This window comes from Ptiloglossa arizonensis, chromosome 12 (genome assembly GCF_051014685.1).
Source record: "Ptiloglossa arizonensis isolate GNS036 chromosome 12, iyPtiAriz1_principal, whole genome shotgun sequence".
NCBI classification, from domain to species: Eukaryota; Metazoa; Arthropoda; class Insecta; order Hymenoptera; family Colletidae; genus Ptiloglossa; species Ptiloglossa arizonensis.
Genome location: NC_135059.1, coordinates 14040849 through 14185027, shown reverse-complemented (window position 1 = coordinate 14185027; position 144179 = coordinate 14040849). Strand labels below are relative to the sequence as shown.

Sequence of the window (144179 nt, the reverse complement as noted above, 5' to 3'; positions counted from 1 at the left end):
GACCTAACCCAGACCTAACCCAGACCTAACCCAGACCTAACCCAGACCTAACCCAGACCTAACCCAGACCTAACCCAGACCTAACCCAGACCTAACCCAGACCTAACCCAGACCTAACCCAGACCTAACCCAGACCTAACCCAGACCTAACCCAGACCTAACCCAGACCTAACCCAGACCTAACCCAGACCTAACCCAGACCTAACCCAGACCTAACCCAGACCTAACCCAGACCTAACCCAGACCTAACCCAGACCTAACCCAGACCTAACCCAGACCTAACCCAGACCTAACCCAGACCTAACCCAGACCTAACCCAGACCTAACCCAGACCTAACCAGACCTAACCCAGACCTAACCCAGACCTAACCCAGACCTAACCCAGACCTAACCCAGACCTAACCCAGACCTAACCCAGACCTAACCCAGACCTAACCCAGACCTAACCCAGACCTAACCCAGACCTAACCCAGACCTAACCCAGACCTAACCCAGACCTAACCAGACCTAACCCAGACCTAACCCAGACCTAACCCAGACCTAACCCAGACCTAACCCAGACCTAACCCAGACCTAACCCAGACCTAACCCAGACCTAACCCAGACCTAACCCAGACCTAACCCAGACCTAACCCAGACCTAACCCAGACCTAACCCAGACCTAACCCAGACCTAACCCAGACCTAACCCAGACCTAACCCAGACCTAACCCAGACCTAACCCAGACCTAACCCAGACCTAACCCAGACCTAACCCAGACCTAACCCAGACCTAACCCAGACCTAACCCAGACCTAACCCAGACCTAACCCAGACCTAACCCAGACCTAACCCAGACCTAACCCAGACCTAACCCAGACCTAACCCAGACCTAACCCAGACCTAACCCAGACCTAACCCAGACCTAACCCAGACCTAACCCAGACCTAACCCAGACCTAACCCAGACCTAACCCAGACCTAACCCAGACCTAACCCAGACCTAACCCAGACCTAACCCAGACCTAACCCAGACCTAACCCAGACCTAACCCAGACCTAACCCAGACCTAACCCAGACCTAACCCAGACCTAACCCAGACCTAACCCAGACCTAACCCAGACCTAACCCAGACCTAACCCAGACCTAACCCAGACCTAACCCAGACCTAACCCAGACCTAACCCAGACCTAACCCAGACCTAACCCAGACCTAACCCAGACCTAACCCAGACCTAACCCAGACCTAACCCAGACCTAACCCAGACCTAACCCAGACCTAACCCAGACCTAACCCAGACCTAACCCAGACCTAACCCAGACCTAACCCAGACCTAACCCAGACCTAACCCAGACCTAACCCAGACCTAACCCAGACCTAACCCAGACCTAACCCAGACCTAACCCAGACCTAACCCAGACCTAACCCAGACCTAACCCAGACCTAACCCAGACCTAACCCAGACCTAACCCAGACCTAACCCAGACCTAACCCAGACCTAACCCAGACCTAACCCAGACCTAACCCAGACCTAACCCAGACCTAACCCAGACCTAACCCAGACCTAACCCAGACCTAACCCAGACCTAACCCAGACCTAACCCAGACCTAACCCAGACCTAACCCAGACCTAACCCAGACCTAACCCAGACCTAACCCAGACCTAACCCAGACCTAACCCAGACCTAACCCAGACCTAACCCAGACCTAACCCAGACCTAACCCAGACCTAACCCAGACCTAACCCAGACCTAACCCAGACCTAACCCAGACCTAACCCAGACCTAACCCAGACCTAACCCAGACCTAACCCAGACCTAACCCAGACCTAACCCAGACCTAACCCAGACCTAACCCAGACCTAACCCAGACCTAACCCAGACCTAACCCAGACCTAACCCAGACCTAACCCAGACCTAACCCAGACCTAACCCAGACCTAACCCAGACCTAACCCAGACCTAACCCAGACCTAACCCAGACCTAACCCAGACCTAACCCAGACCTAACCCAGACCTAACCCAGACCTAACCCAGACCTAACCCAGACCTAACCCAGACCTAACCCAGACCTAACCCAGACCTAACCCAGACCTAACCCAGACCTAACCCAGACCTAACCCAGACCTAACCCAGACCTAACCCAGACCTAACCCAGACCTAACCCAGACCTAACCCAGACCTAACCCAGACCTAACCCAGACCTAACCCAGACCTAACCCAGACCTAACCCAGACCTAACCCAGACCTAACCCAGACCTAACCCAGACCTAACCCAGACCTAACCCAGACCTAACCCAGACCTAACCCAGACCTAACCCAGACCTAACCCAGACCTAACCCAGACCTAACCCAGACCTAACCCAGACCTAACCCAGACCTAACCCAGACCTAACCCAGACCTAACCCAGACCTAACCCAGACCTAACCCAGACCTAACCCAGACCTAACCCAGACCTAACCCAGACCTAACCCAGACCTAACCCAGACCTAACCCAGACCTAACCCAGACCTAACCCAGACCTAACCCAGACCTAACCCAGACCTAACCCAGACCTAACCCAGACCTAACCCAGACCTAACCCAGACCTAACCCAGACCTAACCCAGACCTAACCCAGACCTAACCCAGACCTAACCCAGACCTAACCCAGACCTAACCCAGACCTAACCCAGACCTAACCCAGACCTAACCCAGACCTAACCCAGACCTAACCCAGACCTAACCCAGACCTAACCCAGACCTAACCCAGACCTAACCCAGACCTAACCCAGACCTAACCCAGACCTAACCCAGACCTAACCCAGACCTAACCCGGACCTAACCCAGACCTAACCCGGACCTAACCCGGTCCTAACCCGGACCTAACCCGGTCCTAACCCGGACCTAACCCGGACCTAACCCGGTCCTAACCCGGACCTAACCCGGACCTAACCCGGTCCTAACCCGGACCTAACCCGGTCCTAACCCGGACCTAACCCGGTCCTAACCCGGACCTAACCCGGTCCTAACCCGGACCTAACCCGGTCCTAACCCGGACCTAACCCGGTCCTAACCCGGACCTAACCCGGTCCTAACCCGGACCTAACCCGGTCCTAACCCGGACCTAACCCGGTCCTAACCCGGACCTAACCCGGTCCTAACCCGGACCTAACCCGGTCCTAACCCGGACCTAACCCGGTCCTAACCCGGACCTAACCCGGTCCTAACCCGGACCTAACCCGGTCCTAACCCGGACCTAACCCGGTCCTAACCCGGACCTAACCCGGTCCTAACCCGGACCTAACCCGGTCCTAACCCGGACCTAACCCGGTCCTAACCCGGACCTAACCCGGTCCTAACCCGGACCTAACCCGGTCCTAACCCGGACCTAACCCGGACCTAACCCGGTCCTAACCCGGACCTAACCCGGTCCTAACCCGGACCTAACCCGGTCCTAACCCGGACCTAACCCGGTCCTAACCCGGACCTAACCCGGTCCTAACCCGGACCTAACCCGGTCCTAACCCGGACCTAACCCGGTCCTAACCCGGACCTAACCCGGTCCTAACCCGGACCTAACCCGGTCCTAACCCGGACCTAACCCGGTCCTAACCCGGACCTAACCCGGTCCTAACCCGGACCTAACCCGGTCCTAACCCGGACCTAACCCGGTCCTAACCCGGACCTAACCCGGTCCTAACCCGGACCTAACCCGGTCCTAACCCGGTCCTAACCTGGGGGAAGTGGTGTCCTGGAGACAGTGGTAGTCCTGCTGGCGGTGGGGTCCTGGGGGCGGTGGGGGTCCTGGCGGTATTGGGGGTCCTGGGGCGATGGGGGATCCTGGAGCGGTGAGCACTCCTGGAGAGGTGGGGGTCCTGGGGGTGTTCGGGTGTCCTGCGGCGGTGGAGGTCCTGGGGGCGGTGTATTTCCTGGGGGTGTTGGGAGTCCTGGGAGTTTTGGGGGTCCTGGGGGATCCTGGTGGTGTTGTGGGTCCTGGCGGTTTTGGGGGTCCTGGGGGTTTTGAGGTTCCTTGGGGTGTTGGGGGGTGTGGGGGGATCCTGGAGCGTTTGGGGTCCTGGAGCGGTGGGGGTCCTGCGGCGGTTGGGGATCCTAGGGTCGGTGGTGATCCAGGGATCGGTGGTGATCCAGGGATCGGTGGTGATCCAGGGATCGGTGGGGGTCGAGGGGTCGGTAGGGGTCCAGGGGACGATGGGGGCTCCTGTGGCGGTGGGGGTCCCTGGGTCGGTGGGGGTCCCTGGGTCGGTTGGGGCTCCAGTGGCGGTGGGGGGCCCTGGGGCGGTAGGGGCTCCTGGGGCGGTGGGGGCTCCTGGGGCAGTGGGGGCTCCTGGGGCGGTGGGGGCTCCGGAGGCGGTAGGGGCTCCTGGGGCGGTGGGGGCTCCTGGGGCGGTGGGGGCTCCTGGGGCTCCTGGGGCTCCTGTGGCGGAGGGGGCTCCTGGGGCGCTGGGGTGTCCTGGGGCACTGCGGTGTCCTGGGTCGGTGGGGGGTTCCTCGGGAGGTGCGGTCCTGAGGCTGGTCCAGGCTGGTCCGGGCTGGTCCTCCGGGCCTTTGGAGATCCGTCCACCTCGGGATCTCCCCGCGGAATGAAAATTTTCGCAACCGGTACCTCCTTATATACCCTCGGAGAAGGTAATTCGGCAGTTGCGTCAATTGGTCTTAAAGTAATTTTCAATCAATTTAAGTACACTTTCGCCATTATTTTAACCAGGATATTCTTAGTAATAGTCCATACTATGGTCCTGTGGAAGATTGTTAATAATTATGATAAATATACATAAACAAATTCGGAAATCTATCAAGGCGAACGGGTTTAGTGAATGCTTGTTCATCTCCTCGATCATTATTAACATTTACGAGTCTTCCGAATATGAATGTAACAATTACCATTTTATTTACATGCATATTTACTTCTGTATCTAAATTCACTCGTTACAAAGAGTTAACGTGGTCATAGAAATTAATTTTAATCGAATTTCAATACAGAAAATGCTTTCTAACATGTTGCTTAAGTTTATTAACTTTTTAACACATGCGAAGTAATAATTGTTTGTTAGACATTTTAGATTAAGTTTGTTTATATCTTATCATTTATACAATTCCGGTACAACTAGTTCCGGAGACAGTTCCGGGGTCAGGACTGGGCCATAGAAATTCATTTTAATCGAATTACAATACAGAAAATGCTTTCTAACATGTTGCTAAAGTTTATTAACTTTTTAACACATGCGAAGTAAAAATTGTTTGTTAGACATTTTAGATTAAGTTTGTTTATATCTTATTATTTATACAATACCGGTACAACTAGTTACGGAGTTAGGTCTGGGTTAGGTCTGGGTTAGGTCTGCGTTAGGTCTGGGTTATATCCGAGGTCCGGTGGCGAACCTGATGGTTCCTGTGTCGGCTGTGGTGGCGCTGAGGGGTCAGGGTTAGTTCCAGGGTTAAGTGTGGGTTAGGTCCGGGTTAGGTCTGGGTTAGGCCTGGGTTAGGTCTGGGTTAGGTCTGGGTTAGGTCTCGGTTAGGTCTGGGTTAGATCTGGGCTAGGTCTGGGTTTTGTCAGGGTAAGGTCTGGGTTAGGTCTGGGGTTCTGGGTTAGGACCGAGGCCCTGTGGCGGCGCTGAGGGGTCCCGTCGTGTCGCTGAGATCTCCGGGTTACTTCTGGGGTTCGGTCCGGAGTCAGGACTGGGTTAGGTCTGAGTTAGATCTGCGTTAGGTCTGGGTTAGTTCTGGGTTAGGTCTGGGTTAGGTCCGGGGTTCTGTAGTGGCGCTGGGGGCCCCTGTGGCGGTGATGAAGAGTTTGTGGTGCCGCTGAGGTTCCCGGGTTAGTTCCGGTGTTAGGTCCGGGGTCAGGACTGGGTTAAGTCTACGTTTGGTCTGGGTTAGGTCTAGGTTAGGTCCGGGGTCAAGTGGCGCCGCTGAGGGGTCCGGTGGCGTGGCTGAGGGGTCCGGGTGAGTTCCGGGGTTCGGACGGGGTCAGGACTGGGTTACGTCTGAGTTAGATCTGCGTTAGGTCTGGGTTAGTTCTGGGTTAGGTCTGCGTTAAGTCAGAGTTAGGTCTGGGATAGTTCTGGGTTAGGTCGGGGTTAGGTCTGGGTTAGGTCTGAGTTAGGTCTGGGTTAGGTCTGGGGTTCTGGGTTAGTACCGAGGCCCTGTGGCGGCGCTGAGGGGTCCGGTGGTGTCGATGAGGTCTCCGGGTTACTTCCGGGGTTCGGTCCGTGGTCAGGACTGGGTTACGTCTGAGTTAGATCTGCGTTAGGTCTGGGTTAGTTCAGAGTTAGGTCTGGGTTAGGTCCGGGTTCTGAGGTGGCGCTGGGGGCCCCTGTGGCGGTGATGAGGGGTTTGTGGTGGCGCTGAGGATTCCGGGTTAGTTCCGGTGTTAGGTCCGAGGTCAGGACTGGGTTAAGTCTACGTTTGGTCTGGGTTAGGTCTAGGTTAGGTCCGGGGTCATGTGGCGCCGCTGAGGGGTCCAGTGGCGTGGGTGAGGGGTCCGGGTGAGTTCCGGGGTTCGGTCGCGGTCAGGACTGGGTTACGTCTACGTTTGATCTGGGTTAGGTCTAGGTTTGGTCCGGGGTCATGTGGCGCCTCTGAGGGGTCAGGTGGCGTCGCTGAAGGGTCCGGGTTGGTTCCGGGGTTCGGTCGGAGTCAGGACTGGATTACGTCTGAGATAGATCTGCGTTAGGTCTGGGTTAGTTCTGAGTTAGGTCTGGGGTTCTGGGTTAGGTCTGAGTTAGGTCTGGGTTAGGTCCGGGGTCATGTGGTGCCTCTGAGGGGTCCGGTGGCGTGGCTGACGGGTCCGGGTGATTTCCGGGGTTCGGTCGGGGTCAGGACTAAGTTATGTCTGAGTTAGATCTGCGTTAGGTCTGGGTTAGTTCTGGGTTAGGTCTGGGTTAGGTCTGAGTTAGGTCTGGGTTAGTTCTGGGTTAGGTCTGGGTTTGGTCAAGGTTAGATCTGGGGTTCTGGGTTAGGACCACGGCCCTGTGGCGGCGCTGAGGGGTCTGGTGGTGTCACTGAGGTCTCCGGGTTACTTCCGGGGTTCGGTCCGGGGTCAGGACTGCGTTACGTCTGAGTTAGATCTGCGTTAGGTCTGGGTTTGGTGTGGGTTAGGTCTGGGTTAGGTCCGGGGTTCTGTGGTGGCGCTGGGGGCCCCTGTGGCGGCGATGAGGAGTTTGTGGTGGCGCTGAGGTCTCCGGGTTACTTCCGGGGTTCAGTCCGGGGACAGGACTGGGTTACGTCTGAGTTAGATCTGCGTTAGGTCTGGGTTAGTTCTGGGTTAGGTCTGGGTGAGGTCTGGGTTAGTTCTGGGTTAGGTCTGGGTTAGGTCTGAGTTAGGTCTGGGTTAGATCTGGGATAGGTCTGGGTTTGGTCAGGGTTAGGTCTGGGTTAGGTCTGGGTTAGGTCTGGTGTCATGTGGCTACTCTGAGGTGTACCGAGGCGGCGCTGAGGGGTCCTGCGGTGGTGCTGCGGGGACCTGTGGCGTCGCTGAGTGGTCTGTGTTAGTTCCTGGGCTACTTCCGGGGTCAGGACTGGGTTACGTCTGGGTTAGGTCTGCGTTAGTTCTGGGTTAGGTCCGTGGTCCAGTGGCGGCGCTGAGGGGTCCGGTGGCGTCGCTAAGGGCTTCGGTAGCAACGCTGAGGGGTCCTGTGGCGTAGCTGAGGGGTCTGTATAAGTTCCGGGGTTACTTCCGGGGTCAGGACTGGGTTACGTCTGGGTTAGGTCTGCGTTAGATCTGTGTTAGGTCCGGTGACCGGTGGCGGCGCTGAGGGGTCCGGTGGCGTTGCTAAGGGCTTCGGGAGCGGCGCTGAGGGGTCCTGTGGCGTAGCTGAGGGGTCCGTGTAAGTTCCGTGGTTAGTTCCGGGGTCAGGACTGGGTTACGTCTGGGTTAGGTCTGGGTTAGGTCTGGGTTAGGTCTGGGTTAGTTCCGTGATCCAGTGGCGGCGCTGGGGGGTCCAGTGGTGGCGCTGACGGGTAATGTGGCGTCGCTGAAGGGTCCGTGTTAGTTCCGTGGTCAGAACAGGATTACGTCTGTTTTAGGTCTGCGTTACGTCTGGGTTATGTCTGGGTTATGTCTGGGTTAGGTCTGGGTTAGGTCTGGTGTCATGTGGCGGCTCTGAGGTGTACTGAGGCGGCGCTGAGGGATCCTGTGGCAGCGCTGAAGGGTCTGGGTTAGTTCCGGGGCTAGGTCCGGGTTCAAGACTGGGTTACGTCTGGGTTAGGTCTGGGTTAGATCTGGGTGAGGTCCGGGGACCGGTGGCGGCGCTGAGGTGTCCTGTGGTGTCTCTGAGAGGTTCGGTGGCGGCGCTGAGGCGTCCTGTGGCGTCGCTGACGGGTCCTGTGGCGTCGCTGAGGGTTCCGTGTTAGTTCCGGAGTTACTTCCTGGGTTAGGACTGGGTTACGTGTGGGTTGGGTCTGGGTTAGGACCGGGGACCTGTGGCGGCGCTGAGAGGTACTGTGGCGTCGCTGAGGGGTCCGGTGGCTTCGCTGAGGGGTCCTGTGGTGGCGCTGACGTTTCCGGGTTAGTCCCGGTGTTAGGTCCGGCGTCAGGACTGGGTTAAGTCTACGTTAGGTCTGGGTTAGGTCTAGGTTAGGTCCGGGGTTAGATCTAGGTTAGGTCCGGGGTTAGGTTTGGGGTACGTCTGAGTTAGGTCTGCGTTAGGTCTGGGTTAGTTCTGCGTTTGGTCTGGATTAGGACCGAGGTCCTGTGGCGGCGCTGAAAGGTACTGTGGCGCCGCTGAGGCGTCCGATGGCTTCGGTGAGGGTTCCGGGTTAGTTCCGGGGTTTGGTCCGGGTTCAGGACTGGGTTTCGTCTGAGTTAGATCTGCGTTAGGTCTGTGTTACGTCTGGGTTAGTTCTGGGTTAGGTCTGGGTTAGGTCCCGGGTCCTGTGGCGTCGATGAGGGGTCCTGTGGTGGCGCTGAGGGTTCCGGGTCAGTTCCCGGGTTCGGTGCGTGTTCACGATTGGGTTACGTCTAAGTTAGATCAGCGTTAGGACTACATTACGTCTGCGTTAGGTCTGGGTTAGGTCTGGGTTAGGTCTGGGTTTGGTCTGGGTTAGGTCTGGGTTTGGTGTGGGTAGGTCTGGGTTAGGTCTGAGATAGGTCTGGGTTAAGTCTGGGTTAGGTCTGGGTTAGGTCTGGGTTAGGTCTGGTGTCATGTGGCGGCGCTGAGGGGTCCTGTGGCGGCGATGAGGCGTCCTGTAGTGGCGCTGAGGGGTCCTGTGGTGGCGCTGAGGGATCCTGTGGCGTCGCTGAGAGGTCCGTGTTAGCTCCGGGGATAGTTCCGGGGTCGGAACTGGGTTACGTCTGGGTTAGGTCTGGGTTAGGTCTGGGTTAGGTCTTGTGTCATGTGGTGGCGCTGAGGGGTCCTGTGGCGGAGCTTAGGCGTCCTGTAGTGGCGCTGAGGGTCCTGTGGTTGCGCTGAGGGATCCTGTGGCGTCGCTGAGAGGTCCGTGTTAGCTCCGGGGTTAGTTCCGGGGTCAGAACTGGGTTAGGTCTGGGATAGGTCTGGGTTAGGTCTGTGTTAGGTCTGGGTTCGGTCCGGGGTCCGGTGGCGGCGCTGAGGGGTCTTGTGGCGGTGCTGAGGGGTCCTATGGCGACGCGGAAGGGTCCGTGTTAGGCCCGTGGTCAGGGCTAGGTGAGGTCTGCGTTAGGTCTGGGTTAGGTCAGGGTTAGGTCCGGGGTCTGGTGGAGGAGCTGAGTGGTCCTGTGCTGGCTCTAAGATGCGCGGTGGCGGCGCTGAGGGATCTTGTGGCGACGCAGAGCTGTGTTATGGTGGCGCTGAGGGGTCCGTGCTAGTACCGGGGTCAGGGCTGGGTTAGGTCTGCGTTAGGTCTGGGTTAGGTCTGGGTTAGGTCTGGGTTAGGTCTGGTGTCATGTTGCGGCGCTGGGGGGTCCTGTGGCGGTGCTGAGGTGTCCTGTAGTGGCGATGAGGGGTCCTGTGGTGGCGCTGAGGGATCCTGTGGCGTCGCTGAGAGGTCCGTGTTAGCTCCGGGGATAGTACCGGGGTCGGAACTGGGTTACGTCTGGGTTAGGTCTGGGTTAGGTCTGGGTTAGGTCTGGGTTAGGTCTGGGTTAGGTCTGGGTTAGGTCTGGGTTAGGTCTGGTGTCATGTGGCGGCGCTGAGGGGTCCTGTGGCGGCGCTCAGGCGACCTGTAGTGGCGCTGAGGGGTCCTGTGGTGGCGCTGAAGGATCCTGTGGCGTCGCTGAGAGGTCCGTGTTAGCTCCGGGGTTAGTTCCGGGGTCAGAACTGGGTTACGTCTGGGTTAGGTCTGCGTTAGATCCGCGTGAGGTCTGGGTTCGGTCCGGGGTCCGGTGGCGGCGCTGAGGGGTCCTGTAATGGCTCTGAGAGGTTTGGAGGCGTCGCGGAGGGGTCTTTTGGCGGTGCTGAGGGGTCCTATGGCGACGCAGAAGGGTCCGTGTTAGGTCCGTTGTCAGGGCTAGGTTAGGTCTGCGTTAAGTCTGGGTTAGGTCTGGGTTAGGTCCGGGGTCTGGTGGAGGAGCTGAGTGGTCCTGAGCTGGCTCTAAGATGCGCGGTGGCGGCGCTGAGGAATCTTGTGGCGACGCAGATGTGTGTTATGGCGGCGCTGAGGGGTCCGTGCTAGTACCGGGGTCAGGTCTGGGTTAGGTCTGGGTTAGGTCTTTGGTTAGGTCTGGGTTAGGTCTGGGTTAGGTCCGGGGTCTGGTGGAGGAGCTGAGGGGTCCTGTGCTGGCTCTGAGATGTCCGGTGGCGGCGCTGAGGGATCTTGTGGCGACGCAGAGGAGTGCTATGGCGGCGCTGAGGGGTCCGTGTTAGTTCCGGGGTTAGTTCCGGGGTCTGGACTGGGTTAGGTCTGGGATAGTTCCGGAGTTAGTTCCGGGGTCTGGACGGGGTTGGGTCTGGGATAGGTCTGGGTTAGGTCTGGGTTAAGTCTGGGTTAGGTCTGAGTTAGGTCTGGGTTAGATCTGGGTTAGGTCTAGGTTAGGTCTGGGTTAGGTCTGGGTTAGGTCTGGTGTTATGTGGCGGCGCTGAGGGGTCCTGTGGTGGCACTGAGGGATCCTGTGGCGTCGCTGAGAGGTCCGTGTTAGCTCCGGGGTTAGTTCCGGGGTCAGAACTGGTTTACGTCTGGGTTAGGTCTGCGTTGGATCTGCGTTAGGTCTGGGTTCGGTCCGGGGTCCGGTGGCGGCGCTGCGGGGTCCTGCAATGGCTCTGAGAGGTTTGGAGGCGGCGCGGAGGTGTCTTGTGGCGGTGCTGAGGGGTCCTATGGCGGCGCTGAAGGGTCCGTGTTAGGTCCGGGGTCAGGGCTGGGTTAGGTCTGCGTTAGGTCTGGGTTAGGTCTGCGTTAGATCCGGGTTAGGTCTGGTGGAGGAGCTGAGGGGTCCTGTGCTGGCTCTGAGATGTCCGGTGGCGGCGCTGAGGGATCTCGTGGCGACGCGGAGGCGTGCTGTGGCGGCGCTGAGGGGTCTGTGTTAGTACCGGGGTTAGTTCCGGAGTCTGGACTGGGTTACGTCTGGGTTAGGACTGCGTTAGGACTGCGTTAGGTCTGGTGTAGGGCCGTGGCCCTATGGCGGAGCTGAGGGGTCCTGTAGCGTCGCTGTGGGGTCCGGGTTATTTCCGGGGTTAGGTCTGGGATGTCTGGGTTAGGTCTGGGTTAGGTCTGAGTTAGGTCTGGGTTAGGTTTGGGTTAGGTTCGGGGTCTTGTGGCGGCGCTGAGGGATCCTGCGGCGGTGCTGATGGGTCCTGTGGCGTCGCTGAGGGGTCCTGTGGCAGCGCTTAGGGGCCCTGTGGCGGCGCTGATGGGTCCGTGTTAGTTCCGGGGTCAGGTCTGAGTTAGGTCTGGGTTAGGTCTGGGTTAGGTCTGGGTTAGGTATGGGTTAGGTCTGGGTTAGGTGTGGGTTCGTGTGGCGGCGCTGTGGGGTTCTGTGGTGACTCTGAGATGTCCGGTAGCGGCGCTGAGTTGTACTGTGACGACGTTGATGGGTCCGACGGCGTCGCTGTGGGGTCCTGTGGCGACGCTGAAGGGTCCTATGGTGGCGCTGAAGGGTCCTTTGATGGCGCTGAGGGATCCTGTGGCGTCGCTGAGAGGTCCGTGTTATCTCCGGGGTTAGTTCCGGCGTCAGAACTGGGTTACGTCTGGGTTAGGTCAGCGTTAGGTCTGGGTTAGGTCTGGGTTAGGTCTGGGTTAGGTCTGGGTTATGTCTGAGTTAGGTCTGGTGTCATGTGGCGGCGCTGAGGGTTCCTGTGGCGGCGCTGAGGGGTCCTATGGTGGCGCTGAGGGGTCCTGTGGTGGCGCTGAGGGGTCCTGTGGCGTCGCTGAGAGGTCCGTGTTAGCTCCGTGGTTAGATCCGGGGTCAGAACTGGGTTACGTTTGCGTTAGGTCAGCGTTAGATCTGCGTTAGGTCTGGGTTAGGTCCGGGGTTAGGTCTGGGTTAGGTCCGGGGTTAGGTCTGGGTTAGGTCTGGGTTAGGTCTGGGTTAGGTCTGAGTTAGGTCCGAGGTTCGGTGACGGCACTGAGGGGTCCTGTAGTGGCTCTGAGAGGTTTGGAGGCGGCGCGGAGGGGTCCTGTGGCGGTGCTGAGGGGTCCTATGGCGGCGCTGAAGGGTCCGTGTTAGGTCCGGAGTCAGGGCTGGGTTAGGTCTGCGTTAGGTCTGGGTTAGGTCTGCGTTAGGTCTGGGTTAGGTCTGGGTTAGGTCTGGGTTATGTCTGGGTTAGGTCTGGGTTAGGTCCGTGGTGTTTGTGCCGGCGGTGAGGGGTCCTGGGTTAGGTCTGGGTTAGGTCCGGGGTCTTGTGGCGGCGCTGAGGGATCCTGCGGCGGTGCTGATGGGTCCTGTGGCGTCGCTGAGGAGTCCTGTGGCAGCGCTTGGGGGCCCTGTGGCGGCGCTGATGGGTCCGTGTAAGTTCCGTGGTCAGGACTGGGTTAGGTCTGGGTTAGGTCTGAGTTAGGTCTGGGTTAGGTCCGGGGTCTTGTGGCGGCGCTGAGGGATCCTGCGGCGGTGCTGATGGGTCCTGTAGCGTCGCTGAGGAGTCCTGTGGCAGCGCTTAGGGGCCCTGTGGCGGCGCTGATGGGTCCGTGTAAGTTCCGGGGTCAGGACTGGGTTAGGTCTGGGTTAGATCTGGGTTAGGTGTGGGTTAGGTCTGGGTTAGGTCCGGGGTCGTGTGGCGGCGCTGAGGGGTTCTGTGGTGACTCTGAGATGTCCGGTAGCGGCGCTGAGGGGTCCTGTGACGGCGTTGAGGGGTCCGATGGCGTCGCTGAGGGGTCCTGTGGCTACGCTGAAGGGTCCTGTGGCAACGCTGAAGTGTCCTGTGGCGGTGCTGAGTGGTCCTATGGCGGCGGTGTGGGGTCCTGGCGTGGTTGGTGGTCCCCGGGTGGTGGGGGTCATTGGGCGGTGAGGGTCCTGGTTGGTGGTGGTCCCGGGGCTGGTCCTCCGGGCCTTTAGAAATCCGTCCACCTCGGGATTTCCCCGCGGAATGAAAATTTTCGCAACCGGTACCTCCGTATATACCCTCGGACAAGGTATTCGGCAGTTGCGTCAATTGGCCTTAATATAATTTTCAATCAATTTAAGTACCCTTCCGCCATTACTTTAACCAAGATATTCTTAGTAATTGACCATACTATGGTCCTGTGGACGATTGTTAATAATTATGATAAATATACATAAACAAGTTCGGAAATTTATTAAGGCGAACGGGTTCAGTGAATGTTTGTTTATCTACTCGATCATTATTAACATTTACGAATCTTCCGAATACTAATGTTACAATTACCATATTATTTACATGCATATTTTTTACTTATGTATCTAATTGACTCATTACAAAGCGTTAACGAGGTCATAGAAATTAATTTTAATCGAATTTCAATGCAGAAGATGCTTTCTAACATGTTGCTAAAGTTTATTAACTTTTTAACACATGCGAAGTAATAATTGTTTGTTAGACATTTTAAATTAAGTTTGTTTATTTCTTATCATTTATACAATACCCGTGTGACTTGAATTTTTTATAGAAAAGTAGTATTTTATCGCGTCAATAGTACTCCCATATTACGACGAATGAGTCTTCCGCAGGGAATCTGACAGTTAATTCATGCCATCCTATGTATACGTCTAGACGCAGTGTTTGTCTATATTTTTTATGAAAAGTGTATATTTTGTCAGCTGCATTCCAATACACTGTCTAACAGCTCCTGTCTGGCCGTCAAGGACCTGGCTAATAAATTATTTCTCGACCAGCTTGGACATTTTACCGTAGATGGTGCCGCTCGTGCGTTTCTGATTAATTCAATTTTTAACCAATTAAATTATTTTTGAATTTGTGCTTCTGCACAGAGTTGGGAATCAGATGCTAATAGATAATGCGTATTGTTCTTAGTTTGATAGAAGGATTTTAATTTTATTATCTACATCCAATACATGGGCTAACATCTGCTGTCTCGACATCTATCGCTTCTCTGACGAGTTATTTCCCGATAAACTTGAAGATTTTGCCGTAGATGATGCCACCCATACTTTACTTGTTAATTCAATTATCACACCATTAAATTAAATTTGAATCTTGCTTCTGCACAGAGATGGAAATCAGAAGTTAACAGATGATGTGTATTGTTCTTAGGTTTATGGAAAAATTTTTATTTTATTATCTACATCCAATACATGGGCTAACATCTCCTGTCTCGACATCTATCGCTTCGCTGACGAATTATTTCCCGATAAACTTGAAGATTTTGCCGTAGATGGTGCCACACATGCTTTTCTTGTTAATTAAATGTTCACACCATTAATTTATACTGGAATCTTGCTTCTGCACAGAGTTGGAAATCAGAAGTTAATAGATGATGCGTATTGTTCTTAGTTTTATAGAAAAAATCATTATTTTATTATCTACATCCAATACATGGGCTAACATCTCCTGTCTCGACATCTATCGCTTCGCTGACGAATTATTTCCCGATAAACTTGAAGATTTTGCCGTAGATGGTGCCACCCATACTTTTCTTGTTTATTAAATGTTCACACCATTAATTTATACTGGAATCCTGCTTCTGCACAGAGTTGGAAATCAGAAGTTAATAGATGACGCGTATTGTTCTTAGTTTTATAGAAAAAATTTTTATTTTATTATCTACATCCAATACATGGGCTAACATAACCTGTCTCGGCATCTAGCGCTTCGCTGACGAATTATTTCCCGATAAATTTGACGATTTTGCAGTAGATGGTGCCACCCATGCTTTTCTTTTTAATTAAATTTTCAACCCATTAAATTATTTTTGAATTTTGCTTCTGCACAGAGTTGGGAATCAGAAGTTAATAAATGATGCGTATTGTTCTTAGTTATATAGAAAAATTTTAATTATATTATCTACATCCAATACATGGGCTAACATATCCTGTCTTGGCATCTAGCGCTTCGCTGACGAATTATTTCCCGATAAACTTGAAGATTTTGCCGTAGATGGTGCCACCCATGCTTTTCTTGTTAATTAAATGTTCACACCATTAAATTATATTGGAATCTTGCTTCTGCACAGAGTTGGAAATCAGAAGTTAATAGATGATGTGTATTGTTCTTAGTTTTATTGAAAAATGTTTATTTTATTATCTACATCCAATACATGAGCTAACATATCCTGTCTCGACATCTAGCGCTTCGCTGACGAATTATTTCCCGATAAACTTGAAGATTTTACCGTAGATGGTGCCACCCATTCTTTTCTTGTTAACTAAATGTTCACACCATTAATTTATACTGGAATCTTGCTTCTGCACAGAGTTGGAAATCAGAAGTTAACAGATGATGCGTATTGTTCTTAGGTTTATAGAAAAATTTTAATTATATTATCTACATCCAATACATGGGCTAACATATCCTGTCTCGGCATCTAGCGCTTCGCTGACGAATTATTTCCCGATAAACTTGAAGATTTTGCCGTAGATGGTGCCACCCATGCTTTTCTTGTTAATTAAATGTTCACACCATCAAATTATATTGGAATCTTGCTTCTGCACAGAGTTGGAAATCAGAAGTTAATAGATGATGTGTATTGTTCTTAGTTTTATTGAAAAATGTTTATTTTATTATCTACATCCAATACATGAGCTAACATATCCTGTCTCGACATCTAGCGCTTCGCTGACGAATTATTTCCCGATAAACTTGAAGATTTTGCCGTAGATGGTGCCACCCATTCTTTTCTTGTTAATTAAATGTTCACACCATTAATTTATACTGGAATCTTGCTTCTGCACAGAGTTGGAAATCAGAAGTTAACAGATGATGCGTATTGTTCTTAGGTTTATAGAAAAATTTTAATTATATTATCTACATCCAATACATGGGCTAACATATCCTGTCTCGGCATCTAGCGCTTCGCTGACGAATTATTTCCCGATAAACTTGAAGATTTTGCCGTAGATGGTGCCACCCATGCTTTTCTTGTTAATTAAATGTTCACACCATCAAATTATATTGGAATCTTGCTTCTGCACAGAGTTGGAAATCAGAAGTTAATAGATGATGTGTATTGTTCTTAGTTTTATTGAAAAATGTTTATTTTATTATCTACATCCAATACATGAGCTAACATATCCTGTCTCGACATCTAGCGCTTCGCTGACGAATTATTTCCCGATAAACTTGAAGATTTTGCCGTAGATGGTGCCACCCATTCTTTTCTTGTTAATTAAATGTTCACACCATTAATTTATACTGGAATCTTGCTTCTGCACAGAGTTGGAAATCAGAAGTTAATAGATGATGCGTATTGTTCTTAGTTTTATAGGAAAAATTTTTATTTTATTATCTACATCCAATACATGGGCTAACATATCCTGTCTCGACATCTATCGCAACGCTGACGAGTTATTTCCCGATAAACTTGAAGATTTTGCCGTAGATGGTGCCACCCATGCTTTTCTTGTTAATTAAATGTTCACACCATTAAATTATATTGGAATCTTGCTTCTGCACAGAGTTGGAAATCAGAAGTTAATAGATGATGCGTATTGTTCTTAGTTTTATTGAAAAATGTTTATTTTATTATCTACATCCAATACATGAGCTAACATATCCTGTCTCGACATCTAGCGCTTCGCTGACGAATTATTTCCCGATAAACTTGAAGATTTTGCCGTAGATGGTGCCACCCATTCTTTTCTTGTTAATTAAATGTTCACACCATTAATTTATACTGGAATCTTGCTTCTGCACAGAGTTGGAAATCAGAAGTTAACAGATGATGCGTATTGTTCTTAGGTTTATAGAAAAATTTTAATTATATTATCTACATCCAATACATGGGCTAACATATCCTGTCTCGGCATCTAGCGCTTCGCTGACGAATTATTTCCCGATAAACTTGAAGATTTTGCCGTAGATGGTGCCACCCATGCCTTTCTTGTTAATTAAATGTTCACACCATTAATTTATACTGGAATCTTGCTTCTGCACAGAGTTGGAAATCAGAAGTTAATAGATGATGTGTATTGTTCTTAGTTTTATAGAAAAATTTTAATTATATTATCTACATCCAATACATGGGCTAACATATCCTGTCTCGGCATCTAGCGCTTCGCTGACGAATTATTTCCCGATAAACTTGAAGATTTTGCCGTAGATGGTGCCACCCATGCTTTTCTTGTTAATTAAATGTTCACACCATCAAATTATATTGGAATCTTGCTTCTGCACAGAGTTGGAAATCAGAAGTTAATAGATGATGTGTATTGTTCTTAGTTTTATTGAAAAATGTTTATTTTATTATCTACATCCAATACATGAGCTAACATATCCTGTCTCGACATCTAGCGCTTCGCTGACGAATTATTTCCCGATAAACTTGAAGATTTTGCCGTAGATGGTGCCACCCATTCTTTTCTTGTTAATTAAATGTTCACACCATTAATTTATACTGGAATCTTGCTTCTGCACAGAGTTGGAAATCAGAAGTTAATAGATGATGTGTATTGTTCTTAGTTTTATTGAAAAATGTTTATTTTATTATCTACATCCAATACATGAGCTAACATATCCTGTCTCGACATCTAGCGCTTCGCTGACGAATTATTTCCCGATAAACTTGAAGATTTTGCCGTAGATGGTGCCACCCATTCTTTTCTTGTTAACTAAATGTTCACACCATTAATTTATACTGGAATCTTGCTTCTGCACAGAGTTGGAAATCAGAAGTTAACAGATGATGCGTATTGTTCTTAGGTTTATAGAAAAATTTTAATTATATTATCTACATCCAATACATGGGCTAACATATCCTGTCTCGGCATCTAGCGCTTCGCTGACGAATTATTTCCCGATAAACTTGAAGATTTTGCCGTAGATGGTGCCACCCATGCTTTTCTTGTTAATTAAATGTTCACACCATTAAATTATATTGGAATCTTGCTTCTGCACAGAGTTGGAAATCAGAAGTTAATAGATGATGTGTATTGTTCTTAGTTTTATTGAAAAATGTTTATTTTATTATCTACATCCAATACATGAGCTAACATATCCTGTCTCGACATCTAGCGCTTCGCTGACGAATTATTTCCCGATAAACTTGAAGATTTTGCCGTAGATGGTGCCACCCATGCTTTTCTTTTTAATTAAATTTTCACCCCATTAATTTATACTGGAATCTTGCTTCTGCACAGAGTTGGAAATCAGAAGTTAATAGATGATGCGTATTGTTCTTAGTTTTATAGGAAAAATTTTTATTTTATTATCTACATCCAATACATGGGCTGACATCTCTTGTCTCGACATCTATCGCAACGCTGACGAGTTATTTCCCGATAAACTTGAAGATTTTGCCATAGATGGTGCCACCCATGCTTTTCTTGTTAATTAAATGTTCACACCATTAAATTATATTGGAATCTTGCTTCTGCACAGAGTTGGAAATCAGAAGTTAATAGATGATGCGTATTGTTCTTAGTTTTATAGAAAAAATTATTATTTTATTATCTACATCCAATACATGGGCTAACATCTCTTGTCTCGACATCTATCGCAACGCTGACGAGTTATTTCCCGATAAACTTGATGATTTTGCCGTAGATGGTGCCACCCATGCTTTTCTTTTTAATTAAATTTTCACCCCATTAATTTATACTGGAATCTTGCTTCTGCACAGAGTTGGAAATCAGAAGTTAATAGATGATGCGTATTGTTCTTAGTTTTATAGGAAAAATTTTTATTTTATTATCTACATCCAATACATGGGCTGACATCTCTTGTCTCGACATCTATCGCAACGCTGACGAGTTATTTCCCGATAAACTTGAAGATTTTGCCGTAGATGGTGCCACCCATGCTTTTCTTGTTAATTAAATGTTCACACCATCAAATTATATTGGAATCTTGCTTCTGCACAGAGTTGGAAATCAGAAGTTAATAGATGATGTGTATTGTTCTTAGTTTTATTGAAAAATGTTTATTTTATTATCTACATCCAATACATGAGCTAACATATCCTGTCTCGACATCTAGCGCTTCGCTGACGAATTATTTCCCGATAAACTTGAAGATTTTGCCGTAGATGGTGCCACCCATTCTTTTCTTGTTAATTAAATGTTCACACCATTAATTTATACTGGAATCTTGCTTCTGCACAGAGTTGGAAATCAGAAGTTAATAGATGATGCGTATTGTTCTTAGTTTTATAGGAAAAATTTTTATTTTATTATCTACATCCAATACATGGGCTGACATCTCTTGTCTCGACATCTATCGCAACGCTGACGAGTTATTTCCCGATAAACTTGAAGATTTTGCCGTAGATGGTGCCACCCATGCTTTTCTTGCTAATTAAATGTTCACACCATTAATTTATACTGGAATCTTGCTTCTGCACAGAGTTGGAAATCAGAAGTTAATAGATGATGCGTATTGTTCTTAGTTTTATTGAAAATGTTTATTTTATTATCTACATCCAATACATGAGCTAACATATCCTGTCTCGACATCTAGCGCTTCGCTGACGAATTATTTCCCGATAAACTTGAAGATTTTGCCGTAGATGGTGCCACCCATTCTTTTCTTGCTAATTAAATGTTCACACCATTAATTTATACTGGAATCTTGCTTCTGCACAGAGTTGGAAATCAGAAGTTAACAGATGATGCGTATTGTTCTTAGGTTTATAGAAAAATTTTAATTATATTATCTACATCCAATACATGGGCTAACATATCCTGTCTCGGCATCTAGCGCTTCGCTGACGAATTATTTCCCGATAAACTTGAAGATTTTGCCGTAGATGGTGCCACCCATGCTTTTCTTGTTAATTAAATGTTCACACCATCAAATTATATTGGAATCTTGCTTCTGCACAGAGTTGGAAATCAGAAGTTAATAGATGATGTGTATTGTTCTTAGTTTTATTGAAAAATGTTTATTTTATTATCTACATCCAATACATGAGCTAACATATCCTGTCTCGACATCTAGCGCTTCGCTGACGAATTATTTCCCGATAAACTTGAAGATTTTGCCGTAGATGGTGCCACCCATTCTTTTCTTGTTAATTAAATGTTCACACCATTAATTTATACTGGAATCTTGCTTCTGCACAGAGTTGGAAATCAGAAGTTAACAGATGATGCGTATTGTTCTTAGGTTTATAGAAAAATTTTAATTATATTATCTACATCCAATACATGGGCTAACATATCCTGTCTCGGCATCTAGCGCTTCGCTGACGAATTATTTCCCGATAAACTTGAAGATTTTGCCGTAGATGGTGCCACCCATGCTTTTCTTGTTAATTAAATGTTCACACCATTAAATTATATTGGAATCTTGCTTCTGCACAGAGTTGGAAATCAGAAGTTAATAGATGATGTGTATTGTTCTTAGTTTTATAGAAAAAATTATTATTTTATTATCTACATCCAATACATGGGCTAACATCTCTTGTCTCGACATCTATCGCAACGCTGACGAGTTATTTCCCGATAAACTTGAAGATTTTGCCGTAGATGGTGCCACCCATGCTTTTCTTTTTAATTAAATTTTCACCCCATTAATTTATACTGGAATCTTGCTTCTGCACAGAGTTGGAAATCAGAAGTTAATAGATGATGCGTATTGTTCTTAGTTTTATAGGAAAAATTTTTATTTTATTATCTACATCCAATACATGGGCTGACATCTCTTGTCTCGACATCTATCGCAACGCTGACGAGTTATTTCCCGATAAACTTGAAGATTTTGCCGTAGATGGTGCCGCCCATGCTTTTCTTGTTAATTAAATGTTCACACCATTAAATTATATTGGAATCTTGCTTCTGCACAGAGTTGGAAATCAGAAGTTAATAGATGATGCGTATTGTTCTTAGTTTTATTGAAAGATTTTTATTTTATTATCTACATCCAATACATGAGCTAACATATCCTGTGTCGACATCTAGCGCTTCACTAACGAATTATTTCCCGATAAACTTGAAGATTTTGCCGTAGATGGTTTCACCCATGCTTTTCTTTTTAATTAAATTTTCACCCCATTAAATTATATTTGAATCTGGCTTCTGAACAGAATTGGGAATCAGTAGTTAATAGTTAATGCGTATTGTTCTTAGTTTTAGAGAAAATTTTTAATTTTGTTACCTACATTCCAATTCATGATGTAACAGCTTCTGTTTCGCCATCTGGCGTGCTTATTTGTACTAGGATATTCTTAATAATTGTTTAAACTATCGTCCGACGGATGGTTGTTAATAATTATGATAATCATACATAAACATATTTGGAAATCTATTAAGGCCAACGGTTTCAGTGAATGTTTGTTTATCTGCTCGATCATTATTAACATTTACGAATGTTCCGAATATTAATGTTACAATTACTATATTATTTACATACACATTATTTACTTATTTATCTAATTAACTCATTACATAGGGTTAACGAGGGCATAGAAATTAATTTTGATTGAAATTCAACGCAGAAGGTGCTTTCTAATATTCGTCTACGATATGCGGAGTAAGTCGTTCCAGATGGCCCATTTGGGAAATGGATACGGCGTAGGTTGAATGAGTCTAACAGCTCCTGTATCGCCATCTGGTGCCTTCTATGACGAACTATTTCTCGACAAACTTGGACGTTTTGCCGTAGATGGTGCCACTTGTGTTTGTCGGATTATTTAAATTTCCAACAAAAAAAATTATTTTTGAATTTGTGCTTCTGCACAGATTTGGGAATCAGAAATTAATAGATAATGCGTATTGTTCTTATTTTTAAAGAAAAATTTTAATTTTGTTACCTACATTCCAATACACGATCTAACAGCTCCTGTTTCGCCATCTAGCGTTTGCTAACGAACTATTTGTCGACAAACTTGTACGTTTCGCCGTAGATGGTGCCACTTGCATCTTTCGGTTTATTTAAATTTTGAACAAGTTACATTATTTTTGAATTTATGCTTCTGCACAGAGTTAAGAATAAAAAATTAATATGTATTATGATATACACTCTGACTAGGTGATTTACCAGTTACTTCGGTTGCCTTAAACTGATTTTTCAACAATTTAATGGCTTTCAAGGCATTATTTATACTAGAATATTCTTAATAATTGTTTAAACTATGGTCCTATTGACGGTTGTTAATAATTATGTTAAATATACATAAACGAATTTGGAAATCTATGAAGGCGCACGTATTCAGTGAATGTTTGTTCATGTACGCAATCATTATTAGCATTTACGCATGTTCCGAATATTAATGTTACAATTACCATATTATTTACATGCATATTATTTACTTATTTATCTAATACAACTCATTACAAAGGGTTAACGAGGGCATAGAAATTAATTTTGATTGAAATTCAATGCAGAAGGCATCTGCAAGTCGTTACAGATAGCGCATTTGGGAAAGTGCGCTTTCTATTCTATTCATAGAATAAATTTGAATGAATTATAATATACATTTTTAAGCTTTTTCGCAAACCTGTTACGAAGAATTAATTTTTTTCTATAAGAATAGAATATCAAAGTGGAAATAAAAATAAGAAGGCAACGTTATTTTATAGCAATTTTAGAAACAAGTTTTGTAATATTTTGTAACATGTTGGTTGTCTGTATACACGAACATTCAATCTAAATACCGATAAAGAGAATTTTGATAAAAGATGTATCGTTAAATTCTGAACAATCTTTTAATTTTCGGATACCGTTAATTTCCTACATGATTGTTAGAATGGGATAAGATCGGAACTGTTTGTTTTAAAGGAAACATCGTTTAAGTGTTTCAGTGATTATTTTTATTTGATATTTTTTTATAATGAGACGAATGAACAAAGGATGCCAATTATACGATGCACACTGTACAATAAGGATTTCAGAATATTTACAATCGTCTGAAAGGTTTCAGAAGTGGTATGTAGATAGGATTTTGTCTTATTCATTGTGTCCGCTACTTATTTGTTGTGTCACTTAAAAGTATAATATGCACATTATTAATGTAACACGGTATGCTTTTGAAATTATCAATGAAAATGTTTGTACAATAGGCACAAGATAATAAACTGAAATTTTGGCCGTGAAAGCATTATTGAAAAGATTTCTGCCTGTTTAAGCTATTATATTTGTTAACGATGATACTTTCAATGTTTTGTTACTCTCGAAAAATGTAATTATAACTATACACTGTTCTTTAGAATTATAAATTTCTCTTTTCGCGTTTGTACGGATATCAATATATTTTAATCGATACAATATAACAAGATTGTGACGCCCTTGGAAAAATTCATTTTTGTTTACACTTATATTCAATATTATGTTCAGAAATATCGCAATTAGATATAAACGTTACCGATTTGAATCGTTTAGTTCAACTAAAAAGCCATGGACGTCAGTTACGTAGAAATCACATTTTTAATGTATCCTCGTTCTTTAAAAGCAGTGGAAAAAATTAATCTTTATTTTAAGGCCGTTGATTTAAAACCCTCTATCTAATATGGTTAGAAAAGTTATGATAAAAATTTTAATTAAGTTTAGCTAATTGTAAGTTTCTCATAATTTGATATTCTTGCATCTTGACGTAAACTTATTGACCTAAGTTCGTTAAGGGAGAATTTAGATATGTACGTATATATGTATATGTATGTAGATACATATATGTATACACATGCATCGATGCATTACATACTATCATATCTAACATGAATAACAATTTTTTTCTTTTCAGTTTAATTCTAAATTCTGTGTCGAATTAGTATACCGAATGATAATTGTACATCTTTGAACATTATTTGAAAATTCGTCTACTTCTGGCGCATTCGAGTACGCCTTAAGAAATAATTATATTTTGTGCTCACTGACATTTCTCGTCTATATACGTGCACACGCACCCACCCACACACACATACATATTTGTCACATACGCACATACAGGTCGTTCAATAAGTTTTGTCGTTCGATAAGAAAAACACGATTTCATGGTTTGAAATACATTTTATTATTCGATATACTTCTCCCTGAACTTCAGTACATTTGTTCCAGTGATTTTCTAATTTATGGATTCCATCCCCGAAAGTGAGAATCCGGAAGACTGTCGAAATACGGATCCACGGCTGCTATTACCCTGTTCGTTCGATGAAAATCGTTTCCAACGCATCTTCGAAAACCATATATTATCATCCTGTATTTTTGCTACGACTTCTGATGTTGTTGCACTCTTTGGACGTCCTTCACGTGGATCATCTCGAAGACTTGTACGACCACGTTTAAATTCGGCAACCCATCTTTCTATCGTTCGAATTGAAAGTGAAGAGTCCTTATAGACTTTTAACAATCGTTCATGAATTTGTTTTGGTGCTACATCTTCCAAGAATAAAAATTTTATCACTGCTCGATATTCAATATTTTCCATTCTAAATGAATTCTATGACACTTGAACTTTGAACAACTGTGAATATACGAACGAGTCGAGAGATCTACATGAAACTTCACGCATGTTCATCAAACAGCGGTACCATTTTTAGAAAAATAAAACGACGAACCTGATGGCGCCATTTTTTATCGAACGACAAAACTTATTGAACGACCTAGCGTGTATGTGTGTATGTATACACATATATGACGAATATTTTTCTCATAGTCGTTCGAAGAGTGTAAAAAGTAGTAGAATACGTGTAATAGGTTAGACAACATTACAATACGTTTAGCTTGAACGATAAGGGGTGGAGCATAGAAACAGTATAACAAAATATATGAAATATTTATAAAACAGCTGCTTTCATTGACATTTGTGAAATCACAATGTTGTAATAACTAGAAATATTTTATCCTCGTCCCCTAGACTCATTCCTGCGGTGTTTTTACTACTATTATTGGTCTCCTTTCAAATAATAATATTCGCCCCATCGAATGATCTTTTAGAAAGTCATTCGTACTGCATAATCTTCTCTGTTTTCAAGAGTTAGTTGAATTTTTATTTTCTATGTTCATCGAGATGCGACTATTAAACACTATATAATCTTACGAGTAACTTTTGTTACCGGAAGATTTTCACAAATGACGATGAAAAATGAACGAATACAATTGTTGTGCATGGCCAAAGCCGTGCCTTATCACATATTTCCAATAGCGATATATGTATACTATTTACATTAACTTCGTTCAAGAATTACTTACAATTGGACATAGAGCCGCGCGATCGGTATACTTTTATATGATACATTAATTTCGAATCGGACGTTCGATCTTTACGATCGGTCGTGTTACATACTATGTATCAGTATGTTGAAATCAACAGTTCCGAATGCGATAGTGAATGCTCGAATCAATGTCTACTTTACGGTGACTACCGATCTAATGTGGGCGTCGGCGGATACATCGAAGTTTCTTGTGCACGTTATTGCTACGCGAAAGTTTGAAGTTTCTTTCCTTCGGTACTTTTAAAGTCCTCTCGTTCGAGAAAAGACTATGATATGAAACGTTGAACGTTTCCCGTACTCGAGATTAGTACGTTACGTTCTGAAACGCGCAATTTGCTAATTCATTTACAACGAACTCGTGGTTGTGAGTGGAAGAAAGGACACTAAGTTGCGACGATTCGAACGAAATCGAAATAGTTTCGTTAACTAGATTTAATCGATCACAGAAACACGTGCATAATATGTGGAATGGTACAAGCAAAATTCTTTCGCAGAAAACTAAGCGTTTCCGATTACGCATTTAGGTACATTGATATCCGAGTTCCAAATGGTCACGTTACAGGAATCGATTGAAAAATATGCTTCGTATAAAAAGATTTTCCGATCGGTTGATTTTACTGACAAGATTAATTATGAAAATACGTACGAACAGCATCGCGTTTATTTTTCAATTTCGAATGGGATAGTAGTTGACCAAATGTTCAAAAAATACATTTAAACGTTTAAAACGAGCACGAGCGTTGTTGTTTTTGTCGTCGTCGTCGTCGTCGTCGTCGTCGTCGTCGTGGTTGTCGTCGTCGTTGTCGAACTCTACAAAAATCGTTTAATTTTATAAATGTTTCGTAATATTATAGGACAGTTTATCCGCGTGAATTGTTGTCCGAGGAATTCATTCGACTATTGTGATATGATTATGTTATTTACCGGTGGAGGTAATTTCGATCGTTTGTAACCAGTCGATCGAATGGAAATACGAGTGTCTCTAGTTTGCGCGTGTAAAAAATGTACAGATTTTACAAACTTCATGATATTAGAATACGATTGATGAAACACGAACGATTCCGAACGCTCTAAATACATACATAAATATTGTACGTATGTATGTATTTACGTGGTTCGGATTCTCGTTGCTCTTTTTTCCCAAGGGTCGACTTTTCAGCTTCGCTTTCGTTTCGGTGTCCCCGTGTATTATCTCTGGTACGTACATAGATACATAGAATGCATGGCCAGCATTCTGTTTCACGGGTCACTGATATGTTTCTGGTGATGATCAATTGTCGAAGGGATCGAAGTTTAACGATCGCGATTCCGGTAGACGGTGCAGTGTATTGAACGCTTGATAGAAAGTCGCGTTCTCGGCGTCCCCGGCACTGTATCGATGTTTATTCTCAGGATCCCAGGTAGAATTCGTTGGCCTGTATAAACGAGGAATGTTTCGCTCTCCGTGACTATTTCCGTAAACGAAATTATCCTTTCCTGGAACAGTGACCAGTAAATGTTACATTTGTAATTGTAATGCAATGTTACATTTGTAAATGTAAATTTGTAATCTTTTAATTTTCTACTCGAGTGGAACATCGTTCGATCGGTAATTTCCGATTTTGACGAAACTTGGCGCTAAACGAGTACGATAAAGACACTCCGAATATCCTAATATCCTGATATTATTCGAACAACGTTTCGTAACGATCATACGGTATATTTACTTGTACTGTCCGTCCGCGAGGAGAAAGCTAACGAACGAGTGCTTGTATCCTCACTCTAGTCTACTAGCTCCGTAAATTTCACACAAGCTGTATCAGCGAACGAAAGTAACGTAGAAGATTGAGTGCCGAAACACTTGAAAAAGGACTTTGATGGTTTGAGATATAACATGAATGTAAAACTCTGCACGTTTACGTTAAAAAACTTACACGACCAGCAGCCAAAAAAGATACAAAGAGATCCTCGAATTATCGAAACAAACTGTCAAGTTTCTCGATTTCGATTTCCGACAATTTTCGTCCTCTCTATTAGTTCGAGTACCGAAGGCTTTACCGTGTTTCTTTTTATCGGCTGATATCGTGCGACAAAGAGGAAAAACTACCCTATGCGGTAAAATAATTCGGTAAACATTTACTCGATCAAACATCTCGAAGATTAACGGAAACAATAGCAAATGTTGAAAATAAAGAAAAGTTCGATTTTCGACGTCCAATCGCGAGTGTTGAATAATAATTTCGTCGAGTCATAGATGGCGCTGTTGCAACCGATAAGATATTTATTGGAAAAATGACCTAATTTTATCGTATATATCCTCTTTTATCGTTAATTTTTGAGATCTTCGAACAAATAGGTATAAATTTCGTGTACAAATTTCGGTATAGTTTTCACCGAATGGGGTGTTTATTGTACAACGCGACACGATACTACGCAATGGCGCCACCTCTACTTCGGTGGAATTATTGTTCGGACCACTGCTCCTGAAACACCGTATCAAATTTTGTGCATATTCTCTTTTTATCTTTAGTTTTTTAAACGTGGCATTACACGAATAGGCGAATTCTCGTATACAAATGTCGGAGTGGTTCTCACCCGTTCGATACGAATATCGGTCGATAAGAAAGGGTAGCAAATATTTCTCAATACCAACACTTGTGCCAAGTGTCGTAAAAATTGAAGATCGTCGATCTATCGATGTTTTCCGGTGTGTTCGAATATAACGAATATTTACCTTGCGAGGGAGACGGTGATCGCGGTGATGTGCCCGCGACAGGCGACAGGGGTTCGTAGGGTGGCGGTGGTGGCGAAGACGGAGACGGTGTCGGGGATCGAGGTTGCATCAAAACGGTATCCGGATCGAGCTCGAGAATTTTAAGAACTCGGTGAGGATTCGCTCGAACCCAGCAATCGAAAACGTCCACGGGCCAGTCGGTTTGCGTCGATACGTCGCACATTTTCGTGGGAGGATTCCAACATATAGCGTCGGGAGGATGAGACGAACTCCTCGCTAAAACGCCGCTCCCGCGATTCACGGGCATCGGCAAATTCGGATTACTTTGCGGCGAGCACGCTAGTGTCTGTATAGCTTGAATCGCGTTTCTGACCTATTTTTATCAAACGGAGAATATTTGAGGCGATCCCGTCGAATTAGATGGAATTTCGTCTAACGAACGCGCGTTAACCGCGTACCTCGCAACTGAGCGTAGCGACGTCGTGATGCAGAGTCGAGAATTGGTTATCGAGTCTCTCCACCGATCCTCGAATATGTTCTTCCTTGGATTCTTGGGCGATCACCTGTGCCGTTCTCCCTCGTACCAAGACTCCCCTCGCTGCTCTCCTACCTTCTCGATACTCTTCCCTGTTGCACGATACAGGGAATACGTACACTCGCAAACTATGAATAAACGTAAGTGGTGGAAAGAAAATGCTGACTCACCTGAACTTTGCGTGGCGCGGACTCGAGGTGTGAGAAGGTGATTTGTTCGGCGGCGAGAGAGGCGAAGTTTCACCCTCGTCGGGTACATTTTCGTCGTCCTCGCTGATCGACGGCAGTGTCAAAGACGGCCCGTTCATGTCCGATTCTTGCTGGATGTTTGCGAGAAGAGAAGAGCAAAATAAATCGTTCTCGCGATAATTTCTGCTTGTACTCTCTGTACTTAAGTAGCCCTCCGCGCCCCCGCGCCCCTCCACGGGTAGCCGCCTACACGATGAGGGCTCGCGATGACCACGATGGGTTAGTCGCATCCAAAAAGTGGAAGAAAGTCATTTTATAAAAGCATCGTTTCCTCTGTTACTCCGATTCTCTAGAGGCTAAAGGTTGGTTATCCGAGGATAATCCAAGGAGTCGAAAAATAGGAAGATTTATTTCCTTAGGACAAGGACTGCTAACTAATAGGTTAGAAGTATCTATTTTTTAGTCGTACCTTCGTTTCTAGGCTTTCTGGGTGCGATTAAATAAATACTCCACTATGCTACGCTCTAAAGTCCCAGAACGTGCGAGGTAATACATATATATATATATATATATATATATATATATATATATATATATATATATGTCCATAGTTAAGGGTGTTCGCGATATTTGTTCGAAACGTAGTGCAAAATACTCGTTTTTTATAACATTAATAACGAGAGTAATGCTATACGAAAATTTACAAGTATCAGAATTAGTGACGTTCAACCGGTTGGAGAACGAGTACTTGACCCCTCGCACTCGAAGCACTTATCTACGCAAGAAACTGAAAACATTGAACAAATCTTCTTGTAGAGCGAAAGTAAGAATAAACGGTTAATTTGAAATTTAGATCTTATCTTATCGAGATATTTCCTTATATTAGAGGACGATACTTCTTTTTTTTTTTATATATATATCTTAAGCCACTAAAAGAAGTTTTCCTTGGGAATTAGAAAAATTCGAGAAAACTCGAGTGCATCGGTTCGGTTAACGATTCTCGGTTGCTTCTCGAGTGCAAAGGATCAAAGTCAAGTGAAAAGAAATCTGTCTCATCGTGTAGGGACTGCTTTACGCTAATGAAACGATTCGTCGAAGATTACCTCGGCCTCGTACCCCTCTCGTATATTGTACGTGAGATCGTGTTGTATATCGTGCGCGAATTCGTGCTGGTACTCGGGATACAGTCGAAGAACTTCGACCAGGCCCTGCATATGTATGCATTTCAAATCGCAATAGGTTAACGCTTTAACGTCGCTGTTCGATTTCACTATAATGTCCGTGGCTCCTGTACCACCTGTTCCACCGCCGTTACTGTTGTGCTGCAGGTGAACCTTTATGTCGCAGCCCACTAGATCACCTTTCCCTTTACACGAAGAGAAACGAGGAGACATGAATAATTTGGTCGTCCATTTTCGAACATTGTAGAATTAATGGGAGTCGATGGACGTAGTCCACTGTTGTACCTAGGATCGCAACGACCATGTTGTTCTGTACGACTTCCATGGAACCGTTGCATAAGTAATAGATGTACGAAAGCGCGTCCCCTTTGTGAATGAGATATTCGCCAGGTGCGCAAAAATTATTTCTAATGCGTAGTGAAAGCAGTTTGAGACAACCCTGAGAAGCGGCTTCGAATATCGGTAAATTCAAAATCTCGCGATGTAAATGCATCGAAACGTCTCCCCTGAGTTCCTCCGGAAATTGCTCAAGGGTCTAAAAGAATTAATAGGTTTCATCTCATTACGCCACAACATTAATCTCGCGTAATGACGATTATGTTACCAATACGCTTAACGTTATTACAACGCCGCGATACGATTACTCGCGTTATATTATATAGAGATAATAAGAGTGTATATAGCGGAGTTTACCTCGTGTATATCGATCCCGTGATTCAGGGACCACATTGTCTGAAAGTAGTCTTGCATTCGCTGTTTCAGTTCTTCGGGGATTTGGTGCAATACGAAAAAATCCTTGAGATCCCGCAATTTCGTTTGATACAGCGATCTTCTAGAGTAAATTCTTTGAATAATCGCCGTCACGTTACCGAACACCACAGCATGCATCAGAGCTGTAGCATATACGATACGTACAGTGTGGAAATATTCCCTACTGCGAATTTACGTTAACTTTATTCCGCACTAATTAACATCGTTCGCTTCTAGTACACGTATACGCAAATTCTTAGCGGGCAAACAAGCTTAGAGCAACCGACGGTTGATTATCGTACAATCAATCGATAATCCCCTCTAAATTAACGTGTACTATATTGATCGATGATGATTACTAACCGCCAATAAGCATCGCGCAAATGGAGAATAACTTTTCGGAGAAGGTGTTGGCCGAAACGTTGCCAAATCCTACCGACGTTAAGCTGCTACAAGTGAAATACAATGCTGTGATGTAACTTTCCGCGTGCGTTACATTTTGCACGGAAATCTTTAATCTATCCGCCAAGGTGTGAATCCAACCTGAAACATTACCTCGGTGAGAATTCGGACTCGTGGCGCGATGTGCGCGATTTCGATCGTCGATCGTCGATCTCCGATGTTACATCGAATACGAAAAATCGAGAATTTGTTATTCGATGTATCTTAAAATGTAACCCGATTTAAAACACGTAGTAATGCAAATCTCGGTCACAAGTGTGCCGACGTCGATAAAATCTATTCAGTCGCATCGGAGCAGAATGCACGAACGTGCACTTTTCAAGGTGGATAACAAATTCAGTCTTTATAGAGCTTGTAGAGAGGTCTGCGAAGCCGTAGACGAGGCCGTATTTACGTACGTGCTTAGATACAATCCACGTTGTATTCCGTCTTCGAGGTTTTCGGTACGATGTTATTAATTTACGCGAACGGATTAAACGGTAATGGTATTACAATTTGTGCGCCCGGCGGCGAAGATATGTAGTTAAATTACGCGATACGGTCTCCCTCTAAGAGAAAAGTTTACGGAATAACGCGAGTATACGTTCCAAATTGCCAGAGCCGCGCTTTCCACGTAGGATTCAAAGCTCTCCGAAGACGAGTTCTTTGAAACGAGGCACGGGAGACCGTTGCGTTGTGTATCTAAGCATGTACGTATTGCACAGGTTACGTTACACGTGACAAGCCCCAGAACGGCTACGAGGCTCGTTACTCGAAACATTTATTTATCCGTGCTTAAACAGTGGACAACGGGCGAAAAAAAAAAAGGGAAAGCTGTTCCCCGCGAGCCGATCGCAAATAGAAACATTCGACGAATTTAGATCTTATCCGTGTTTAAACGATCCATAGTAAATCTAAAGGAGAAAAGTTCCGCGAACCGACCGCGAATAAAAACGTTTGACAAATTTATATCTTACCTTGTATCTAAAACAGTGGACGGTGAATAATAAAAACTAACGTTTCGCGGACCGATCGCGAATAAGTAGAAACATTTGACGAATTCATATTTAGCAAAAGATCTTCCACTTACCGAGATCCCAATCGCTGTCGTTCTTTAGTCTTTCTTTCTCTGCGATAACGAACCAAACGCAGGCCATCCAATGCGCCAACAGGATAAAAAGGAGCATTAACATTGTCAAAATCACGGCGCTATATTGCGAATATCTATCCATCTTTTGAAGTAATCGCGCTAGCCTTAGCAATCTTGTTAACTTTACTAAATGTATGTTACCGTGTCCTGATTCCTATGGTAAAAACATGCTATTAATAACGTGGTGAGAGCGATTGAACTTTATTCGACGCGACACCGATCGCGATCTTCCATGAAACATTGTGCAATTGACGCGAGAAACGGCTATTTCTGTATCGGATGTGTCGCGTACGGAAATATCCGATTTAACGGGAATCGAAATAATTACGAATTTACACGTGTGCTGGGAACTTACGATTGGATGGATTGTACCATTCATCGTCGGGGGTATCTCGTTCGATGTGTCGAACCGTTGAAACGTATCCGCGTCTCATTGAGAAACGCGATCTAACGAATCGGTACCGTCTTTCGACGTAATAGTATATAGATCTTTGACAAACGAACTCTATTCACACCTCGCTTCTTGACGTCGTTTCGTAGAGACGGTATTCCGCGCACGTGTCCCCCTTACGTTTCTCGATGGTATCGAGATTTCTTTGATTAGTCGAAGAAACTGATTCGTAATCGAGGTACGAATTTGATAAAGTAACATCGAGCCACCTTGAAAACCTCGAGAATCGATTTGTCCGATGTGAGACAAACGATGCGATAGTTTATCGAAACGATGCGAGACTCGAAGCCACCGCACACGGTGGTTCACATTACGTGTACGTGAGTAAATCCCGCGCGTTGACAAAGTGATGGGTGATTTCCGGTTTTATTAACGAACACTCACCTCGCCGCTGTACACGTCGGATGCGTAAAGAAAATCAAAGGGCAACGCCGCGACTAGATCGACGAAAAACCAGCCCTTTACATAGTTCACGGCAATGCATTTGCTGTTGCTGACGACTTCGCCCTTTCTGTTTACGTACGTCGTTCTGAAGTTCAGTACGATATCTGTGGAGAAACGGAACGCGTTACAAGGATCGTACCCAATTGTGTTTTCAACGATTCTTGCATTCATTCGCGCATTGAAAATGGTGGCTGACCGACGAGCGGAAGAGACGAGCGGAAGCAAATAGAAACGTCGGAGTTGGGAAACACTCGGTCGGTCTCCGGCTCGGTCAAACAGACAAACCGCGCTCTTACAGTTGCGTGTCCTCGCGTTTCGAGTTTCGCGGCACGAGAATGGATCATCGCGTTAAGGAACTTTGCCCTTGCTGCGGCCAACTGCTTTCAATTCTGTTTGCGGGCCGGATTTCTATCTCCAAATTCACCTCGTCGCTCGTCGCGTTCACTTACGCACTCCACGCGACCGGAGAATAGCTACCTTTGCACGAAGTTTACGAACGATCGGAGAGTGCCCGAGACTCGAAACGAATTTAGTGGGACGATGCAAAGGGACATTTCATATCCCCCTCCGTGTACTACAACCGGATCTTTGACGGACCCAGGCCAGGCGGAGAGACGTTCGTCCCGCTCAATATTTTCTTCTTTCTTTCTTCTCCTTTCCTCTTGATCGAAACCCCGTTTAAGATTTATCCTTGCTTATTGCAATTATACACGATATTTTCTAGTTATCGTAAAATACGATTACACGCGTTGCGTTACATAATACATTATAATGCTACGTTACAGATTTAATTTACAATTTTTCGATAAACCATAGATATACGAGCAAGCTTTAACGTTTGGTCGAGCAATTATATTTCTAATTATATTTCTATACTCGATGGTAGAAACAGCTGCGTTTTCTCGGTTAAATCCTAAGTAGCTTTCCTCTCTGCGTATCGTATAAAATGACATTACCCTACCTACCAAGTAACATGGTTCGAAACTTGTATCGTGTTTTTTTACATTCACCGTTGTACCGTTGGTACAGCTTTTCTTGGAAATTGAGAGAAGCGCGATAAAATGATCGAGCCTTCGGTTCGAGATATTTGCGCGAGGTTCGAGTTACGGGGCGCGTTTGGATCCAGGCGTGTGCGGTCTCTCTCGCGGTTACCTAAATCGCTGGTATCGCAAGGTTTAACACTTTCATTGGACACAGTTGTTGAACGTGCGAGATGATAAAAAATAGCTAAAAGTAAAGAGACATGGAATATCAACAGTCTCGCCGTGCAACTCGTGCAGACTTGTTTTAATATTTCATCGTAGGTTGAAAAATATCCATGAATAAAGGGGTGCGCATCGGGGTTCGTTGAGAAGGTGGAACATTTCTTAACTCATTATGCCCGAAAGAGTTGAATATCACGTTCTCCGGATAGCGAATTAAATGTCGTGCGTTATTCGTAAAGAAACAACAGCCTCGTCGAACACCTTTGAAGAGTTCGTTCTCGATTGCAGGATCGATCGTTAATCGATATTCGACGCGACGAATCAACCGACCGAGTGTTTTCAGAGCGTGTTTTCCAGCATCTATCGTTCGCGAAGAACGATGATCGAGGAGTCCGATTTGCGAGGAAAGGCAGGCTAGAATTAATACGATCGAGGTTCGCGAGGGAATCCTTGTTCCCTCGTATCGATTCCCGCCCCGTGGAAATATAAATAAGCGTTTCACCGAAGGTAAAACAAATTTTGCCACGTGTACGTGTTTGGGGGAAAACTGCTTCGAGTGTAGCAGTTGCTCGAAGCCAACGAAGAGGTTCGTAACAAAGGAGGGAAGGAGTCGTTACTTTTGGACTTAACGAGTTCCTCGGATCACCAATAGGACGAAAGGAGGACCGTTCTTGCTCCTTCTGGGCCGAATTATTTTAAAAGCACACCAATCGATGTATCGAGAATTAGGCGGAAACGAGAATACGTGGAAAATTGTGGTACCCACCGATTATAAACAGGGCTTCGACGACCACGTCGCTGACCATCGTAGGCCTATCGGTATTAATGAAGCTCGCGTTAAAAGGGACGACAATCGCCACGTAAAACGTTGCGATGAGTATCAACCAATCCCAACAGGACTTAAAGCCACCGTAGTGGCTAAAAATGAATTGTGGCTTTTTTATTCCAGTCGTTTTATACTCCGGTAAGGGTGCTGCAGCGGAATGCAGAAGATTCTGGAACGATAAATACACTTTGAATGTTAAAAAACGGAGCGTATCTGAAATATCACGGTTATCGTCGATCTACATACGAATTCGATAATTCGCGACGCACAAAACGCGCGGAACGTTGAACAAAATGAACAAAAATCGACGCACAAATTGAAGGGCACTCCACTCACATTGTTCAGTTTAATTTTGGGCTTATTGTCGTGTCTGTAATGGCCCGATAGTTGATAAAGGACGGCGCGACTCCTTCTTCTGCCGTAATTAGCCGGCGGTGCCTCCGGATCGAGGCTACCATTCGCATCTGAAATGTAATTGTATCGTTGCCGTGCACACTTCTTGCTTTGAACACTTTCAAAAATTTCGAACATCACGGTCGTAGATTTCTCAACGCTTAACAATTAAAGCAAGTATCGGCGTTCCCGTTTCTTTCCTTCTTTGGAGAATGTGAACGCGACGAAAACACGGTCGAATCGAGTGCATTATTCGCGTAGCTTTTCTAGGTCCGATACTGTACGAAAGCAACACGTGCAACGGGGTGATGGCTAAATACATACTAGAAGGAAAGCAAACTATTCGTAACTACCAACGGCTCGCTTGATTTGTACTATTCGGTGTTTGCTTTGAAGAGTAGTGTTATATTCGGTTTCACGTGCAGCGCGTTGCACGTTGCGTGTTGCGTGTGGCGTGTTGCGTGATCGCGGTGCACAAAACACGAAACGTTGGAAGGAAGTAGATAGAATCTACGTAATGTAGATTCGGAACGTTTAATCCATATCGAACGTATGGGCCGCCGATGGATCCCGGATACTTTGGAATGCAATTCATCGGTCACGTCGATCGAGATGCATTACGGAGAGAATCGTTTCGTCGGACCGAGTTCGAGCGGAGCGAAGCATGGCCAGAACTCACCACTATCGTGCAACTTACGGTGCTGTAAATCCTTCTTGATCTCCTTGTGCGATGCCAGAAACAGAACGACGTCGCCCTTTTCGTTTTTGATCGGTACAATGTCGAGCAAGCAATGAAACGAGTCCCCTGGAAATCAACGTCGGCGGTTAAGAAATCTCGTTAAACGTAACCGCGGGAAAGTAATCGAATATTTTCTGAAGATTTCAAAACTGAACGATTTCGAACTCTTACTATAACGAATACGAACGGTCGTGCGTACTATACGAATACGATAGAACTTGACCGAAACGATTACCTTGATTGAACGTATGCTGTCGCAGTTGTGTTCTTCGTGCACGCGTTGCGCCGAATCTTACCGATCAATGTTATTAAATTACAGAACTTATCCCAATCGTATTCTATTCTATCCTATCTTTTAGCTTTTTCTTTTTCCTCCCTCGAGATTTCGACAAAAATTATTAAATTTCGAGTAGCGAGAAACAGCGATTAACTCGAGGGAGAATCGGATCGCTCAACGGTACGCTCGCACAACGAACACGGCCTAACTCGATGTTGCTACTGGAAAACGAATCAAAGACCGATGCGTTCCACTGTCGGTAATTGCCTACCTTCCACGAAACTCGTGGAGTTTCATCGAAATGTGATGTATCTTTTCAACTCGAGCGAGTTTCGAGAGAAAGGAGCTAACTTTCGAACGCGCGAAGCTTACCGGACTTTTTATAAAACACGACTTCCATCTTCAGTTCCGTCTTGCTCTCGAGGCTCTTGTCGATCATCCCTATCTCCTCTTCCTTCGTTTTCTGGCCGTGAAGAAATTTGCAAGCGCAACCCTTCTGCATGATTTGCGCTCGCGCGAATCCTGTCAGGTCGCAGAAACCGTCGGAGCAGTAAACGATCGGGTAGGTCGGCGGAACCTGCGCATTTCCCAGCACAAAGTTGCTGTCTGCCAACAAAAAACAAAGGAATGTCCTATTAAAGGGAAGAACGCGCGGTGGCACGCAGCGCCACGCCGCGCCACGCCGCGCCACGCCGCGCCACGCCGGTTGTTCAAAAATAACGACGGCTACGTGGGTCGGTTGTTGTTAAAACGCGTATAATGTGCCCTCGTTATTGCCTCGCTCGTTCCACCGGGAACTGCACGATTACACGTGTTTTGTTTCGCGGGTACCGATACCTGCCGCGAATTCTACTAATTAATTCCTTCCGCGTGGATCGGGTTTGCTTTCAATTATTCCACGTTGCAACAATTTCAACGTGGCGATCCAATCGAACAAACGGATCACGGTACAAAGAGGAACGACCGACATAGATCGGAAGCAGATCGGAGAACGCTGATTAAACTTTTAACCGCCGCCCCTTACCCTCTCGCCGCGCGTGAAACTGGACAATTGATTTCTATTCGTCATAAAGAGACATTGCCGCGAACTACGACGTGCCAAGCGTTATTAACCGTTTTTCCTCGTCGATAGATATTCGTCGATCAAACGGTTACGAATACCGTTGCTGAACGAACAACCGTTTCTTGGTGCGAGCATTTCTCGTATCACGTAACGGAAATCGAGCCAGGTAAACAAGAATTTTGATAATCACGCGCGTGAAACCACGCGGCGCAAGAGATCGATGCATGAACGGATCGCGTGGCACAGTTCATTGGTTGATAGCTTTGTCAACGTCTCTGACGTCACGCGTAATCTCACTCAGGGTAGCGTACGGTACTATTTTTAATTTTACGATCCCCCCTGAGATACACTTTCATCTTTTCTCGGCCTCGGACGATTCCACCTCCCTGCGTTTCCTGTTCTCGCGAAAAGGACTCGACGGTTCCGATTCTCGTCGATTGATCTCGGTACCTCGAAGATTTCGTCGAACGTAAACGTTCGCGCACGACCATCTTTGTTCTCGCGAATATCAGGATTTCCCTTAAAATAAATGCGCAACGAAAGTTTTCGTTTTCGGTGGATCGAGCACATCCGAACGACGCCGTGTAACCCTTTTGCCGTTAGTGGAATGTATCGTATAATACGGTGACTGGCGACGGAGATCACCCTTCCCGCAGCATGGAAAATAATGAGTTCGGCTACGAAGGGTTCGAAGATAAAAATACAATTTGCGGTTAACGTTTGAACGTTATTCGGCGTGTTCTACGTCGATTATTTTTCTATTTACGTTGCTCTGGTATCGCGCGCTATCAGCGGTTAAATCCGAATTGCGAAAATTGATCAAATTGTTTCCGTTCTTGGTGATGTTTCGTCGTAATATCGATCCAGATCAAGTCGATTGGCGTAAAAATAGTCGACGGGTCGCGCATTCGGTACTCTTGCAATCCGTCGAGTTTACAATTAGTCGCTCATTATTGAGAAATGATCTGGAAACGATGAAACGTTGATTTCAATTACGGACACGGTGTTGCCAAAAATCCAATAAATCCAACAAAATCCAATTGGAATTTCATTCTCGGCGCAGAGAAACGACGACCGATCGCAATGCTCGAATGATTTTAGATGAAACTCGTGAAAACGAGAACCGTGATAAATACATGCCTCGCTTTCTGTGTGTTTCTGGTTTTTCTTTTTATTTAGCACCTTTTCTCAATCCACGGTACCTCTTACGTTTCGCCTATTGGTGTAAATTTACACCGTTCCCGATAAACGCGTGAAATCATCGTTCGAATATCCGATCCCGTTATATACGTGGCCATACTAAATAGCGTCTATAGAGTCGCGGTCACGACAACGACAAGCGTTTACGATCATCGCATCAGCCGCTAAAAGCGGCGTAAACGCCACGGTTTCGGTCGGGTCCGAGCAAAGACTAATGGAGCCGATTGTGTCTGTGTACTGTACTATATCGCGAACGCGCAAATTCGTGCGCCGAACGGAAACTAGTAGCAGAAAATTCGGTTATCGACCAAGACGCGATTCAAGTTCTTTCGAATGTCAAAGTTCGAACGAAAAACAAACACCAGTCCTTTGAATGCAGGTGGATGCGCCGTGCATAAATACTTGTGTAAATAGTCTCGGGTTACAATCGTCTAAATGTATGCGTGGAAACTGGGTAATCCGATATACACGCGGAACATCGTAAATAAGTAAATGGTCTGGCAACGATAGGTGGTGTGGTCCGTGAACCGTGCATCTTAAACAAATACGGGTTTTACGATGGTGGAGCGATGCGATCCCTTGTAGAAAATTGTTTCTCCGCGTGGAGAAACAAACAAGAACGTAAAGGACGTACGCTTTGTTCTTTGCTCGATTAAAATTGCGTTCCGGTTCTTCGCTTCGAAGATACCCGAATTTTTTGTTCGACCGTTAACTTTTCGCACCCGGGGAGGTACACTTCTCGTGTTTACCTACTAGGTTGTTCGGTACGGTACTGGAACAACCTACCATTACACTAGTAGGTACTTTCACGGCGGCGCGAATATGCAATTGATATATTTCGGGGAAACGAAACGATTTAAAATAACACGAATATATTTCCTTTGGTGGAGCTCTGTGTAATCGAATCGGTCACGGTGTCGTTCGGAATGTGAGCAATTAAATAATTCACTTTACCTGTAAATCGCTCTTCCTTCGGTTTTCGGTTACCGCGTAAATCCGGAGTCAAAGTAATTCGATAAAATGCAACCGTGATTTAGTCGGCGCGCAATCAACGAATATTTTCGGAACTCGAACCGTTCTCACGGTGCGTCGGACGTGTCTACGTTTTCATGTTTTCCGACCGTTAATTGAAAAGCGATAACCACGTAACAAGTTCCTAGTCATATTTCCCAGCGAACCGCAAAATAATTAAGTGGATACAACTTATCGGTATGTTGTCGCAGCCATTGCGGTTAATGTGCCTGAATTTATGTCTCGCTGGATACGTTGAATAGTTATACGCATTCGAGATACGATTTCTCTGCTTTATACTCGTGCATTGCTCGGGCACCGAACAATCTCGTATTTTCAGATTGCCCTTTAAGATAAATGAATTTCATTTCCTTGGAATTTGCCTCGCGACTCCGAAAATTAACCGAGTATGTTCGAAAATGAGAGCGAGGTAAAGAAAACTTAACGGTTCGTTTAAGTCGATTTATCCGATCCGTTGCGTCTCGATTAAACATGTTCTCCATCTACCTTTGATCGTCTTCAGCGATGGTATCGTCTTCAGGTGCATTTGATAACATGCGCTTTGTTCGAGGCTCGAGACGATGGTGGTTAAAAAATTACGAATGAACAAAATTAAAATTGAACTTGTCACTGGGTCACATTTACTTCGATACAAGTGATTTCTGTTACATGCTTTTGACCTCGTTTCGACTACTTATCGATATTCAATATTTACATAGACACATAGATATTACTTACAGGGTAACGTTCTCTAGGCCCTCCAAAGAGTCTAACCCATACCTAACCTATAGCTTGTCGTCACTGCTTGGATCGCAATTCTTTGCAAATGCATGCGCAATGTCATTTCTAGCCTTTCGTATTCGGAGAAAACGTAACACGTGTAGAATTTTCTTTTTGTCGTTACTTTTGAACCACGATCGTTCCACGCCTTATGCAAAGGCGTTCTGTGTCACTCAGGACCCTCCCTTCTATAATATATATTCCAAGGTCAAGGTCATTGGAGTCGAGACTCCCTTTTCCAGATAATTAACTTTTTTCGATCGAAAACTTTTATCAAAGGTTCTACCATTTTCTCGATAACTGTACAGTTGCGTTTTTTTCTTTAACAATTGTAAAAATTTTCTATCGCCGAACACGATCGAAGGTACCTGTACGCCGAACAGGATCAAAATTCGCGTTTTAAATAAATATTCAATACCGAAGGGTTTGCTCGAATCGAGTTAAACCATGTACGTATTAAGGTTTGCGTACGAAATTCTTTGAATGCAAACAAAATGTGAACAGATAAAATTTAGTAGAGCGGAATAGAGTAAACCACTAAGAATTTGATTTTATTGTTACGTTTATCGTTATGTATAGAAGGATTAAGAAAACGTGATAGTTGGTTGAAGATACAGGTATATACGAACGTGTCGGAAATATTGTACGTTCGCGTGGTAATGAAAACCATGGTTTTGCGTTTAACGATGGCGATATCGTGGTCACTAGGGATTTAAAGTTGGTATTACCCATACATGTCGACCTTGCGCTTTTCATCACGTACCGTGGACCTCGATAAACTACCTGTAAATAAAGGGAGTGTTCGCGCAGCGCGCTTTGTCTCTTGTCTTGCTCGTAATCTTTCGTTTACGTGTAAGTTTTCCTTCGAAGGGAATTCCCTTGGCAATTAAATTGTGGCCAAAATCGTGTCCAAAAGATCTGCGTATGTGCATTAACACGTTACCACCTATCGTTTGAACAATTTCGGAGGCACGTTGCTTTCTATCTATAAAGTAAAATAAAATCCTACCTGGCGTTGGTCTACAATATTCATCAATCGTGTAAAGATGTTATATTATTCAGAAATCTGATTATCATATGTATATATATATGATTTGATCGTAATTGTAGTGGTTATCTCCGTGTTATTGTATTTAAAGCAACATAAATGTACACGAGTATGCCAATATCCGTCAAGTGGTTATACAGAGTGTCTCACCTGATATTACCATTTTGATTTACATCACTTTTACTACCCGTAATGAAAAATTTTTCGCATAAAAGTTGAATGATTTCAGGGGGAGCATATTCCGATGTTATTAACTTCTTTTTATAGGTGGAGATGCGAAGGATTTGCGGAGGTCAACTATTGCTTTTTTTAACGAATTCATACATTTATTAATACATTGGTCGATTCGACGCGACATTGTCTTAGAAAAGGAAAAAAAAAGAAAAGGATTAATCTGTATGCGTGTCGAAGAATCATTAATTTATAAAATACATTAATTTGAATATTGCTTAGAAACCGCGTCGCTCTTTTACCGCTAGTAATTTTTTTGTTCTTTTTTTTTTTTTTGCGGAAAAGTATCGTTCAATACGGACGATCATTTGCAACGCGAAATTTTCGAAATCGATAATGATTGTCTTACACGGTGTAATTTTACCACGTTTTGTGACGATACGTTCCGTCGTATCGATCAGCCATTGGCTGCGCGATACTTGGGTTAATATTTTCTTACACAGAATGTCGAGCCGTGTCGTAATGTAATGATACATTAAAAAACCCATGAATTCGTTTAAAAGAAAAAGAAAGTTGACGGATCGTTTACATCTCTACGTAGAGAAAGAATGAATAAAACGCATCGGAATATGCCCCCCCCCCCCCCCCCCCCACCGAGAAACTGTTTGGCCTTCGTTACGACATCCTGTATACACCTTCTCGCTTGTCTTGTTTAATAAATGTCTCCTCTTATAATTTTACCGCAAGAAAATTGTACACAAGTATAGCTAGTTGCGATATATTTTCGCGACTTTTTATCGCGAACGATAATCTTGTAACGAGTAGAAAATTCGGTCATTTGTATTCAATGCGAAAACTTCGTTCGAAATTGATCGAATCGAAGCTAAGAAAAATTCTTTGTCCGTGAATTTCGAGCGCAGAAATTCAGTTGATTTTGTTTCAAGGGAGTGTCGTCTTTTAGAAAATTTCGAAGCCGCTGACTTAGCCGACGAATCCGGTATAATTCCTACAGTACGTTGATCACAGGAAATACAGTAAAGTGGCTTAATCGAACTTGAAATTATCGTACGGATTGGATAAAGGAGAGAAAACTTTAAGGAGCGAATTGTATTATTCAATCTGTTGTCGGTACACTTGGGAGTTCCAATGTACAAAGGGGTAGTATTATATACGTATACACGCACTCGTATTATCCGCGTAAAGAAATCGAATCATTCGATGGAACGAACACGTTTAATCAGTTTCTATCGGTGATTCGAGTACTCGAGTAATCTTGATTTTTATTCATCCCGAGAAATGTTTCTCGACGCGACGGAGGGACTTTTCGTAAAATTAATTGGATTTTCAAGTTCTTTAATCCTTTTGTTTTACACATTGTCGTGGACGTAATATTCTTGAAAGGATCGCGAGTGCCCGCAGAGGTTGACCTCCATTGGCCAGGGGATTCGTCGTTTCTTTGAACGCCCGCAACCGAAAATAAATATTCTCGTTCCGCGAAGAAACTTTCCTCCCGCCCCCGAGCGCTTAACGAAAACCTTCGTGTTACGTTTCTCTTTCTTCCGGAGGCAAGTTTCTATTCCTGATACCTACTCGGACGTCAGCGATCCTGTGAATATAGTACGCTGTTGTCGGTAGTAGTTGGAGATAGGTACGTTTAATGTTCTTGCTACGTAATCGGATTTTCGCGACGGAATTCTTTGCGCGATAACCGTTGCAACGAGCAGGTACGGCTCTTCGTATTCAGAATCGTCGTTCTTCGAACGTAATTTAAAGAGGAAGGCCGAGAGACTCATTACCAGCGGAACTTTATCACCCATGATTGAGGTCGGTGACGATTATAACTTAGCAATTTCCAGCGAGGTCGGACTGTACCGTTTCTCCTAATCAGATTTCTACAAAATTTCGAGTACGTGGAACGACGAGGCGAACGGTGGATTCCCGTTCCGAGCTTTAAATTGGTTCATTTCAGAAAACTCCCTGAAAGTAGGTATATATAGCATGTATGTACGTGGTTTCCCTCCGTTGGCCGGAAACACAAAAGCCCAATATTCTTGCACACTGATCGTTGCCAGGATGGCACAAAGAATGGGGCCACTTATCGACTACCCGCCATCTTTTCCAATACCTGTTTTATACGACTCGTCTAAGAATGGCAATTGAATAGAAATCGAATACATTCACCTGAAAATATGGTAAAGTAATTTCCTTCCACGTTCATCTTATAACTTTAACCGCGTCTCGAGCGTCTCGTTTAGCGATACAATCCGAAAAGTGCAGCAGCACTTCCTTGTTTCGCTTTTGAAATGTTTGGACGCGGTTACGAAAATATATATTTAAATATATATATGCTCTACAGTTTTTAGTGCTTTAAATATTTTACAGGTGATTATTTTAGGTGGTAAGTAAGCGGATTTCGCTCGATTATCCGGAGAATTAACTAGGAGGCGGACGTTAAATGTTGCAGTCGAGGGACGTATCGTATTACGGTCAAGATCTAAAAGATCCGAACAACGGATATATGAATTATTACGTTTTTTTCGAATCGAACGTCTTGAAAATATGATCGACGTATGTATTTCGTAGCTATACTACAAGTTCGTAGAACTTTATTCTCAATAAATCTCCCGTTTCCTTCGCCATCGATATATTATATATATATATATATCTGTTCTTTGTAAAAAGTATCTCAAAGGAAGTTGATTTCGATTGTGCATCTGGTCCATACGTTGGACACGGTGTACCAAGGATCGGTACAATTATCCAGCTTGCAACTGCACCGATACTACGATCGGAAACTACCGTACCGATTGACTTGCGCTGTTGTGTACTGCGTACCAAGTATAGGAAGTATCTCGGTATCGTCTGCACCTAGATTACCTCGATATCTGCGATACTCTCGTTTTCACGGTTCGTGAAAGTTGCAAAATTGATGCTGGAAATTGAATTTTGACACATTGAAAGGTATCGTTGTACTACGTTATTTATACAGATTTCGACGATAGCCACGTTTCGTATAAATTAAAAGAAAGAAACTTTAACCGATTAATTCGGACAATTGAATGGTCACGAGTATATATACGTAGGTTCGTTCGTGTTCGATAAATTTCGTTTCGTTTAATTTTCACGGACCGTCTCGATCGGAAACGTCCCTTTAAATATTTTCCATACGTTTTTTGTTATCGACGCGCGAACATACTATAGAAGCGAGAGAAGTTGGAATTGCGTTTGAAAAAGTTGCCTGAAATAAAATAAGGTTCCTGTTGGCTCATTGGTGTCCGATATCTTCTCTTTTACCCTGCAAGTTCGGTTCTCCCTCTGCTTGAGAATGCCTTCCATGGACCGGAATACGAAGAGATTAAGTCCAGTGGTATCGAGCTCACTGCCCGAGGGAACCCATAGGACTTTCCTCCACGCCATTGACTAACTTGGTAATTCCCTTTCGAAAAAGTTCGTCCCTCGTTCGAGCGATTTAAAATCACCGTGAATGGGTTTCCATTCGTTGAACGTACCGTGGTTTTCGTCCAAAGGATCGAACACCATTTTCTTGGCCGTTCGCAAAAAAGTTGCACATTTTCGAGAAGCAACGACTCGTGATTGCCATTTAGTAGTTTCGTTCGCTCGACAATGCAGCGTCGAGTCGTTCTCGTAAGCGACAAAACGATTTATTTCTGTTGGAATCGGTTACACGCCGCGAACACGTATTTCCATTGCGCTCGAAAGAACGGAGAAATCGACTTTAAATCGATAAACGTGTGCATCCTTCCCGGGAAGGAACTGCGTCATTATCTTTCGTCACAATGTCGATTGTTACGATAAGATATCGCACGTCATCGATATTGTACAATGATTAGGTCGCGGTATATCGATCGATATCTACCACAATTCTCGACAGGTTCGATGCATTTCTTTTTTCCGCGTTGCGTCGTAAATGTTTGGTAAAAAGATTTGGTAAGCTAATATTCGTACGAAATTTTCCGTTTCGCACCACATCGACATCGTGATTGCCACGATCTCTACTTCCTCACCGTCCAAGTTCTCTTACTTTCCGTACTTTGACCGCTCGAACGGTTCACCAGTTATCCAAAGGGGGATTTTTCGGAGCTATCTTTTTATCTCGTTGGTACTGTGCGATCGATATCAATTCCCACGGGTGGCAAGAAAATCAGCATCTAATTGACCAAAAACTCTGAAAACTCTGACGAAATGTTTGTTTACGTGTCGGTTGTAACCACTTGTACACTTTCGGGTATAAATCGCGTATACAAGGAGTACCGAAAATTCTGTTACAATTGTCAAGCAGGAGGTGATTTTGCGCGCAAAAATAAGTCGAAAAGGAAGAACAAAATTTCTTGTTGCGAAGCTTCGTTTTCGGGAGAAGCGACCATGAAATTTTATCGGGTACGCGTATACTTGATAGTTATCCAACAGTATACGTATGTATATTCGAGAGATAACTAGTAGTGATACATGTATATTTGAGAAACAACAAAAGTTGCCCGAGCTAGTCTAGTAACTGGTTCATCAAAATTTGTAAACAATGTAACAACACCTAACAACGTCGTTGACAATAAGTACTAGTACGGTATTCGTGAAACTACCGAAATGCCACTTTACAAACTTCGTTGTCGATTTTTTCGAAAACAAAGCCTCGAACGAAAAAAACTTTATTCCTTCTCTTTGACTAATTTTTGCACATGGAACGACAATTTCCGTTCGGTTGTATCACAATTATCGGTAGGCTCTCGTATTCGCGCGATAATCTAGGTTGTTTCGTTACGCGAAGATCGATCCGTGTTACGATTTATACTCTAATTCAAATTTAACCTTTACGCGACGTCACCTATCCATCGTATACGTAATTTTGAACGGAATTTCTGAACAAGCCACGCGTTTATCCACTCGGCGAGGTTTACGTCGTTTACCATCATCGCGTAAACCTACGATGCAATTAGTTTTACGTTTGTGGAAAATCGTTTGCGATTGCAGCGCAGAAGTTGTGCCCGGTTTCGTGTTTCAGCTCGAGAGAAGCCTTTTAAAATTGAAAGCGTTCGTTGAGGACGAAGAAGAAGAAGAAGAAGAAGAAGGAGAAGGAAAAGGTGGGATAACGCGGTTAGAGTTATTAACACGAGATCGGTCTTCTTGCAACGAGAATGACACAGTCGGAACAACGGAACGAAACCAAGAGCAAACGTTACTCTCGTCGTTAGGGTATTTATTCGCGATATGTAGCTTCGAGGCAACCCTCAAATTGGCGTTAAATATACGTGTAAACGTCGCGACAAGTATAACGATTCCGAGTACACGAAGCGAGACGAGATCTGGCGTTCAACTGAAAGTTTCAAACTGTCGGTTACGGTGTTACCGTGATGTATCCACGGCTAGACGAGTTCCAGAAGAAATATTTAAAGGCGGCAAGAGTGTACCGTACACCGTGCGTTTTTCGATTTCTTGGCTGACGTTTGCTTGATCGTCACTACTCGAGGGAAACAGATTACCGTACACTAACGGTATACGTTAACTGCGTCGGAAATTCGATCGTTTGATCCTCCACGGTGAATTCGTAAAAAGGTTTCTGGTTTCTTTTTCGAGGGGGTGGGCGTGGGTGTGGGTGTGGGTGGCTTTTTTATTTTTTCACGAGATAGCTATCCGGAGGCAGTCGTAGATAAATCAGACGTTTCTTGACAAAAGCATCTTCTTTGCGGATCTCTTTAGCCATCCTCGTGAAATTGCTCGATCTTTCCAGCATCGTGTGTCGCGATAATTATCGATTTCATTCGAGTAAAATGGAACCGAACAAACGACGAAAGACAACCGCGAAGAATAAATAGGTCGTTCGGTGCGCGCAAAGAGTTTTCTTGACCTCTCTAACTATCCTCTTGGTTGCCACTCAACGTTCACTGTTACCAACCCTGGCCCTCTCTCAGTGGGCTATTTTATTTCGCGAAACGAAGCACCTTCGTACCGAGCGCAAGTTCCCTGCAACTTTGTTGTAAACTACGTTTTTAAATTGCACGGACTCGTGAAGATTACTCGAAGCTACGAGAACGACCGGGATTTCTAAAGAGACGTAACGACGAGATGTACGCAATTAGGCGGTCGACACGTTTCGTGTATTTCGTTGTTACCGAGCTTTACTTAATTGCTTACTTACTTGCAATTAAATCGTCGGAGCGCGAACGTAAACGCGCGTAGGCTACACCCAAGCCGCGAAACACCAAAGCCCGTGCCACGTTCCCGTCCCCGGTAACGAGAAAACACCATAAATCTCTGATTACTCGACTTAATAGACACACGAGTGGGAAATTAATCACGCATCGCGATACGATCCGTTACATTGTTCGGCGAAATTCTTCGCGAACTGTACAAACGTGTATACACTCGAGCCTCTGCATGGTTCTATTTATCGTTCCAGATAATGTTCACCGAGCGATATGTATCTACCCTCTGTCGTTTGTTAGAATTACGCGCAATCCTTGTTCATAATAAGGGAAACGCTGCGCGAATACATTTAGACGCATCGTTGAAGGAGAACAATTACCGAAGAGCGCTCTGATCGATCGTTAAGAAGAAATTAATGATATTGAATCAAGCCCGTGAAACAAGAGTCATTTATCTGTGTTTCGTCGACGCGGCCACCCTGTAAATGATAACCGTTTAGGGGATTCGAGCGGTTTATACGAATAAACGAGGGCCAAACGGACATCGTGGAAATGGAAGTGCAAGTAGTAGCGTCGAATTTCAACAGCGACCGCGAATTCACGCGTTTCAATCGTCCGAGTGTTTCGTTTCTTATCGATATATTACAGTAAGATCGATGTTAACGAATATTATTAATAGAGACAAACATTGGTAATATCTTTTATCACTTTCGTTGATAAATTCTACGTTTATCAACTCGTGTTACGAGAAAACTTGCAACGAATCGATTTGTTCTCGACAAGAGATTTCACGCCTGATATAATAGGTGTCTCGAAAATCAAGACTACAAATTTCAATATTCATTTATGCACAAGTTGCTAGTAAATAGGACGTAAATAGGACGTAAATAGGACGTAAATAAGAGGTAAATAGGACGCAAATGCGACGTGAATGCGACGTAAAATATCTAAAATGACGTAAAATTATCGAAAATACTCCCCTACCTGCTTCCGAACGGATATCGTGATGGAACGAACCACGATCGCATCGCGAGTATGCGTGCAGTTAGAATAAGGTCGATTTTCACGGCGCCGATGTTAGATTAATATTCTATTCTTCGTCTGGGGTCGACGGACTCCATTATAAAACTAGAGGTCGTATTACCGGGAATTCGTATGCGCCAACGAAGAGGGTTGTGCATCCCCTCAGGTTCGGTATTGAAATACGATGTCGCGGGGAAGTTTTTTGCTTTATTTCAAGTTGTATCAAAGTTCCTCGCGCGTGTAACGGGTGGGTTCTCGTTCACCGGGAGAAAGAATTTAAAAAAAATTCACAACCAATCCGTAGACGATGGTCGCGACCAAGTAAAATTGAACGAAAGCTTTCTTCGAGGAAGCGTTTCGTATACTCGAGTATTCGAAACTCGAAATCCGAACTCGAGATTTGGATATCGATCGGTCGCGAATTGTACGATACGCGAAACGCGATTGCACGTGGACAACCGATTCGTACGTACCGAGCCACCGAATTTGTTATTCTCGGATAAATAGCAAACGCTCGCGGTTGTCCGGGGAGATGAAAAAATTCTATGCAAGCTTATCGGGGCCATCGGTTCCGTGAACTTACTAGTATACCACGCGCACCTACCAGTTCGCGGTGTCTGCGCGAGCTTCGAAATCGATAAAAAAAAGAAAAAAGGAACCCGCAGATAGACGTGTAGAACACTGTTAAAACGAATATTCCAATTGGTCCTCCATGAGTCTTGGTCAGCAAAGACAAACGAGTGTTTGAACAGTCGTCAACCGTCCTTTACCCCAGTTGGCGATGCGCCAAACACGCTCGGAGAAAGAAAGAGAGTGCCAAAAATATCCTTGGATAGGTACTTCGGGCGTCGTTAACGAGCAATTATTTCCCTTTTCTCCCGCCAAAAATTGGAGCGTTCACAATGGAAAGGTCGCGAACTTGCATCCAACACAGGTACGCTTTTTCACCGACGTTCGCGTAATGGAAGCAGGTAAATCGATACCGGGCGTGAAAAATTGACTCGGGGTTAAGAGTTAATTATGCATTCGTGTAATTGCTCTGTTTTCTTGTTACGTGGCACTGCGGGGCGTTTCGATGCACGATCCACGTTGCACGTAGATTTTCGATTACTCGACACGGGAAGAGTGTACCGATATTTGTGGTTTTACGTGGAACGATCACGGAACTCGACGATAAATCGCTCGAGTGTTCGACGGAACACCAAGCTCGAGCGTAATAGCATAATTCTAGGGTCGTCGTATTCTCTCGAAACGATGAGACATCGTACTGTAACGACGCGATCGCCTTGAGAATGTGGTGAACAAGCAAGTGCTCGATCACTGCTCCGAGTTACTTCGACTAATGCAAACACGGTTTTGCATGCGATAAAGCGAGATCGAGTTCGAAGGTGCTGTTGGATAACGTGAACGGTTTAACAGGAAATCGTGCCAGGCGTATCGGTAATTGCCGGTACGTTTCCTTGGTTAGTTTCGCGCGCGTAGAAGGGGCCGAAAGGTGGTTACGGAATGGAAAAAAAAGCAATTGAACGTTACTGTCGTGACGCGTATATTAGAATTAAATAGCACTTTAATCGTCTTAATACCGCGGGCCAGGTGTCATCGCGAAGATTAATTCTTACGCGGACGATAATCCGAAGCGTTGCGCAACCGTCGACGTTGCACGAAACGGAGCATTTCCTGTGTTACACAAGACAGGTGTTAACGAGACGAAATTCAGTACGGCTTGATGCATATAATAAATTAGCTCGTTAAAAGTAAATACCCTCGGTTTAAATCCCCGCGACTAAATCGAAATGTACTGCCAGAGATTGTAGTTAGATCGCGACAGGAATGCAATTTTGTCAGCGTCTCGAAAGAGAGGAGGGGGTGAGTGGAACGGGGGTGAGAAAAAATGCGATTCCATTACTTTCCAAGGACGTAACTTTCCTGTAATTCTCTTACGACCGCGATAGCGACGATCCGTAGCCTCTTTCTCGTAATTAGTTTTCCTTAGTTTGTAGGCCCGAAGTTTATATTGGTAACTGTGGATTCTTAAGTTTTCTGTCCTATCGCTTAATTCCTACACGAGAGATAGGGGGTCCCCGAGGGAGTCTAAACGGATAAGGCTGAACGCAAAGCTCGGGCCTCTACCGAAAAAAGGAAAAAAGAAATTATTATCTCGGCCGGTGTCGTCGATCGAATAGGACGACGCAGGTTGAATTCAATATCCTACTGGTAGCCTCGGTTCGTTAAACGTTTTACGTTTCCCGAAAATGTTTACAGTTCGTATGCAGTTGTTCGCGCCTTCGCCATTTTCCTTTTCTCGAAACGAAGCGAAAAAGAAAATTAAAAAAAGAAAAATCATAAAAATAAAAACATCCAGGGGAAAAAAGAAAATGGGATCACGTTAAAGCGTTGGCGACAGTTTAGATTACTTTCTTTCCCCCGTACCGTTAGCCCCGAAACTACGTCTCCACTGTAAAGGGAAAGGTTGAAGATAACCGAGTCGGTGTCCCGAGGGAAGGTAAGCTAGCCGGGCGTTATTATTAGCGAAAAGATGAACTCGTTTCATCGTTTTCTCCGGTGTGTCGCGCGAAACAGCATTCACACGGTGCACAGTTATCCGACATACGTAATTATATCGGCTGGTGTATTCGAGCGGCGGCGGCGGCGGTGTCGATCGGTTCCTGAGACAATTCGGTTTCGCGGGATGTTAACATTTCGACCCGTAATATTGGTGTACGAATTAGCGAGGTAACGTCAACGCGCCGCGGCAAGTATCGAGAGACGCTTCTGTATTAATTTGCAGCTTGATCGAGCGATTGGTAAACACCGACATGTACGACCCTCTGAATCGTATTAGACATTGTGTCGCGGATAGCGCGAACGTCCAATCTAACCGTTACGTCTGCGAAATATCGCACCAATTGGCTTACCCAGGGTCTCGAAATTTCGAAATATCAAAATTTTGAAACGACAAACGTTTCGGTTTAAATCGACGCACCGCACCGAATCGGGTAAACGTGGACGAACGAACGAACGAACGAACGAACGAACGAACGATCGATCGATCGATGGTTTTCTTTCGCAAACTATGGGATCTGTCTTGGACTCTTTTACATCGACAAATCGTCTAATTTTGGCTCGACGACGCGCAAACGAGGGTTGGGTCTCGGTCGATTTTATTGGGATCGAGGCTAATCGAAAAACGCGGGTACTACGATACGTTCCTCGACACTCCTGGAAAGTTTACGGGGATGGCTTTGGCACTTCCATGGCGCGATCGGAATTTTATTGGTTATACTCTGTTTTATTTATGCACAATGCGATTCGACCGTTGCGATCGGTTCACTTTTGAATTCTCCCTGAGAATTAATTGCTCACGCTTCGTAGAATGAGTGGAACGAATTAATCGGCCATCGAGTCGCGTTTCCGACCCTCTTTCTACGTTACCGCGTTCCCGCGTATGCGTTCTACTATATAATACGGAACATACTCGAAGCACTCGAAAGAAAAAGCCTGTTGATTACCATACGTGTACTCGTGTACCGTACCGGATATATAAATTATTCGGACGAACGGTTTCGTCGTCTACATTTTTGTTCATCGCGATAACGTGTACGTGTATTCTCACGCGAATTCGTTAAATTTGTAACGGTAATTAATTCCTGTCGTTTATTTATCGTTCCTTCCTCTGTATGGCATTTTATCGATTTGGCGACAACCGTACGACATATCGAAATATCGCAACGCGTAAGCGAACGAGTTTAATCGTTTGTATTCGTATTACATTTATCGTACTCGGTAACGATCGTAGTTTGATTTTCTGCTCACCGTGTAATTTTTATTTATCATTTCGAAAGGGTATTTGCCCGCGGAACGGTAATAATAGTAGTAGTAGTAATAGTAATAATAATAATAATAATAATAATAATAATAATAATAATAATCTTCAAAGGTAACGCACACCGATAAAGCCCCGCAAGTGCGTTTTACGGCACGCGCGTTGCACACGCGGAGGTACGAACGAACGGATAAAGGGAAAAAAGGGAAAAATTAACGAAATGATTTTCTTCGATATACTCACGGGTTCCATCGAAACGAGTGGCGATAGTATCGAGGAAAGTATTTTGTGGGGCGAGGAGGCCCTTCCTGACCGGCATTGGGGCCGCCCCGCCGCGCTGTCAGGCGCTGAAATCTGTAAAATGCGAAGAAATTTTCATTGAAAAGGAATACATGCAAAATCCTTGCATTAAGTATGCATTCGATACAGATTTCTTTACGTAAGAGTACACCGCGTAACATATATAGATATATAGTATGAACGTAACGGAAACGCTTCGATCGCGTTTGTTATTCGGTGGTGCATAAAGCGTGCTGTAAATCTGGAAATTTATGCACGAGAAAAAGGTCCAAGTCTTCGATAGGTAGGTCAGTGGTCCAATGAAAATAAAGGATTGCGTGCGGTACAGGAGTTGCGGTGATAGATGATTGCAGCACTAAGCAACTATTTTTAGCCGAGAGTTTTAATTTAACGCGCTCGTAAAACGACCAAAGTCTTCGATCGAGTGTATTCTGTTTTTGTAAATTTCTCGCGTTTCGTATAACTTTTCGAGCAGGAAGGGAAATACATTTGCACAAACAAAAGTCTCGTTCACGAGCCTGGTGGTCGACGATATTCATAGCTTTTCATTATTGGACAGTTCTATTGTTACTCGCGTTGTTCAATGGTATTCTTGATTTCTGGAATTAATCCAACCAAAGTTATACTTTGCCTTCGTTCCGGGTATCCTTGGATACACGCGTTGTTGCCATTGTTGTATCTTGTTATTATTACGTTGTATATACATTATAATTTTACACGCTTCGATAGCAACATTGTCGATACTGACAACGATTGCGAACCGTGATTATTTATTTATAGTAAATTCCTGTCATCCGTTACGCGATGCGTTACGTGTTGTTACATCACGAAAATAAGATATCGTCTCCGAGTTGGAACTAATTCAACGTGTTCAGCTGGAATTTCGTTGCGAGACGAATAAAAAGTTCAACTATTTTTGGAAACAAAGAATAGTATCCAACGGGTTCGACCGGAAAAATATATAGAACGAGGTTGAACGTTAATAATAAGCCATCGGTTTATAAATAGGAAATATTGTCGTTTATAAACCGATGAAACGTTGTCCGTATTCGAAAACAAAATGATCTCCCCCCGAGTGCATGGAGATATTAAAAAGCTTCAAGCGCTGAAACTGAACACGGTAGGGGAACAACTATTGAACGTTCGAGTCTGTTTTTGAGTCGTGTACCGTTGTTGCTCGCGGTGAATGCAATTAACGCGGCAAGTCTTTACGAAGGACTCGTCGAAGCGTCACCGTGCTAAAACTGTTTTTCAAAAATTTTGGAAACGCAGCAACGTATAAAGCTCCGAACGTTTACAAAGTGCGTTCCGTGCAAACGTAAGAATACGTTTCGTCGTTTTACGATATAACAATGTTTCCAATGTATCCGTTACCGCGAGATAAATCTTCGCCACGGTATAGCGATTCGAGCAATGTAACAGGTGTGAGGATATATCATACCACAGGATACACTCGTTACATCCTTGTCCTCTGCGGAAAGCGAGGTTCGATGTATCGTTTCGGAAGAATCGTGAGCGATGTTGCGAATAATTTCCACCGTGGATCGTTATCGTTCGATAATGGTATGTATTTTTGTTCGTTCGATCGAATCGTCGTCGCAATTTCGCGATCATCGATAGCGCGACGTTGCTGATTCGATTATCGTTGTCTCGTTTTCGAGAGTAAGGAGAGCAAAGTTCGAGGCTCGGATAAAGAGTCCATGTCGACCGATCGCGAGATAGGGAGCACATTACGCGTTGCAGAAACGCGTGTCGAGAGAACACAGAACGCGGATCATTCGAACGGTGATCGCTTCGATGGAACGTTTCCGGGTGGTCGTTGTCGCGGATACGGATAGACGGGCGTTAAAGACCATTGTCGATGACGGTGACGGTGATCGGTGATCGATGATCGGTGATCGGTACGAACCTTATCGAGAAGAAAGTTCCACCTCAGTGGGTGAGCATCTTGGGCATCGTCGGGAATCACTACACCTAGTTTGGTATCCTTCGTATTTTCGATGTGTCACGATACCGCATTGAACACGTTCGTGAGGAGTACCGCGTATTCCCGTACCGATAGAAATGCCTCGGCTTTATCGCGACATTGTCGTAGGGAACGGGAGACGCGCGAAACGTTCGCTGGTACTCGCGTAACTGACCGAACCGAGGGGAGAGATTCTCTCTATCCTGATGGCCCGGGCTCCTGGCTGACTTGCGCTCCGCGCACCAAGGCGCAACATGTGGTAAACCGTTGAAGGTATACGCGAACACAGCCTCGTTTCACTGTACGTGCAACCACATCTGCGGGTGTACTCTGATAAGTACACCGGCGCAAAACCGTGTAACCCGCACACGCACGCGCGCTGATTATTCCCAAAGCGCGTGTATACCGCGAGCCGTGAAACAGGGTCAAGACTCCGAGCGAGGATCGAGCATGTTGGTGTACCGTCTCCGATGATTATTTCAAGGAGCACGATTGATGTAACGCGCGCGTCCACCCTTGCCTCGTAATTGAGTAGTATCGCCGCTCGGTGTGAACGCGTAAACACGATCGACTCGCGTTTCAAACGTCAACCCCGTTACGGTACACGACCGTTTTCACCTCACGGTTCACTGTTTGCGAATCACTGTCCGTCGCTCGGAAAACTTCGAACCTACCGTACCGCACCTAAAGAGTACCACTTGGCTGCGGGGGTGCTCGTTTCGCGATAGCTACTAGAAAGTGAACAGGTACTCGAGCCAAGTCCGTCCGAATCGATGTATTCGTAACCAAGAATCATCGAAGGAAGAGAACAACATTCCTTCGGCGGACTTGACGCTAATGTTCGCGCGGTTTTAAGCGTAAACCCGCGGACCGGAATTCGACTATTTATAAATAATTCATTCCCACCTGGTTTCGTTTCGTCGCGCCGCGGAAATATTACGCAACCGCGGACTTTTCGAGAGAAAGGAAAAGCTTCCGTAAAAGATTGTCGCAGACGTCGACTCTATGGACACGACGATACAGAATCCTCGACGAACTACTCGAGAGACACTTGGCCAACATCCGTAAAGGTTAGTAAAATCGTTTCGTTTACTCCTACGAGATTCCATTCTCGTTTGTACGAGGTGATGCTTATTTATATACGGAGCGGTGGCAGGATGAATTGCGTTTTGTTTCGTTAACGTTCGCCTTTGAAGAAGTCTGAAAATCGAGGACGAAATCGAACAAAGGGTCGTATCGAAAGTTGTACGCGTAACGGGCGTTCCAGCAGCGTTACGAAAGTGGCGGCATCCGTGGATATTTGATTGTATCCGCGTTTACGGAGAGCAGATATGCAAAGGTATACCGTCGTATATTGCTTATATAAAAGAATTCGTTGTTCCTTTGGAGCCCCCGACAGACGGGACAAGTACGCATTTGCTTCTTTCCGCGGTCACGGACGTTTTCCAACGATTTTCGACGAAAAGATTGCGTAGCTGGAATATAATCGCGATTCGGACTCGTTATATCGAGGAGAAATAAATTTTGTTCATCCGCTCGTGCGAAATACCACACCGGCAGCACTGCGCCGGTAATAAGTGGAACAGGACCGCGGTATACGAATTCTACGGAATTACCATCGAGACGATTTCGTGCGCCGTTTTATCGACGTTTCTTTTTTACAGCTGGATACATTCGCGGACGCGCATAAAAAAATATATATATATATATATATATATATATATATATATATATATATATATATATATACATAGTGTATCGAATGAAACGTCAAGTCAGGTCAGTTTCGTAGTATTGTACAATGCGACCGCGCCGAAGAGGGTCGATGACTGTATTCGCGTGTCAGTACCTCGTGAACGGGGCATGCAATCTGTACGTGTTCCCGATATAGATCCCGTCGTAGAAAAATCTTCGCGGATTGCTCGCTCGCTTCCAAGATCGTGTATTTAACGGTACCAAGTTAACCGTGAAGCCAGCGGTATCGCGACATCGCGACATCGCGATTCGGGTTAACGAAGAACGACGATACCCTTCGTGCCCCTCGAGATGGACGTTTTCCGTTCAAGACTGTCCTTGGGAGGCGTATTTGCGTCAACGTCTTATAAAAATTTCTCCGAGACCGGATCCGTTATCGCGAGGAAATTTGGGTTTTGTTGTTCTTAAAAAAATTAAATCTTGTTTCTCGGAGACGGCAACTCGAAAACCAGGTACGTGAAATTTTATCGCCTTTGTCTCTCCGATACTTAATTGTGTGGATAATTCTGCGACAACTCGAGAGACGGTGTTGGATGAAAGAAAGAATCCTCCGTCAACTGATGGACCGTTTCTAGATCACCCTGTCGGTTCCGAAGTAAATAATTCCCTGCTTGGATTACTCGTCGCAAGTCGGCGAGTTTCACGAGCAAGTAGACCACGACGGGGTAAGTTTTTCTCGGTTACGTGTTTGCGAAGGTCGACCATTTGGAATCTTTGGACAGACACAGCTATCTACGCGCGTACAGAAATATTGTTCCTCGATGTCTCTCCCGCGATAATCGGTATCGCGTGTGCCGTGGCTGAGCAAAAATTACTCGATGATAGCGTCCACCTTACCCTTAAATCGGTACCAATCTTTCCCCTTGCAATACTTTCTGACATGGCGACGCGACGCGTGTGAAAGGCAAATCCGACTCGTCGGCCTATTTTTCAAGCACGAATCGAGCGACCGCGCCAAAGTGCTCGGTAGTGCAGATCACGTTTAGGCGTAATATCGGAAGCTTTTGTCGGTTATCTTCCATTTGACAGAAAAGATTCGAACGCATCGATTGGCCGTACAAATGCTCGGTCGGTCGGTCGGTCGGTCGGTACTTTCCACTATTTCTTTTCTCTTTTCATTCTTTCTCCCCACCCATCGTCTCGAGCAACTTGTCCGAAACCTATTTTTTCAAACAACATCGCTCGAACGTGGAATTTACTTCACCCGGGATCTATTTATCATGGTTCCGTGCAGCGTGGGAGATTAAGACATTCGACGGACCGTGACGTGAAACCAATTTCTCTATTTTGCGCCGCAAGCGAAGCAGTTGAGAACTCCCCGTAGACAACATCGTGCACGGAGCTTACCGAGCGCGTTTTGGAGCGGCTTCCCAGTTTCAAGAGAAATTAATGAGAAGCGATGAACCGGTGATGGGTTCGGCTCTGTGAACAACCGGTCGCGTTATCGACGGATCGAAGAAAGAATAATCTATATTTGAAAATAAAAAGGAAAGAAGAGAGAAAGAAATTTTCCGCGTTGCAGAAAAATCGTCAGTGTCAGTGGGTTATCCGGGCAGCACGGTCTACTGACGGCGCGTGGTCACGAAGCAGGGTCCATATAATCGATACTCCACTACTTCGAGTACCTGATTCCGTAGGGAGGGATGGAGAGAAGGAGACGGATCGTGATAAAAAAGAGCTAGGAAGATTCGAAGGGTACCTACCGCTTTCTCTCTCCCTTTTTCTCTCCTGTACCGCAGGGAGGCTTTTCTCTTTATCCCCAAGGAACGCCGGAATAACAAGAAGTCGTTCGCACGAACGACGACAAAATTAACGAGTCCGTTTCGTCGCCTCCTTCCCCGCGGTTATATAGTACTCGATTTTTCTCTTTCCACGTAAGAGAAACTTTACCTTTGCAATTCTTATACACATTTTTATCATCCCACGTATGCCGCCGGAAAATGTTTCACGTGTCACGTAAACGAATACTTTACGACGCGTAAAACACAATTCCCCCAGAGAAAAAGCTGGATATAAAAGGTGTAATGAAACTGTAGTTAGCCGTTTTTCTTGCACGTTTTACTTTTTTACGATTTTATTTGTTCCAAGTCGCACGCCGGTGCGAGTTACGGCTCGCTGGATCGAACCATCCGAACGACGTTGTTTTTTTCTTTTAGTAATATAAGAATAATAATAAAGGAGATTCTTGTCTCGAGACGCGTCTTAGATTCTTCATCCAAGGATAGAACGAAGATTTCTACGAATCACTGCACACCGATTTCTGCGAAATCTCTTTACCTTTGTACGTTGCGCAGATGTGTGCGCGTAAGGTGTCTTGATTCGACTGCGAGTGAAAAAGACCGTGCATTCGATGGAAAGTAATTCATTCTCAGAGATTCGAGACTCGTACATTTTAACGTGCACTTTTTCCGCGGCAATTTTATTACCCCGCTTTGTTACATTTTCATGTTTCAAGTTACTATTTTCAGCGAGGAATATAACAGGAAAGTTGAATTGATCAAAAATAATGGACAAAATGACACCGATGAAAAGATAATACAAGCGTGTTTGCCAAATTGTTAATAAAATCCTTAACGTACGATATAATTTACATTCCCTCTATAATTGAAATCAACAGAGACGGAGAATAAGTTTCTAATTTGGTTCAGCTACGCAACGAATCAAATTTCATTAGAATGTTTCCTTTATTGTAGAAAAAAAGAAAATACGCGAAATTTAATTTTCCTTAAGGTTCGTTTGAAACATTTTTCAAAAGTTTTCGCAAATATAGAATCCATGAAACTAATTGTTCGTTTAATGGTCGGAACGTAATCGGGCTGTCTTAAAATGTCTGTCTCCGTCTCCGTAGAGAAAAATGTTTTCGAAATTTTGTAGAGATGAAGAGTACAAATTACAAAGCGTTAGTTTCATTTTTATTTTGCATTTATCAAGTGCCCCGCGATTTATCGACTGGAGTGTACATTGCTATTCCATTAAAATAATTGTACGACGTATTTTTTAATTGAATGCATCGCGATATACTCCGCTATCGTTAACCAAAATTAATACACCGGTTACGTAAGTATCCCGGATTTTTTTATCATTTCGTGTTTCGAAACACTTATTTTAGCTCCGGCATTCAATGCGCCACCGGCGTCAGGCTTTTGGCTGCACTTCTGGGTCGCAGAGAAATTGCTTTCAGGTTAAAGCTCTTCACGGACTAAAGAACTTATTACATCTTTGTGCAAACAGCACGATCTTTCTAGACAAGAGTTTCCTCTTGCCGAGATAACTGCGACATTAAAAGTTTCTCCTAATTCTTTCGAACCGACATACCTCTCAACCTTCTAACAAGCAACGGTAGATGTTCGATCGAATATATCGAGCACGGCTTATCCACGGTTTATCCGTTACGTATAATACGTACGTATATTACGTATAATACACACATCGAAAAATCGAAATGTCTATTAGCAGTTTCTGGACGATTGAGACGCAATCGGAGACCGGTACGTGTGTGTGTGCGCGAGCGCGCGCGCGCGCGCGTCTGTGTACTCTATCGGTGACAAACGCGACTGCTGAGGGACGCCAACGATGAATCGTCCAAAGATGTTTAAGATCCGTAAGTTCGCGTTAAATATCGGTCAACACACTAGTCCGTGTTCCCCAATGGTGCCGGGTGCGATGATTGAACGGTGTAACGACGTAAACGGCTGCCGCATTGCCGATGTCGTGCCTGCCGTAACTACGGTACGTGGGGTACGTGTACCCTCGTGCACCCTCGTGCACCCACGTCGACCTCTGACTCTCTCAAGGGGTGGACGACTTATCCACCTGGTGCTAGTCAGGCCTACCACCTTTATCTCATCGGTACTCGAATCGCGAAATCTGCTACGCGAGTGCTCCATCGCACCATTTTTACTCGAGCACATCGGCTGGAGATCGATTCGAGACCAGAGTACCCGAAGATTCTCGAACGACGCGACGATCAACGTATCCCTTGAAGATTCGAGTTTCTCTTCCTTCTTTTTTCTTTCCGTCTGTGCAACACCGGTGACCACTTTCGCGGATGAATCGCAAATAAATGAAAAAAAGAAAACAAAACGGGGAAAGAAACGGGGAAAAGAAAAACAAAGGGTTCGAGAGGTGAACATCTCTCCGGGGTGTCGAAAGATTCGCGATGTGCATTCTACCAAAGAGTAGACTAAAGAGTCTACGCTCCCAAGAGAGAAGGGAGGGGGTAAGGGAGATGGTACCTTCGCAGTGTTTCCGACGAGAGGCCCTTGTCCTTCTAGGTCGTCTCGTAGAGTGTTTGCGAATCAGGCCGCGACCCCGTCGCCATCCAAGTCGTGAACCAAGGCTTGTGGTAGTGGTTGCGCCGCGAAATTAGAACGTTGCATTCGTGAGGGTCGTCGCTGTCTCGCCCCTGTGGCGGGGCATCAATAGGAATAATACGAGGAACTATGCAATGCAGCTCGGGCATAGGTAGACGCGAGTGTAACGACCTTACACCCCCGCAGGTAGCGGGATCGATGGGCTCCAACTCCGGGCAACCTCTCGTACACAGCTCCTACCGTGCTGTGGCCCGACTGCCTCTACCGCCGTGCTGCTGGCTTGTCCCACTTTTCTATCACGTTTTACCGCTACGATGTAGCCTCGCTACGAGGTTCGCGCCTCGTCGAGACCGCTGTTTGCCGTCTCGACGAACAAACTCGCGGTATTTCTTAAATACAACGGCGAACCGATAATCGTTTTAAATTAATTAATGGGACAACCATTCGGATAACGAATAAACTTTCCGAGTTTCGGATCGATTCTTCCAGACTCTCGGGGCGAGGGGGATCGGGGATGAGGGGGGGGGGGAGGAGGGAAGGGGAGGAGGAGAGGGACCGGGTTGGGTTGGATAATATCAATGGCAAAGATCTATCGCGTTGGATCTATCGCGTACCCCCTTGCTTTCGGAGAGAGGTTGCGTACCACAGAGTTATCTCGAATCCTTGTACCGTAGCATATTTTAATGTTTGTACGCTATGCGTTCTGGACGAGGATTTAACAACGGTAAACCATTAACGATCCATTGAAACGTTACAATTTGTACATTTTATTTCTCTTTTTCTTTTGCATAAAATACGCTAATACCTTGTTGCGTGTACATTGATATGGCAAACATCCCGCTAGAAAAACAAGTGCACGTTTATTCTAGAATGAGGACGTGACGTTTTATAATTATGGAATATAGTCAGACTATACGAGTACCGTTTACTGAAAGGATACGTTTATTAAATGCATCGCGTATAAATAATTCCACCACGGTCTATAAAATGTTTGTAAAACTTCGTGTATAAGAACTTTATTCTATCGGATAGAGCGCATACTTTCGAATTCATCGATATCTTTCTCTCTTCTTTCTTTTTTCTTTTTTTTTTTTCTCTTTCATTTTTCAGTAGGAAATACTTAAAATTTAAAATAGATCGTACGCGAAATCGTTAAAAGAGATTCTGTGTATGCATAAATATTTATAAATATAGAAGATAAAATTTAATGGAATAAATCGACATTCTCAAATTATTAGATACACCAGGACGTTACTATCGAAAAATAATTATACAGAACTATTCTTTTTTCTCGTAGTTATCGAGTTACGGGCTACCAAAAGTAACACGCGTGTTGTATAATTTCGTTCGTTCACGATTCTTTTTGTGATTGTAATTTTAACGTGTCATCGGTTCTCCTTTCAACGATACCAATAGTTCAATTACAACTATAGAAAATTATCACACATTTCTAAGTAAATTCTAGGATTTGCTTTCATTTTTAGTAAACGACCTTAAAAGTAGATCTGCGATAATAATCGTCCTTTGATGGTGAACGGACTCTACGTTACTCGTTCAACTTTAAGAAATTCCATACGTGTCTTGGCGATCAGCCAAATTCTACATATCGAGATCAAATATTAAATCATTGTTAAATTCTGCCGCAACTACGTTCTCCGAAGTGTTTTCTTGCGGCAATTGCTTATCTTGCTTAAGTATAGGTTTTACGGTCTGAGTTACGGTCGTTGACTTACGAGGGCGTCTTTTTTCACGCTCTTGAAGGATGCTAGAAGCGGATCTGAAAAATTAAATAAATTAAATAGTAACGCGGGTTGCGTTATTGATCAAATACGGACATTATAAACGCAACGATACCTAAATAACTGTCGCGACACGATCTTATTGAATCGAACTGTTTTCTTTAAACTGGAGCAATCCGACTCTACGGACGATGTAGCCATTCCATTTTCATCGGCACTCGATTCAGACACCGAACGTGACAAATTATGAGTGGATCGCGACCTTAAGACCTTTTCGGAAACTGTTCTTGTATTACTATTGTTGCTTAGGAATTCGTCTCCGTTGTTCTCTGAAACAAATCTGGTCTCCGTTATGGCATGTTGTTCGTCCGTTGTTTTTGTACTTTCTTCTCCCACTTCGTCGTCGGAATCCATTCGATTCGGGTTAATACTTGTAACATCTTCCGCCCGCTGGCTGCCGTTGATCGTTTCATCTTTTACCGATTCCGTGTTTTCGCGCACGGCCTGTAGAAAATGTAATTATAAATATAAAACTAAGCTTCGTCCGTTACAGCCATTGAAAAGGATTACCTTTACCTCTTTCGGTAGGTCTCGAAAAGATGCAGCAGGCGAATAAACTTTCTCTTCCATGAATTCATCGTTTACCCCGACATAATATCGCGTTAAATGTTCAGGATTGTTTATCGCGACGGTAAATATAACATTGTTATCCCACACTTCGCTCGTGAAGGAATTAGAATCCACGGTATCGTCGTCTATTTTCAAACACAGCGAATAGTGTTGTAGAAAAAGTTCCGCACTTACGGACGTTAACGATATATGTATTCCTAAATTATTTTGCAAAATTCTATGGCGAATGGAATTCGGATCCACATTTTTTACATTTACAGTGATTGTTAATCGATTATCGTGTATACTACAGGTGAACGGTGGCAGTGAATATTTATTGCTGGAATTTAGAAATGTATCTGTGTCGTCTATACTACCAGTCCGCAATGCGCTGTCACTACACTCTTCTAAACTTTCACTTTCATTTTCTACTTTTGTCGCTGCGAGCACCGTTTCGCACTCGTCTACCAACTTCGGCATGGAGTCACTCGTGTGACCATTAATAAGAGAATCTTTCATCGAATCCTCGTGCGACACTGGTAGAGGACTACCATGGTCGCTATCGACCCCACTGTCCTCTCTAGTGTCCAATATTGGCTCCACTGTTGGAATCACTGTTAACGTTACAACGAGTTTCTTGTACTTTGTATCGAACCTGGAATCACCACTAGCTACGTCCACACTGTAAGGCAATGGGAGTTCCAATAAATATTTCGCAAGCTTGTCGCATTTTACACGAAGATAACGTTCTTGTACATCCAAGAGAACGTCGGTGTCGGTTTGCAGTAACGGTAGATCTATGGTGACGATTAATTTTTTAGGTACTTTCGCGTTCAGTTTTACGTTAAATTTATATTTTATAGAGAATTTCGGTGTAAAATATTCGCTATTCGTTTCTACATTTGTAGTCGATGTGTCTTCGCGGTGTATAGTATTTGTCGCTGCACCCTTTGGTTTCCTCTTTACACGCTTGAACTGCCGTTCTCTTTTTTGGTCGTAATCGGTCATCGAGTTTTGGTAGTTTTCTGGTTTCGTGTTCGATTGTTTTACAGTCTGATACACGGTCGTTAACTCACTTTGATGAAGAATGCTAGACTTGGACCTAAAAAATTATGTAAATCAAATAACGTGCGACGTATTGTTAAAAAAACAACCGTTCACCACCGGCGTTGAAAACGTAACGATACCTAAACAACCGTTGCGACACCATCTCGTTAAATCGTACCGTTTTCTTCAAACTGGAACAATCTGTTTCAGAATTTACATCTTGCTCCGAATCGTAATGACAATCTATGGACGACGCGGGCATTCCATTTTCATCGGTGCTAGATTCGGATACTGAACGCGAAAAATCATGAGTGCTGCGCGGCTTCAATATACCTTTCGAGTATCTACCTGTAGTACTGTTACTTGTTAATTTATCTTCGATGCTTTCTGAAATAGAACCAGCGTTTATCACGATTTCTTGTGGATTCTCCTCCTGTTGCGTCGATTTTGTGATTCGTTGTTCCGCTTCGTTATCGGAATGTAATCGACTCGGGCCGATGTTTATAACAACACCGTCGTCCTCCGTTTGCACGTTCACCGTACGATCCTTTTCCGCTTCTAAATCGTCCATGGCCTAGAAAAAATATAGTTAAAGATAAAATGATCCTTAATCTTTGTTACCGTACAAAAGATTCACCGTTAATTCTTTCAGTTGATTCTTAAAGAACGTAGCGGTAGGAAAGTTCCTTTCTTCCATGAACTCTTCGTTCAGTCCGACATAGTATCGCCCTAAATTTTCAGTGTTTCTTAACGCGACGGTGAACACAACGTTATTATCCCATGGTTCACTCGCGAACGAATCAGGTACCACGGAATCTTCGTAAATTTTTAAACACAACGAATGACACTGTGGAAAAAATCCTGCGCCTACAGATGTTAACGAAACGTGTATTCCCAAGTTATTTTTCAATATTCTATGTCGAATGGAATTTGGGTCCACGTTCTTTACATTTACAGTGATCGCTAATTGATCGTCGTATATATTACATATGTACGCCGGCAATGAATACTTAACGTCGGGATCTAGAAATGTATCCGAGTTGTCCGTATCGCTAGTCCTTAGTACTCTATCACTACACTCTTTGAAACTTTCACTTTCATTTTCTACGTTTGTCGTCGTAAGCACTGTTTCGCACTCTTCGACCAACTTTGGCGTCGAGTCATCCGAGCGAACGTCACTCGAAGATTCTTCCACCGAATCTTCCCGCAACAGTGGTACAGGACTGCTACGATCGCTATCGACGCCGCTGTCCTCTCTGGTATCCAACATTGGCACTACCGGTCTAACGACTGGTAGCGTTACGACAAGTTTCTTGTATTTTGGATCGAATTTGGCATTACCGCTGTCCGCGTCCACGCGATAAGTCAACGGGAGATCCAATAAATATTTTGCAGGCTTTTCGCTCTTTAGGCTAAGGTAACGTTCTTGTACGTCCAACGAAGCGTCGGTAGCGGTTTTCAATAGCGGTAGATCTATGGTGACGATTAATTTTTTAGGTACCGTGGCGTTCATTTTTCCAGTTTTACTATTACTAAAATCTTCCAACTCTACGTAAGATTGATGTTTTATGGAGAACTTGGGCGTAACGTATCGGCTATTGGCGTCCGTGCTAGGGTTCGATGTATCTTTGCGGTAGATAGTAGGCGGCAACGGACGCTTTGGCTTCTCCTTTAAGCTATTCAGTTGCTGCTCTCTTTTCTGGTCGTAATCTGCCATCAATTTCTGGTATATCGCTGGTTCTATATCCAACTTTTCTGTTGCCGGTTCGGTCGAAGGCTTTCGGATAACTGCGGGAAGAGGTAATCCTTTGTATTTCAAGTTTGGGAATTTCAGATTTTTCCTATCCAATTTCATCTGAAAGATTGTAAAAGTAAGAGAATAGCGAGAATACGACGGGAGTTTGCGACGCTTACCTTAAAGTTGTTTTCCACACCGTCCATGGCCGTGTTGTTCACGCTTTCGCGGAACTGTGCATTCTTCGATGATAAATAAATCGTATCGGGGTGGAAGACCACGTCGAAGACAACGCAACGCACATTGTTCTTGTCAAGGTCGTCGCGAGCCGATAGGAGCGAATAAGGAATTGACCATTGTAAAGTCCGATGACCTTGCTCGAAAGCAGGTTGACTGCTCGGTTGCGTAATAACGTTGCTCTTGCAGATATTCAGGAAACATTTTCTATCCCCGTTCGCGCTGGTTTTTATGACGTAACCAGGTTCCGGGTTAACAAACGTAACGTCGACGCCCCGTTCTTTTTCCAATCGTATGATCTCTTTCTCGTAGATCTTCCTATTTTCCGGATCGGTCACTTCTTTCATATATTCCGATAGCAATTTACAGAACCCCTCCTTTTTCAAACACTCTGTCAACGTCTTGAGCTCTCCCTTGGTCACCTCCAAATCTTCCCAATCTTTCCTACGTGATTCGTTATACGTGTCCATCTTACGAAACGATATCGCGTGTTTACAAATAAACTCGTTGATAGAAGAATCGCGAAGCACTTGGTATCACGTAGATGGCGGCGCCACCATGCCGGTCGGTCGAACAGCGGTTGAACATAGAACTTTGAAAGAGCTAGTGGCGCGCGCGCGCCATTTTCCTTCTGTCGGTTGATTCTGTATTTTTGAAACGGTACGTAGAGAAATTGTTAGAATCGAGAATCCCTGAAACGTCCGACAAATCGTTCTCGTTTCGGTACTCGTTTTCGAACATCGAACACGACTCTCAACGAACTCGATATTCAATATCGTCTCGATCGTGTCTCGTATAACGTTTAAGCGAAAGCGGGTCCGTATTGAACTCCATTGAACATCAGCGGGTTGTCGCAAAGGTCGATTCGCGAAGTATCAGATTCTGCTCGCAGCCGAGCTTCCTTTTACCGTGTTCGAGTCTGACATTGCTCGGAGCAAACGGAGAACGCTTTCTTACATCGACGTATAGAATCGATAGTGTCGTAACGAACGGCCGAATAACGAAAATCGAAGACGGACGGATGATTTAGGTAGAGGGTACTGTATTCGTAGAGGAACGGGACTGTATATCGAATGTCGAAGGGGAGGTGTCCGATTCACGAGTAGATTCAACGGATCGAATCCATCGGACGATCATCTCGAAAGTATTCAAGTTCTCGTTCGTAATTGGTAAAGTGAAATAGTGTAGAGTACAGGTGGAAAAGTCGAGTTTCCCTTTTCGCGAGATTTACGCTTGGTGGGAGTTAAGGTGAAGATGTGGGGATCGAGCGGTACGGAGTCTCTGACCCAGTGACATTCTCCTCAGTTTCTTGGTAGACGCAATTGCCGGTAATTCGTGACTAGGAGTCTCGATGTCGGTAATTAGGATCATCGATCGAATACTCGTGGAGAAAAAGGGACACGTCCAGAAGTATCGCGGGACCACGAGTTCGTCGTGCGAGAAATTTTGACATGCGTCTGCACCGTGGCTTGTTGACCGGTATCGCTGTCTGCTCGACGGTTCTCTTCGTTGCTTTGAGGTCGAAATCAACGACGGAGTTCGCGAATCGTTCGGGGAACGATATAGAAAAGCGTTACGCGAAGGAACAGGAGATCAATAATGGCCAGGTGAATCGTATCGGATAAATTCGATCGTGCAACTAGATCCAACGAAACGAGATGGCTCGGTCGCATCGAACGAGGGAAACCTCGTTACCAAGGTTTTCGGTACCTTTCGATTCGAATAGAATGTTTCTCGGGCGGTACGCTGCTCGAGTTCGGAACGTATTCGTTGCAGTGAAAGTGCATCAGCGGAGGATGTAATTACTGGAAAGTGATCTTTACCGCGCGCGATAAATTAAATAATCGAGCCTCCGTTGATATCGCGAATCCCGTTATTTCCGTAAAAGTATTATAGGATTTCGGTCCCGCTTCTCGCGTTAAATAATAATACCGCGCAGCCACGATAAGACGCATTTAACGATAATGAAAAATGTGATTTACGATACAGACGTATAGACACGTTACACCCTCGCTCGCGGAGTTGGGCGCTCGTTGGAATAGCACAAAAATGAACAAGCATATCCTGATGTTGACACGTGTACCGGAAGCTGGTGCCGAACTGTTGGTCCTGATCTTGCAGCGTCTGCAGGGCTACAATGCTTTCAAACACATACGTTTGCCACCCGGTGATCACGGCCTCTTATCAACGTTGCAAGAGGTAAATCCGGGTCGAAGTTTGTCGCGAAAGAACCCGATTTATGCCGCTATACTATATACGGATGAACGTGTTGCGATCGCGCGACTCGTCGGAGAAATTCTTCGAATTATTGTCCACGATTGTAATGGATATTCATTCGTTCCCTGCTAACAGTCGCGGTATCGCATTATCGATGCGTCGTTCGGATACCGTCGAACGATAACGCGGGAAACACGAATCAGCTGGTGATTCATCGATCGTATAAATCTCCGTGAGATTTAATCGCGTTGTGGTCGTTGCACTTTGCGTTCGCGTCAGGCCCCGGCTTTTCGGTGTTGCAACCGAAGTTGTACCACTTTCCGTCTGTCCGACCGAAGCAACGAGAATTCCCATTCGGAGCATATCCAGGTGACGTACCACCGCGAGAAAGGCAATAAATATTAAGAAGACGATTGAATGTATAATATTTCGCGTACGGTAATCAATCATCCTGACGCTTCGTATCGTGTCCGGTGCACTCGGTTCGTTGGTTCGCGCTCGGGCTCGAGCGAGTTTCGAACGATTAATCGATTCCGTGCGATTAATATCGATGAATATCAATTTTCGGGTAATTGCGTTCGATATATTTCTTTACGAGGGCGCGATGTTGTTTCGCAGGAACTGTTGGTGGAGGAAATTACCAATATCGTACGCCAGGAGGCGATCCCTTTGAGTTTCGACGGGAACGTTGGGTACTTGAATTTCTCGAAATTCGGACGACAGGCCCCGACGTTCGTCTCGTTAGTGAGAAATCCCCTAGGTGTTCAAAATTTACAAAGGTAAATCGCGCGTCTTTTCTTTTCCCTTCCCTTCTCTTACTCTTCGCTCGAGTTTCGTGAAAATTTGTTTCTCGCTGATCGAGAAACACTGGTACCACGAGTCAGTACCCGGACAACAATGATCGCGTGTACGTACTCCGTTTACTCGTGCGCTTTCCTTTTTCAGGTACCGTGAAAAGCGAAAAACGACGAACGAAAATAGAGCCATACCTACGTTTTGCGGGCAGGATCCTAGATGCACGTGAGTACATACAGGTTCATTCTTTCGAAATTATGAATCGTCAGGTTCTTTGAATTTCTATAAATGAGGAACGGTTGTTGCCCAAAGTCTGTTTTCCCAAAACTGTTGTGTCGCAACCGTCGATATTTCGAAAATTTCGTTACGCGAGCGTATCGGAGAGAGATACCATTGTACAAACCTACTTGGTAAGGACAAAATGAAAATGTTCGTTCTTCCAAGATCGCAGCTCGTTTATAAACATTTAAACAGCTTATCGATTCCGTGCGAAAAAACGCGTCGAAAGGAAAAAGGAAATTGTACAAAGTTTTCACGTTCAGTTGTTTCTACACGTAGTTTAATACGGTACAAATATATCGAGAACAAAAGTCGAAGAATCTCGTTTACCAATTACGATTGTTTAACGTTTATGATTAATTCCGAATCACTTTCGAGCTATGTATCCTGGTTACCGGAAGTTAGAAATACAGGTTTCCCTACTTGCAAGTTCGTTAACGTAAACAACATTTTCCAACGCTATACTTTTATCCTTTTCTCTTTCTATATTGCGCAACGTGGAATTTGCAGAGAGATAAATAACAAATGGGCATTGGAGCGGGCTAAAGTAAATATTGCCGAATGGTATCCAGTTGTTGGCATTTTAGATTGCATGGAGCAGTCGATAAACCTGTTGGAACATAAATTTCCATATTTTTTCCGTGGCGCTAGACAAATTTACAGGAAAATTCGTAAGCAAACGCAAGACGGATACCTTTCAGATATACTTGTACAGAATTTGTGCGTTACAGTTTCAGTTATTCCGATTTCTGTTATTTAGGACCGAAAAAGAAGTCCCTTTCCGATGTCTCGTTTGTACCGGAACCACGAGAAAGAGATATATTGTTCAGTCTCTTTGAGGATGAAATAGAATTATATCAGTGGCTAAAATACCGTCTTTTTAACGAAACATTGTACGACGTTGTAGAAAATTAATATCCACGAATGAAAAGGTTGCCATGCCCTACTGATATCTAGTTTCAAATTGCACCAAAGATAATTGTATTAAACGTTGCACGGTGCTCGTAATTTTTTAACGATAAACGAAAGTCTGTTTTATACCGATTACAAAATATTTTTCAAAAAAGAAATACAAGCGGATGTTATTCTTTCCTCCCATCTTCGCTGCAGCGTTCGAGTAGCATTCTACGGTGCAAAATGATGCACGTGGCGCCACCTTTAGAGAACGTTTATCATTTTTTAGAGCCAAAGGTCCGCTACTCGCATCGTATGTGTGACGCACCGATTTCGCGAGGCACCATTGTTCCTCGTACATCTCGTTACGCATGCAACAGTGACATAGATATATACACACACACACACACACACACACGTACATACATATAATTCGGGATATTTATTTGGACTATTTAATATCTACTTTTTATTTGTATACACATACACTGTTAAAAGTACGCATTAAAAAGTACTACAAGTTCGTTAAATATAGTTACCGCACACGTAACATGGTCTGCGGTGGACGAGTTATCAATTGAACGGTGCTAGCGAACGCGTTGTTTCTTTCTTCTTCTTGTATTTTTACACTTTTTGAAAATACTGTGTGTCGCGGATAGAACAGAACGTGTATTCGTAAAACTCGTCGATTACTTAATCGAGCGACGCTAAACCTATACACGCTGTAACGTAATATTTGAAAAATGTATCAGTTTTATCAATAGTGGGAGGTAACTGAATTTATTATTCACTTTTAAGTAAATGTATTTATAGAATAAATATGGAAAACGTACAAAGAAATATTCAAAAACAGGAGTTACCGTTTCTCCTTTCGCATCTCCCTTTCTTTTCACTGGTCGCCCAGATTAATAGAAGCATGACATTATATTATGAAGCCACTATTATTTATTTACACCTAATAACTTTGAAGCACAACTTTTGTGTATTCTGGGTAATTGTGGAACGTAAAACAAATGCTGCGATTACTCCAACGATAGTTACCAACATTGATACGATAGAAAATTGGGAGAAATCATTCGATTTGCGTAAAGGAAGAACCTTTCTGTTGTTTTTATCGTGTAATGAAACATGTAAAAATATTTATTCGAGTATCGAATTTTGCTATAAAAATGTTGCTACCGTCATCGAGAGTGGCGCATATCGTTTGGAGATAATAAATTTACGCGCGCGCGTGTATACGTGCGTGCGTGCGTGCGTCTGTATATATATATATATATATATATATATATATATATATATATATATATATGTATATATATATATATGTATGTGTATATATATATATATATATATATATATATATATATATATTAAAAAAAAGAAAAAAAAAAGGAAAAACCAAGTCAGGGGATATTGGTAAGCGATTTCGATTGGTTCACACGTACGTCGCGTATGCAACAAAACATAAGGATCATGTTGATGTACAAATGAACGAGCAACAACATGAGCAACGCGTGCCATCACTTTTTCTTCCCTTCTTTTAGTCCAGCACCGGCATTAAACTTGAAGAAGATGATATCTCCGTCTTCGACGACGTAATTACGTCCTTGCTGCCTGTACTTTCCAGCAGCCTGTCGCGAGAAAACAAACAGGAAAAAGAGAAAAGGAGAGAAATATAAAACTAATCTGAAGAATTATTATCGTATCGACATCTCTGCGATTCTCACCTTTACCGCTGCTTCTGATCCTTCGTTTTTGAAATCGTCGTACTTCATAACTTCGGCCATAATGAATCCTTTTTCAAAGTCTGTGTGAATCTTTCCCGCAGCTTGGGGTGCTTTCGTGCCTTTCTGCGATATTGAAAATACGATAAATAAACGGGCAAAGTGCATAATTTCTTTTCATTTTTCTTTATCGACGTAAAGTTCGTATTATTTACCTGAATTGTCCATGCCTTTACTTCATCGTGTCCTGCCGTGAAGAAGTACTGCAACTGCAGCGCTTTGTATCCTTGAATGATAATCTTGTCAAGAGCGCTAAAAAGAATTCGCGAAACGAAAGAATGTATTATTTTCGATCACGATCGAGCTACAATCGTAGCGCGAAACTACAAATCTTCAAGTGTAAACTGGCCAAGTACGTAATTATATTTCACGCGCGGGCGAATGCTTTAGAACGAGAAGGTATTGTTAGATTTACACAATTGTCCGAAGAATATGTTCGTCGAGAGAGAAATAAATGGAACGCAAATTCTTCGGTACGAGAAGCGTTAGAAAAACAACAACGAAAAATAATCGATTCCCGGTTGAAAGAAGGGATGGTCGAAAACGGGACTGTGGAATATGATTGTCCCGAACCGAATATCGTCTAATGACAGGGTACACGAGGGGAAGCCATCCTGTTCCGTGGGCCCTGGCGGACTTTGAAACTTCAGAGAATACACATAAAGCTGAACGACTTAATACCGCTATTTTATCACTCTGGCTCTGTCCGAGGCCTAGTTCGGCGCCTAAGTTATCTGCGGTCACGAAATAAAATCGCGGTATCTAGAAATCTCCCGTTTGTCCCCTGTGATTACCGAGGGAACCAATCTTGTACGATCGTTTCGAGGGATCGGGAGAGTTTGCCGAAGAATTTCGATCTCTGACCACTGACGCGAGATTACGAACGTCATTGGTGAGCTACGATTCAATATTTGCCGCATCGACCGCGATCAAACGATATCTTGTCCCCGTTGGTGTGTTTGCTTTTAAACGGAGTCGTCCGGAGTCGGCATCAAGCCGCGCGATCGTGGCCGACCGTGGGCGACCGTGGGCGACCGTGGGCGACCGTGAGCGATCGGGCGATATAAATATTTTTAAACTGTGCGTAAATTCGATTAAGTTTGCAACACGAATCGGTCTTGTTCGCGAATGACCTACTAGCCAACTGAACCGGTTGTTCCTCGTTCCACTCATCCTCTGCTAGTTACTATATGCCAGTGCGGCCAGGAGGGCAGGAGGGGTTTTTATGCAATTTTACAAGAATTTGAATAGCCGTGCGTAAAAATATAATGCGCCACACCGCAAAGACGCCGCAGTTTTTATTAACCGTCCTACAGGAGAACGGGTCGAGTCTAGACGCTCCGAGCGAGCCCTCCATTATTATTACCGTTAGTAGATAACTCGGTGCATAGTTAAATGTGGGAACCTGGCTTCTCGTAGGGTCGCCGTCTCGGAAATTTTACGAACGTTTCCCTTCCTCGCAACCTTTTGCGGTTGGTATTCCGTAATTGGCCACGGATACGATTCGAACGTTTCGAATTATGTTATTTTCAAGTAGATACGACGCGCCGTACACCCCCGTTGGCTCTAGCAACGTTTGCAGCTAGAAACGGCGATCGCGCGTCGAACGTCACAATTTGGGAATAACGTAACATTCGATGGGATCGTACGGTCGTTACGAACAATAAAAGGGCTCTCCGCGCACCTAGTTGTTCTCTGTTCGTCCTGATATTTGGCGCGTTCGGCCTCGTTCATGTCGACGAGCTTGTTCTCGAAAGCACCGCTGAAAGGTATTAAAATAGCTCCGGGATCGTTCTTGTCGACCCATTCCTTTATTTTGATTAACCTGTGTACCAACACCGTAAAACAGAATTAAAATTGGAATACCCGTGTCGAGCGTTCGGAGAACATTGTATCGAGTGGTACAAAGATACAGAGAATTAAATTAATATTTCCAAGGTTAATGTCACGATAGACCACGTACATACCATTTGTTCTTTTTACGTATGTAATCCTTTTCAGAGAGATTAACTAAATAAATAACTGGCTTCGACGTGAGGAATAAATATTTGTTGAGAACTTCGATCTGCAACAAGTACACGATCACGCGTTCAGTTGATTCGAAAATGCGAATTCGCAGTAACGAACGTGGTCAACTTACGTCGGTGGCACTCCAATCGGCGAATCTGATGTGCCTTTTCTCGTCCACCATTACGCCCCTCACTTTCAACAGCGTGTCCTACGCAGAGAGATACATCGATCGTATAAGCGCGAAACTTTACGGTTTTACGGTTCTACGAGGAACAATGAAATTTCCTTCTCCTTTTTCAAACATTTCCGCTATGCAAATTCACTTTACCACCAATCGGAAGAAATCAACGTTCCGTTTAGTATTTAACCGCACGAGTACGCACCGTTGAGTGGAATGATTCCGCGATCGAACCGTGATTAGAGGACTGCACACTCGCGAAACGACGCTCCATTAGTTTAACCGAGAGGACGAAGAGGTAACTTGAAACTCTCGAAAAGTTTTAGCAAATTGCAAAGTCTAGAACGAGGGAGAGATCGGAAATTGCCGTGGGTCGATCCACGGAAAGAGGGTAATTCGATTGATTCGTTCTAGGAAGCAGTGTACCGACCGCGCTCTCTCTGTCTCTCTCTCTCTTTCTCTCTCGGGTGATTTCGTCCGGGCTTCGTAATATGCTCGCATTTGCAATAGTTTCCTTCGCGTCTCGCGGGCGGCTAGTACAAGGAAACGAGCCATTTGGCTCGATTTAATAATCGTTGATACAGCCTCGTCGAGCGGCATCGATTTTCTGACAAAATGTTCTATCGTACACGATACGTACGGCGATACTATATCGATATAGTAGTTTGCAGACTTCTTGAAAGACGAATCTCGAATGAAAAGAAAAAGATAAAGAACTTGTATGCACGAGACGATAAATTTGTATCGCGTATCGATCTTCTCTAGACGTTGTATTCGAGCGTACCCGCGTTGTTTCGATCGATCGAACAAAATCGTTTCGACGATTACAGCTACTTACGTATTCGGGTTTCAGTTTTTTGTCGTTTCCGCGAACGACGAGTTTTTCCAATTTCTCCAGATGACCGTTCAAGAATTCAATGTCCTTCAGGCGCAATTCCTCGCTGATAATCTCAAGATCCCTCACGGGATTCACGTCTCCTTCTATATGAGTGACGTCGTCGTCGTCGAAGGCTCCTGCGTTCGAACGATCGAAAACAGAGTATTAATCGCTTTTTAAAGATTCGTTGGATGGGAATCGATACAGTTCGGCGAGAACGGTCAACGGTGGCCCTAACGCGCCGCCCCGGTGCTCGTAAGCCACGCGTGCGTGTTGCAAACGTAAGTCTTGCATCCGTAATTGCGCGTGCAGTAGACGGAAGAGGTAAACAAAGTGACAAACTGATCTTCCGATCTCGTCGACGGTGCATTACCCCCTCCTCGGCCTAACGTAATTGATTTAATCAGCGGCCGTTTCTTCGGAACGATAACGTTGTCGTTTATTACAGTAGGAGAGATAAACTTTGTCGAAATACACAAGTTGTACGATAAGTAGCGGTTTTTACGGGGCGAGGATACCCGATTCGCTGAAAGATAACGGACCGCCGGTTGAAGATCGGAGAGATTGCCGATGATCGCGAACGTATTTCGTATCGATCGAACGCGTAAAAAATATCCTCGATGAAAAATTGACACGAGAAAGTACCGTGTTTGCTTGCTCGCTCGCTCGCAGTGGAAGGAAAAGGAAACCACGCTCGTCCGTAATCGTCGCAACGAAACCGGTCGAATTACGTTACGAATCGTTGCCTCGTCCAGCCCGTTCTCCGTATTTCCTTTCGTTCCCGAACCTGACGAAATCATCGCCGAGACGGACAGTTGGAATTTCGTTGGACCGAGTGCATCGAGTTAAAAGGAGACTGTGTCGAAAGAAAAGAGAAACGACTCACGACACAAGTGGAAAATGCCATCGCAAGCGTTGATGTGCGAGAGGAAACTGTTTCCCAGCCCCTGTCCCTCGGCAGCGCCCTTCACCAGCCCGGCGATATCCACCACGTTCAAGAAAGCCGGAACTTTGCTGAAAACACGCGTGAAAATGTTCCGTGTTACGATCTTGTCTGGATGGAGCGCGAGTGGAAGGAACGGTCCCCGGGCACGTAATCCCGGGCGTTCGTAGCGGCGTGCACGCGTCTGGAATCGAAACGAGGGTGTCGCAGTGACAACGAACTGTATTTAAATGCTAATGCGAGTAGCCTCGTTAAACAATTAGCCTTTGAAGAGAGGCGCGTTGGTGAAATGAACAAGAAGAAGGGGGATGCCGCGTTAGGTGGCTTTCATTACGGATTGTTGAATCGTAGGACACGTGCCGGTAGCCGGACCGTGCGATGTCGTTGGCTAGAGCGTTCCAGAGAGGCCAGGGCCAAGAGAGAGGAGATGCTCTTTGATCTGCCGCCGTTTCGCATTTTAATCTCTCGAAATTAACGGAATTGTGTACGAGCACGAGCACGAGCACGAGCACGTGTGTGCTCGTCGCTTGCTTATTCGGCGCTCCCATGGTTTACGATCGATCGATTTCGCGGGAATTTTCTTTTATCGCGTCTCGCTGTCCGTTTACACGTTGGAACGACACGCCCTCGGGAAATATTTTTCCGTCAACGTTACGTAGGTACACGCTTTGCTCTTCGACCCTCCCGTGACTCCTCTTCCGCTGCTTTGTACATTCAATCTCTACGTGTCAACGAGCCAGCGCGATGACGCGCGATGACGCGGGACGTCGCGCGACACGGTAAACGCGGCTTTCATCGATGGTTACACGCGCCGATGTACACCGCAGCACGTATAGCGGTTCCCACGTGTTTCGATGAAACAGCCATTATCGTACCTGACGTGTACGTTTTCGATCGACTTGTACGAATCAATTGGTTACTTTCCACGGGACGCACGACCGCGAACCATCGCGAAAGTCGACTAATTCAATTTCATTTTTCTTATAGTCGAATGGGGGTACAGGGAGAGAAATTTTCCCGGAAAAATCCTTAAAATACTTTCAAACGAGAGGTTGTAAAAAAGTTTTCAAACGAAAATTGACCGGTACTGACCGGTGCACGCAACAACCAATAATGCAAATAATACGAGTAATGCGAGTAATAGAAATTTGGAAAATAATTCGTTCTCGTGGTAAAACTACGATCGCGTTGATTTTCGTAACCAAAAATGTCGAAAAGTGGTAAACATAGTATTGCGTTCGTACAAATTTGACGTTACACGGTGTTCGAATTCCACCGATCCCGTGTTCTCTTCGATACGATACGAAAACAATATTCGGTTCTATTTAGAAAACGAACCAAGGTGACGCGATTTTCTTCGCTATGGAAAGAAACTATTTTCCAAAGGTACAGGTGTTCCTCCGCGCGTAAAAATACGTCGTTACGATCGATAGAAATTTATTTATTTATTACGATCGTTTCGAAGAGAAACCGGCAAACCGGCGTTGAAAAAGTTGAACGTTTAAAAATACTTTCGAACGAGTCGTTCGTTCCCTCGAATTATTGTTACGAATCGATTGAACGTTTAAAGTCGAACTATATTCGGTTCGGTAGCACGATATCCTCGTAAACGAACGAGGCGCAAATAAAGGTGCGTCGATGAAATACGAACGTCTTAAACGGAGCTTTGGATCGCGAAGCGAGTAAAGAAAAGGAATATGTAAAGTCGTTGGACGGTTCAACATGGATTTCTCGTCGCGTAGGCGAATTCGGATCAATCTGCATTGCAGATCGCTCACGTACAGCTTCCTCCCTGTCCTGTCCCTGGCCCCCGCGAAAATATCCAAGCGAACAAGTATGGAAATGCCGATGGTTATTCCGACTCGTTTCCCGTCGCGAGGGTGCGTTTCCAGATCGACACGTTGCTTTCTTTCGTATAATACGGTCCCGCGTTCCGAACGGTTTCGTTATTTCTTACGATCGAGCAATATTTGCGCACACGGCTACTCACCTGGCCGGCTTGAAATATTCGCACAAATAATCGAACCTCGCGTCGGGCACGGGTACGCGACGTGCTGGAAAATAAGAAGAACGGTTAGACTTTGAGCGAGGAAAATTGTCTCGTCAACGATTAAAACACGGCATACAAACAACGCAAACGCAAACGCAAACGCAAACGCAAGTTGCCTTATATTCGGTGTATTCGATCGACCGATTCGTCTTCGCTCGCATCGGAGAGTAGTTGCGTCGGGGAGGTTCGACGGAACTGAATGAAACGTTGGTAGAGGTCGGACGTTACAGAAAAGTGTTTGCTAATTCTGAACGGTTGGTCGCGATCGTCGCGGTAGTCGTGGTCGACGGGAACCGTCACGAACGGATTCAAGGTTTTCTTCATGACGCGGGTCGCTACTTTGAGTATCTTCTCGCGAGCGAGCATCCTCTGGCAGGTGGCGTCGTAGATCCTCGATTCTCTCGGGGCTGAGGCGACGTTTCGAGTTTTCAGAAAGGCGGCGACGTAGATCGCGGCGGTGGCTGCTGGCGATAAACCCGGGAGTTTCGGTCGAATCACGGTCACCTGGTTCACGACCTCGACTATCGTCTTCGCGACCGTTTGCTCGAGGTAACCGAGATCCGGTAGACCGTTGACGTCGATCGGCGGCAACGCGCGTAAAAATTGAACGTCGACGCTCGCGTATTTCGCGCACCGCGCGAGAAATTTGTCGCGGCACTCTTCCGTGCAGAACAGGTAGAGCTTGTCCTCGTGCAAAACGCCGATGCTCGAGTTCCCGGGTACGAGTTTACGATTCGGTAGATTGTCGACGTAGGTGACCAAACAGTAGCCACCGACTCGTAATCGTCTGGCCCAACAGGCGTGTTCCAGGTCGATCGTTTCCGTGGTAACGCGAGGACGATCTTCCGGGAGACGCGCGGTGTTTAGCGGTGGAAGATGCTTCTCCGGATTTCGAAGGAAAGCGTTCGCGTGGCGCGGACAGATCCAGTAGAAATGTTCCCTAAATTGAACCAATCCTTGGCGATCCGGTGGAGGTCCGGAGGCGTTGGCGAGGTTCTCGTGGAAGAGGCAGAGCGGGCAATAGGATTCGTATCGACTCTGTCGCTGCTTGAACTCGTACGGCGAGACGTTCATGAACCGTAAACTGTGACATTTGTCGTAATCGCTTTCGCGATAATAGGAACCGATGAGTTTGTATCTGGAACGGACCTCGTGGTCGGCAGACGTCCACACGTGCCACGTGCTCGCGGTCGCGTCGAGTTCGATCACGTTCTGAGCGAATTTCACCAACCAATCGCGAAAGTTTCCCTGCTCGAGGTTCCAGCTCGCGTAACGACGAGCCAAGAATCTGGCCGAGAAGTTCACCGGTTTCTTCGTTTCGTCCTCTTCCCGTGACAAGTGATCCGTGCAAAATTCCAGATTCGCTTTGAGATCGAGCACGAGCACGGGTTGAACACCGAGGAACGTCAGTTCCTCGTATTGTTCGCGATTCGTCGGGAAACCGTCCATCACGGTACCCTGTGAAATCGAACGCGGATCGATGGAATACATTTCGACGGCGCGCGACAAAGATTCTTCGGGGGCGAGTTTACCAGCTCGGAGACGGGATTCCGCCAATTCCGCGGATTCGGTCCAGGGGAAATGTTGCAGAGCGTGACGCAGAGCCACGCCTCGCGTCACCAGCCGGCCGCCGTACTTTGCCGCGAATCGACGCGCCAGGCTCGTTTTACCGCAATTCGGTGGCCCGATAACGGCAAGTCGAAACGGGACGATCGGGGCGCAAGAGTCCTGCTCCAGGTACTCGAGAGGATTCTTCAGAAACGCGGAACGAGCCTCTTCGCCGCCGAGGTAGTAAACGAATTGCCGATGTATCACCGGGTGAACGTCCCGTCGTGCCTCCAACGGCAGGAACATTTGCAGAGGGATTTTATTCTCGTGCAACTGGACGGGACACCAGTGCCCGTAAGAGCTTCGAAGATAGTAGCCGCACTCGAGTAGCGCTTCGGCCGTCTCCGGATCGATCGCGTACGCTTTCTCGAGTACGGAGACGCCTCGATCGACGTAAGGGCCGAGGATCCTTTTAACTCGTAAAAGAACCTCTTTGGGACTCTGTTCACCGTCCAGCACCGTATACGGTATCGATTCGTTTTCCAGTGCGCTCCGTGTACCGCGTATCGCTTCCAGATCGTTCACGTAAACCTTGTCGAACTCGCGCTCGATTCTCGGCTTCGCGGTTTCGTAATCCTCCCAATCGTTGAAGATCACAGGCGCGGGATTCTCCTCTCGCCGAACTTCTTCGAGTTCGAGCCGTTTACGATCGATCAGTTTTGCGAAGGTTTCGTCGCGTTCGTTGTCGTCGCCGCCGTTTTCTCGCGAGAACGTAGAGAACTGTTCGCTTTCCATCGCGCGCGGATCACCGATCGTTTCGCGCAGCATCTCGTCGATCCATGCTGACCCGTCCGCTTCGTGCCGATCGAGCGTCTCCGCGTGACGCGTCGACTCGATACTTTTCTTCTTCTCCAACGTGTCCTGCCATAATTTCTTCAATTCGGACATTGTCCTCTCGCGCGCTACGTACCTACCACAGGTGAGCTCTATCGTTATCTCGGGCATCGTGTAATTTTTCAACGCGGTGTTCGCGTCCTGCGGACAGCTCGGGAATCCGTCGAGCGCGACACCGGACGAACCGTAGAGTCCCTCGAAGAACTTTGACAAACAATCGCGAAACATTTTCTCGGGTAGAATGCCACCGAACCTCCAGTATCGGTGTACGAAGCTCCGCACCGTGGCCTCGTCGCTGTTGTACTTTTCGTCGTTCAAATCGTTCGGCAGATCCACCTCCTCCGGGACATCCTCGGCCGAAATCAAAGCATCTTTCCGCGAAAGTGGCGACATTGCTCGAGCTTCCGCGTACGCGGAGAAACGATCCGAGTAATCGATATGGACCAAACCGTATTCCCGGGATAACGCGTCGGCCAACGTACTCTTTCCGCTTCCCGATGGACCGACGATGCCAACGCGAACCGGTGGGATCCTCGACAGTGGTTTTCGAAGAGGAAGACCCAATAGCCGCGGATCGCGCACGAATTCTTCCAAAGCCGTGGCGCTGGAGAGACGATAAATTTTATCCATGAAGATTGCGCTGAAATCCTCTTTACCTCTGCGAAAAACGTTATACTTGAGAAGCGCGACCGGACAGTAGTAATCGGTGTCACCGAGCTGTCGACGATTATCCTCTTCAACGTCCGAGTTCGTTCGTCCTTCGTCTTCGCCTTCGTCTTCGCCTTGGTTCTCCCCTGTGTATCTCCTCGTGTCGTTCGTGGCCGCGTGCTCCGCGCGGAGCTCTTTCTCCAATTCCTTCTCCTCGTCGCTCGTAATCCTCGCTTTGTCCGCGTAACGATCTTTAACGTTCTCGACCACGTACTCGTAGACGTTATCGGTGTCACCGAGGTTGCAAACGATCAGATTTTTACAGCTGTCCGCTATCGTTTCCCTGGCTTCTTCCCAGTCCAGTTCGAATCGTCGAATTTCTCGAAGATATTCGAACAACGGTTCTTCTTCTTCGTCGGTATTTTCCGAAGGTTCCGCGCATTCTTCTTCCAACGTCACGCGCGATCTCTTCTCGCGGACGATCTCGCGAACGCTGCGCCACTTCGAGGTCAGATACCGATACGGGTCTTCGTCGAACAACAAAACGACGTCTTCGAACGCGATATTTTGCTCCTCGACGATCGTTCGCCAATCATCGATATCGGGGTACATGCCGTCCAAGACGTAACCTCCGTCTCTCCACACACCCGTGTCGATCTCTTCTCTCGGTATGTCTCGTATCGTGCCGACAACGACCTCGGTAACGTTCGCGTTTACCACCGTACCGCCAAAGATCCGCGCCAATTTCTCGCACAGATCGGATTTACCGGAACATTTCGGCCCGAAGACCGCGATTTTGCACGTTGCTCGAGGAACGAAAGGGATCAGGAAGGTTCTCGGGTTCTCGAGGAACAATTCGGTCGCCTCGAGCGACGAGAGGAAGAAAACTTTGTTCATAAACCTGACAGCGTATTTCGAGGTCCCCTCTACGGACCTCCCTCTGGTCAGTTCGACGGGACAGAGAAAGTTCCAGGAGGACAACCTCCACGGGTAGACCGGCGAGACGGTGTCTCTGTTGGCCAGATATCGAAAGGCTTCCTCGTTCGACTCGTCCTCGATATTGTGAACCGGAAGGGGCGTCGTTGGCGATCGGTCGGTGGGTCCGGTCCGAACGGTATCCGTGAATCTTTTCGGTAGGATCACCCTCGGTATCGGTAAGGTGCGGAGACGCGCGATCGTTACTCGGATCGTCCTCGAGACCGAGGCTCGACCATCCACGCGTATCAGGTTCTGCGGTTTGTTCGAGAGTATCCATCTTTCGATAACGGGGATCGCGAAACGTTTGTACAAGTTGCATTGCGTCTCGACGTTCGATCTCCCGTCGGAGGGCCGCTTCAGTAAGTATTTCCTCGGGTGTCCGTCCGAGCTCTCCTCTTCGGTTTCTCGTTCAAACTCGAGGGGAAAGTTCCTTTCGATCGAATCGTCGTCGGGGAAGAGAGTTTCCGTCTCCCCGCGACTCGTACCGGTGTCGAGGGTGCCGCCGGTCCACGTGTCTAGTCGAGAACGTGCGCGCTTCCTCGCTACGTCTCCATCCGGGCACATCGCGTAGACAACGATCGATGGTTTTAGAGGGAATCTCGTGAAAATTTCATCCACCCGAGTAAATGTAAAACGCTCGTGATCGGGTTCCACCGTGCATCTCTTGTTCGAAAGTACGTCGCCGCGATGGTTCCCGAGATCGTCGAAACTCCGTTTGGCAACCTCCTCGTTCGAGCGACTCGGATAAGAGGAATAGTCGAGGGACTGGTTCGGAATCAAGGGCAAACCTTCCAGGACGTAACCTCTGTGAAAGACGTCCCTTTTGCCGATCCTGTTCTCCACCAGGTTCGTAACAACGTCCCCACCTAGGCGTTTGCCCGTTTTTAATACGTCCGCCATCGTTTTACCCATTTCGGTGTCTCGATCGATCTCCGATTCCACGAGTCGCGAGGGAGAGATCAAAACGCAGTTCCAGAACCGGGAGATCTTGGCCGCGATCTCGGCGGTGTTCAGGCCGGGTTTCCCAAAAACGGCGAAACACGTCGGCGAGGTTCGGAGGTATTCTCCTCTGGCCTCGGTCTCGCAGTAGGGATCTCGAATCACGTGAGGTTGTTCGGGCGGTTCGAAATGGGGTCGAACCTGGTCTCCGTCCTCTCTCGATTCGCACTTGCCGTTGAATCTGGCGAACGGATTCGCGTCCTCGTGGAAAGCGTAGTAAGCGTTTACTTTCGGGTACGCGCAACCGCGAACCTTGGCCCGCGAAGGAACGTACTCTTCGCGTGGGTGTCCCTTCACGAAACGGAGTACGCTCTTTTTCGCGATGAACGACGAGTTCGGTACGAACTTGGCGACGTTTTCGTCGCGTTCGTCGCGTTCGTCGCGTTCGTCGCGTTCGTCGCGTTCATCGCGTTTTTCGCGATTCCAGGTTCCGTCGCACATCGGTTGTAACCGCGTTCGATGAATTCTTTCTTCGAGAGTATCGTTTCGAGGTTGATCGTAACCTGTCTCGGTAGAGGGTCGCGAAACAAACGACGCGCGAGTTGAAAACAGCGGTAAACCACCGGGTAAACGAATAAATACACAAATATGCAAAGGTTCGTAACGAATGTAGATACTTATTTTCATTTGGATCGATGGTGCAGAACGGGAAATTCTCAGCGGCCGCTTGACTTTTGGTGAGAACATTGAAGAAAGTTGATTTCCCTACGTTCGGTATCCCTACTATACCAACTTTTAAATTGGTGCCCACGCGGCCGATAATTGGCTTCCTTTCGGGCTCCTCGACTTTTTTTGGCGCCATTCTAGGAAAGAATACATAGATCCGTTATTATCGTGTCTACTCCGATATCGGGATCGGGTTTGGTTCGATCGTGGTCTTTCTTAAGCGTTGCAACGAGGGCGCGGTGTGGACGATCACGGATAAGACCACGCCTGGATCCGAACCAACTCGTAACTCGATCTTCCTCGATCTTTCACGATTCCGTTATGTTATCGTACTTTATCGAACGTTCGAGGAAGGTTCTACCAACGGTGTACGAGTTTCTTTTGGTCGAGAAGGACCCAGGCTTGGTACAAGTGGGGATACGCGTTCCTCGGATGGTAAGATTACCGCTTCGAGAAAGAGTAAGACGCAGCTCGTCTACGATGCCGTACCAGACGGAACCGATAACTTCCCGTGCGGGACCTCTCCTTTTCGGTTCTCCGGTTTCCGTCAACGAGAACACGAGCACGGCGCAAGAGAATCGAAAAATTGGTAGCGATCGACTCCCCTCTAAATGTTTCGATCGTTCGCGACGGGTGAAACGTTCGCCGCGTCGGTTAGAAACGAATCCTAGGATACGCGTTCGTGGTTATCGATCGGTATCTAACTTCTTCTCGCAGCATCGCCGTGTCCACGGTGTTCCGAGTTACTGGATCCCTCCTCCTCCGTCGGGAGCTCGCGGACTGACGCGCGGCATGCAAAAATTGAACGCGGCCACGAACGGGAGGGGGATATATCAGTTTGCACGGATAGAAATGAAAATGACCCGACATGGATCGACCACGCCCTCGTTCCTCCGACCCCTCGGTATCTTTAAGAGTCCACCATGTTTCGCGTGTACGTGTAATGCCCCCGGCCTCGCGATGGTTCGAACAGAACCAAGCCGAGTCGGCGTCTCGAGCATCGGGTCGCTTTCGAGCGCTCGGGGTGACTAATTATATTAATGCGGACGGCACATCGAGCGATTGCTGTATTTACCGCGAGATTGCCCCCCTTCTTCCTTCTCGTTCTCCGATGTACAACGGCCCGCGCCATATCAAAGGACGAAGCAGGTACGAGACGCCCGCGGAGAAGCGAATTCGAGAGAGAGAGAAGAGAGAGAGAGAGAGAGAGAGAGAGAGAGAGAGAGAGAGAGAGAGAGAGAGAGAGAACGGACGAGGTGGATTCACCGAGCAAAGATGCGAGGGAGGAGAAATACGCCGGGCGAGGGGTCCGACGATTACTGGGCACCAAAGCCGCGAATCACCGGCATCACGCCGGGAATCTGCAACCGCGCCTCAGGCCGCCAATCCGCCACCGAGTTCGCGGTTCTTCTTCGTCCCCTTTCTTCTCGTTCGGCTCCTTCGCCGGTTCCCTCCCTTTTCCGTTCCTTTTCTCAACCGTCGCCCGGACCTCCCTCTCTTTTTCCCTTTCTCCGTCTATCCCCCAAACTATCCGAGTCTACGGAACGGTTTAACGCGAAACCGCGGCACCTCTTGGTCGTTCCTCGTCGTCGTCCCCAGGAAATTTGCAAATTACGATAATGGAAGAGAAGAGAAGAGAAGAGAAGAGAAGAGAAGAGAAGAGGAGGAGAAAGGAGAGAGACCCGGTCTCGGGACACCGCTTGCCCGTTTCCCTCCTTTCACGGATCCCGGACTCGCTGCCGCGAGTGAGCCTTCCGCCGTCGATTTACTCGTACTGGATACGGTTTGCGCGAAACTAGACGCCCCCGGAGCACCGAAACCGACGATTAACAATTATTTCCACGGAATATCGAGCGCGCGATTTGCACCGTTCGAACGGCCCGCGTACGAATCAGTCCCGGATACGGGCCATCGAGGGAGCTCCGGGTTTCGGTCGTACTGGACGGTGCTGCCTCCTAACGCTCGGTTCGCGAACCACGCGCAAACTGCACACTGAAACTTAACCTTACTTTCCCGAAGATAGAACCTACTCGCGGACGATCAACTTTAACATTCGCAGCTGTTGTACTCGTCGACGTTGTCGGAACGCGCGCAATTTGTTCGTTCGTTCGTACGTGAACCGTGCGTATACTTTTCGATCGGCGCGACTGCCCGATCGTGCCAGTTTTCCACGCACCTACGTTACCTTCCTTCCGCGAGAATTACGATAACATCTATGAAACCGGGACCGTATTCGCTCACCGTACGAACCAATCGACTCGTCGATACTCTGTAAATACCTTGTATATCGCTGCTACTTTCGCGAAGTAAATATCACTGCACAGCGCGTGGCACGGAAAGGACACAGCATCACAGTGACGTCACGCGTTCGACCGGCCTGCAGCTTCGAGAACACAGGCAGCCACGTTATCGACCGAGAGTCCGCATCGCCGTTACGTTCAACGAAGTAACAGCCGATAAAGGTACAAAGTGGAAACGGACGACGAAACGACCCAGAAAATCGATAAATACCTACTCGGACGCGTTTCGAAGGTAATTCGTGCGTTAATTATTTCCATCGGCGTTTCGGTATTCCTCGCTCTGCAATCTCCGTGAAACGAGCCTCCGGTCGATTCCAATGATCGCATCTTCGCAAACTCGTCCGTTCGCGGACTAGTTGGTCGTAATTCTAGGAATAGCTTTACAAAATGAAACGTTACCTTCGATATCGCGTAGAGAAAGGGCTCGTCGAAGAGGGTCGATCGCAACGCTTTCGTGGAACACCGTGAACGCGCACGTTGTTTTCCAAGGAATTTGAATCGCGTACGCGCGATCGAGTCGCGCCGTTGCGTCTCGAGACTCGATCGAGAATCGACGTCGCCGTTATCGGGCAACGATACGATTCATTCGACGCGCCAAATTTTCTCTCGCGTCTTGGTCGCGCGAGCGGAAAGATACAGAGACTCGAACGAAAGACGAATAAAGTAAGAACCGAGGAAGCGAGCAAGAGGCAAGGTGCGGCTGAAATTCCTATTATTAAAATCCGGTCTCGGACATCGGAGAAGATACCAATTATTGCCATCCGATATCAAAATTTCGACATCTCGATCGTGCATCGATCGTAACTTTTAATTCTTACGAATCGACCTGTCTAAATGTTGTGTAACTGTACGTTGTACGTTGGACCGTTCCCTTCGAACTTTGTTTTAGCGTATAAATTTTTCAATCGCGTACCTTGTAGTTTCTCGAAACTGAAAGTCTATCCGAAAACTTTTCCGCATCGTGGATCACCGGAGGCCCATTGGAGCCTCGAACTAGGATAATGTTAACGTTGCCGTGGAACGGGATAAAAAATGGAACGATCACGTGCACGCGTGCGCGGGCGCGGGCGCGGGCGCGTGTCCCGAGGTCTGGCCCGGTGGCGCCGCGAGATCGGAGCTGGAAAGGGCGCGGCGATGGTTGACTTTTAAAATGAAAACTGATCCGATTGTTTCGCGCGGGAAGGCCGATTTTTGAATAAACGGTGGTCGTTTCCTCTTTCGTTGAGGTCACGAATTCCGATTCGCGCGATCGAATACAAGAAATACAAGCGGACAGCCGGTATCGCGGACTCGTGAATGATCCGTTACCGTTTCGCGTGGATAGCGATCGGGTGATCGACGACTCAACGATACCAAGATCGATCGTAGCCGTTCCGAGCTCGCACGAGTTTGTAATATTTTCGATCGTTCGGTGGATAGTTAACACGATATAGATCGCGTTAACCGCGATTTCGTTTGGCCAATAGATTTCTAACGCCAAGTCGTCTTTGCGGCGTATGATTATTTCAATTATTTTATTACGAACCGTATCAATCCCGGCCCATATAATGCATATAATCACGCAGGCTATTATTCGACGAGCGAACGGCCGGGGGAGAGGACCTTTCCTCTGCCTCTCTCCCCTGGTCCATAGTTTGTACCGTCTCAACTACTCGGCCGTTTTCGTGATATTGTAATTTGGAGACCGCAAATTCGTCTACGTCACCGGTGCACTGCGCGGAGCATCTTGCCAGCGCGGCGCGCGGTCGATTTCTGCCCTCGGTCTTCTTATTTGGTCGACAATTTCGATGAAAAGCGTATTAAACCGGCTCGAATTATAGGAATTTCATGGCAAATTAGATGCGCGTTCAATCGAAGGATTGCGTTACTAATTCCGAAGGAAACACCGGCGCGCCGCTCGTTTCCATTGGATTTATTTACGGACTGGCCTCTCGGTCCTGTCAAGCATCGGAACGACTCGTTACTCGGAGATCTCGGAGATCTCGGAGAACTCATCCTCGGATCGAAATTTGCCCGTGTAACGCGCGAAAACCACCCATAGTCCAGGGATCACCTACCGTACCTAAACCGAAACCAACGAAACGAAAACACATTGCACGCTGTAGCGATACATAGAACCGCGTGCGAGTAAACCTGCACGTGCTCGTAAAACTTTTACCCCGTCTTCGTATTTTTACCTTCGACGAGCGGTCGGTCGGGTTTCGATGTCTCGCGATTTCGTAATCGGTGCGCAACGAACGCGCTCTTTCCGAAGCGCTAAAATACGAAAAGACGCGGCAACTTATCGGCCCTGCGTGTTCCGCGCTGAAGAAAAACTAACCTTCCGTTCTTCGCAACGAGGGACGTTCGAAAGCAGTGCCAACGAAGAAAGCGCATCGAGTCCTTGTCCAAATATTGCACACCTTCGGGGGCCGGGTCTCGTTCGCTCGGAGACGATCGTACGCCGCAACGTTTCGCCCCGGTCGTTCGGTGGCGGTGTTTTCGAATCTTACCGAACGCGCTTTTATCGGTGAAAAAAGAATCGAAGACGATGGATCGTAAATGGAGCACCGAACAACAGGCTGGAATACGCAAAAACGGAGTTTTCATCGGTAAACGATATACGTAGAAACGATTATTCAACGAGAAACTCGCGGACTCGCCTTTACGAGGGAACAACGTCGAAAGTAAATATCATCATTTTATTTCTATTTCGCGATCCCCGTTCAAAGATTACTCGATCGACGCCCGTGCCGATCGATATCCATCCTCGCGTCCCTTATCGAACGAGTATCGCACGAGAGCCGCGATTGACTCTCGATATTGTCCATCGGTCTCGCGAGGGAAAGCGGCGGTGAAAATTTTCGGCTGGAACGGTCAACGTTCTTTACCGAGAGGGTAGAGTCTCTGAACTTTTTCATCGTTGCGTCGGTTATTATTGGAGTATTTTTCTTTCGACGTCGATGCCAACCGGCTCCGGTCGAAACGAGTACGAAATCGAATAAAGGACGGAAAGAATCGCTGTGTAACGCAACGATGTTGTAATAATTTTCCAACAAGTCGGATGTACGCTCAGCAACGGTCCATCGACCGCGTTACGTGCTCGTAAAAAGCGATCCTGCTTCTACGTTGCATCCGCTGCCTCGCGCTTTTACGAGGCAAATGAAGGATCAGAGCGATGACCGCTCTCTGTTTTCTCAGTTGTTCCGTGCGTCGTTTAGGAACGTTACAACTCACCGCTTCCTTTCTTCGCTTGCGTATCCGTGCACGGGGCAACGCTGATCACGGAGAGTCGAAATCACGCGGGAAACTCTTGGAGCGAATGGAAAGAACGATTCGAACGATTCGACGAACATCGGGGGTCCTCTTTTTCGAGAAAATAACGCGAGCAGAGATACTTCGGGATTTCCTCGATTAGGAAGAATCGCTTGGATCGATTTGAAACTTTCCATCGTATCGAGTTACCTATAATATTTTGCCGAGCTACGCGAACGTTTTCCCTCCCTCGCGAGAATTATTCTAATCGTTTCGTACGAGTAAGTTCGATTTTTACAACGATCCGAGACGAGCGAACCAAATAAATGATCAATCGACGCGACCGTGATGTTCGAGTTTGGAAAAAGTTGAAAATAATAGTGAAAAACGAGGGAAGAAGTTGTTTCGAAAAGGAAGGAAGTACGAAACGGAGTCACGAACAATCTCCTCGGGGACGTTAACGTCGTAGCCATTGTTCCTTCGATCTTGGCAAGCTTCCAATTATACGCATCCAGGATGAGCCAGATTTTAACGGCGTGTCGGGATAGACCGTAGGTACGTTTCTGTTAACTAATTGCGTAGGGACGTAAAGAAGCCTCGATAATTCCTCGAGCATGTAGCTGCGCAATTAAGGTGTAACGTTTCGAAGTTCTGGTCGTAAACAACGCGGGCAAAGTAGCGGAACCTTCGAGGCTCGGTTCCGCCCGTCAATTGTTACCAATTGTTGCCAATCAGAGTAATACGTGTCATTACGAGGAGAAGGTTAGCAGCAATGCGCACCACTCCGCCGTATGCCGATCCGATTACACCGCGCGCGATATTAATTTGGCGATAATTGCGAACACGCGCGGCAACTCGGAGAAAATACACGTATCGCGTCGTAGAATTGAATCGTGTGTCTTTTATCAAGGTGGACGTCGAGGTGGACATCCACGAGCGACTTTACTCGCGTTTACCGCGATTACTTACGGGGCCCGAGTTCGAGCGGGAACGCGAGACGCGTTGCCCGGGTATACTAGTACGTATACGCGTTAACGAAACGCGTATAACGGTAATTGTACCGCGCGCCGTCGCGATCGATCGTTGCTCGCCTCTTCTTATTAATTATCGCAAACAGTAAACAGCTCCCGTCGTTCCAATTTATGCCTACGTGTATCCGTACCCGTCGATTAAAATTAATTACCGAGACACCGAGAGACCATTCGTTTCTTAACGCGCTTTTAACTGTCGTTGCTCGACGGGCGATTTGATTAAAATTAACTCGGCGCGTCTAATGGCGTACCACCCGGTGCTTTATAATCCAGAACTCCGGTACGCCTCTGATGCGACCTCCGCGCGCCGATTTATCGCTCGGCGCGCGTTTACGAACGGTTTCCTCCGATCCTGGATAGTGGAGATTTTCTCGAGACGATCGATCATCGAACACCTCTTAATCGCTATCTTTCCTCGAGAATGGAAACCGTTCGACGTAAAGTTTTGCCTTTTGAATCCGGCAAACGAAATCGTAGCAACGTCCCGATACTTTCTACGAGTTATATTTCAATACAGTTTGGACTTTACTCGCATCCTCGAATCTGGAAAACTGACACGGTGGTCGACCTGTATCGATCGCAACGACGACATTCGGCGCGTACTTGGACAATTTTCTTCGACGCGAGTCTTGGTTCGAGCAACTCGTTCGTTCGCGATCTTGCGGTTCGTGCTCTCGATCTCGTTTTTTGCTCGGGTTGCGCGAGACGGAAGACGAGAGCGGCGATCTTTGATTTCGCGCAGACTTGGATGGTTCATCGTGATTGGCGTATACGTTGCGCAGCTTAACCAGCGAAAGGCAACCGATGAAAAACGACTCGAAAGTCGCGATGTATCGTGCTTCTTGCGGGGCCGTAAAAAGAAAAGAAACCGAGGAGAAGTAGCACCGGTGGAAGAAGAAGACGAAGACGAAGACGAAGACGAAGACGAAGAGGAGGAAGAAGAAGAAGAAGAAGAAGAAGAAGAAGAAGAAGAAGAAGAAGAAGAAGAAGAAGAAGAAGAAGAAGAAGAAGAAGAAGAAGGAGAAGAGGAAGAAGAAAACCAATGCGTTCGTGCATCGCGTGGCAGAAACTGAACCAACCAGTGGCCACGCCTCCTTAGACAGCCGCCAGCCAACAATTAAGATTTGATCGGCAAAAATGGTCGAGGCAAAATGGCGCTGGCCACTGAATACGTAATGCTCGTGGACGAGACTGGCCGACCTGCTAGCGGAACCGGTAGAACACGTGCTTCCTTGCATCCGGACTGCAGTCAGACTCGCAGTTACGATCAGAGGGTAACTCTTGCAACTTGCATCGACTCTCCGAGGCTCCGGTACGATCTACCGAGGTATGGAAGAGATTATTGCAAAAGTTACGGGACGTTTATCGTCGTTTTCCCGGCGATCGATACCGCCGTTCGATAACGCGGCTCGAATTTCTGGATAATCTCGAGACCGGACGTTATCGTTCGCGGTACGTCGGCCGTTGCCCGCCGCGGAGATATCGTCGAAATAATTTCGCGAGATCGAGGTATCGAAGTTGGTCGGTATCGCGGATGCGCCCCGCGATGCGAGCAACCGACGGGACACCGGTGCACGAGGTTCCTTGCGGGAAACTTGCAACCGGAACGAGCGCATTGTTCGCCGCCGGGAAATAGCAACTAGCAACGTGCGAGGAATCGTACAGAGTGGGAAAATTAAAAACCGTCTCGTATCGTATATACGTCTATGTACGTACGTATGTATGCACGCATTTAGAGTTAAAAACACGAGTACCGTGCACTTTGGACGATTTACGCTCAAAGACATCGAGCATACGGTCGAGCGAAAGCTTTTCCCGTATCGAAGGGAGATCGATCGATCATTTTTTATCCCTCTGGACGCGTATCGCGAGCGCGGTATCTCGGTATCTCGCTTTTCCTTACCAGCCCCTGCGTAGGAAACGTCGTAGGAAGGTCGTTGAATATTCACGGTGAAAATGTTACTCGGAAGGGCGCATCGGGACAGAAATTGCAAGTTCTCCGTTAACGCGAGACGGCAGCCAACGCGTAGCGCGTGTTCCGACGGCAGAAGTGGGTATCTACGTCGTTACGTCGATACGTCGAGTCATAAATCGTATCGATAGCAACCTACAACGTTTTCATCGTTCACGCACGTTGCGTCCCGCGAATGTGTCCGTGATCAATGTGGTTCGATACGCGCGCGCGCGTACCGGTACGTATCCGCGGATAGATAGGTGGATAACCGTCCGTCGATCGGCGAAACGAATTCGGTCGTGGCTTTCTCTTTATTCGTTGGCGAGTTACACGAGGTCCGTGGTCGCTCCACCGACGTTCCTTTTTCCCTTCGAACGAAGGAAGAGTCTCGGGACCGGATTAAAATTGCAGGAGCGATTTCGCGAACTCACGATATCGGCGAAAATGCAGCCGAGGCTCTAATCATGGCGGATACACGCCGCGGTAGCTGCTACCACGTTTTACCCCTTAACTCGAGACTCTCATTACACTAATGTCCCACCAATCACGGACCCTCCGCCGTCCGCACCCCCTCCGAACCCACCACTTTTTCTCAATCACTCCAATCAGAATCATGCAAACCGATGGAAAAATCGACCAACGCCGGCTACGGCGAGGCACGCGGTCGACTGTCGGCATCTATGGCCGTGCTTCCGGTTTCGACGAACGTGCACGAGAAACCGAACGATCGCGAACACATGCTCGGTACGGAGAAACTCGTTCGGTCGGAACCGGAAGTATCTTGTACGATCGTAGATTGCGTTCGAAACGAGGTACGTTTGATATTTATACGGGAAGATTAACAAACTACGCGTTGGGTGTTTAAATTATTCCGGATTCGATAAGGAATCAGGTGCGAAGCGTTTAGAACCGCGCGGACGAGATCGAGCGCGCGCTTGTACGCGCTTGTACGCGCTTGTACGCGGGTGAGAGATTTTGGACGAACGCAGCGAGCAAAGGGGAACTGAGCGAAACAGCGAGCCGAACAGCGTTAGGATTTTCGTTCTTGATCCTCTTTGTTTCGTCCGTTCCAATTGTATCGTTAACCTTGCCTTCCGACCGCGCTCTATCGCGATCCCAAAATTTCGAGGGTTTTATCCTCTCGAAAAGAGTAACCGGTAGGTCGCTTTGGGTGAAACTCCGCACAAATTTTCGATAAAATCGGACTCGTCGGCTAGGGGAATTTCCTTACAATGTAGCGTACGAATAGTTTCTCGATCCAGCGTACACGCGGACATTACGTTGGCTATCGACGTTCGACCTCGCGGGAGTATCGCGAAAAAGCACCGCTGGTGTCATTGTTTGCGATCATCTTCCGCGAAACTCGAGCAAAACGGCGCGGCGGTTCGTTCCGTTAACGAGCCCGTTACGTATTAATTTCGCGATTTTACGATTCCGGATAGCCAAAACGAAGGAAGGTCTCGCGTAGAACGCGGTCTTTTGCGCCGTTCGAACGTTACAACGGGCCATCGCGGAGTCTTTAACAGGGTACTTCGCGAAATAGCCGAAGAAACGCTCTTTAGCATACCGGCAGGGCCAACCGTTAAGCCGGTCGTTAAGTTTATGGGGGAGCGCGAGATGCGAGATGCGAGAGGTTGGCAATTAGATGCCTTCTGTGAACACTGTGATCTTCGCCACGCGAAACAGAACGACCGTGCGCGGAGCACCCCGAGTCTCTTTAGAAGATGCACTGCTCGCACGGCCCGACGGGCAAATTGAAATACGAAAATCGCTTTGCTCGTGTTCGGTCCGGTCCCGCGTCAACTTCCTCTCCGAGGCGGTGACGCGCGATCGAGCGAGCAAGGAACGCGAACGGTCCCTGAAAACGCTTCCGCGGATTCCTCGAGATCGAGCCTCGAAGGTAACGACGCGATTCAGATCACATACCCTTTTGCAACTTGCTCGCGGTTCGGTGGATCGCTTTCGATCGCTCTCGAATCTAGACACGAATCTTTCATCTTTCTCGCGGACAGAGGGACAATGGAAAAGTCATCGTCGAGATGGTCGAGATGATCGGCTGGTACCAGCGGGAATAAATCGCGCAGCTTCAACGATCTTGTGCAACAATTACGAGAATTTGAGAAAAAAAAAACGAACAAAGTACGATATATATTATATGTATAAATATGTATAGGGAGAGAGAGAGAGAGAGAGAGAGAGAGAAAGGAAAGTAGACGGATACCGTTTCTATCCCCGCGGTGAAAATGGCGCTGGAAGAGAAGAGACCGAAGGCAACACGGCGACTATGGAAGGCACGAGAACAGCCAACCACTTATCATTAGCCGCATCTTCTACCGAGCAGTCAGGGTAATTGTTTCCTCCGGTTTATAGTTTTATTCCGACTCACCGGCGCGATGATATCTCTCCTCGTTTTATATTCCTCGAGGCTATATCAAACCATCATGGCCGTCTACTTTTCTCCCTTTCTTTCGCTCGATCCTGCCTGTGATTTCGTCCTTTTTCTCGGCAAAACGGACGCGTCCGTTTCTCTCTCCCGCCGCTTGCGAACCCGCTCCGCGCGCACGTTTGACACCCCTTTGCTCGTTAATTGGCGAGAGGAATTCCCATTTGTATCGCGGACGAAGCGATTCGTCATTTTCGCGAGAAGAGCGCCGCGAGATCGAACAACCGGCCTGTAAATTTTTCAACTCGTTGGACGGTATCGAGCGGATGTCTCTAGCGGTGCGATATCGGTTGCGAGAGTGTCCAAGAGTTTCGTCGTTGAATATATTTTACCGTGTAAATCGAATCGAGCAACGAATCTTTGTAGGAGAAAATCTTGTTCCACGTTTTCCACGGATTCGCGATAGATCCCGTGCGCGCAAACTCGATGCTTAAACGATCCACGTACGTAGCCGTAACAGGGAGCGCGATCGGTCCTCCTCTCTACTCGAGGAGGACGCTCCTAGGACCACGGGATTCTTCTCTCGAGCGGAGGAAGGGAAAAGCGAATCGTTTTAATACGCGCCATCTTCGCGAAAGGGGTTGGCTCGGTTCTGATGGTAGCATTAGCCTCGCCTAGTCGCGCGATATGGAAATATCCGAGCCACGTGTAATAACATGGCATCGAGCGGTTCTTTTGGTAAACGGCGACGAAGAACTGGACGCAAAGTATTTTCGTGGAAACCGAGCGACCGGGTGGCGGCTGCGGCGTACTCGTTTTGCTTGGAAATTAAGAGTCTCGCGTACGAGGGCGGCGCTGGAAACAGGGCCTATCGTTTAAGCCGGATCTCCATGCGAGATTACTGCCCCCGAGGGTGGCAGCGACGGCATCGGTGGAGGTGGTGGTACTGGTGCCGATATTGGTAGTTGTAGTGGTAGTAGTTTACTCGAAAGGCGGACCCTTAGGGCTCCCCACCCATTCATAATCTACCAGAGTTCTGGATAAAACGAACCAACTGACGTCATCGTCTAGAAAATCCCTGTATTGTCAATGGCGATGGGACGGGGCTCGCTGCCTGAAATCAACGTCGTTTCTCCAATCTGAAAAATAATACTGGACAAATTGCACGTTTCCCAACGCGATAAAACGATGCGACAGCGATGTCGTTTCGTCTATCCACTTTTCGGAAACTCGTGATTCGATCGATTATCGTCACGGACGCGTAAACCTTTTTATTCTCCAATCTTCCCGTCTGCGTTTAAAATTCTTAGCTTCGCGTTCGACGGCAATGTCGTTTGATATCCATTTTTTTAGAAACTAAAACCTGACTCGATCGTACGCAATCTCCCTTGACGATTATCGCAACGTAACGTTGTACGTGGTCCTTTTCTTCTTTACTCTTCTCTTCTCTGTGTAAAATGTTTAGTTTCGCGTTTTACACCGGTGTCGTTCGATATCCATTTCTCGAAGGCTCCCGACTCGGTCTTGCGCGTACTCTTTTTTCCTCTCCGGTCTCCTAGATTCTTGGCGCGTTCTCGCGAACGCTCGCTCGAAGGTTCAATTTTCTTTCACGAAACATCGCGCAAGGGTTTCCTTGCTACCGTTTCTAATATTTTTAAGAGAATGTATCGCGACCGTTCTTACGACGAAAAACGAGCACTGCGCCGGCAAGTGAGCCGAGTCACCCTCGGCTCGATGAAATTTTAACAAGTCCGTGTTTATTGTTCGAGCAGTGCGTTGCTTTCGTATCTGCTCCGCATGGAAACCGAGGGTGCGGTAAGAGAGGGCACGCGTTGTCGCGAATGCACCGTTATTTGAAAACGCCTGCTATACCCCCTACATCTCTAGGGGTGTGTCGGGGGCGTGTGAGTTGCAGCTGCACTCGTGGTCTGCACGCGTCTTGTGCACTGGTCGTCGTAGACCCGTGTAGAACGAAAGAGCCACCGGAAACGCGTATTGTTAATTTGTTCGCAGAAACGAATTTTTTCTCCCAGATACGCGAAACGTGACCGGTAAAATTCAATGTTTCGCGGTGATCGCGTCGCTTTCGGTAATTGTATCCGCGGCGATGATCGATGTTTCTCTGGCGGTGACACGCGTGCGACACATAGACAGGGGAACGGTAGACGTTCGGAACGGGCCGCATCGAGTTACCGAACGTGCGCGCACACCCCAAAAATATCGAGAGCTTGCGCGATGGGCATTCCCGGCGACACCCACCGGAGGACTACTCTCTCGCGCAAATAATAAACGCTTCCATTCGACAACGAGCACCGAAAGAAGAATAACGAATGCCCGACGCCAGCCACCCCATTAGGTAAAGAATCACCTATTAACGTGCCGCGGAGGGAGGAGCGGGTTTTTAAGGGCGCTGGCAAAAGGGTCTCGAGTGACAGGAAGAACGGAACGAGAAAGCGCGGGCTCTCCGTTTGCAAGAGACTTCCGGCACCTTTAAGGGCACCCGGTCGTCTTTGAACTCGGCGCTTCGAGGAACTTTGTCCGCGTTGTTCTCGCGGACCGGCCCTCCGGACGAATCGTGGTCTCGTCTGCGCGAACAAATACTATATGCTACGAGTCCGTCCAAACAGACGAGATATCGATGTTCGCGTTAACGCTCGCGCGACGTGTTAACCATTGACGCACTTTGTCTTTTCGTGAACGGGTTTCGATAAATACGGAGCTCGCCATCCACTCTACGTCTTTTCGACGTACTTTCGATTCGTGTAAAGCTTTTTGCAAGAAGAAACTTATATTTCCAAATGTATCTCCGATATTATCATATTTTTCTTCTTTAATTTCTCAGCGCGATGTAACGCGATGTAACGCGATGTAACGCGATGTAACGACGTTAACGACTCGGTCGTTCCCTTTTTACTCTTTTCGAACTCGACGAGAGACAACGATTGCTCGGCCTCCTACCGGTACGAATTCTAATAGCCAGAATCGGGCGCGTAATGACTACAATCGACGCGTACGATACACAATGGTATCCGATCGAATCACGAAATAGGCACGTTGTTTTTCAAACGCGTACGATTGTGCGTAGCGGACTCGCCATCCTCCGACAGATGGTGTCCCGAGAAAGCCACGTGTACCGCTAATGGTCGTGGAAGGCAATTCGTTCTTGCAACTTGGCCGATTTCGAGCCAGGGGGGATTACGAAATGGTTAAAAATTACCGTGGAATCTTTTCGATCTAGGAGAATTCGGTCCCGGTCGTAAGGTGATATATACTTCCCGCGGGATAACAACTTTACACGCCCACGAAGACCGCTTTTCCGGGCGTATCCTTACAATTTTATTATGCGATCTCTTCCCGGGTACGTCGACCGGTAGCAAGACGGAACCTTGTGTCACGACCCTGTTACGACTCTTTTTCAAAGAACGAAACCGAGGAAATCCGCTACAATGATGGAGAGACCGAGCCCGCGTCACGGAAATGTACCCTCACAAAAGAAGACCGGCGAGCGCGTACTCGCTACCCGCGATTCAATGCTACTGTTACCATTACCGCTTTTCAATGCCGATCTCCGAGACACCGATTTCAAAGCTTTGAAACCCGCCGCAACGTATTCGAGAAACCGACTCGCGAGTCTCCGTGCAGGGCTCGATCGCCCTGCTAAATTTCGCATACGCCCCGCGAATAAACTAACAACGATAATATCGATTCGTTAGTTCCGGGGAATCAATTTGTAATCGAAGGCACGCTCGATCGATAGGTCGAGGACTCTGTCCGTTCTTCGCTCGTCTAGCTACTCGCGCGGTTGGTTTTCCATGATTTTCGCATCTTACGATCTCGTTACTTTGCGACCGCACCCCTCCTATACCGTATCCTCCGTGAAAAGAAACATCGCGAGCTCGATTTGAGAGTATTTTCCGGAAGAGTGCGTCGTGCCTTCTAATTAATATGCGAGGTTCGCAATTTTGCCGTCAAACACACGTAAACGAGCATCCTCTCTGAATAATAAAACCGTCATTTCATGGCAGTCATTGTTTCCCTGCGCCGCGACGCGGTCGTATAATTAACCGCGCAGGAAGGATGTATAATGCACGAATAGATCTCTGTCGCTCATTTGCCGGTACATGGTCTATCACAGTCTTATTATGTAGGAGCCCGCCCACGATCACGGACATTCGTGTATTTCGTGTTTAGTCGCTGATATCGCGGCTACCCTTCTTCCACGCTGGCATCTGGAGCCTGGAGGATTTTCGCGATGCGTGCAAAATTCCATAAAATCGTGGAATTCTCTCTGTTGGGCGCGCGTGCAACGAGTACGTTAATGCACGACTCGTTAGGTTTCTTGTCCGGCGGCAATTAAGGGCGTACGACGGCCCCCGTAGCTACCGTTCGGTTTTTCCGCGGACGTGAATTCGCGCGCGACGTCTCGCGAAACTCTCGCGACGCGCTCACGCATCATCCCGGCTCATTTGCGCCTCTACCAGGCTAATTACCATCATTTTCCGCGAAGAAAAAAGAAACCAAACTCTACGAGGCCCTAATGAGGATTTTTGTATCGAGGCCTATCGCGCGCCCGCTCTCGCGTAAACACGCCTGTGCAGGGTGCAACTTAACACGTGGGAAACGCTTCTGGAAGCGGATTCAACGTTTCCAGACAACGAAAGAACTTCCTGCAAACGTATTTACGCCCGGTTCGAGTTTCTTATCGGGTTTCGAAGAATTTTTTGGAACATTCTTCCAACGTGTACCATTGAACTTTCTTTTCGATCGTTTTGCGATCATTTACGGGTTTTCAGTTATTAACGGTACGAATACTTGCAACACGAAACTCACATGTTTAAATCGTACCCGTCAAACGTTACAGACTACAAATAGTTGACAATTTTACGTCCGTCGAATCAAAGTTTAGTCGTATGTACCAACACTGTGTACGCATAAGCCCTCTGGCCCGTTTATTTTTGGTAAATAATAATAATGACGACGACGACGACGACGACGACGACGACGACGACGACGACGACGACGATAATAATAATAATTATAAAACGATGATAAACCCCTCGTGTGTTCGGGGGTAAGAATAGTCCCAACGTATTCCCTACGTGTCGTACAAGGCGACTAACGGGCAACACCCTTGAAAATGGAGAAAAACAAGAAAAGATAACTCGGAAAAAGGCCGCTGTCCGAAATACGCCAGGACACCCCTGGAGCCATCGTTGAATGTAACGATGCACAGGCCGATGATGACAGATCGCTGAGCAGGTGAACCAAACCCAGCCGAGAGTGCGTTTTACGTACTATATACCGGCAACTACGAATGCATATTTCTCGGACGGCTGTCCGTAGAGTGTTTCGCGGTGCGAAAAGTTTCTTAAAACGCAAAACCCCCGGTAACTCGAAAACACGGTCGAATCTAAACACCTGTTTCTACGAACTTGTTTCATTATTTTCTCGTTGATTAAGTTACACCCTGTATATCTGCAGGATCGTCCGGACGAGCGTGCACCGTGCATACGGGATTTGCAAACGACTGGAAAGAACTCGGGCGTTTTCTTGCCGCGTCATCTTGTAAAATGTGCTCAAATCTTGGCCGCTGGAAGGTCTATGGCGAGCTATCATTAAAATCAACGGCATGCCCCCTCTTGCGGAGGATAATTATAGACACGGTCCACGAAATGGCAAACAAACGGGGCGTTGTAAATTTTCATCGTGCATTACGCGGCCAAAGAAAGAGGCCGAGGTTCAATTAGAATCCCCCTTGCGCGAGAAATGGTCGAATAAGAATGTGGATGGTCTTCATCGTTGAAAGGAACGAACGTAGTTGGCGCAATTTCCTCCTCGAGAATGGCATCTTTGCTTTTTATCGACGTTGTCTCAATCAGCGAACGTTGCGCAGTTTTCTTCTACGTACGAATTCGCGTGCGCGCGCGCGCGCGCTTTCTATCGGAATTACGTCCTCCGCTGTCGCGGAAACTTGGTAGGGTAGAGTTGTCTTAATTGCACCGCAGCCTAGGCTCGATCGATGTTGTAGTTTCAGATTCAAGGAAACTTTGTCTCGTTCGGTTTGCAAACACCGTATACCGTTCGTTACGATAAAGGGTAACGTAAGGCAACGTGGAAACAAATTTATCGTGAATTTTGTTTCCGTGCATCGATATAGAAGGAATTTTCGAAATACCGAATGAACGAAATAATGATATCTTCTTCTATCGAGATTCGGTCGGTTGCTTCGGAGAATTCTCGGGAGAAGGAAAACGCTGAATGTTGCGTTCGGTATTCGATTTCTTCGATATTAGCATTTAAATATCGCCGGTCTAATTTTCTTCGTGGATAAGTAGGAACCTAGTTGCTTGTAACAAGCTTTTTGAACAAATTAAATGGAATTTATAGATTGCTTCGATCGCATATATATTTCTCAATGTGCATACATCTCGCACCGTCTAATAATTACCAATCTTTCGTTCTCGTTCCGTAGACGCTACTCGTTGCTTGCGTTATACTTTTGTCGCGTAACTAACTCGGAGTTTACGCGAGCGAAGGAAAAAGTCACAAATACATTTAAGCGAAAAGAATAGAATACGAGAAAGGATAACAACGATCATCGCGCTTCTCCCCGAAAAAGTGAATTTCCTTACCGAAAGGTGCGCGCGATCGATTTCCACTTGCTTTCATCGCTAAGGGTTTGGAATTCGACAACGATCTGCCGTATCATCGGATAACGAGAGGCACGCCGCGTCGGTTAACTCGAACTGTTCAATTTCGATTTTCCGCGACGATCGGGAAGAACTCGCCGCGATACCGATCGGCCGCTCGGCCGCTCGGCGAAAGAACATTGCGAACGCGTTTCAAGTTCCGAGTAGCTAGGAGTCGAGGCGAGGCACGGTTCGATCGGAAATAAGCATACGCGGGATCGATCGCAATCTTTCGGCGGTTCGTAGCTGGCAATAGCTCGTTACAGGAAGGGGGTATATAATGCGCATTAGCCAGCAGGGAGGTTCGTCCGTTTTACCCGTGCCTCTGCCGAGCGGTAACGAAGGCCGGGGCATTCGGGGCCTCGTAATGACGAGGCCAAGATCGTAAATTACGGCGGCGGGTGCAACGGAGATCCAACGAGAAAGAGAGCGAGATCCGACTGTCGATGAAAGGGGAAGTTAGAACCCGTGGCTGGCACCAAGCGCGATCGTGCTGCTGCTGCTGCTGCTGCTGCTGCTGCTGCTGCTGCTGCTAGCACTCCTGGTGCTGTTGGTAGTGGGTATTATAGGTTGGAAACGCAGTTTGTCTTATCGTCCGTCATCTAGCAATGGCGAGAGGAGCATTGCTTTACGACTAATGGACTCGCATCGGTAAATCACCGTGCACAATACGCGCCAGTCTGCGTACGATTTACGACGGTCCGAACAGCATCGATCGCCACGACTCCTATAAAAGATCGGGACGTTCGAGTTAAAAGTGGATTCGGTATAGGGGAAGGACGCGGAACTCGCAAACGTTTCAAAGTTTCCTGCTCGTTGTCGATACGATCTCCGGTACGCGTCTTTGGTCCGGGGTACCGGTGAATGCAACGTTGTAAATCACCGTTGAACGTAAATAGCCAGGAGACGGTGGTTTCTCAACACCTCGTGAACGACGACGCGCCGCACCGAGCCTGGAAGACGCAACGCGATGCGTTACGGCCTCGCGCTAACTTTACGATGGTCCGCGTTTTATAGAATACGCCTTTATTAAACGCGACGCTACGGCGGTGGCGGTGGCGGCGGTGGCGGCGGCATGAAACGAGGAACGAACCTCGCGAGCAATTGCATATGCGTACGGTGCGACGGTGGATTTTACCAACGTTTCCACGAAGTTACGCGCGCACGCCAGACTTATAATCTCGCGATAACGTTTGCGTCCGGGGGAATAATAATACCAATCACCGGGGCCCGAGATTTCATTTGCTAAGTCCGAGAGTTTCAATTACTGTACGAGGGAACGTCCATCAATTTACGGTTGCAGCATTACCGCTCCGACGATCCCGGATGCAACGGGAGATGCTTCTCGATCCAGGCGCGATCTCATCTTAAAAAGCACTTTCGATACTTTAGAGGGAAAGGCAGTTAGGGAACGCCTCGGGTACGCCGTAATGGTAATAATAACGTTATCGAGGTTTTCTTCGAGGAGACGATAAATGTTTAGCGACGGGTCGGTTACGGCCACGTAAACAAGGATCCGGGGGCGTGAGTAAATCTATAAAGGACCGAGAGGATTTCACCTCGAATCGCGCGACCCGATCCCTTTTGCCCGCGTGGAAGCGACCGTCTCGCCTTGTCTTCCGTCTACCTTCTCGCGACGGGAAATCAGGGTACCTACCAGCTGGGAGATTACGTATCGTACGTCGAGCAGGTAGAGAACGCGTCTGCTCGAGATCGAGTGGCATCCCTCGAAACGTATTTCGTACGATTGGTCGGCGATCCTTCGAGTTGGCCGATGAGATACAAGAGAAGGTATCGCGGCAACCGAAGCAGCTAATTAAATTATTCCGTGCATCGATTGGACGGTCGAGCACTGCAAACGCGTCCAAGTTTCGACGAGTCACCGGCTGGTTCGAGGGGCCATTGTGTTGCTCGACGAAAATTCTATTTCTCCGTACGAATTAACGAGGGTGTATAAAAGATAAAGGAGAACGGACAGGAACAAATTGCCCATCCTTTGGCTTTCTTCTATCCGTCGTGCCACTTATTTATCGCTCTCTCTCTCTTGTTTCTTCTTCTCCTTCTTCTTCTTCTTCTTCTTCTTCTTCTTCTTCTTCTTCTTCTTCTTCTTCTTCTTCTTCTTCTTCTTCTTCTTATATATGATATATAAATTTTTTTTCTCGATCGTTGGTGGTAATTGCGGCGAGGGAAAGCGGCCGATCGAAAAAATACGAAAAAGGCGGCCATGGCTCGCGAGAGAGGAGATCCTGGAATAAGTGACTCTTGATTTTGCCCGCAGTGGCTTCTGTCCATTAGGCGGATAAGATCTCTTGCCGGTCGATCGGACCTTTACTCTCTCGACCCCAATTTGTATCTTTCCCCCGTCATCGCGGTACCTCCGTCGAGCCGGCTTTGTCGGAACGCGAAAAGCGATACTTAACTCCTCGATAAGATCGCGAAAATGTCGCACCTTACCGATCGACCGATCGTTTCGCGTAGACGACGGTTCGAATCGACGTTTCGTTCCGGAAAGTGGGAGAAATTGGTCGCACGATGCGAATCGTCCATCGGTCTCGCCGTAAAAAGATTCGTGAGCTTTAGAATTCGGTCGGCCTGAACCTTGACCGATCCTTAGGCGCCAGAATTCGTTCCCGCAATTAAAGTGATCGATGAACTATCCCGTTTGTTTATCCTTCTTTTCGTTCCCTTTTCCACGCTCGAACACTGGGAACGTTCCAGTTAAGAACGACGAATCTTTCGACGGACACGGAACAAATTAGAAACGTCGTTAGAATCTCTCGCTCGCTCGTTGGGCGTTGTCGTCTCTATTTGCTTCGTACAAGTTATTCGTTTGAGAGAAGTGGACTCTTCTCGTAGAGAAAGAGAGAGAAACGAAGAAGAGGTACACGGTGCGAGAAACGAGGAACGGGATGTCGGAAAGCATCGGAGGAAAATGTAGTATTTACTCGGATATCTCGGAGAATATTGCACCTTTGAACACTTTGATTCGTTGATTCGGTAAATTTTTACGCCGACGAGAATCTCGAATAACGAACGAAACGTGCGCGATGATCGTAGTCGATCGAATATACGTAAAAATTTGAAATTATATTTGAAAAAAGAAAGAATTGTTAAATTTCTTCTCTGTTTCTGGTCGTAACTGTAACGGAAAGTTACAGAGCCAACTCTGAGAAAAAAGGAAAGTGCGATGTTTGATTCGAAAAAGGAGAAAATGAAATTCGACGGCACCCCGTTACGGGAGGATGAAAGACTCGTGTCAAGATCGGTCGACTAATTTTTCGAGCAATTCGAAACAATTAACGTCGCGGTCGGAGCGTTCTTTGTGCGCGAAAGCGACGGTACGGTCTTACATGGAACGTATTTTCTTCTCGATACCGTTAAGAAATACCCGCCGAGCGTTGCATCGAGTAAATTTTGAAACTCGGTCTCAAAGTCTGACGCGGGTTTAGCGAGGAGAATCGGGTAATGAGTTGGAGGAGCCCCGGCGCCAGTGATTTCGTCGTAGCCTTATTTCTTTAAAGCCGCTTTTTGTCGCCGTCTCTTTCACGAACCTGATTGTTAAATTTTTGTAATTACGTCGACGCGCGGGCGCAAAAAGGTTCTTCCGTGCGAAAAAGTATTCGACTCATTGGTTCGCTTTTCCCTTTCTCGAGGCGAAGACCGATCTCGAGGCGTCCGCGGGAATTTCTCGCAATTAATCGTTCCACCGTCGTACGTTCGCACCGGTTGACCACCGTCTAACGAATTCAATCGAAATTCGCGAGGCAAGGCGAGGCGAGGCGAGGCGAGGCGAGGCGAGGCGAGGCGCAGCCCGTTCGAAGCTCATCGTAGGACGGATATTGACGCGCAGAAGGGTTCGACTTTCGAGTGTCCTCTCGAATTACTATTGGATCGTGCAGCCGAAATCGAGGTTTTAGATTCGGGCCGCGTCGAGAAGACGAGGGTCTGACTGCCGCTTCATTGTGTCGGCTTCTGCCCTTTGCCTTCTCCCGATAAAGGATAGCATTAGTAATGGGTTTTAATTACTTTATAATGAGGCCATGATTTGGCTCTCCGACTGGCGCCGAGATTGGAGGCAGAGAAAAACAGAGGCTGCCGCGGCTCGCGGTTTACTGGCAGCTTGATGACTTTATACTCGATTTCGTGAAGAACAAAGACCCGGGACCTTGAACGGACCACTTTTTTCACGGGAAAATAAAGCAACCCTTCGTCGTTGCCCTTCGCGAACGCTCGATCGAAATCGTTGGCTACCGCGCAGCTTCGAAAAATGTAACGCGCTCGCTCGATGAAACCGAGTTCGAAGCTCGAAACTCGAAACTCGAAACTCGATCGGAGGATCGAGCACGCGCTGCGATACGGAAAAGAGGATCCGTGTCGAGCGGGACACGCGTTCTTCGCGGCTGTAGCGCCTATTAACGATTCTGAGCAGCTCATTTAGATACCTGTGCCCTCGGCATCCTCTCGCCGTTGAGGAGGGACAAGCGAAGAGAACGAGAAGAGTGACTAATGCGTCTGTGGCTACCTGAAAAAGCGACCATGCGGCGCGGCATCAAAGGATTCGTTGGCGCCGCCTGCGTCCACCAAAGAACCGCGTCGACGTGTCTTACACCACGGTTTACACCGGACTTTACGCGTCGCCGTTCCTTTGTTTTAACGCACGAAAATTTCCTGCTCCTTCGCACCGAGATAGCTCCGGATAAGCCAGCTTGAACCGGGCTGGTAAAAAGCGTGAAAGAGTTGTTTCGTCGTTATATCGACGCGACGATCTCTTTCACGACAAATTGACTCCGGGCTATTTCCACGTAAGTTCTCTCTCTCTCTCTCTTTCTCGCGGTCGTCTTATCCAAGATCTCGGTTAATCGTTTTTTACTCAGTTTACCGAGCGCGAGCAACGTTTAAATCGTCGAGCTGTTTCGATTCCTACCGGAATTTTTCAAGACGCGTTCACCAACGCGACGCGACGCGACGCGACGCGACGCGACGCGACGCGACGCGACGCGACGCGACGCCGGCGTCTCGTTTAATTCGATTAATTTATCGCACCGTAGCGGCTCGGATCGCGATAAATTTCGCAAGGTAAATCGAATGCAAATTACAAATAAATTACTCCCCTATTGGTCGTTCGATCGCGGCATGCAACTTCTGTGAAACAATTCCCCTCTGGCTTCGGGGCATCGTTGCGCTCTTCTCTCCCCCTTCTCTCTCTCTGTCTCTTTCGCGCGCACGCTTTATTCGTCGGTGAATTTCACCTCGTCGTCTCTCTCTCCCTTTTCTCGCTGGTCGGGGCCTCGCGTATCAATCAACTAATTGCTCCGTGGGCCAATTATATCGTTATTTAATTAATTACAAACGCGCGATCTCCAGTACGCCATCGTCGACGCCGACTCACCCTCCCCTGGTTTCTCCTCTATGCCAACTAATTACGACCCCGTTCCTCGTGGTCTCCGAAGCCCCGTTACCGTTGCTGTCTTTCGACCGATCGACGAGCACGCCAGGAAATTGCACGCGCGTGTTCCAAGACGAGAAACGGTGGATTTTTCGCCAGACGTCGATCGCAGAAAATGGCGGTCGATGCTGAAACGATGCACGTTGCGTCCTGCCAATTATCCGGATCGCGTTCGCTCTTCTTGCATTATCCTCGATTTTCATTCGCGTGCTCCGAGCAGTTATCAAACGGAGTTCGATGTAACAAGGTGCATCGTCGTTATGCAAACGATCGTGGCCATCTACTTGCTTCGTCGATGCACTCGCGTTCCATTTATACGAGAATCGGAAAAATTACTTGCACCGTTTCGTTTCACCCTTAAGTGGGTTCGTTTCGCGTATCGGTTCGAAGAACGGGAAATATCGTCGAGATTAATGTACCGTCGAATCGACATTTTTCGCGTTCGTCGACTCTCGCGATACCCAACGGTTTCAAATTAATTCCGTAGACACGATTCAACGCGGAGAGACATTCACGGCGCAAAGTTCGTTCTCCGCGAGAGTTCGGTTTTAATTAAACCGGTGCGTAACGATACTAGTACACCAACGTACGCGTAACAACGTTGGTCGCCGGTATCGAGCGTCTTGCGATCGAAACGTTCGCGGTGCATCTGCCTCGGAATCGTACGAAAATTGCAAACGATTCGGCGAGATCGAAGAAAGCAGGAATCGAAAGCTCGTTGGGTCGAAAAATGATCGTTTCTTCGCGTCGATGAGAAACGGTTCCCGGTGGAGCGTCCGTGCGCCGCGCTCGATGTTGTTCGGTCTGTCGTTACTCAAGGGCGAGGACCTACCAATCGTATACACAAGGAAGTTGGTATCCGTCCATCGGCGAGGAATTGTAAACGTAAGCGTATCATTATCGCCGCAAACGATACATACGCCCAGGCGAGATCGGTTTTCCCATCGATCGGTCCGTCGCGAATCGTAGACCATCGAGCGTAGATACCTACGGGGGATGCGACGTCCACGTGCAGTCGCAATCTCGACTCTTTGCCGAAAACTAAAATTACACCCGATGTCGTAATTTATCGCCGTTCGAAGAGCGAGGTAACTCGAACCCACGATTACCCTCGTTAGCGTCGATATACCGTCCCTCTCCTCTTCGACGAGCGCGCGTATTTTCGTTACGTTCGTCGGTTTCTCGTTTCGCGTTTTCCGATTTTTCGGATAATTTCCACCGGTGAAAAACCGGGAGATACCGAGAGGTGTTTCCAGAGGACGAAGAGGGTCGTGGGAGAGGGAACGATAACGAACTCGTAGGCCATGGAAATCGTAACGCGGACGAATAAAGAAACCGGGCGAGGGGATGAGAGGGGAAAATTAAGGACCACAGGGAAGGGTATTCCTTGGCAATATCCATAGAGTTTATGCCCTGTCGTAAACCGGCGTCCTTTCTCCTTCTTCCAGAGGGCGGTAGCTCCTGCCACCTTGGACTATAAAAGGCGACCGATCCTGCCCCTACCGTGGCTAATGAGCCGTGTGTGTTTATGCGACTTGCGATTCGACTACCGGATCCCGGTGGTCCCGGTCCTGTCGTTAATTGGAATTTATTAAATGCCACTTGATTCGAACGCGATCCGCGAAACGTTTCGTCGTCCAACGAATTTGATCTACCACGCGCGGCTCCTTTCGGACCCGGAGAGGGATACGCGCTTCACTTTTCTATCGTTCGGTTCTTGAGAAAGTTACGATAGAAGAACGAGATAACGAGATAACGAGATAACGGTTAGCGGGAGATCCGATCGTATCGAGGACGAGGGCGATCGATGAGAAATCGGTGGCCTCGCGCAAAGTCGAAACGAAGGACCCACTGGTCCGGAATTAAAGCGTACCACCCAGTGACGCCCTGGACCACCTAGGGGTCGACAGGGGCGTTGGTTCGAGGCGTCCTTGATACGCCCCTGCGCGTGCTGTAACAACTTCCCCGGAGCCTGGTAGCTCTCCACGCGCGTTATTCGCTCGCGCCCATGGATAAAGATTGCGCCGTTTCTCCGCGAAGCACATGTACCAGCTGGAATCGGAATTATACTCGCAGGGGCGAGGGCGTGCCCTTGGACGGCCCACCGAAATTCAACGCACATAGCGCCGACACTCCCGCGGAGAAAGAGCTTCGCAACGACACGCGTTCCTTCCTCCGTTCTCCTCCCCTTGAAAAAATCACTCGATACCTCGATCCCTTTCCGAGATTTCGTCCTTGTTTCTCGCATCTCGCATCTCGTTCTCGCATCTTTTCTACGGTCGATTTAAAATTTAACCCTTCGCGAAAGGACGAGTCTCGCGCGGTAGCATCGGGATTGTCTTCTTCCATTTTTAATTTTTCGACTCGAACGAGCTCGCACGTACGCGCATAAATCCGTTGGTAAGTAGTCCTGTACGATTTCGAGGTTCGAGAGGCTTCTCGAATTGAACAATTTCAATACCGAAACGTACAACGTAGATACGGAGGACGGTCGCCACGTCGGTAGCCACGAAACTGGTTAAAATCGATCGATGTTTCGCGAGTCGATTCGAAGCGAGTTGGCTCCGGTTTCGGGACCAACTGGCGCTCACCAGGCCCCGTATCACGGCACCCGTCTTCCTTCGCTGGAAATTTAACGAGTTGGACTCGCATCTCCGGCATCTGGAGGACCCATCGTTCCGCGTTCTGTTGCCGTGACACGGGAAATCGAGACACCATGTGGCGCGGTGCGGCATTCGTTAATCCCTTCGCCTACTGTATCGTGCGAGACTCGTGGTAAGAAAATCGGGCCAAACGTACGAACCACGGGCCGAAAGATAAACGTTCCGGTCATCGTGGTCGGTTCGTTCTCTCGCTCTCCGCACACGTGCCTACAAACACGCATTCGTGTCCGAACGCCCACCGAATATCCAGTCTCGGGATTGTTTATACGCGTTACCGCAATAACGTCTTCGGAAAGAAAATGTAGCGTTCGCGAGGGCGAGGATTGCGACACGCGTGATCGTAACTCGAGTCGCAGGACAAGGGGTTGAATTTCGCGACGAAGGTATTCGACGTGGTTCCTCGAACTTTGAAGAATTTTACCCGACAAAAGGTCGGCGAAAACCGGAGTCGAAATAAGGGTAGAACGGGGCGGAGTTTCATCCGGCGAGGATAGCCGCGCGGGAACGTTAAGGATTTTCCTTTGTTCTTCCGACGTCCTTCGGCTCTCCGGTACGAGGTATGCTCCAGAAAAGAAACGAGCCAAGCGCAATATTTCTTCCAGTCGTTAGAGACCGCGACGAATCCGGTCCGAACGCGCGATAAATCTCCCCTGACGTCCAACGCGGCGAGCGTTCAAAGAAAGGAAAAACTAAAACAAATAACATCGAAAAGATTCCCAGATCTCTCCGTGTCGATCGATTATCGTCGTCTCTGCGAAACCACCTCGTCCGCAGCCGCAACGCCTTAGTTTCGATACCCGTAACAAGTTACGCGAACGCGAGGCGTCGGATGCCCTCCCGGACGACATCGAGCAAACTTTGCCCAAATCTGAAGCAACGAGTCACGCGTAAAAGTCCCGTCACGGCTCGATCGCCGAAGGACCGAGAATGTCTCGAAAGGATTCGACGAGCGTTGAAACGGTCACCCAACGTACATCGCGTATCCTCGTAATCGGATCCCCGTCCTCCTATATCTTTTATCGACGGACCATTCATGCTGTCGGTTCAGCTGTTTCCGGTGGGCGTTCACGTGAAAACGGGTTCGCGATTCTTCGACTACCGGCCGAAATGCAACGAGAGCAACCCTCCGCTGCGTCGCTCGCGGACGTTCTATGGTAGCGGAGAGAAATAAAAAAAAAGAGAAACGAAAAGAGAATTAAATAAAGAAGTACAAAGAGAAAAAGGAGAAAGAGAGTGGGGGGGAGTGGGGTGAGAGAGGGAGATATCGGACAGAAAGCGGGTGAAAAGCATGCGAGTTCGTGTACCCGCCAAAAACCGGCAAAAGGGTGGTCGTGCATGCGTACGTGCGTGCGTGCGTGCGTGCGTGCGTGCGTACGTGCGTGCGTGCGTTCTTGCGCATATCTCAGGGGCGTAACCGGTGACCTCCCGCCGATGGGGCACGCCGGGTACTTCAGGGTGCCCCTACATCGAATTATCGTCCCAGGAGGTGCCGCACCGTACCGCTCCCCGCTCTTCGTTTCTCTCCTCTAGGCCGGTGGACGCCGCGATGATTGCTGGTGTCTCGAGTTTCCTCTCAGCACGTGCGACCGCCTGCCAACGTCCCGCCGTGAGATTTGCCAACTTATTGTCTCGGTTGTTTGCTCGGTTTACCGGGTACCCTGTTCGCACCTCGCCGCGGAGATATCGCGACTTCTCGCGATACGCGTCCACGTCTCTGAGCGCGAACGTGATCCCTGGACGATGGGTGAGCGCGTTTTGGCGCGTTGGGAGGGCAAGGTTCGGCCGATGTCGTACGGGGGTGCGTTATCTCCGAACGATGAATCGTTTCGGTGTCTCGCATTCGCGTAACTTGTCGGGGCTACTCGAAACAAGGAGTCGGTTAGACGGCGCGACGAGCCCGCAGACCAGATGGCTTGGCAACACCGTTAGAGAAACACGTCTGTCGTAATCGAGCGACGCGTACTTTTTCCGATCCCGAGCGGTAATTTTCCGATCCCGAGCGATCCGCGCGTCTATTTTTACGCTCGTTGGAAGTTATTAACGACGAAGAGGAACGTTTTTCTTCGAGGTTTTTTCCATTTACCTAGTCACGATAATACTCGATCGCTCGGTAACGTACTTTTGTAAAAAATTAGTACGGAATGGTAATAAATCGTTGTTCCGGCCGTTGAGGAGAGACCGTCGTCTATGAAAGGAATATTGTCGGTGTTTTTAATCGTAGTCAAGTTTCAGTCGACGTTCTCGTAGTAAAATTTTACTCGATGTTCTTCTCGTATCCGGTCAAGTAGCAGTCGACGTTCCTACATCGAGAAAGACAGGAATCCTGGTTTCGGTAACGGCTACGTTCGGAAAGAGGTTATCGTACGCGATGGGGCGCGAGACGTCGAAGCTTTCGCGAAAAGATTTCAACGTACGATCGTTCCACGTGCACGGGACAAGTGCACACCGTCCCGTACGCGCTAATGGTAGCGTCGGAAACAATTTTACGGATACGACGAGCGTCCACGTGCCGAAACTGCGATTGCCCGCTGTTTGGGGGCTCGCGATTAATCTCGAGATTAAAGTGAGAAACTTTGACGGGTGTAATTGATGTCGAGAGAGGCCGAGGAGCCCCGCGGAGACCGAGAAGGCAAATAAGAATGGTAATTATTGTAATCTCCGCGCAGTGGGAGGACAGCTGGGAGGTCCTGGTACTCTCCTCGCCTCGGTCGTATCGGCCGCTACCGCGGAATTATCTTCTCGGGAGGTCCATTCCTCTAATTTCTATTATTATTTAACTCGCCTATAATTGAGATTACGTCGTGAGCGTGGACGACGCCGTTGTCACGCCTCGTATCTGTTAAACGAACGTCCGGGAAAGGGGACTCCGGATGTTTATGTCATTCCGGCAGTGTATGATTATCGCGATTCTTCGAAATTAAAACGAGTCGTTCGTCTCGGTTGGATTTTACTCGAGAGTACGCGATTCGATGGCGACGATCGGGCCGCGTTTTTCAATTGGGCGCGGAAAATATCTCTCTCGAAAATACATCGTCCGTCTAGAACGGATCTTGCTCGAGCGTGTGTACGCGAGTACTCGACGGCGATCGAACCGTTATCCCGACGCGTGTCGTTTCCTCGGCGATAAGTTGCGCACGGAATTATAGCTCGCGATACATTGTTCTCCCGTAAATTTGGTACGCTACCGTTTCACGTGTTTACCGTGCAATCGCGTCTTTTCCAAGATATCGTCGAAACGATTGCGCATCGCCGGTACATTCTCTACCTTGTCATTTCCCTATTACGCGTACTTACCATCGCGACGATACACCGTGTTATCGTGGAAGAAAGCGAGCCGGACGTACGTGATATTCACCGCCGACCATCGACGACGGTCGTAATCCGTGCTGACGTTATTTCTAGGGAAATGTTTCTTTTTTCTTTTCTTTCGAGAAAATTCGTCGTCTCGCTGTGCGCGCGAAACACGCGTTGTCGCCGTCGATTTCAACGCGGACAAAAGTACGAAGAAAAATGCCGTCCGTTGGTCCCCGAATTGGCAACGATCCGTACTCGGTCCGGTAGTTTTCGTTTCTCCTTATTTTCGGCACCGATTACGATAAACGCTGCAGCTGCGAGGAGCGAGTCGTCTGTGCTCGTTTTCGGTGTCGCTCGGTGCTCGGTGCTCGGTGCTCGGTGCTCGGAACGGACCGACTCGTTGCCGAAATATTCGTCGAATCGCGTCGCTTCGGTACGGACGGGATGCTCTTAGAGGGTGCCGTGGCTCGTAAACGTTTCGGAACGCGGAGCGGCCAGAGGTAAGACGCGTCTCGAGTCGCGGACAATTAAGCGTCTCGAGAACCGTTTTTGAACGTGTTTACTCGTCGGCTAATTACAGCGGTACGAGTTGCTCGCGAATTAGTCGGTAGGAAAATGAATATAATCCGCGGGGTTGAATCGTGCGTCGCGATTCACCGTGAACGCGATTCGATGCGAGAGGTGCGCGCGTCTCAGGTGAGCTATCAGGTTGCTCGGGTATCGTCCTGCCCCGTGGTTACCATTGGTCGGGGAAAGACCACGCCTGCTCACCTGCGAGTAACGCGTTCCGCGGTGGGGATAAGACTTACCTGATGCTGACGTCACCGAAGTCACGCTACTTCGGGCGGTGGTAAACGCCGGGGGCTTGTCTCGTCCCCGCGCGATACGCGTTTCTTCCGTCGCGGGTTTCGGAAAAGCCGCGATCGATCGATCGCGAGACGTCCGACGGCTAACCGGGAGTCGAGGATACTTTGAACGCGAATTTTCGTCCGCGAGCAAAACGTGTGGCGATCGAAGTTTCGAGTTGCTCCGTTTCCAAGTACGTTCGACGACGTTGTCCCCATCCGATGAACCTGCCGTATCGGAAAACCCTGTACGCGCGTCCACGGTTTGCATCGATGGTTATCCTTGGACGCGCATAAACGCCCGCTCGAAGGGTTAACGGGGAACGTGGTTCCGCGAATTTCCAACGAAAGGAAAGAATAATTTCCTCGCGACGAAGGCCCCGCGAGTTAACGGGCAATGGCTGTTGATTCAGCGGAGATTTCGCGGAGCGGAGGAACGCGGCCGGAACCCTAACGCGCGTATGAAAATTCATGAGCGCCCGAAGTCAAAGGCGGTTGATATCCATATTCAGAAAATGGCGTCGTTAACGTTAAATGGGCACCATTATGCGCGGCTACCAACACGCGCGTTCATCGACGGCCGCGTGCACGTGCAACCGGCCGGTTACGACTCCCATGGGTGTCGGTGCGAGAGCTCCGATGGTAGGTAGGTAGGTAGGTAGGTAGGTAGGTAGGTAGGTAGGTAGGTGGGTAGGTGGGTAGGTAGGTAGGTAGGTACCTACGTGCATGCATACACACGCGTGCAACGTGCGGGGCCACGTCGTCGGCCGTCTCTCCGCGACATTGCCGTTTGGCATGCGACGATAGGAGTCGTTCGACCGCGCTATCATTTCGAGCCGTTCCATTCGAAAAGGGTGCGACTACTCGCCGAGGTAATTTGAAAAAAGAATACGAGACCCGATTACTTTGTGATTACCGGCGCAATACGTACCGCCGCGTCGTGTCGCCTCGCTTCGCCTCGCCTTGCCTCGCCACAACTCGACTCGACTCGACTCGACTCGACTCGACTCGACTCGCACCGCCCGGTCCGCTTTATACTTTCACGGTGCGTGTGCTAGACCGCGTACACCGTACGGTAATTACTCGCCATCGCCACCGTGGTCGCTTTCGCCTAATATCGAGCGCGGAGCCCGAGACTCCCGGCCTTTTGTCGCCCGTATCGCTTCAGCGATCACCTACCAGCGATCGCGACCAATTCGATTCTCGATCCGGTATTTTCACCGTCGATTACCCTTTCCGTCGATTACAGATTTTTCAGCGGCTCTTGCACTCGGCTTCCGAACGTATCGCAAAATCGTTCGACCTCCTTTGAGTAAAATTCCCCTCCGAGAAAAATCGCTCGACGATGGACAAACGTTCCTCGGGGTCGATGTTCGCGCATTTATTTATTCGTTTACTCGCAAACGGGTAGAATAGTACGTTTTCGCGCAAAGAAGAAGAGTACGTATCGACGAGAAGTTTCGAAAATAAAGGAGACTGGTAACGCAGGAAAGTCGAGTACCGTACAATGATCGTTCGGTGCTGTACGTACTAGTATACGATCGACAGAGTCTGCGGAGGATAAACGAGTCGAGTATCCGTTGGGAAGTTGGACGAAATGTTAAGAATCCGAAAGGAGCGTAGAAATTAGCGCGGAACAACGGAATCGGCTCGAGGATCGAATCGTGTATAATTTCGAAGGAGAATGGCCCTTGTAGTCGGTCGGGTTCCAAACGTGTAACGAGTAGTCGTTGGATCTTCTTTGAGTAAAATTTCCCGCTCACCGGGAAAAATCGGTGAGCGACAACGGAAAGCGTTCGTCCGGTCGAACTCACCGAAGAGCTCGCGCGAGTCAATATTGGCGTAGGCAGAATAGAGATAACGGTGATATTGGATGTTTCTGGTGGATTCGAGGAACGGGACGAGTCTCTTTGGCCCTCGCGTCGTCGGTCTTTCGCTCCCTATCCCACCGGTCCGTTTTCAATAGATTTGCCTTTATAGTCAGAGCCCCATTGTGGCATGTTCGATGAAGCAAATGCACATCGGGTGCTCTTCGACGGGGCTGCCGCGCCGCGTCCATACGTAAGCTTCGATACTTGGGTCGTACCGTGTCTACGTGCACGGAGAGCGCGAATTTATCCGTGTGTAACGGGTGGTACACATTCGACGGTACACACCCCGCGGTGCGTGTATTTACATATCAAAGTGACTGGCTCCGGCACCCTCGAGCAATCCCGCGCGCGGAAACCTCGTAGAACGCCCCGACGTGTCTGAAAAATCGTTTCGGGATTCGCGCGTTCTCGTTATTGCCTTCGCGAGTCTCGGGACGAGTTCGTTTCCCACTTTGCGACCGATCGACCAAAGTTTCGATCCGTTCGCCTGGTTTTTCCCGTGCACGGGAAAACTACCGTTCGACGAGTACGCGGCAGGGCCAAGGAGTTCGTTTCGCGCGACGGCTGATCGAGAAAATCCGGCCGGGTCTTGGTTCGATAAACAAATATACAGAATGGAAGCATAAAAGGGTTCGTAGCTTTTACGATGGTACTCGCCAAATTGAGCGGAAAATTTCTAATATACATGGATCGGAAAACCATTATTCGCAACAACGCAAACATATTTTTGGTCGTGTTCGAGTGAGCGATCGCTACGGGAGCCATTGTATCGTATGGAAACAATGGAGCGCGTTTCTCTCTTTTCCAGATGCAGCGTCTCGCGATAAATACAATTTATTCCATATCTCGATAAACCGATAAGATTAATTCCCAACGTTGGTTTCCGTTTTTCTTAAAAATATCTAAAAGTATAATAATTGTACAGGGTCCTACGGACTCCATCGTACCGTGTGCCCGACCGAACGATCACGGTGCCGGTCGAGGATCGAGCGAATGACTCGCTCGGTTCGGAAGCTATCGTATCGTATGGAAACAGTGGAGTACGTCGTTTCTCCAATTTTCGGATCCAACGTCTTCGTAATAAGATAATCTTGCGTCACGATACGCGCGTACGGTAGAATTCGGAATAATCCATTGTTTTCATCCGAGCGAGTCGCTCAATTAAACGGAAACGAAGAATCGTTCGTATCGTTCTTACGACTCGTATAGGGTGTATCTTCGAATAAAACTCGAACGGTTCAACGGTTCGACGGTTCGAGTAATCTTAATATTTTTCTTTTATTTAAAAGTACAAACTTGGGAGTTAATAATGGTACAAGATATCTTTCGAACCGATCTTTTTCCAAAATTTTTCACGACGTTTTCGCACACACTCGGATCGATTTCACCAATGACGCGTTGTTCGATGTTGTCTTTCGGCTCTGGAATTGCCTCTGGATCGTGAGCGTAAACATTACCCTTTGACGCGACCCCGAAGGAAAAAGTCCAAAGGTGTCGAATCGCACGATCTTGGTGACCAATTGACGTCGCACCTCTTCGAAAAATTACGCGTTGCGAAAATTGTGTTCGCAAAAGTGCCATTGTTTGACTCGCTTTGGATGTTTGAAAATTTGTCATTTTCACGCGTTCTTTCACCGTCTATTTTTCCACGATTAATTTTCCATCCGTCTAGAGGACACGTGTCAAGATTCGAGTTTTTAAGAACAGCGCGAAATTGAAATCGGCCGTTGACGATTGGGTCACCCTGTACACGTAGGAAATCTATTCCGGGTTTCTTGTATCGGATAGAATTTAAATCGCTACGAAGGTAGAGATTTCGAGCAACGAAGGGGTTACGGTTTCGGAGAAGACGATTTTTCGGAGCCCGGGCGTGTGCGCTAACGTAAGAGATAAGGAGGGGATATCCGATAATCTAAAGCGAGGGATCGTTTGGAACGTTTGAATGGAAAGTAATCGGTTGCCGATCGGTCGATCGGTCGATGATCGAGTCTCCGCGTATACGGGGTTCGGTAGTCGATAACATCCATCATCGTCGTCACGAATTTGTCAACGCCGAGAGGCGATCGAGCGATTAGCTCGGGGGTGCCCGCCCGGTGCCCGATTCACGAGTCGTCCCACCCGTAGGCAGCTTTTCCCAAGTTCCCACGTAGGAAGGGCGCGCCGTCACAATAAACACCCCGGCTCCTTTGATTCATCGACGATTCCGTCGGTAACTGTGACGTCCTCCGGCGTGCTAAACGCGCGTGTAAATTCGACGGGAATCCCGAGTGTGAAAAATTGTCGCGCCTTTTTAACCCCTTGAGTCCGAACGGCGATTCTCGCGCGTCGCTCGAAAGGTGCCGGTGTCACGGACACGCGTCTCTTTAAATCCCTCGCAAGAATTGGACCTTAATACCGGACAACTTTCGAATAACGTTACCGTCGCTAGGAACATTGTAAAGCGACAAGTCCGCCTGCAACCCATGCGATTATTTGAATCGCTCGCGCTAGAGTTGGAAGAAACGTCGAGCGCATCCCGATCGAGTTCTGCGAGCCAAGGGACTCCGCGGCTCGTCGTTTTCGCGATGGAAAACCTGCCACTTTGCGCGGGAGTAACGCGTTTCTCCGATTACGGCTTATCAGACCAGCCGAGCTTTTCCGACGCGAGGTTTTACGTTCCGTGGCTTCTGCGCGCGGAACGGAAGAAAGAGCGGTGTTGAATCGCATCGGGCTAATCCGACGAGCGGGCGTTCGATTTCCGAGCAAAAAATCACCCACCTGTGATTCCGTGTACCGTGATAGTAAATCAGTCCGATCCGAAGAGGGAAGACGATATTCGTAAGTGCTCGTTCGATGGACCGTCCCACCGAACGAAGATCGCGCGACGATGGAAGCGAAAGCTAACGCCTACGAACACAGGGATACGCGCGTATCGCGTTAACGTAACAACGTTACGTCGTTAGCGTCAAACGTGGTAGATTAACGCGCAGATTTAGTCGTCTCGGAATCAGTTGCGGTAGCACAGCGCGCGATTAAAGATAATTAACGTTTTACGGTGGGAGCCGGGCCGTCGCGATACAACCGGTCGAAGAAACAGGAACTCGGAGAGGTGTCTTTAGGAACTACTCGGGAATCGAGTTGTTTCGTATCGAGCCGTGTTCGAGTACTTTGCGCGGCTAATTCCAATTCCGGGCAGATATTTGCGAAACTGGCTAAGCTTTTTGCAAGACGAACGCGAAACGATGCAGAGACGCGTACCGTCCGTTGCCACGGAGAACCGTAAAACTCTAGTAAAACGAGAGTAAAACGAAAGTAAAAGGAGAAAGAAACCTGTACGAGTGAAAATGCGATAACGATCGCGATACGAATCAAAGTGGAATCTCATGGAACTCGCTGGACATCGAATCCCGGAAGTACACCGATCGTAACGAACTTGCAGCTTTCAAATATTATACAGTATTTCGGGCAATATCGGGATCGCTCGGATAGCTCTCTTTAGTCGCGCGATCGCAGATGTCTTTCGGATAGGAATCGAGGCACACACCGGTAGCCAAAAGAAATTAGCGAAACGCGAGAACCGTTTCGAGCGGGACTTGCTCGCGAGGTAATCACGGTGGTAAAATGTTGTTGGACGTTGCTTCGGTGTAGAGATCGGTCGAGAGAAGGCTCGCCGCGACGCGGTGGTATTCTCAACGATTCTCAGCGATTCGGAGGATCGATCGGCGGACGCGGCTCGCGTAGAGAATTTTTCCGCGTATCGGTCGGCTAGATGCATCATCGGTGGCTCCGGATCACGGATCGTCTCGGCGACCCGTTGCTTCGGGGTCAAGGTAGGGCCTCGCCAATGGGTTCCCGTCGATCTCGTACAGAAAATCAGCGGAACGACTTAATAAGCCACGATTGCTGGACGATTGCTTCACCCCGCCGCTGTGTGACGATTTGCATACACGATTATAGACCGCGGAAGGCTGAACGGAGGAGATGAAAAAAAGGTTGAATTCCTTGGGAGAGGCAGGTCGAGGCGAAATGCCAAAAATGTAGCTATATCCGCCTGCACGGCTACCACTCGCGCCGAGTACTCGCGGCGACTACTCGCGCCGCGTCTCTGGCATTACGCGGCGCGCTACAGAGTCCGTGCGCTCGCGGTACACTCGTGGATACTCGCACGTGTGCACGTGTGCACGTGTGCACGTGTGCACGTGTGCACGTGTTGCGATTTCGAAATCGCAAATCAGGGATTTTCGAACGCGTGTACGCGTCTCGGTCCAGTTTTCGCAACCGTCGCCGTGACCGGCCGAACGTCGCGATCCCGGCCACCGACGAACGCCGTTCCCATCGTTCCGCCGGATACGCGTATCCCACGAATTAGAGTCGAAGGACGATGCCCTTTTATTAGATTCGCCGGTGAGGTAACAGCGGCTACCGTAATTTCGTCGCGAGACGACCTGGAGAGGGGATCGGGAACGTGGGCGGAAAAGGAACGGAGCACGGTCGATCGCAGTTCTGCGACAACTAACCGGGACAATGCCGTAACGTCGGACCCGAAGAAACTCGACTTTTCGAGTCCCGAACGGACGCAAACGCGCGCTACCCGTCCATTCGGGCCTCCACTCGCCCGAGACACACCAAAGACAGGTTTAACGACCGCCGAGGCATCCTTAATGTTCCTTAATTGCGAAATAATTGCGGAACCTAGCTCGCGGGAGCTCGATAAAGTACGCTCGACGCGAACTCGACGCGAACTCGACGCGAAATTTATGTTAAATCGGCGAAGAAGGAGGAGGGATCGACGGTGGCGACCACTCGACACCGTGACTCGCCGATAACCAATCGATCGAGGAGAACGCTCCTTTCGGCATTTTTCCCGGCCAAGAGAAACCCAGCTGGACGAACGATCGATTCTTTGCGCGAAGCATTTTCAAAATATTCTCTGCGAGCGATCAGCCTTCTTCTCGCGGACCGATGGTACTCGAGTCGTTCGATACTCGGAAGGTGTTTTTCACCGACGGATTTTTATCGTTTACCAACCACGCAAAAATCGACGATTCGATCGGATTCGAGTATCGGTACAACGAGGAGTCCTTCACCGTCCGGTGTGCCGGGTACGTTGCACCCGTCAATATTCATTTTCGCGATAGTATCTTTTTCCCCTGGACAAAGTCGCGTTTCGTTCGTTTTCCGTCGTTTTCGTCGCGAATACCGAGTTTCGTTGATTATACGGGAAAGGTACGTCGATCTCGAACGTAATACACCCAGCGACCGTGATCGCGAACATACGTACGTATTTAAACGTCGCGTCGCGAGATATCAACGCGTCGCGTCGATTCCAGTTTCTTCGCGTCGAGTAAATCACGTTCCCTCGGCAACCTTGAACAAAGTTCGCGAGCCAGGTGTTTCGATCGTTTCGTATGCAAATTGCGATAGAAAGAGCGTTCGAGTTTCGATGCGACGACGGACGATGCCTCTATCGGTCTACCGCGATACGGACCTTTTTTCGTTAACTCGGTAATTGTACATGGATACAATTTTCTTTCGATAGACCGTAACGGACGCACAAGTATTTACGCATTATTGGTTTGGCTCGTTTATCGATGATCGTTCCATTTACGAATATCGACAAAGGTATATAAAACACGACAGATGGCGTAACCGGTCGATGCGATCCATCATCCGTCCCATCAGATGGCGTCATTGCTCTCGTTACGCGGACCTTGGACACGTTTTGGAACTCCGTGAACGATTTACGCGGAAATTACTATATTTGGTAAAACGCGTAATGCGACAATGTTTCCGGAATCCTCGTTTGTAGAGATTACGCGCGTATCGGCAACGGATCCCATAATTTCATTTGGTTTTGGAATTTCGAAAGATTCCCGAAAGTGTAGAGAGTACTCGATACTCGGATACGGTCAATTTGAACGCGTCGTCCGACAAGAATATCCGATCTCGCGAACAGCTGCCGTCGCGTGGAAGATATTTTTCGTAGCCTTTCGCAAAACCTGTAACACGAAAGGCTACTCGCGATGCAAATACACTGTAACGCAACTTTCACCATTTTCTCATCTTCCGTGCACGGTACCGGTATTCCGTCGCGTTTCGAGCGATAATAACAATAGTAACGACAACGAAGCGCAATCCCCTCACGGGACAAAGTCGATCGCGTTTCGCGCAACTCGTTCTCTTTTACCGCGAAACCGATTACGGTCGTCCGACTCTTCCTAGCTGTGAATCCGCGTAAAGTTTGTCATTCTCTCTCTTCCCTCGGAAAACTAACTACAACGTGGATCGTAGTCGCGGTGATTTCGAAGGAGGCCGAATCACCGAAAACCGAATGGTCGCGTATGGAAACGCGTCCGGTCGAGCGAGCGCGCTTCTTCGGCCGGGCACGGGCGCGAATCGACGTTTCGGTGCTCGACGACGACGACGACGACGACGACGACGACGACGTGGGTGGAAAATATCGGATTTTGTCACCCGAGGTGGCTCACGGACGAGGCGGCAACATCAAAGGGCCGCGAGAACGATTCGTGCGGGTCCATCGTAAGGTTTCGCGAGCCCTCGGCCTCGGCTCGGATCGAGACGTGACGCGAGCGAAGCGATTTATTTGCCATTGCCGCTCCTCATTTCGCGCGACGTGCCGCCGACGCGACGCGATTCCTTCGTCCTCGTTCTTCGCGCGGTGTGCTCGACGAAGGTGGCGACATTTCTCGACCCTCGAGTTTTTCGAGATTTCGAACCGTTCCGATGTTCGCGTCTCTTTTCCTCTTTTCCTCTTTTCCTTCGTTTACCACGATCGAGGGACTCGGAATTCTCCGGGAATTCTCCCACTCGAGAACTCCGATTTGCCTCGATATTCGCATCGTCGTGGAATAACGCGCTCGGTCGATACATTTCCTTTTTTTTCTTGGACGTGCTTCGTCGAGGAAAAGGTCCGCGTAATTGTAATTGAAACGACGCCGTGTAAAAGGCGACGCGGTACTCTCCACGGTAAGGTAGTCCGGGTCGAGGTTCTGGGAGGTTGGCTGCCAATTCATCCGAAGGAGTTGTACGGTTCCAGTGCTCCTCCGCCTATCCACGCGACTCTCGAAGGCACCCACGAACACGGCCGAAGCCTGTAATTCGCGCGATGAGGCCGCCCGATCGCGACACTCGAGGACAAAAATTACCGCGCGAATCAAGGACGAAGGCTTGGCAAACGACCGCGTCCTCCCGACGAGAAACAACCGTCGATGTCGATGGCTTTTCGTTCCTCGACCACCACCGTTCGCGGCAATTTCCCTCCCTTTCCCCTCTTTCTCGTAATCGCGAAAGAAATTCGCTCGCGAGTCTCCGTCTCGCGATACGAAAACTGGAAGGTCGTCGCGTTCGTCTCGTCGAAAGTGTGCTCGTCTCTCCGCTCGAGGGTCGATTTTCCGAGTGTTTCTCGGTAATGAAAATTCCTTGGGATCGTTCGGAAAGGTAGGCGTTTTCGAGGAAATCCGTGGCGAGTCGGTGCGCGGAGCGTGGCTCGGGAATCCGATGATCGTTCTCGAAGGCAGTCTCCGCTGGCGAGATGGACTCTCGAATGTACGCGTAGCTTCGGTAGATGGGAAATTGGACGGCCTCTACAGTATCCACGGGGATGATCTCGGGCGGCAGGTGCAGTTTTCGAGCGGTGCTGCCATCTCGCGGGAATCGATTCGAATCGCGGAGACGGAGCGAGCTGCTCGGACGAGCCGAAGAAAAGAAATTGGCTCTCCCGAGCTGCTCGCCGTGGGTGCAATTGCTTCGGGAATGTTAATCGTCGGAACGACGGGCCGGCCGGCCGGTGGTCCGAGGAATTACGTTTTCGGCCCTCGGAGGTTACCGAGTGCAACGCGCATTAAGGTCGTCCGAATCGCGTACGAGGCTCGATCGAGGATCTCTTCCGTTGGTTCGGTCGTTTCGGTCCCGACGATCGTTGACTCTTTCCACCGACTCGTCGGTCCGGGATTTTCGATACGCTTTCGGTGTTTCGACACGGTAGCGTTGCTCGCCGTTTTCGCAGCTCGCGTTGCGTATCGAGCGCGTTAACGAGGATCGTTTCATCGACGATTAACCCTCGCCCCGGCTGACCCCTGGGCCAGTGTTTGCAGCCCTCTTTCCGAAATTGGTTCGTCGTTGTTGCCAATTTCCGGAGATTGCCGGCCCCTCCGAGACCCCTCCGAGTCCCCTCCGAGTCCCCTCCGAGTCCCCTGTTCTCGGGGGTCCTGCCGTTCTCCCAGCTCTTTTTCCCCTGTATAGTATTCTCTGGTCCGCGCGATCGGCCTCCCAAAGGGCCGTCGTTCGCTACAAATTGTGTAAATTTGCCCGGCTGACTATTTATCTTTACGAGCCGGCGAACGAGCGGGCAAGATGTTCGCCCGGCCAGGAGGTAACGCGTCGAAAGTTTTCGCGGATCCAACGAAATCCGTGTCCTCGAGTAATTTATTTCCGTGAGACTTATCGGCTTCTGGTCGGAGCTTCCTTCCGATTTAAGTATCGTTGGTGGCTCGGCAAGCGGGGTGCACGCGTCCGCGACACGCGACCGATTTGTCAGAAAGTTTCGACGATATCCGTACGGTTCGACAATGGACGAATAGGACGGAGGGCAGCTCGGTAAAAAGGAGTGGAACGGACGGGGGTGGGGAATGGAATCGCGCGAGCCGACCCTAGTCGCGACCCCTGCGGATGTATTAGCTTTATGGTCGGAGGTACACCGTGCTCGGGCCCGAAGCAAACAGGAAATAGCTCCAAGCTCGAGGAGATCGGGGTTGGTTCCGAATGTCCAGTTTATCGTCGGCCATTTTCGGGAGCGGTCCACCTCGAGTGCTTACCCGGTTGCTATGGCCTTCGGCAGTAGTGGCCACTTAGCCGCTCCCTAACGATGGAAACGAGTTCCCGAGGGCCGACCGAGTTCGAGGGATTCGACCCTCCGACTTGGACAATCGTTACGTTTATCCCGACCAAAGGATAAAGGATACTTTTCTACCGAACGGGAAGGGGTGCGCGCGAAAAGATCGTAAAAACCTGCCGAATCGCGCAACGTCTCCTTGCGGATTCGAGCTTTTTCCCAATCGACGCCACCCGAACGGTATCGCGTCCATCGCTGGAAATTCAGCAAAATCGGAACTCGGATCCCTTTCTGGTTTTCTCCTAGACTTCGAAAGTCCTTTTACCTTCGTTCGGAACCAACTTTTAACACCGGATCGTCGCTGATTCGCGTAACATTATTCGAGTCGCCATCTTTTACCCCTTCCTCCGTTAGTTTTCTTCTCTCGCAGTCTCGCGATCCCCCACTTTGAGTATCGCGATATTCTCCACGGCCCTCTCGTCTCGCCTCCCGTATGCGTGTCAAAAATTCTCGTCCACGATTTATATACAATGGTCGTTTCGATCGTATCTCACCCCTACTCGAAACATTGGGCGGGCTTGACGCGAAGCGGAGCCGAATCCTCCACCTTTGTTGCTTCGTCCGCGAGACCCTTGACACCGGTTCTCCTTCTTTTTACCGTACCGACGGTTCGCAGTCGTCGGTTCATTTTCTTAATTCCGATAGGTTCGTCTCCCGTTCGACCGTTGGCGTTTTCGAACAATACCTCGGAGGTTCGATCGATGCGTTGCGCGCGAAACGAACACGTTCGTTCGTAACGATAATAATAATAATAATAATAATAATAATAATAATAATAATAATAATAATAATAATAATAATAATAATAATAATAATAATAATAATTGGCGAGTTTTTCGGTCCACGGGCGAAAAAGTATAGAGTTGGTCGTTGGCCGAACGAGGGAAACACATGGTGGCAAACAGCCCTTCTGTTTAGTTACGCGCGGAACTCGAGCGAGAGGCCGGAGGGGTTGTCGGGGCTCGAGTATCGGAACGAATGATATTTATCGACCGGACGAATCCAATGTCTACTCGAATCCCAAGGGTGGTCCTTGCGACTGTGCCCCCCCATAAATAATAGCGATGGAGCGGTTTCGCTCGTAAAGTGAAAATAGTACGGAGGTTTATCCAGCGAGGAAAACCGCGGGGAAAATGTAAACGCATCGGGACGAGCCATGATTTTTTTACGAGCGCGGAAAGACTTTTCCCGGCGAGGATCGTCCCGGTCTCGGGACGCGAGTCGGATCGAAAAATGGTTACCCAATTGTTATTTACGACCCCGAAGAATCTTGCGTTTCTGGTGGAAGACGATTGCGAGAAGCCGCAAGAACGCGACCGGAATCCCTTTGGTTTCCCATGAATCGGATCCCCGACGGTTCGTCCTGAATGAACCGAAGGTGAGCCATTAGTGTCCTGCTCGGCCGGATGAATGAACGGTCGCCCTTTTTCGATCCTTGCGACTCGCACAGGTTGCGCCCCGCTGAGAAACCCGTAGTCTCGATTCCTGCAGGTTGCCGCACGGATCGCGGACCTATCGACATTCGATACCGATTGCCCTTCTCCGCTCGGCGGTTGCCTTTCGTTCCTCGAATCCCTTAAACCGGCGTTCTTTCTCTTCGGCGACGCTCTCTTTCGATACGCTCGACTCGATCGGTTTCCTCCCGCGAGCGTTATCCGCTTCGTTTCGAACTTGCAACGGCGTACGTTGATCGCTCGGATCATGATTATTATACCAAGGGCTACGATAGAAACGTACCGTGCGAAGTCTGCTCGAACGAGTGTCACTTACAGCCGCGCAAGAAGCGCGGTTACACGAGGGGGCCGAACCAAAAAGGCCTATTAAACTCGCGATAATGAATGCGTCGCACCGGTAGACACATTCTGCCGCGTACGTACCTAACCGCTTGGTAATCATTGCTCCCCGATACAACGTTCCGAGATCGACGCACCGCGACGAACCTTAGAAACCTTATTGCTCTCTGTCCCCCGATGAAATCGTTATTACGCGCGTGCACGTGCGCCTACTTTTCCTCCTTCTTCTCTTTTCTCCTCGTCGTTTCGTTATCGTATCGTCGTATCGCGTTCTTATCAGTTTTCTAAGAAAAGGTTAACCGTTCTTATCGGTTACCTGTGCGCGAATTCGATCTTTCCTCGTTCTTTTTTCGTAACTCGATGGGTCACTTTTCGTTTCATCGGCACCGACGATTTTCGAATTTACTTTGGTCGCGTATATCGGGCTGCCGTTTCGACCTAATCTCGATCGAGACACGTTTCTTAGAATTTTCCGCTCGTTTCGAGCATGCGACTCGTTGTTCCGTTCGTTTCTTACGATGCTCGATTATCGTCTTCTTTTCGTACTCGGCAGCGTTTTATCGTCCATCTTGTCTCCAAGTTGGATTACATTATCTCCGCGTTGTGTTCTCGCGTTGTGTCGCGCACTTGAACTTTTATTTCGCTGTTTCGTTGCGACGTGTACAAAGTCGTGGAAGAGAAGAGAAGAGAAGAGAAGAGAAGAGAAGAGAAGAGAAGAGAAGAGAAGAGAAGAGAAGAGAAGAGAAGAGAAGAGAAGAGAAGAGAAGAGAAGAAAAGGAAAGAAAAATGATAGCTAAACGCGCGAACGTCCACGGTCGTCGTTCATCCTCGGCGAGGTTTTCTGCGTAGATGGACCGCGCGGGGCTAAAAATTGTCGAAGAAACCGCTCGGTTTTTGCGGGTAGACCTTCCGCGCGCATCCTTCGGCAATTCTACTGTCGCCGGTGCGCGACTTAACGATCGTTTCGCAGATGAGGCCGCCGATAAAGCACACCGGTGCACGTAGACCGAGTCGAAAGCATACTTTGCGCGAGATGCATGCCCCGACGTTATTTGTTACGCGCAGGGTGGACGGTGGTAGCGGCCGGGGTCGCGTGTACAGAAACCCCGTACATATGTATACACTCGATGATTTATCGTCTCTCGGATGAAGAAGTCAGGCGACAGGGCGCGAGGTAAAGAAGGAACGAGGGAAAAAATACCGGCCGGAGGTAGAGCTAGAGGTGGAACGGCCGTGGCGCGGCGCGGCGCGGCGCAGAACTTATAACGCAGAGTCACTCGGAAGAATCATAATACGCGTTTATCTTTACCACGCCTCTATCGTTAATTGCGTTCCGTCCTCGCTGGAACACGCGAGTCGTCCGTCCTCCGTCCTCCGTCCTCCGTCCTCCGTCCTCCGTGAGCCCGGTGTCGAGAAAAGCGGCTCTTCGAGCCGGGAGGATCCAAGGACGATCGTATCGCGAACGAAAGAAATCGGGAACTGGTCGCGTCCGTCATAATTTCGTTGCTCGTTGATAAATTGCCCGCTGATACCGCGGGAGCTCCGTTTGCCAACGCGTCGGCCGTTTCGCGGCGAAACGGAACGAACGGCGGAAAGAAGAACGAAAAGAGAAAAGAAACTAGCTCTCGAGTCCGTAATATAGTAAGCGCCCCGTTCGCGCTTCCAGAAACAATTATTCCGGATGGCTGTTTGCGCATTCCGCGTTGCTCCCGATCTATGTATATATATATATATATATATATATATATATATATATATATATATATATATATATATATATGGGCGCGAGCGTGCGCGTATACGTATACGCGCGCACACGCTAACGTACGTATATGTATATCGGACGAAGTGCGGATATGCCATAAATACTCGAGCAAAGCAGTATATCTCTTTCGCGTTGGTCCACGCCCCGAGCACATGCTGTCGGAGACACCTACGGCCCCCCTTCTCCCACGGACGTCTTCTCGAGCTTCTTCTTGGACCTCGACGAGGCCGTAAACCCCGTTTTCGGATCGCCAGAAATCCATCGTGGCCATCGTGCCCATCGTGTTTCGCTCGAAGGTTGTCCGACGAATTCTCGACGCTGTCGAGCCGTTTGACACCTGACCTCGACGTGGCGCGTTTCTTTCGCCGTCGACGCCCATCCCCGTCGGCTGGAACGATCCGTAGAGACCTCGATCTCCGTCGAGTCGACGTCGTACGGATGCTCGAATTTTTCGAGTCGATACTTTTTTCCGCGATTCTTCGAACGTGGAATCTCCTCGGATCGTTCCGCGCTCGATTTCCATACTCGCGCGTTCTCCGTACGATGGTTCTTCCGAAATTGTTCCAACGTGGAATCTCGTCGGTGATCCCGATCGTGTTCTCGACGCGAGCGATCCATCGTGGAGCGTTGAATTCCTCAAAGGACCGTAAAGCGCAGATGGAGCGGAAACAAGGACGCGGTTCCTCCTGACGATCCCGCGACGCTCCCATAAAACAAACTCGGCGTCGACGGGACTCTGGTTGGTCGTGAGTGCGCGAGGCGTTACTCGCAGAGGGCCAACTTTATCGCCCGGTGAACTCGTAACTCTTGCGGGCAGTTCTTCACGCGGCCGAGGCACCGAGCCCGTGCCCCGTTCGAGACGTTTTTACGCGATTTCGGAGACGCCCGATCGGTTATTTTCGGAACCGCGTTCCCGCGAGCGCGCGGGAACTCCGATGGCGTGTGAAACGCGCGATTACGGTGTCGGAGCTGGGGTTTATTTCTATTTACCGGTTTATCGTCACGGGGAACAAGGAGAAAAATGCGAACGACTGGTCGCACACGTGCACGGTCTGTCTCTCGATCGTTCCGTCCACCGCGAGGAATCACCGAGCGATAAAGGGAAGCTTCGCGAGACCGGTCGAAAGATTTCCCGCTCTCTCTCTCTCTTTTTCCATTGCGAAGACGCAAAACGGGGGACGGCGGGTGCTGCGTTCTCCGGTTCGCGTCCCCGAACGATCCTGGGTACCCACCATTTGTCATCGCGGCGCATTATGGTCGCGCCTCTGTGCCACGGAAATACCACCGCCACCAAGAATTTCAACTGTTCCCTCGTTCCAAGGGAGAACGATTCACGTCGAACATTGTTGTCGCCCGGTTTCGCACCGATTCGGCGTGATTTATGCTTTCGGGTCGGCGAATACAAACCGAAAAAGAAACCGCACGGAAATCTCCTCTATTTTTCGGCTGCGGGCTACACCGAAACCACCCTCCCTCCCTCCCTCCCTCCCTCCCTCCCACCCTGCTTCTCGTCCTCCGACCCCACGGTGCGACCAATAGAGGACGGGGAGATCGCGAACGCCAGGGGCCGTCCGGGCGCCTCCGACGTTCGAGCATCTGCCAATATTTGTCATCTATTATCGCTGTTGTTGTCTTGTAAACAGAAGTTTACGATCCGCTTGTTAAACGGCGCGCAGCACGTGCAACCGACCGCGGCCGTACGAGGAGGATCGTTCGGTCCGCGGGCATCCTTTAATCCCGGGACGAAACGACGGCCGATTAATTGCGCGTAAAAACGATCGAGTGGCGTGCCGACGATACGTTTCGTTCCGTGGCTGCGTACGTATCGATATATTTCGCTCGATGAATACGGACGGTGGCCGGTGGCCGAGGAAATTATACGTCTACGCGAGCGAACTCGCGCTCGCGTCCGCGCTCTACATATTTCATATTTACTACCGAAAAATCATTTACGCTTAACGATCGCTTAACGAAATACACCATCGGATTACAACCGTACTCTGCGCGGCACCGACCATCTGTCCGCGATGGGACCGATCTTTGCTCTTTTACGACCGTTCCGCGATGATCGTTAAATGCGCGCGGATCGCGCCGAACACTTTGCGCGAGAGGTTCCACGAAAAGTCGCGCGCCGAAAATACGGCGTTGCGTCGGAAAGACCAAATATCCCTTGAACGAACGAAACCCGTTGCATCACCGTATCGTATACGGCTTAAAATTTCGATGTTTCGTGTTACCACTGTACTATATTTCGGAATCTCAGCTTTCCTCTGCAACGCGCAACAGAAAGACCAGATCCGAGAGTAGCGCGAGAGTTAAAGGAATCGAGCGAATCGGCACGATTGTTCGCATCGTACGATTGAATTTGCGGTAAAAAAATTTGTCGAACGAATTTCGCGCGACACGGATACGCGTAAATACGCGTAACTGCGCGCAACTACGCGTAAATACGCGTAAATACGCGATACACGATCGGTAAACGGAAGAGAGTTACTTTCTCGGGCGATGGGACTATCCGCGGTCGCATGCGTGTACTCCGTTTCCATCGACAGCAGCGGCTATTATTCCCTGGCGCATACTATATGTGGGACAGCCATTGAAACGAAAGGTTCCCGAAGACATTGACGGGCCGACGTGCGCGTTTCTCCATCTGTTGCCGGTACTCCGGCTCGCGTTACCCTCCAGGAATTACAGTTACCTTTATGTCGATCGACGATGCCCCGAACAAAAACCCTCTCGCGAGACCGAGGATGCGACGATCCGTTCGAGCTAACCGTACCAGCGAGCGTACGCGTATCGCGCCGGTGTATCGGCCCGACACGCGATACAGAGCTCGCATTGTTGTCGCGAAATTACTTCCAGCTATTTCTCGCGCCATCTGCCACGATTCGAGACCCTTCGACGCTTTCCTCCTCGCTCGAGGATCACGAGGATCCTCGTGATCCGTGACCATTTCGATAAGAACGCATCGCGAATCGATATCGTATAGGCGCGACGAAACTTTCGAAAAACGCCAAGTTTCTCTATTCCTTGGAGAGGAAAACTCCGGTACAGGAGGCATCGTCGGTACAAAAGGAAACTGGAATTGTTCACCGCTGGGTCGTTGTTTCGTCGACGTTTCGTAAAAAGGAAATCCGAGGAACCGGGGGAAAATCATTTTCGAAGCTTGCCCTCGTATCGGAGGTTTATCGGTGTTTTTCCTATTTCCGCGGTCCCCGAGGCGGCGGAGTATCCCTTTCCGGCGCGTTATTTACGCGCGCGTAGAATGAGATATGCCGGGTACCACCCTGACCCACCTGGGGGCGGAATCGCCTCCGCCCTGGCCGCCCCCGGGCGTATTCGGGTCGCGCGAGAGCCGCAGGATCGAGTTCGACTCGGTTGACGACAACACCGCTCGATGTATCGCGTTTCGTTGGTCCTTCTCGACGGGAAAAATAATGTTCGAGACTCGCGGTAAGTAAATCCCGAGGGCCGCCCGTGCGAACCACGGCCGAGAATACCTATCGCGGAGCAACGTTCGGTTTCCTCTTCGTTCGAACGTCCGCGTCTCTGCGAACGACCTTGCCGTTGATCGGGACCCGCGTTATCGAAACTTGGATCGTAGACGAAGCGGTCAAGAACGAAACGGTATCGAACGTATCGTACGGTCGTGCGCGGAGGGTATCGCGACCGGTTCGAGGTGCTGTTACTTTTTATTCGTCTCCGCGTATCCGGCGTATCTACGTATCGTATATAGTAGGTACATCGGGAACAATGCGCGCGCGTAAAGACCGGGCCGCGTTGCGTCTGATCGCGCGGTTCTGTACGATGCGCGCAACTCGCGCCGAAACCGCGTCTAGAGAAACGGGTCCCTCACCTCCCCTCGTCCCAAGAACGCGGTAGGCGCGCGCGTACGAACGTGTGCGCGCACCTCGACGCGCACATCCACGGGGACCTCTTACGTGCCCATGGTTTCAGAGGCGTGGTAGGTTCACTCCCAGGTGCGTCTCGTCCTGGGACGTATGTACAATGCCACGTAGGAAACGACACCATCGGACACGCCCCGATCCGCGTGCCCTAATATTCACTCGTGTCGCGCCCCGTGTCGCACCGGGGTCGTCCGGCAGATGCACCGATAGGTCCGCTCGCGAGCGCGCGCGCGTACGCTCGCCTATAGATGTTACACGTAAGAGGAAATAAATAGTAGGTTGATTCGGTAGGAAAGGGCGTGCGAAGAATCGAGCCCGTTTACGCGTCAACGAGGCCCGATGAAGGAATATTACGAATTTTTTTCGGTAAAAAGTTTTGCAAAAAGGGGGACGAGGATTTTGCGCCGAGTCTTCGTTGGTAACGATAACGACAACGTTTTCTAAACCGGACCAGCGCGGACGTCGGTGTACGCGCCTCCGAAGTTCTACGAACGAAACCAACCGAAAGAAAAAACGATAAAAAACATTCGCGCGCGCGCGCGAAATTAATAAAGAAAGGAAAAGGGAAGACGGTAAACGCCGGAAGATAGGGGCAAAAATTTAGCGGGCAACCAACGATCCCGGAGAGCCGAGATTCACTCTCTCATCCTGGAACGATTGTTCTTCGCCCGATATCGCTGCGAACGTTATACCTGCGAGCGTGCCGGATCGTGGGATGACTGTCAGAAATCAATTCAATTCCGTCGGTATATCTAATTCAATAATCTGAAACGCGACGAGTGGGCGAGGAGCCTTGGAAGCGGAGAATGTAAATGCGATAAACGGAGCCCCGGGACGGTGCGCGTGTAAGAACGAGCGGAGGAACAAAGGGCACCGCGACTTCCGGTTGACTCGCACGGTCGACTCGCCGCTCGTAAATCGTTCTCGCGAACGAACCCCGGTGTCCCGTTCTCGCTCGTCTTTCGTTCACGAATCTGACAAATGGACGCTTCGGCGGGAAGTCGATTAACACCTCGTGCACGCGACCGAGAAGCAGTCGTCGCCGTCGCCGTCGCCGTCGCCGTCGCCGTCGCCGTCGTCGTCGTCGTCGTCGTCGTTGAGACCGATCCCGATTCGAAATCATTTATCTTGGCCAGCAACCGTGTTCGCCGTCGAGACGCGATAGAACCAACGAGAGAAACGTTCGAAAAGATCTTGGAGTACGAGAGAGAGAGAGAGAGAGAGAGAGAGAGAGAGAGAGAGAAGGAGAGGTTGATCGACGTTCGTTTATCCGATTTCGGTCGGTCGACACGAGGCGACGCGACGCACGAAGCGAGAATCGGTGATCGTTGGCGCAAAAAGTCGGCCAACCGCCGGCGACGGTACAATGGGACGGCGGAGCACGATCGGGAACGTAAAACGGTAATGATACCTTCGGACGACGTGTTTATGGAATACGGATGCGAGCTCTCTAATCTTAATAACGTGCCAGCGACGCGACGCGACGCGACGCGATGCGGCTGCGTGTGCCATTTCGAAGCCCGGGAAAACTTGCTCGACGCTCGACCATCGATCAACGGTGCTCTCGTAAAAGGTATTTCCTTGCTTCGAAATCGGACGTTTCTGCGCGCACGAGCGAGAGAGAGAGAGAGAGAGAGAGAGAGAGAGAGAGAGAGAGAGAGAGAGAGAGAGAGAGAGAGAGAGAGAGAGAGAGAGAGCGCAGGAAAGTATGGTACGGTAGCGGGTCGTAGCTATCGGCCGATAATTTCATGGCACATCGAGTAGGTATGTCGAGAATGGATGGAAATTAGTCGAGATGGCCGTCGAGTTCCGGAGTTAATTGATACGTCTGCGCCCGGACCGGCGGCAGAATACACACACGGTCCGACAGAGAGAAAGAGAAACGAGGAGTCGGACGGGACGCGGATAGACGGAGAGACGGAGAGAGAACGCGCGTTGGCGGGTTGACGCGTAGTCCGGATGGTGTGTTCGTGAATTGGCTCGGGTATATCGGTGAGCTCCGTTCTGGGTTTGTCCGTATCCCGCGTGATTTAGCGGCACCGCTTCCTGGCGATCTAGTTAACACACGTACGAGAGTCGGCCCGCGTGAAAAAGAAAGAGGTGGACGGATATGTGCACGCGCTTCTCTCGGAACCCCACGGGCCATCGCAACATGACTAATACCCTTTCGACCGTATTTTTATCCCGCCACGAGCGAGTGGCTGTTCCTCGTGTTACGGCACCGCGCGCCTCGAAACGAGACAGAGAGAACAAAACGAAAGGAAAACAAAATGAAACGAAACGAAACGAAAACGAAAACGAAAACGAAAACGAAAACGAAAACGAAAAACGAAACCAAAAAGAAGAGAGCACCAGCCGCGAACGGATGTGCCAAATAGACGGGGACATCGGGAGCATCTTTGGCCATTCCGCGCGGTATCGAGCGAGAGCGGTTTCGCTCCTCGTTTTCGCGTTACAAAGAGGTTTTTTTTACAAAGACGATTCAGTCGGGAATCGTTGCAAAGGAAGCCCCCGAATGCGACGAGTACACCCGTTGGTCCATATCCCAATCCGCCCATGTTCTGTTCCACCGTTCGTTCCACGCGGGATTCGGTTCGTTCTTTCGGCTACGGTGGTTCCGCGTCGCGTATCGTCGTCTCGATCGCGCTCGATGCGAGAATCCACGGGACGTCTACCTCCCCCGTTGGCTCTCCACTTCCGTACCGGACGGTTACGGTCGTTCTCGTCTCGAGACCGCGTCGTCGATTGAATCCGCGTCAACGCACCGGTGACGCGTCGCGGTGTTTAACGACGTCTCATCGACGATAAATAGGATCGCGCGGATCGGACGGATTCGTCGTTAATAAGCTCGACGCGGGTTCGCCGTTGAAAGCTCGCTACGTAGCACGTGCCCGGCGTCGAATATCGGTAGGGCCACGACCTCGCGCGCCCCCACGGTCCGGGGCCTTAACGATCGTCGTTATTGAATAAATCCGAGGCGTTACACGCGTTGCCAGCTCGGCGCGCGTCAACCTCGAGGACCTCCTTCGTCGAATGCACGCCCACAAGAAGAGTGATCGATTCCGATAGACGAGCCCCGTATAACGAGGCATCGGCCGTACACCGAGGAAGTACGTAATACACCGTGAAGATCGCGCGGATAAAGAAACACGGGAAAGTGGGTGGGGGCCGCTTTGGAATAGGAAATTGCGTAAAAAATAACGACTCTGCCTTCCAGAGGGGAGAAGAGGAGAGAAGAGGGAAGAAGAGAGGAGAAGAGAGGAGAAGAGAGGAGAAGAGGGGAGAAGAGGGGAGGGATCGAAGGAAATTCGACGAGAGAAGCGGTACACGGGTGCCGTTCGATCGCGGTTTTCACAGTTATTCGACGATTATCGAGGCAGGACGGAGAGTAAAAGAGAGAGAGCGAGAGAGAGAGAGAGAGAGAGAGAGAGAGAGAGAGAGAGAGACCCGGTTCGACTTCTACTTCCTCCGAGATACCGCCATTGAATCGTTTACTTCGTTCTCGGGCGCGGCGAGTTCCCGTCCGCGTCGCTGTCGTTGAACTCGAGTGTATTCGTCGCACCGTGCTGCGTCGTTTCTCGACTGACAATGAGAAGAAAAAGAACCGGGGGACGAGGGTTTTTTGCGATGCCGGAAGAACGAAACGATTTCGTCGGGCCACGTCGTTTCGTTCGCGTTATCGTGTGCGTGGCTCGCGGGTTCGCAAGCCCGGAGGCACTTCGGCGGCCTCGGAGGCCTCGGAGGCCTCGGAGGCCTCGGAGGCCTCGGGGGCCTCGGGGGCCTCGGGGGCCTCGACTCGATCCGAATTCGCGGCCGCGCGTATGAATAACGTATTGCCGTGACAGAGGCGGAACAACGGCATTGCACGTTACGTTGGCCACATGCGAAACATCTGGCATTTTTCACGTGAAAGAGAAAGACCGCAGACCGGGGTCCAAAGACGAATTTCTGAAACGGTGTACGCCCCCTGTCATGCTTCCTCCGGGGAGACACACGGAGACCCCGGGGGAATTTGTATTGTCGCGGCCGCTTCATTGTGCCGGACACACGAGAAATTATATCGCGATTGTTCCACGATCCGGTCGTTAATTGGAAATCAATGAGCTCGCTGGCCCGTGGAAGGTATTTCACCGGCGGTTTAACCGGTAAGACGAATCGCGATTGTGCCAAGGCGTTGACGCGTTCGCGATGCTATCGCGAGTCCTCTCTCCTCGAGCGCGACGGATCCCTCGAGTGGTGAGTCTTCTTTCCGAAAGAGCGACCAGAATTTCGAATCGTTCCTACGAGTTTCTCGCGATCGCATCGTTTTTCTCCCTGTTGTACTTGTACGTTTCCAGTCGCGCTCAGCCTCGGCCGTCGATCGTCCATCCGTACCGCGCAGCGACTTGCGTCGATTCAAATACATCTACGAACGGTTCGATGGTTCACCGGATGATCAGCGACAAATGGACGTAGCTGGATTTGCGCGAACTCCAACGTTGTATCGTTCCAACGAATCGATGTATCCGTCCGAGTTTTCTCGTACGATCGTCAGCAGCGACTCCGTGAAGAATTTATCTCGGTAAATAATAATTTGCCGGTAGCACGGGCCGCTGATCGTCGAGCCAGTTCCATTGGTCGGCACCGACATTGACTCTGATCGGTCGGCGTAAGTAATCTACCAGAGGGCGAGACAATGCACAAAGGTGTGGCACGCAGCGGACCGATTGTTCGGCAATTAAAAGCAGTTTTCTTCTTTGTGTTTCGCCACCTGCCGCTTTTGTTTGTATTTTCGTGGCGATTAACGCGCGTGAGCGCGCATTTTGCGACTCGTTGGCCACGTCGGGAGCGATTACCGCGCGGCGGCGCGTATTCGATGCGACAGGTAACGCTGTCGAAAACGGTTTCCTCCGGTTTCTGCCGCGGATTGAATTATGTATAGGCTAACGCCACCGATCCATGCGATTCGATTACGCGAACGGAAACAGCGGTGCGCGGGAGAGCCGGCGATAACGAGCGCGATCGACGTCGCGATCCTCTCGATCGTCTCGATCGTCTCGATCGTCTCGATCGTAGAAACCACCCCGCGATTCGCATCGTACGCCCGGGCCTTGACTACGCGGTGCTTCTGTCATTAGACTTCCCCCGGGGAGCAAGATGAAATTAATCGTAATCGACGATCGGGCCCGAGTTCCAGTCGGAAGAAGAAAAAGCACGAGCAACGAACCGGGCCCCGCTTTCCGGCCTACGCTTCGCGGTCAATCTCTTCGTTTTGTTCCATCGTCGGTCAATGCAAACCTCGATGAACAATAATTTCAGCTCCCGTAATCGCGGCGATGCCCGGCTAAAGAGCCTCTCTGTCGTACGGCCGGAACGGGCCACCGGAGTAAACTTATTACGATCCCGATTATTAAGTTTCCAGGGTGCGTCGACGATTACGAGTCTACTTGCGTCGTCGCGGTTCCCTTTTCCGCGCTTCTGACGAATCTCTACGTTCTACGTAACACGCGTAGAACCGAACGACCCCGAAGGAACGAGCGGTGCGCGGGTGAATTTTCAACGGGCGACGGTTACTCGCGGAGAGATTCGGAAATGTCTAGAGGGCGAATCTTTGTTTTCGATTTGCGGGGAAACGATCGCCTCCGAAATCGACACGGTCCTCCGATCCAACGACGCACGGTTGCGCTCGCTCCGATCGTGCAAACGTTCCGGCGAAACGAATCGGTAAATTGAACGGCTGGCAATTTCAGCCGGTCGATGTCGGTGATTTCCAGGAAAATTCACATGCGCGCGAACGTTTCCCGCTTGGTGGAAAACGCGCTTCGATTCTCTCTGCCTAGCGCGTATTGCAATATAGTATCCACGTGGAAAAGTATTGCCCGTTCGCGTTCACGGAGGCGGACCGAGGGTATTCGCGCGAGCGAACCGGTCAACTTTTACGTCTCGCGTTCCAAAGTATCCGCCTTTGCCTCTATCCCACGTAACGATTCGCATTGCTCGCGAGACACCGCTCTCTCGTTTCGCAATGAAAAACGTGCGACTCGACCGCGCAGCGTTTCGTACACCCACCGTGAAAATATTATGCGCGAGTAGTACGGAGTTTCCCAGCGGTGCGCTGTTACCGCGATGCGCCAGAAATAGAGATGTTCCTCCTTCGACGCGTTAGGCCGCGTCCCGAACGAACGTCCTACACCGAGAAATCCGATCCGTCGATCGATCGATACGATTTTTCCACCGGTTGTTTCTTTCGTTCGAATTTCTCGCTGCGCAACGTTCGGTCGAAGCGCGGTTCAACGGCTCGTTCGCGCGAGACGGTTCTTCGAGAGATTTGGTCATTTTCCCGGATCGGTAACGACCTAGACCCGTACTTTACGAAATGGTAGACGTACGTTTGAAAGAGTCGCGATCGAAGAGGGAGAGAGACGTGTATCGGTGTACCGGAACGTTGCCCTCTTTCTTTCTTCGTATCGTCGATGAACGACGGCTGCATCGTCGCGCGCGAATTTCGAGATTATTGGCCGATTGTTTGGCATTCACGGACCGGGTTCGGTCGGTAAAGTTCGAAACGCGTCGTAACGTATCGTTACCAACGAAATGCGAAATAATCGAGAGTTTGGAAAATGGTGAAACTGAGCGTAATTCCGTAAGGTGATCGTGGAATCGGTAAATCGACTATTTGCGATAGGAGAAAGCAAAAGCGTGAAATTGGGGACGATCGAGAGTTCACCGAGTAAGAAAATTCGAAAGGCGATGAAATTTTCGGAGAACGAGCAGGTAGACGCGATCGTTTGAACGGTTTTGTCGAGAAAGACGAAAGGAAGAGGCCGCACTCGAGCCCGTTATTATCGCAGCTGAGAAAAATATTGGTAAACGAGAGGAGAGAAGACCGAATCGTTGTTCCCCGAGTACGATTGTTTTCGCGCTCCCTCGGTATCGCGACAAATAGCAATGATTTTGCTACGATAGTTGTAGGAACGATGGGCGTATCCCGGCTCCCGTGGTGCTCGGACACGTGTTTGCTTTCGTTTCGTCGCGGCACTCGACTCTCCCGGGACTATTTTGTCGATCCCTTGGGATTTGTTAGGCGTTTAGGGCGATCCGTCGGTGATCCGGAAGGTGTCGCGAGAAACACCGGTAAAACCGAATAAAGAGATCCCATTGGAAGAGTCGCAGATTTTCCAACTCGGTGGAAAAAGATTGGTGGTTCTCGAACGGAAGAATTATTACCGAAGAGGCTCGAGGAACGACACCTCCGTAGACACCGTTTCGGTCGCGCGACAAAACGTACTTGTTTGGGCTTTTTCATCGGCTTCCTTTATTTCGGTCGGACCCACCGGGTCGACTTTCGAGAGCACCGGAGGAAACCACTCGTGCGGTCGAAGAAGTGGCCGTGTCCTGGTCGCGTTACGAAACAGCTGGAGAGGACGTATACCTACCGGTTGAAAGTCGGCAACGACTCGAGTCGATTTGTTCTGTCTTTTGTGAGGCAGCGCGCACGAAATACCATCTCGGAGGTCGTGGACACTCGACGCGCAGGAAACGCGTTCGTTCGGGACCGAAACTAGTCTTTCGCCACGTTCGATCCGGGTGCCCTACCGCAGGGGGCTCCGCGTTCACGGTCGAAGGACGGCTAAGAAATTTCGACGCTCTTCGAAGATGTATGGAAATTCGGTACTCGGACGTTCAACAGAATCGAACGATACACTTTTGGCCTCGCGTTTTATTCGCGACGTACGCGAATAATTTTACGCGATTTGTTGCGGACAACGCTATTCGATTTTCCTCGATAATTCGAAAATGGAAAGTTTCCTCGTTCGACAAGGAAAACGTCGAACAAATATTATATTTTCAAAGGGACGAGATGTCGTTCTAGCGGCGTTATTTTCAACGTTTCCCCGTTTCTCCGTTTCTCCGTTTCTCCGATACGAAAGAAATTTCATTCTTTCGAAGGTTTTTCGTAGGTTGATAAAAAAATGTGGAAAAATTGTTCGATCCGGGTAGACGGTGGCTCGGTATCGCGGTTCCGCGGTTCCGCGGTTCCGCGGTTCCGCGGTTGATACTCGCGCGTGCGAGTGGGCCGGTCGGTTGGGTCGTGGACGAACGACAGGCTTTCCGTTTTCATCCGTTTGGCCGTGCATCCGCGAGTCCGGACACCGCGGTCGGCACGAAAACGAGGAAGTGACGTCGCTCCGAATCGATGATTATAATAAGCGACCGATATACCGGAACAGGAACAGACCGATTACGGTAATCAGTAGCACGCAGTCGCACGCGGAATGATTCACGACGGCATAAGGACGCGGCGGGCGGGTAGGGATAGGAAAGGAAGAGGCGAGCGAGTAGGAAAAAGGAGGAAGCGCGGTGGAAACGATGGAAGGAAAGAGGAAAGAGGAAAGACCGAAAGAACCGCGAAAGGGAAGAGGAGGCTGGCCGGTTCGCCACGCATGCGCGTGCACAACTCTTTCTGCGAGCGACTATTATTATATACCGTGTATAGTGGCGAACAAAAGGCTCCCCATATGGCGACTCGCGGGCTAATGTATGTCATTAGACGCATTACTCTATGATAATTAAACGTCTATATGCGCGGCATTGTTACGCACGTAGCTTGCGCGGCATTACCGGAATGACACGTTGCGCTACAATGCTTCGGATGTCGTGAACGATTCGCTCGCTTGCCCGCTTCCACGCGTTGATTGCGCGCTCCTAGAAGAACGATACGGACGAGAGTACCGGCCGCGGCGCATCGCGGCGCATCGCGGCGCATCGCGGGAAAATACGAACCTACTATACTCCTTTTTAACATCGAAACGCCGAGTAGCCTCGTTCGGTGTTATTCGCCGCGTGCATTTCACCGCTTGCAATCGTCCTTCGATCCCGTACTCGAGGAACGTTTTTAAAGTCGAGTCTCACCGACGACGTTTTCCAAGTTTTCGTCTTCCCTTCCACTTCCGTCTTTCCGTAGTTTTTATTTTATTCGTTTCGTGCTCGTGTCAGGGACTTACGACGAAGCGTAAAATACCGGTGTTTTACCGATATTTTCCGGTTAGTCTGGGAAACCTTTACAGAAATAGAGGTACGAGAATACCGGTGTATCATTATTTACCGGTATCGCTACCGGTAAATATTCTCCTACAACGTTTCTTCTCTTTTGTCCTATTCGCGACGTACAATTTTTACAAATTGTGCGCACATTGCGCGCAACAACGTACGTACCCGTAACTTGAATATTTACCTCTGCGAAACGAGCAACGCTTTCTCGCGTTATCGAAATAAAAATCGGAAAAGTAATCGATATTAATTCGAACGGGTGTCGAAACTCGCGATAAGCTCGCACCTCGACCCTTTCCGTCGCATCGGTGGTGGAAAACCGCGCGATCTTCGCAAGGTTCGTCGGACGCGTACCGATTTTCCGGGGAAAAGTCGCGGGAACGTTCGACAATGGTGTTCCAAGTTTCGTCGAGGTCGCGTCGGGTCGCGGTCGAACGGGGTCAAAAAGTTTCGCGGTTCCGCAAAGTTCTTCGACGCCGGGAACAGAAGAGAGGCGGGCACGAAGAAATCGGTTATGACTCGACGACAAAGAACCGCGCGATTACAATACTATTGTCGGTGGGTTCTATTTTGCATTTAATGCGTCTTTCCGCTCGAACCGGCGAACAATACTCGGAGCCGGGGGAATTATTTTCACCGTGGACGGGAGAAGAAATTCCGTGGGGAAATATACGTAGTAAGGTGAAACGCGCGTCGTTGTTTCGACGAAGCCGCAGAGGATGCGCGATGGCATTCATTCGCCATTGAAACGGAAGGTCGGTCAGCGGTTATCCGTCGCGTCTTTTCTTTTCCTCGGATTCTGCGGTGGACCAGAACTGGGTCAGATGCGTCGGCTGAACGCAGGATGCAGTCTGATCTCGGCTGGTCTGCGGTCGCGCATATGTGTATCGCGAGGCGGTCGACACGCGGCCCACCGAGCGAGCTCTTCCTTTTTCGCGTCCATTATTCGCGAGCGAGCCTTTTTCGCCGAAATCGTGTTATCGGCCGCTTCGGTACGCGCGGACCCAAATCGCCGGGTTCGCGGTCGAGGCTCGATGCTCGATGCTCGATGCTCGATGCTCGATGCTCGCGCGATACACGCGTCCATATCTCGCGCATCTGCGGAGCCGCCTGCGGCAACCGCAACGCTCGCCGCATCTGTTTCCCGTTCGCGCGGTCTGCCGAATTCGCGATTCATCGACAAAGTCTGCGTCGGCTCGCGTCCGTTGCGACCGTTGCGACCGTTGCGAACGCGATCCCGTTTTCGATACTTTTCAACCCTCGACTCCCAGAGAATGATCCGTAGCGTTAACGTATCGTCCACGGCTCACGGAATATTTCGTGTATTCGGTTCCGATGATTATCTCGCGAATCGCAAATCGCACGTGTGCTCGCTGACGAATCGTAGAAGGAAGCGATCCAAGATATATCGGACAACGGGAAAAACTCGTTCAAGGACGATCGCCCTGAAAGAGGGCAACTCGTTATCGTTCCGGAAACTCGTAGATTATCGGTACGTTGACCCCGACTACGAATACCAAGTATCGGTATCGAACGTTTCGGTGATACGTGTCGCGAAATTCCGAGTTACAATTTCGAAATAGCAGGTTTCACGTGCGTCGATAACGATTTCCCGAAGATCGAGAACGATGCGCGTCGAGGAACGCGCCGCGTTGCATCCTGTCGCGGCGCGGATGGTCGCGCGTACCACGTACCGCGTACCGCGTACCGGTTGCGCGATCGGTCGGGCAAAAAGCATCCACCGTTCGTCGGGACGCGTTTGATGTTAAATTTCCGGAGTTGACAGCCGAGGATAAAACGGTGTCGCTCTCGAGCCACCGCCCGGTCACAGAAATATAGTATGGTGTAGCGATTTGAACGCTAGTGTGTCGCGCGACACACCGAAGGTGGCAGCGTTATTTCCTACGGTACTTTCTAAACATAGTTCGCGAGGGACGAGTGCACGGAGAGACCGACTCTCCTCCCCTTCCGATCTGTTCCTAGATGGAAAACGATTCGGCACCGCGAGCGGACGGGTTAACCAGCCCCGCGTGGAACGCGACCGGTGGACGATGAATAGACGGGACTCTCGGGGAACGGGTCCGGAACGATTCGATCGTGAATCGATCGCCGGCTGGTAATCAGTTTCGGCTAGCCGTTGCAATTACGATTATTTCCGAGTAACGAGGTTATCGTCGAACGATGTTGATTCCATCGGCCGGACAGGAGGAATACCGCGGCGCGGTACGGTCCCGCCTCGTACGGCGTACACCCTCCGCGAGTGTCGTATGAACCAACCAGATACTTTAATGACCTTTAACGAGGAGCAATTATCTCGAATCGGACGGTAACGCTAGAGCGGTTTTGCGTTACAAGTTCACCGGACGCGTCTGTTCGTTGCAACGAAACGCGTAAGACCGGTGTTGTTTGCCCGTTAAAATCGTTCTCGAGTTATCGATCGAATCTCG

The 144179-nt window shown here is 48.1% G+C and overlaps 5 protein-coding genes across 7 annotated transcripts; 1 reads left to right on the top strand and 4 right to left on the bottom strand.

The window, feature by feature from the left end:
• Nucleotides 1–26286: 26286 nt before the first annotated feature.
• Elk (Eag-like K[+] channel) lies at nucleotides 26287–55885 on the bottom strand. Of its 2 annotated transcripts, XM_076324318.1 has the most exons (17): nucleotides 55385–55885; nucleotides 53419–53529; nucleotides 37271–37504; nucleotides 36562–36687; nucleotides 35826–35953; nucleotides 35430–35658; nucleotides 33399–33562; nucleotides 32504–32717; nucleotides 31336–31515; nucleotides 30916–31115; nucleotides 30508–30757; nucleotides 30145–30407; nucleotides 29024–29172; nucleotides 28777–28945; nucleotides 28319–28691; nucleotides 26811–27081; nucleotides 26287–26415 (listed from the first exon to the last, which is right to left on the bottom strand). In XM_076324318.1, exons 2-16 carry the CDS (start codon nucleotides 53492–53494, stop codon nucleotides 26876–26878), a joined length of 2961 nt encoding a protein of 986 aa, XP_076180433.1. In that variant the 5' UTR covers nucleotides 53495–53529; nucleotides 55385–55885; the 3' UTR covers nucleotides 26287–26415; nucleotides 26811–26875. The 2 variants fall into 2 exon arrangements, with proteins under 2 accessions (XP_076180433.1, XP_076180434.1); XM_076324319.1 differs by lacking the exon at nucleotides 26287–26415 and having other exon boundaries at nucleotides 26876–27081; nucleotides 36580–36687.
• On the top strand, nucleotides 55363–71868 carry LOC143153055 (uncharacterized). The gene is made up of 9 exons (XM_076323801.1): nucleotides 55363–55457; nucleotides 55514–55700; nucleotides 55837–55964; nucleotides 56232–56511; nucleotides 68866–69075; nucleotides 69712–69872; nucleotides 70039–70113; nucleotides 70678–70838; nucleotides 70928–71868. Exons 1-9 carry the CDS (start codon nucleotides 55363–55365, stop codon nucleotides 71080–71082), a joined length of 1452 nt encoding a protein of 483 aa, XP_076179916.1. The 3' UTR covers nucleotides 71083–71868.
• On the bottom strand, nucleotides 62253–67387 carry Nop17l (PIH1 domain-containing protein Nop17-like). Of its 2 annotated transcripts, XM_076324288.1 has the most exons (7): nucleotides 66819–67387; nucleotides 65542–66759; nucleotides 65253–65478; nucleotides 65045–65195; nucleotides 63825–64959; nucleotides 63364–63752; nucleotides 62253–63286 (listed from the first exon to the last, which is right to left on the bottom strand). In XM_076324288.1, the coding sequence occupies exons 1-7, from the start codon at nucleotides 67344–67346 to the stop codon at nucleotides 63109–63111; spliced, it is 3825 nt and encodes a 1274-aa protein (XP_076180403.1). In that variant the 5' UTR covers nucleotides 67347–67387; the 3' UTR covers nucleotides 62253–63108. The 2 variants fall into 2 exon arrangements, with proteins under 2 accessions (XP_076180403.1, XP_076180402.1); XM_076324287.1 differs by having other exon boundaries at nucleotides 65045–65478; nucleotides 66819–67386.
• A 569-nt stretch (nucleotides 71869–72437) lies between the features above and the next one.
• On the bottom strand, nucleotides 72438–87000 carry LOC143153501 (obg-like ATPase 1). Its single transcript, XM_076324782.1, has 11 exons — nucleotides 86916–87000; nucleotides 84592–84773; nucleotides 78844–78904; nucleotides 76797–76924; nucleotides 75872–76047; nucleotides 74986–75063; nucleotides 74813–74910; nucleotides 74530–74670; nucleotides 73001–73097; nucleotides 72789–72911; nucleotides 72438–72692 (listed from the first exon to the last, which is right to left on the bottom strand). Exons 2-11 carry the CDS (start codon nucleotides 84770–84772, stop codon nucleotides 72582–72584), a joined length of 1194 nt encoding a protein of 397 aa, XP_076180897.1. The 5' UTR covers nucleotide 84773; nucleotides 86916–87000; the 3' UTR covers nucleotides 72438–72581.
• LOC143153500 (adenylate kinase 9-like) lies at nucleotides 78914–84565 on the bottom strand. The gene has a single exon (XM_076324781.1). It carries the CDS (start codon nucleotides 84409–84411, stop codon nucleotides 79021–79023), a length of 5391 nt encoding a protein of 1796 aa, XP_076180896.1. The 5' UTR covers nucleotides 84412–84565; the 3' UTR covers nucleotides 78914–79020.
• Nucleotides 87001–144179: the final 57179 nt, after the last annotated feature.

Coding starts and splice junctions, on each gene's coding strand:
- Nop17l (XM_076324287.1), bottom strand. CDS start 67,346: ATGGACACGTATAACGAATCACGTAGGAAAGATTGGGAAGATTTGGAG. Junction 65,479..65,541: donor ATCAACTGAAAGAATTAACG/GTGAATCTTTTG, acceptor TATTTTTTCTAG/GCCATGGACGATTTAGAAGC. Junction 64,960..65,044: donor GTGTCGCAACGGTTGTTTAG/GTATCGTTACGT, acceptor ATAATTTTTTAG/GTCCAAGTCTAGCATTCTTC.
- Elk (XM_076324318.1), bottom strand. CDS start 53,494: ATGCCGGTCAGGAAGGGCCTCCTCGCCCCACAAAATACTTTCCTCGAT. Junction 37,505..53,418: donor CACTCGTTTCGATGGAACCC/GTGAGTATATCG, acceptor TTTTGTTGGCAG/ACAGCAACTTTGTGCTGGGA. Junction 29,173..30,144: donor GAGAGGGGTACGAGGCCGAG/GTAATCTTCGAC, acceptor GCAAACATCCAG/CAAGAATCGGACATGAACGG.
- LOC143153500 (XM_076324781.1), bottom strand. CDS start 84,411: ATGTGCGACGGAACCTGGAATCGCGAAAAACGCGATGAACGCGACGAA.
- LOC143153055 (XM_076323801.1), top strand. CDS start 55,363: ATGATCGGTGATCGGTACGAACCTTATCGAGAAGAAAGTTCCACCTCA. Junction 55,701..55,836: donor GCACCAAGGCGCAACATGTG/GTAAACCGTTGA, acceptor TTATTCCCAAAG/CGCGTGTATACCGCGAGCCG. Junction 70,839..70,927: donor ACAAATTTACAGGAAAATTC/GTAAGCAAACGC, acceptor TCTGTTATTTAG/GACCGAAAAAGAAGTCCCTT.
- LOC143153501 (XM_076324782.1), bottom strand. CDS start 84,772: ATGGCGCCAAAAAAAGTCGAGGAGCCCGAAAGGAAGCCAATTATCGGC. Junction 78,905..84,591: donor CACCATCGATCCAAATGAAA/ATAAGTATCTAC, acceptor ATTTTCCAGCAC/GTCGCGTACCCGTGCCCGAC. Junction 74,911..74,985: donor CCGATTGGAGTGCCACCGAC/GTAAGTTGACCA, acceptor TACTTGTTGCAG/ATCGAAGTTCTCAACAAATA.